The sequence below is a fragment of the Paralichthys olivaceus genome, chromosome 9, assembly GCF_024713975.1.
Source record: "Paralichthys olivaceus isolate ysfri-2021 chromosome 9, ASM2471397v2, whole genome shotgun sequence".
Lineage (NCBI taxonomy): Eukaryota > Metazoa > Chordata > Actinopteri > Pleuronectiformes > Paralichthyidae > Paralichthys > Paralichthys olivaceus.
The window spans coordinates 10759008-10880903 of record NC_091101.1 but is presented as its reverse complement, the minus strand read 5'-3'; the positions used below and the strand labels follow the sequence as shown (position 1 = coordinate 10880903).

The 121896-nt window shown below is 39.6% G+C and overlaps 2 protein-coding genes across 3 annotated transcripts; one reads left to right on the top strand and one right to left on the bottom strand.

Annotated features, from left to right (window-relative positions):
* The first annotated feature begins 547 nt into the window (after positions 1 to 547).
* On the top strand, positions 548 to 71790 carry ctnna1 (catenin (cadherin-associated protein), alpha 1). 2 transcript variants are annotated; one of them, XM_069531356.1, is made up of 19 exons: positions 548 to 700; positions 2768 to 2877; positions 3158 to 3353; positions 8856 to 9022; positions 9498 to 9617; positions 10799 to 11068; positions 14143 to 14346; positions 34324 to 34404; positions 34721 to 34873; positions 40521 to 40613; positions 42061 to 42217; positions 42946 to 43146; positions 45173 to 45324; positions 49199 to 49309; positions 50866 to 51047; positions 58235 to 58340; positions 68720 to 68854; positions 69887 to 70216; positions 70992 to 71790. In XM_069531356.1, exons 2-18 carry the CDS (start codon positions 2773 to 2775, stop codon positions 70172 to 70174), a joined length of 2721 nt encoding a protein of 906 aa, XP_069387457.1. In that variant the 5' UTR covers positions 548 to 700; positions 2768 to 2772; the 3' UTR covers positions 70175 to 70216; positions 70992 to 71790. The 2 variants fall into 2 exon arrangements, with proteins under 2 accessions (XP_069387457.1, XP_069387456.1); XM_069531355.1 differs by having other exon boundaries at positions 69887 to 71790.
* Positions 25182 to 31427, bottom strand: lrrtm2 (leucine rich repeat transmembrane neuronal 2). Its single transcript, XM_020081683.2, has 2 exons — positions 30678 to 31427; positions 25182 to 30047 (listed from the first exon to the last, which is right to left on the bottom strand). The coding sequence occupies exons 1-2, from the start codon at positions 30679 to 30681 to the stop codon at positions 28405 to 28407; spliced, it is 1647 nt and encodes a 548-aa protein (XP_019937242.1). The 5' UTR covers positions 30682 to 31427; the 3' UTR covers positions 25182 to 28404.
* Positions 71791 to 121896: the final 50106 nt, after the last annotated feature.

The window sequence follows — 121896 nt, the reverse complement described above, 5'->3', positions numbered from 1 at the left end:
GTGTTTGTTTGTAAGTAAGATTACACAAAAACAACAGATTTCCACGAAATTTGGTGGAAAGATATGGACATGTAAGAAGCTGTCAAATTTTGGTTTGGATCCGGATCAGGGGACAGAAACAGGATTATTTCGTTGTATCTGGGATATTTTGGCTTCACTTCTGGATAGTGGGAGGAAACGGACACACATCCATTTTTTCATATAGAATCTATGACAGGAATAATTTGCTTTCAGGAATAAATGAAATATAGCTTTTGTCTGCACTGATAAAACAAAAATGATGCAGAAATAAAAGCCTTAATGTTAAACTGACAAACATTTTTACATTATTTATTCTTTAACATCAGATCCCCACATCTTGCTCCATGGTTTTGTCATCGCTGTGAAGTAAGTTCCCTTTGCAGACGTGCCTGTGAAGAAACTAAAGCCTGCTCCCACATTAGTTGTATGGAAGCAGTAATTAATCCATATATGGACACACACAGTCAGTGCCACGCCTGGGACACCTCCTCGTTCTGCGGGCTTGCTGTGTCCTGTGGTCGGCCTGGGCCTGGGCCTGCCCCCGCTGCCAGGAAGTTCAGGAACTCGGTCACCGCCCCGGCTCCAGCTCCCCCCCCCCCTCACATCCCCACCCCTCCGCTTCATCCATTGTTGGGCAACAGCCTGCGACATCGAAACAATCGTGACCGAAACTTTCCAGGTAACGTAACTCGCTGCAAATCTTTTTTTATTTTCAACAAACTACTCGGGTTAACTTGTCGTCACACTTTGGGCCGTGTTCGCTCGGTGGCCTGTGGCGCAGCTGAGCTAGAGTCAGCGAGGGGAAGAAAAGTTTTCAGCCGAGGAATTCCGTAGTTCTCGTTCCTCCATTTTGAACTTTTAAACTCCTGGTTTTTCAAGTGGACTGTTGTCGGTAAATGTACTAACTTTTATTGCGACCGCACTCAGGACAAAGACTCCCGCTGCTGGCAGTGAATGGGACAGGCCTTTGAGACCACAGCTTAAGTTTCCCGCAGCTTTAAAACAAGCTAACGGAGCTAACGCTGATGGTTGTTGTGTCGGCTAGCATTAGCGTTAGCAAGATGCCGTGTCCGCTCCAGCGGACGTTAGCAGGTAACGCGCCGTGCGGTTAGCTAAGTTGTCTTAAATATAACCGGTGTCCTATTCAAAGAACAACCCATTTCAAATCGGCCACAGCACCGGGTGGTTTTAATGTGTCCACAACAGCACTATTTATTTGTTGTCGATAACGAACGACACATAGCTGTGTAAACAATGATAAATCCAGGTGAAGTTAGCAGCAACAGGTGTAACCCCACCCAACGCTGTTAGCACCTAGCTCACCCGGTGCTCGACCCACCCTGCCCCATACAAATACGTGCTGAACATGTCACTTTGTGTCCCTCTTGTTCGTAAACTACAACATCAAACGTTTTTTCTCTGGTTTCTCTTGGACCTGATTTATTCATCTGCTTGGAAATCATCCAGCTCTTCCGCAGTTACATTCCGTGGCCTGTAGCCCTGCACACACTTTTAGTTTCATCTGATCAGAGTCGCAGATATCTGCTCCTGAAACTACTCTCGCCACACCCAGACCCTCACAGAGGAAGTAAACAGAATTTCACCAGTGATGTCGCAGTTACCTGGAATAATCAACAGACTGGCTGTGAATACTGTACAATCATTTAACAGTTACTAGTTGTCTCAGTTGAAAGAATCCACAGTTAGATGTTTGAGCTACTGGTGAATGTTATGTTTCTAATAAGAGCATTCAGTGCTGAGTTTTCCAATGTGTTGCAGTATCTGTTTTAGAGTCACACATTTCTCAGCAATGATCTCAAACCTCAAAGCTATCGTCATTGTTAAATATCATTTTATATATATATATATATATATATTTGATTTGTGTGACGTTAAACCCGGCAGTGGTTGATAAGTAATTGCAGATGAAAGCTTCAGTGAATACTGTGGAAGATTCTGTGCTTGTGATTTTTGTGCTGGATAAAACAAGTTTTAATTGTGACAAACAATCTGCATCCATTCATACTGGCTGGCATTTTTTTCCTTTTCTGTCAGGTCAAAAATTAAAGGGTGTCATAGATCATAGCAACTATAGCCATCAGTATCATTGACAGCCACATTTGTAACACTTTCAGCTAGTAAAAAACTGTTAAATTTAATGTTGGTTAGTCGTTCAAATATTTTTGTGGTGTATTTAATATTTTGGTTTAATTGTCAACAGTGTAGGCTAATGGCTAGTTACAATATCGTTCTCATAATACAACTGGCCAGCCTTTCATCTTAAGGCCCTCAACCCTCAGGGCTTGCTGATTATCCCTGCCCCTCCATGTTTGATAGCTAATCAATGGAGCTGCAGCCACTGAGTGAAAAGAGAAATCGAAATTGGGCCACAGTGTTACTGTGCATGGCTTTTGGCAGACATTCTGTGAGAGATGAGGCATTGCTGGCTCTAACAGGGAACCTAATATTTTGACTATTGCAAAAACCTTTAGAAAGTAGTCTGAAATTCATAAAGGAATATTGATTGAGGAAGCAAACTTTTTTTTACTGACTGCATCTTCTACAATAGTTTTCCTTTTTATTGGCTAAAGCAAAAGGCTGTCTTTTGTAATATACAACCACAGTCAATTTGAAAAGAGAGTCATGTATTCATGTTGTTTGATGCAGTCACATGTTTTCTTTCATTATTGCATATAGAATGAAATTGACTTAGTCCTGGTCTTCTGTTTTACCCCCTAAATTCCAGACACCATGACGAGCATCAACACAGCAAACATCAACTTTAAATGGGATCCAAAGAGCCTAGAGATCCGCACTCTTGCAGTGGAGAGGCTGCTGGAGCCCCTGGTCACCCAGGTAATGTCAACACAAAGTATTTTAATTCATAATAATGGGATATGTAGAATTGACATCCTGGTTCGAAAAATGCTTGAAAAGAAGCAATTATTTGAATGTGTTTTTATTTAATCATTAAAGATGTATTTTGTGAATATGACGATGCTAATTCTTTTGATAAGAAACTAAAATCTAGTACAATGGTGTTGAAAGTTTTACATGTGAAAATGACCCATCCTGAAGCTGCTGTTTCTGACATTAGCTGTTACACTGAGCCATTTTGTCTTCCTGCCAAATATAGGTAACTACTTTGGTAAACTCCAGCAACAAAGGTCCATCTAACAAGAAGAAGGGACGCTCAAAGAAGGCTCATGTTTTGGCTGCTTCAGTGGAAACTGCTACCCAGAACTTCTTGGAGAAAGGAGAAAAGATTGCAAAGGAAAGTCAGTTCCTTAAGGATGAGCTGACTGCAGCCGTGGAAGATGTCCGCAAGCAAGGTATATTGAAAATGCATACTGCAGTAGCGTGTGCTTTCTAGCTTCTACAAAGTACCTCTTAAGATAGCAGCGATAATGAATAAATCATAAGCTATGTACATATCATCTGCCCCAGTGGAAGACATTGCAATAAGATCATGCTTTGAGCCTGATATATTTCCACTTGCTGTTGGGTTTTCAGGGCTCCCATTACTAGACTTTATACGGTTCACATTTGGTTCAATCCATACACTGTCATTACCTTGCCACCTACACGGCTCTAAATCAAAAATGGTTCCATTCAGACATCCATGGGTTCTTGTAGCTCAGTGTAAGTTTGCTCGGAAGTTATTTGCACTTCACCATCACTAACCTCTTTTAAGCCTAAGCTAGTATTTCTCCTCTTTTATGTTTCTTGTCCTTGTTCTGTTGTGATGAAGCAATATCAGGTTAATAAAATACTCCATAAATTAGGGCCAGGCAATAATTCAATGTTATTGTCTATCATAACGATGTGGTGTGATGGAAAAAATGTCCTAGGTGTTTGTAATATGTTTATTACAAGTTTCTTTCTGATGTATGTGCAGTAAATATCAGAAGAATCCATCTTTCATTTTACATTTTCAGAAGGAACATATTCATGTTTATAGTGGGCTAATAATGGCCATGCACCATCTTACCTCCTTATTCCCTGCAATATAATTCCACTGAAGTCCTCTGATTATAATAGAAAATCTCCCCCACCACTGTGTTTGAGCAGCATCATCTTTGTTGGTCTGTCAACAAATAAAAACAGATATTCTATTGTGTAAATTCATATTCTGTTGGGGGTGGAATAAGAGGCGCTGCTGCTGTCTGTCTGTCTGGCAAAAGCTTGGGCTGCTGCAGTGCATGCACTGCATGACAGACAGGAGTCGCCCAACATCACAGACATTGATTGATAATGAAATGTATGTCACGCTCAAATGAGTAAATAATTCAACAGCTTTGTGGTAATGGTAGAGAATTCTCAAGTCTATTTGGTTGCAGAGTGATTTGCACTCAGAGCTATCTAAAAACTCTGTTGGATTTTGCTGAGTAGAACACAGAATTCTCGAATTTAAAAATAAAGTTGCATGCATGCTCGGTAAGCTACAGATAACCCAACATTCTGGCACCAGCTACCTGAGAGAGCATCATGAGAATATGAGCATGGCCTGATGTCAGGAACTCTACCCAAACAGCCACTTCTTGACTCGTATTTAACACCATAGAATGTAGGTATATAGTGAGGCTTGAATTCTCTGCAGGAGCAGCTGCAGGTTTGGTTCCGACCTGGCTCTTTGCTGCAAGCTCCCCCATCTTTCTCTCACCCTTTCAGGCTTAAAACCTGTCTTATCAGTGAAGGTGAGAAAAAGTAGGTATGTAGATGTTTTGAAATGAAGATACAAGGGCAAAAAAAAGATATCATGTCCGGTTTGCCCTGTTTTGATTGCAGTAGACCGTTGATGGATCTTTGTCAGCAGCAGTGACATGTTTCAGCTTGATTTACCTCTGTTATCCTGCTCAGACTAGTGGCAAAATGGATCCTTTGTGCCAGTCTGTAGAGCACATTAGTTTGCAGCCTCTGGAGCTGAAGTTGTCTGTAATGATGATGACGAAATCAAAAGTGAATCATCAAACACCAGGAGGCTCATCTTGTCTTTGTAGGGAACGCGGTGGTAGTTGAGATTTTCTGGCATTCTGTGTAAAAGGTTATTTGCTCATTGTGTGACAGAAGTGACACACACGGTATCTATTATACATTTGTGTTAATGAAAATACCTCCCTTTTTGGTTGTTTCCATGGTGATCAGAAGGAAGTGCTTGTCCTTCATCAAGGGATAAGGGAAAAAAATGTGTATAGATGTCATTGATGATGTCAAATGTATTTAAATGACTATCCACCTGCCCGGGGCACTCAACCCACACACAGTCCATTTCCAATTCAATTTCATACCTCCTAAGTCTCAAGACAGGAATCCACCATCAAATCACCTGCCAATGAAATTACCATTTGTCTTGTGATAACAGGCTATATCATCTAACAACCACACTTGGAAGCCTCAATTATTCCTTTCTGCTCTGAATATCTGTCTCTCTCTTGACACAATAGCAGACCATTGAGACCAGGGAGCTTTGACTTCAGGGTGGCTGTTATCACCTTGTGAAGCAACATCTGTGTCACTGTCTCCTCTCCCCAGATGCCCAGCGAGTTATACTGTGTCCCTTGCTCGAGTACTGCTCTGAGTAGTTGGGAGGTAGATGACATGTGCTTGTGCTGTGCTCAGTGCCCAGGAATGTTACTGTCGTCGTGGTAAGCTGTCACTGGGCCGGAATTCAGTGACTGTTGTTAGCTGGTGCCTAGGCCTGGCTGTCAGCTATGCCATGCTGCTCAGTGGAGCGTGCCTAGACTGATAATACGGCCATTGAGTAGGGTAACACCCCCACCCCCACTGGATTCTGAAAACATTTTCCAACCAGCTGTGACTTACCAGCTGTTTAAAATGAGAGAAAAATTTCTGACATGATCATTGAGGATGACTGTGCTTAAAATTCATGTAGAAGAGGCAAGCAGACTAAAATTTTTAAACATTATAATATATATTTTATTTACAATTGAAATCAGTATACACATCTCACATTTCTTATCCTATAAAACACTTTATTTATTGAGCCATTTCTGTCTGCTCTTCTCCTTGTTCTCTCCATTTTGTCCTTACTTCCCTGTCTCTAGTCTTTGTTGTCCTGCTATTTGGAAGGCTTTTTGTGTGATATACATTTTAATCATTTCATCATGCACTTGGTGGGCCGCAGGTGAGCATGAGATGGATGGAAGTTTATTAAAGGAGCACTGATCACTATCTGCCCCCTGAAAATGGCCTTATTGATTTTGCTTACAGGGGGGGAATAACAGCCTGAAGATGTGGACTGTGTTCGAGGTTTGTGTTGTCAATCATTTGCAACAACAGCTTAAGCTCTCTGTTGGGCTAACATGAATCTGAGTCAGATCTTTGTGCTAAAGATTTGATAGTGCAATATTTTTCTTTACCAAACACACTGCTTCACTGAAGTTAAATGTGCATTTTCTAAATCTGTTTCTTAACATGAATATTGATGAAACAAATTAATGATTGTATTTTTGGATTGTTGCTCTGAAAAAAGCAGGATTTTGATTAAGGAGTTTATGGTTTTCTCTGTTTCATGTGACTAGAAGTCACTACTATTACCTGCTAACTATTCTGATAGATGTTTAAAGATTTTCAACCATGTCTCAAGCAAAAAGCCACACATTTACAATTTGAAGCTTACCAAATGTGTAAACCTGCCTGAGTTGAAAGGATTTCAGCTTGAGTGAAATATGTAACTACGCTTTGATAGCTGTGATAGGTCTGCTTGGTAGCATTGCATTTCTGGCAGACGCGCTGCCATTTTTGAACTGAGTTATAGGAACTAACACGACGGCGTCTTTCTTTTCCTTGTTGTATTTCCTTAAGAATAAGTACTTGCTCTTAAACATCTATCAGCTCCAACTCCAACACAATCCACTCAGTAACACTCGCCATTGTTCTGAAATTAACAGATGCCAGCTAATTTGTAATTAAGCGTACCAGAAACCGGAAGACACTCAACACTAGCATACAAACACGACGGCCTCTAGCATTTCTGCGGTATAGTTGCAGTGCAACTCACACACCTACTATGAATGCTCGGCCCTTGCTTATGCTACATGCATACCTACAGCGTAGCTTTGACGCAGAAGCATGAATTGGGCTTAAGTGAAAGTGGCCTCCCTGATGAGTTTGGTAATGAGTCTGAGTCGTAAGACATATAGTCGTCTCTTGTTCACTCAATTTGAAAAATCATTTTTTGAATACATTCCAGAAGTCTAAGCCAAACTTCACTTTCTATCTAAATAAAGCTTACTTCTTATCAAGGAGCGCAAGAGTACACTTATGCTTTGACTTCATAAAATACACTCTACGCCACTTACTCCAGGTTGGTCACTTGATCACCAGTTTGTAAGATTTAGTTTATATGGCAGTCTTTTTTTCAGTACATGCCTACCGGAATTTGTCCAACAACATTGTTTCTGATTCTGATTCCCATCATGTCCTGAACAGTAAAAATAGATTGTTACCATCCAAACAGATACAGCGTTCCTTGGTTTAATAAGGTGTGCCAGAAAAAACCCTTTGTGTACCAGTCAATCCTAAAATGAAATATGGAACTTAATCCCAGATCAAATGTAGGTTAAAGGGCCTTGAGCATCATCTTTGTTTCATACCATTACATGTTTGTAGTGTTATCTTTTGTGTTAACTTATTGGGATTTTAATGTTAAATGTATGTATTTTTGCTTCCTTTCTTAATTTTTGTTGCCTGATGTTGTAAATGGAGCTGCTATAAGACGCAAAACAAATTTTGGAAGTGTTCTGACAATATAAAGTATCATCATTTTCTGTTCACCCTGTTGACAGTCAAGTTAGTTTGAGTCAGACCTGGCACATTTTGGTGGAAGGGGAAGTACGTCCTGTATGAAAACAGTTCTCTCTTAGCATTAGTGCCAAAAAATAGAGCTGCTTTCTAAATACACAACTATCAAAGAAGAAGTATTTAGCAAGATTGTAACAAACTGCTGCTGAACACATTTAAAAAACGTTTCAGATCATACTACATTGTTAAAGAAGTATATAGAAAACTGTTAAGGACTCGTCCTTTTGTTGGTTGACCCTATCATTCATTATTTTAGAGTAAAAATTTCTGCCATACAGTAAACTGCATACAGATTTACTGTATTGTTCATAATGTGAGCCTACAAAGTCCATTTGTGTGCCCAGTCAACTGTGCAGGCCCAGCCAATGTAGGACAAAGCATGGTGCTGGACAAACCAGACAGTGAGCCTTTTGTTGTGGCTTTGACCTCTTTTTTTGTGTGTGTGTGAATGTCCATCTGAAAGCAGAAATTATTACCGGACACTGAAGAGGTGTGGGTGTCTGTGTGTGTCATTGCCCCTCTTTATGACACATGCTGACCTGAGTTGGGCAGGGAAAATGTGCCAAACTGTTTTCTGCCTCCTGCACACCCCTCCTCATTTCAAGTGATTTTCAAATGATAACATGTTTTATATATGATGAGTTTGTCTTATTTAATGGTGAACAGACAGAAGTACTGTAGTTACTTATTTTTAAGACCAATTCTTTTATTTATTTTTACAACAAATTTTCAAATCCTAATCTGTTAGTGAGGCAAGTGCTGAGGTAATCAAATGGTCACAGCTTGATGCTAAAATATTTGTTCTGTAATCACTGCAAACTGATGGAAAACTGTTTCTTGGTCACAGACAATTGAGGAAAGTGCACATTTTAACACTAAAAAACGAAATAATCACAACTGGTGTTCTTGAACAGTTGCTGCTATGAAAGTCTGTTTTAGAATTGGATTTCAAATGAAGTTGTAATTTACACTTTAGAAGTTACAGCAGATGTTTTGTCATTTGTTCTTAGGTGAGTCCATGCGCCAGTCTTCTGGAGAATTTGCAGAAGACCCCTGCTCTTCTGTGAAGAGGGGTAATATGGTTCGTGCTGCCAGAGCCCTCCTGTCAGCAGTCACACATCTCTTGGTGCTTGCTGACATGTCTGATGTCTATAAACTTCTACTTCAACTGAAACTGGTGAGATTGTCCGATTTTTTTGGCATATTACACAATATAAACAAGCTTATTTGTAAGACTTTGTCATATAATTTACTCTCAAAGATTCCCCAAAATGTGAATCTGAAAATGGCATAAATTATTCCTATGGTATGAGAGGACCTACTGGATATCTTCTGGGCTAGGGAAGGCTCATCCCAACATATAAATAATATAGGAAAACTGAATAGGCCAGATTTGTCATTGGTTTTAACCCAAATTTTCATTACTGTTTTTGACAGAAGAGAAGGCATGGTATCAGCTTGAATTCATCATTCTTTTTAATAGATTAATTCAAAAGGTAAAAGTTTGGATATCTCTGACAAAACCCCCAAAAAATTGTCAAAAGTTAGGCTAAGTTATTATTGACTTTACACCAAATTGATAATTTCAGCTGAGTGGAACTAAACTGGGGCTAAACAAGTATTTTCTAACCTTTTCCATCTACCATGGTCAGGTGGAGGACAATCTGGTGAAAGTGCGTAATGCAGGAACAGAACAGGACCTGGGAATCCAATATAAGGCCTTGAAACCAGAGGTGGACAAGCTTAACATCATGGCTGCAAAGAGACAACAGGTAAGGTCAAGTTACCATGAAAGAGAGACAGGTTCAGATTGTGGTAGAAGGTTATCATGTACATGAATGGGTATTAGTGCTCCTGTCAATCTTAACAAAACATGCTATCCAAATGGCAGAGCAAATTGTGTAGTTGTAAGAGAAAGTAAACAACAGGAAGAGTGCCTCATGCTTAAGCTGGACATTAAATACTATAAGCATAAACTTGTACATGCATGAACAATCAATTACCAGTTTCAAGGATGTAGTGTAAGAGTGCAGGAGCATGCAGGCTTGAGGAAAAATGACAAAAGCCATTTCCTTGTGATCAGATATGGCACCTACAATGTTTTTCTCCACTGTGGTGTTCCTGGTACTCAGCAAACGACCCATTTATAAAGCATTTTCATTTATCTAGTTGATGCCACAAATGCAAATCTCTGCATATGGAGAAAGCATAGTGTTTTGATGTGTTAACTCAATAATTAATATGCAAATTATTGCATGTAATACTTTTAGTACCTTATATTAAATTAGTTTAATGTCCCCATATTAAATGTGTGTAGTACAGACGAGGATGCAAAATGACTGGTTGGCGGAGGCGTACAATCATGAGGCAGTAATTCTGTTGGTTAATGAAAGGAATACTTTTTTGCAGCCATTACGTCATATTGGAAAAATATACTTACATGCTTCAAGCGAAAACATTTGAATCAGTGAATATAAGCTTAATACCTGCCAGAGTGATCTGTGATGATTTTGTTTTACTTGTAATGGATTACAAAATGTGTTTTACTTTTTTTTCACGGTGCATGTAGTGGAGTCCTGGTAGTGTTCCTTTAGGAGGAGAGGTTTTGTACTTTTTTTGTGCTATAAGTCTGTGCCAGCGATCACTTTCTCCTCTCCTCCTTCCTATGAAGATGTAATTGCAATATAATGCAGAGGTCTGAATAGCAGCGCATTAAATTGCAAAGGCATATTATAATGGCCTGATTATGACTGTTGTGTTCCCACAGGGGACAGAAATAAATCTGGGTCATCCAGAACAAACTCTGTCACACTTAGTGTCCCCACAAGGGCATGACAGGCCCATTTTGAATTTAAAATACATTATCACCCCGCCCCCTGTAGGTATTCCATCTTCTAGTTTAACCCTTTATTTTTCACCCTTTTTCACTTTCCTTTTAATCTCGTTCTGCTAGGAACTGAAGGACGTCCAGCACAAGGACCAAATGGCTGCTGCTCGTGGGGTTCTCCAGAGGAACATCCCCATGCTGTACACAGCGTCCCGTGCTTGCCTCCAGCACCCCGATGTGGCAGCCTACAAGGCTAACCGTGACCTCATCTACAAACAGCTGCAGCATGCAGTCTCGGGAATCTCCAACGCCGCTCAGGCCACCGCATCTGAAGACTCTGCACTCAGTCAGCCAGCAGGGGGTGGCGAGCTTGCCTATGCCCTCAACAATTTTGATGTAAGTCAGATGAGTAGTTCACAAGTCACATCACATCCAGGTATCTGCCAGATCAATTCAAAACATCATATTTTTTCCAACACCAACAAGGCTCAGCTCCAATGAAAAAGATTTACTAACAGAGTTAGATGTAGGTGTGTTATTGAAGGATATAGTTTGGGCGTTTTTTTTTATAGAGCAAACCCAACTGAATCATAAAATGACCCAAACCCATTAAGTGCTTGGGGTCAAGGTTGAAATTGGGATGAGATATGTGGACAAATTGGGACATGCCTTCAGGGTACCTCGAATATGGTCTTGAGTCACTACAACATCCCTTGATTTGCCAAACGAATGAGATATGAACAACTCTGGCTTTCCGACAGAGAGACACATGTGAGGCTGCACTTAAAAATGTCATAGTACTCATCATAATATAAAAAATATAATATCATTTTCTGACATTGACTTATGTCAGACTCTCACTGCAGCTTTTTTTTAATAACTGAAGATTGTTCATATTCAGCTTCCAAAGACACTTAAAAGATCCACAGTGGCACATTAACTCCCTTTCAATGAGCACTTTAGAAGCACAAGTTTCCATTGTGTCCTCCACAAGTGTCCATTGTGTCCTCCTTTCACTAGACACAGCACTTCTCTTGTATTGATCAGTTATTCAGTTTCACAATTTGCTGTGTGTGTGTGTAGGATGATGCACTCTTAAAAACTCACAGCAGTGTTTCTCATTAACTACCATGACTGTGGCGGCCCACCAGTTTAATTTGTACTGCCACAGTTTAATTGTGATCTGAATTTTTTTTTACACTTCTCCAAATTACATTAGATATGTATAATGGAGTGTTTTACACCATTGCTTAATTGTAGAGCGATGCCTAACTCTCTTTTCCCCGCTGTCATGCTCTCTCTCTCTCTCCCTCTCCTTCTCCCAAACTCATTGACAATCGAACCCGTCCATCATAGTCAGCACCTGGAGAAATTTCACCCTGTTGGTGGATCATCAAAAAGATCCACAGATCTAGAACTCAGAACTCAGCATATCATTGGTAGTTTCCAGTTTAGCTCTGTGCACTTCCCTGACATGTATTCAATTCTCAGCTGGTAGGCAGATCTCGGCATAACACTGGCTGGCCCTCTCTCTTTCTACCTTTTTAATTTTGGTCTGGTAAATGTGCAGCTTACACGATAGGAGAAAATCTTTAATTTAACCAGGAACACACTTGAAATACATTATCTCTTTTTCATGCAACACCTGGTCAAAGTGGCAGTACAAGATATGTTATCACTTAGTCTTATTGCATTTGTAATCACACACCACAATGCTTTAGCCCACCATCAAAATCCTTCAGTAGCACTAAGCTTTTTAAGCAGCAAAAGTAGTCCTTTTGACATTACTCTTGAAGCATCCTTCATTAAGCATTGCTTTTCAAAAAAGTCTCAGAACTCAGTACTTAAACCATGCCGTTTTCTGCATCTTTACGCTTATGGTACCTCAAGTGATCGATGTGCATCCAACAAGTGGCAACAATGCTGTATCTGATATCTGTTGCATCTCTTATTATTTTACAGGTAGCCATGCAGAATGTCACTCAAAAAACATGGATGCATACCTTTTTCTGACTTGGTTCTTCAAGAGCACAGCAAAATTAGCATGACTCACCCCCCCTCCCAAAATTCCTCTTTCTCTATTTCCTCCTCTGTGTCTCTCTCGTGTGCCTGTTGCCATGGCAATATGATACGCAAGCAGATGAGGTCAGATGAGACAGAATAGAGGGAGCTGGAGGTGGATGTGATAGAGGGCGGGCTGCCTAATAAACCACAGTTTTATCCGCTGAATTGTTGAATATTTTGTAGCAACAAGACATCTGTGGAAGCACAGAGTTCAATGGAGAAGTTGTCTTTCTTTGATTCGCTGCCACAGGCGTCACAGTGATATCTTAACCCTCTGCAGCGCCTCTTCAGAATGTCAACTAGTTGCCTCTCTGAGCAGGCTTGTCCCTGTAAAATCAGACATTTGGGTGTTCTCTCTCATCTTGCAGATATAAAAAAGAGGAGAGTGTGCTACTGTATCACTTCTGTGACTCAAATGAAAGGTAGCAAATCAAATTCTTCAGTAAAGGATTATATATTTATATATACAATTACATAGTCATAGGCTCATCTGTCTGAAATGGATCTTGTCCACATTGCAGACATACAGTACTACAACACGTGTCTTCTTTGACTCATAGTGGATTATTTCACAAGGTCCTTTGAAAATGCTCACACTGTCCCTCAACAAGGTCCTTTAATTACACTTTTTACTCCAGCCAGGGCCCCATAAATGTGCCTGTTGAAGCAATAAAAGTCAAAACACTATATCAGTAGAGGAAAAGAACAGGTTTATGCTTAAAGAGGCCACATTAAAAAAATACTAACCCATGCTTACTTTGTACTTTTCCTGTGGGTAAAACAATCAGTCCCAAGTCAAGAAATCAAATCAAATCAAATTGTTTTCAGTTGAATATGTATTGTAATCTATATAAAGCATTGCACTAAATGGTAGTCTTGAGCAAAATTCTTATCAGATTTTTGATTCAGAAATGCACATTTATTTATTTATTTATTGTTCCAAACTATTTTTTAATTAAAAAGTCCGTTTTTTTTTACCATGTTAAGTTCCCAATGAGCAACATTCAACTTGACTTTTAAATTTAAAGTGGTGCTTCCTTAGTGCAGGCCAGTTAAAATGAATTGAAGAAACAATATTATATCAATATAGTTACTGTGTCTCAATTCCTTGCTTTCCATATCATGAATTAGTCAGGAAATGTTCCGTTATCTTATTTTAATCCCAGTGAAATCCTTTATAATTGTATTAAAGATGTTGCCACTATCATAACTATATCTGAAACTGTCCAGTTATTGGCCTACATGAATATCTTAAATACACATATACCCTCACCCTAAGTTTTCCCTGTCAAATCTGCTCTACTCTTGCTCACCACTTTTCTCTCTGGGCTTGAAGGAGACATCATAATAACTCTTTGCATTTTTTCCCTCCCTGTGTAATTTCTCCTCTGCCCCTTCCCCTACAGAAACAAATCATCGTGGACCCTCTGGCGTTTAGTGAGGAGCGTTTCCGTCCCTCCCTGGAGGAGCGCCTTGAGAGCATTATCAGTGGTGCTGCCCTCATGGCCGACTCATCTTGCACACGTGATGACCGCAGGGAGCGCATCGTGGCCGAATGTAATTCTGTGCGCCAGGCTCTTCAGGACCTTCTGTCCGAGTATATGGGCAATGTAAGTGTTTCAGTTTTTGATTTTTTCCTTATTCTTGCTATGCCACCATCTTCGACTCTGTAAGCACTTTTTTATTCACATTTAGCCTTTAATGAAAATTTTGACTCAATTGTGTGAACAAAAAAGTCATTTAAGTAATTATAAATGAATTTATGAAAAACCTGACTGAACCCAGTCACGTTTAAATTTTAAATAAAAGACTTCATAATTTTCATCTTACTTTGACATAAATAGAACCATAATATATAGCATCTGATTCCAATTTTCTTTGTACCTGACTCCAGAGTGAGACCAGAAATCTGTGAAGTGCGACAAAATATTTTCCTTGGCTGCACCGGTGCACCAAAGATTTAGCTGGTCTGTCTATGTGTATCTGATCGAGTCATGTCGCTTCCTCATCTCATATCATTTCCGTGGAGTTTACTTTCACCTACACACAGGCCCTGGGCTGGCCCCGCCCCCACTCACTCTCACACTGAAACCAGACAGACACACAGACATTGAAAAGTGATAGGAGAGAAGAGGTGGTGAACGAGGGGCTAAATGTCCAACAGTGGTGTCAAAAAGTGTGAATACAGGGTCTACAAGTCGGACTGCTAATAATTCACTGATTCAGGATCAGAGCAGAAGCAGCAGTTGGTTTTTAGTGTCACTCCTGCTGACCAGTGCTCACTTTAACATTAAACACTAACACATTAGGAAAACAGTTAGACGCGTGCGTGCGTGCGAGAGAGCGAGCGAGAGAGAGAGCGAGAGAGAGAGAGAGCGAGAGAGAGAGAGAGAGAGTCAGAGAGAGAGAGAGAGAGTCAGAGAGAGTCATTGCTGTGATAATGTCTTATCATCTATGAGCCTGAACTTTGGGTTTTCAGCTGTTCTTGCTGGCATTTAGAGGAAAAGTCATTCACGGCACAGGTTGCTTATTTCATTGGTGAAATGTTAGTGTTCCCTTGTTTGTAATAGATGTCTGACAGATCTCTGTCAGGCAGGTTGTTGTGTATAGAGTCATCACGGGTATTTTATCGGCTTGAGCTTCAAGCGCAGTAATGGAAACGTGATGCCTGGGTGGACACTGGACACACTAATTTTCACCCCTGTTCTGATGCGATTCTGTGATGGCTTGTCGCCTCCATCTGTCTCAGCCACAAATGCCATCCATCTTCATTCAAGCAAGCACCAATATTGTTCAGTTGGCATCAGGTTTGAAGAGACTAAAGTACAAGATACAAAAAAAACAACTGCTATAACATAGTCACTGGCCACCAATGCAGCTTTCTACTATTTACTACCCCTGATTCCATCACATTCATAATGCTGAACATTACAAACCATAAAAACAAATCAGAAAGGCAAACTTAGAAATAGGAAATTAGATCAAATCGCCTTTTTTACCTGTGTATAAACAGCTTGCATTTATGTGCTAGTTTTGCTGTAAAAGTTATCAACACACAGCAGCAGAACACAAGTATCTTAACAATGCAAATTGATTAATAGTTAAATTTTGGACTTTTTGTATTACTTACCATAGTCTAAACAGGTGGCTAATTTTAGCATGCCTTGCTAACATGCCTTACCTCCTCAGCCAAGAGGTAACCTAACAATCTAAATACAGTATTAAATTCAAAATGGAGTTGGTGTTCTTTCTGCACCCAAATGTACACTGTGTCTTCCTGGCCCTTGGCCTAATGCACCATGCAATGTCACTGAAATCTTTTGGAAAAGGTTTTGAGAGATTCTGCAAGTAACTCTTTGGCAGAGATAATAACTGCATAGCAAGGTGGCATTTGATGAATTGCAGTAACTTTACATTTTGGAGCGTGTAGCTTTGTTTAAGTATGACAAAGTAGTACTTTGTAATTCTACAGTTGTAGTTTGCTTCTCTTTGGTTGTCCTTCGGGGCAAGTATTAGATATTAAAAGGTTGGTGAATGCATTATGTTTTTGCTCCATTTTTATCCTTTCCCTCTGTTCCATTGTCTTGTAATCAGCTTTTATAAAATACATTAGACAAAAGAAATAGATTAATGTAGCTGTCTTTGTGTTTGAATGTGTTTTCAATGACTTCAATGATTTGAAAAATCTAGTTCCAAATCATTGCTCACGCTGGTGGATATTGGTAACCTGCTAAGAGTTCTTTTTCATGGCGGACAACTTGACATGTCAGTGACGGGAAAGCTAACATGATAAAAATAATGATGGCTGAATTCTATTGTGCTGCTTCAGTTTCGTGGTCCTGGTATTGTGCACTCTGGCTCACAGTCGTGTCTTTCTAAAACACTTCAGGTGATTAGTGCTATACCTGTGCTTTTCCTGCTTTATTGGTTGTGTGTTTAATATGTTTTCATTGGAAACTTACAAATTGATAGCCAGATGTCGATCCAGCTTACATGTTTGTCTCTCTCTGTATCGTTCTCTCCCTGCCTAGGGATCGCAGCAGTGGTTTGCTTGCTTTTGTTGATCCAGAACACTGCCAAGTTTATTTAAGGTTCAGTCCATTCATGCAGTATCTCTGGTTTGTTTCAAAGTTTTCTACTTGACTGAACTCCACCATGTCACTCAGCTTCTCCTTGTATGACCTGAGAACATGGCTCTACAGAGGAGCTATCACCACACTGACAAGAGGACATTACAGAGATTTGGCTTCTCATTTGACCAGATGTAGGAAATGAATGAAGAGCAAAATGTCATTGCCCACCTTGTGCATTTCTTTATTTTCTGGTGCCTTAAAGTGATTGGTTAACTGAAAAATGAAAATTCACTCATTATCTACTCACCACTAAACCAATGGACGTGTTGGTGAGGCACAATTTTGCCCACATATTATTCTTGTTTTTTTAGAAATGGCAGTGCAAGTCATTTTACAGTATGTTTTGCCATCGCAGCATATGGGTTTACACTCACAGCTGATGCTGTTTGATAGACTCCTAACTCATTCACTTTCTCTCTCATTCCTTCTGCTCCTTCATTCCCTAAAGCTACAAGATATCTCTACACCCCCTTCTCCTTGTTTCCTCCTCTCCCTATTTGACTCATAAGAAAAAAATTCTGTCTCATGTTTTTTGACTGACAATTGAAGGATGAAACTTAAAGGGGAAGTTCGGTTTTTTTCAACCTGGTCCTTATTTCCAGCATGTGGTATGTAGATCTACTCACCCATAAAGGTTTGGAGTAACTTAGAGTCCTTCGGACGCTTTCAGATCCACACGCGATCGGCGTATATCCATGCAACGCAAGGGTTCGGGGCATACACAATACAGCCTCTAAATAACGCATTATCTGCCGCGATACTCTTTATTTACTATGAATCGCCAGCACTAGTCCCCTGTGAGTCTCGCTAGCCTCGGAGCTAGCGTTAGCTTAGCGAACCGAGAGCGAGTTGTCTTCCTGTTTAATCAACAAATCGGTTTGCTAAGCTAACTCTAGCTCCGGGGCTGCTCGTTAGCCCGCTGAAGTTAGCTAGCCTTTAACCGGGTGAATGATCCGAGCACCAGGACACAGCTGCTTTCAAAGAATACTGTACTGTAAAGCACCTGATAAGTATTCTGCCATGTTGCGCAAAACTAGCAGCAATAAACTCCGTGTAAACAAACAAAGCTGATCATCAGCTGATCTGCGGCTGCGTGCCTCAGTGACGTCACCCCAGTGAAAGCCCAGGATGTAAACAAAGCAACTCGCTAAGCTAACGCTAGCTCCGAGGCTAGCGAGACTCACAGGGGACTAGTGCTGGCGATTCATAGTAAATAAAGAGTTTCGCGGCAGATAATGCGTTATTTAGAGGCTGTATTGTGGATGCCCCAGTCACTTGCGGTGTATGGATATATGCTGATCGCGTGTGGCTCTAAAAGCGTCCGAAGGAATACAAGTTACTCCAAACCTTTATGGGTGAGTAGATCTACATACCATATGCTGGAAATAAGGGCCAGGTTGAAAAAAACCGAACTTCTCCTTTAAGCTTTTAGAATATTTCACAAACTTTTGTGTAGTCCGTGAAATACTGATTTGCCAACAGTATTTACTTTGATCTGAGCTCACAACATACCCTATCTGACCTATGCAGGCCTACAATGCGTATAATATTAAGAATATTTTAAGTATTTCATGATGAGGAATGTACTTTTGTAGCAAGGCAACCACAAGTCCCAATTTCAAAGAATTTGTTCAGGCATACCAGAGAATAATTAGGCTGAATGTTTTCTCAAAAGAAAAATGTAATTTATTGTCATGGCAGAATTTAGGCTATATCAAGACCATGATTAGAGAAGACCACTGTTCTGAACAGAGAGGAAGCACACACACAAACGCTCACCTTCCCTTGCCTGCTACAGCCTCTCAAAGAACAGTGGATAAATCAAAAAATAGAAAGTCTTGGTGGAATTCTAAAAAATTTGGCTGAATGGAAGAAATGAGAATCTTGCACAATCATTATTTACATGAAATGACAATGTTCAAGTGGTTTCCCCCGATGACATGTTGATTGCATTAATGTGTTGCTATGATTACTGTTTGTTCATTGAATTTCTCAAATAAGCTCAGACAAGAACATTAAGAAGAACATTTTTAACATATAATGCCATTTTCTTGTTGCTCATATAGAATATTTTCTTTAATGGGTTTCTTTAAATAATGTCTTGGTTTTTATAGTAGTAGCTGCAGCGCATTGATTTGAAAAGCTCTGATACCCTTGGGTTAAACTGAATGTGGACTATAAGATGTGGGGAACAGATATGTGGAAAATGTCTAAATATACAGAATGTTTTGTTGTTCGATCACTTTTTCCCTCCTCCAATCCTGAAGTGGAAATGTACATTTGCACAGTGTTGTGATTATCATTTAACAAGACTAGAGCTTGTGCACTCAGCCATTGAAAGGGAAAGGCGAGTGGGGGTAATGTTGCCCCAGCACTGCCACATAGTATGACCTCAATTACTCCATATTGTCATGACAGTTCAGCATGGTGTGTGTTGAGTGTAACTGTTTCTGCCACTTTTTATTAATAATGCATCTCTTGTTCCCAGCTTCTGTCAGGGTTTTATTTCACGTAAGAGAGTGATGCTAGGCTGCTTTGACGTATTAGGCTACTGACATTTAAATTCCTTCAACATGAAGTGATACATTATCATTTGGACCTGCATGGAAAGGACATGCCTATCCACTGCATTGGGACGCCAGCCTCTCCCTTCGCTTGCCACCTTGTATCTCAATATAGTCTCCCACTCTGTACTATTCAGCATTTCTCTTACACTTTGCTTTTCCCTGGTTGAATTCTCGTTCCCATTTTCTCCATCCTTGCAATCTTTTCCCCCCCGTTTATGTCTATCCCTCTCGCGCAACAGCTCACTTCCCCCGCCAACTCTTGCAGTCTTTTTGCCTCAGGCATCCTCAGTGAGTGACAGAATTTTACTTTATCCCTGCTACTCTCTGCCAACTTTGTTGCCTCTCATTTAAACATATTTTGGGTTGAATGAATTTCAGACCATCTACTGTGTCTACCAGACACACTAATTAGATATGTGTAACCTAAGAGAAAATTATTATTGATTCAAGGTTAAAACCCCAGCACACCAAGTGATGTTTAATTGGGTTCCCAGTGGATATTTTACAAGTTCATGAAATATAAACCATAACAGCATACTGTTAGGTAAGGATATATTTTGTTTGTTTAGTGGTCGGGAACTGACAGAGTGAAGGTAGTGGAATGGCCCAAAGCCCTTTTTTCCTGATGTTTTAAAAAAAGTGGAATTACATTCAAGGGGACTACACCTTAAGCAAGATCTGTGTGAAAGGAGTTCAATTTATCTAGTTGTAATCTCATTTAAATGTATAATTAAAACAAATTACACTCCATACAATCTAACAGGGAAAAGATTTAGTGTCCCCAAGGCTTTACGAATATTTACAGCCTCCATAAAACACTAGTCTGTCAGTAACAGCCCGTCAGGCAACGTTTCCCAGACCTGGCCCTTGATCTCTTGATGGTTAAATCTAGGCTTTTTGATTGGCTTTGCTGGCAGGTAGTGTACATGCACCTTGTTTTCCACTGTAGCTAAACAGAGTGAGGAAGGCCACGCCCTCACAATTGGATATTTAGCGATACTAAAACCGGAGTCTAACTTTCACATTTTCAGTTATGACGGTCAATGAAATTGACCATGGCTTGGGTTTTACCTAAACCAGCTACTTTGTTGAAATGTAGTAATTACAATATGCACAAAAAGGCAATTTCAATGTAAAAAACAAATGACAGCTTGCTATATCATCAACCTTCAGTCATGACTGTCTTGTAAAAGTCAGCTTGGTCAGCATTGGCTATCACAGAGGGTCTTGATGTTGCATCTACAACATTGGAACAAGTGAGAAAACTACATACTGATCCAAGCTCTGTTTGTGATGAAGATACATTTTCTTTGGCTACAAGATGTGAGGGCGGGGAAGTCAACTAAACGGTGTGTGCATTTTACTTCATTCAGTTGTCCCTGCCAGGGCTAACATTAGCTAACAACTGTTTGCAGATATCAAGCTGATGCCTTGTCAACACAAACAGTGCAGATGAATTAGAAAGCAGACTTTCAGTTTCTGCTCTGTCTGTCCTCAAAGTGATCATTAAAGTTGATGCGCTGTACTAAGTTGAATCATCTGCCTTCAACAGTGCTTGCGTATCTATATGAGATGGCAATTATTTCTATAAAATATGTATGATCATGTCCTTGTAAGATATATACTGTATATGTATGTGTGTGTGTGTGTCTTGGCTTGGTTATTTTGCATTTACCAGGGAAAATAAATCCCAGGTTTTTGGTTATATAATTTGTTTATAATTGTTCCTGTGATGTTCCCTTCAAAGATTTATTTTTAATGAATTTTTGGTTTTAAATGAACAGGATAGATACAAGTACATTTTATCTCATTTAACTGAAGGTGATAAATTCTGCACTTTGTAATTCGAAATCAAGTTCAGCTCTACGACTAACTTTTAGTTTTACTACAAGACATTTCAGTAATGCTTTGAAAATATTATTTGAGAAAATAAACTCCCAAAACATTTCCCTTTTTTTTCTAACATGGAAGGTGTTTGACATTGATATGATACATCCTGATGACACATGAATTTTGCTCCTTTTGCATTTATTCGCATTTTAGCATGTCTGTAGCAATGCACATCAGATAAGACTGTTTGACATAAGATGGTGTTATTAACCCCGAGCAGGCATATCGGTAGTGCAAGGGCTCGGACTGTGAAACCTGTGGTGGACTGGAAAGAAAAATATCTTATGGTTACAATTTAATATAGTACCCAACTTTAGCCATCCAGTAATCAATGCTGTGTCTTCTCCTGTTATGGCAGTCCATATTTATTTTAGGTACTTAAACACACAAATTGATCTCACACAATTATGAATTTTTTTTTTAAAATCTTCTGTGACACCAATTTCTAAATATATATGTTGGTTAATATGATTGCTTTTACACCAACATAAAGGCCACAACAAGCTCAAGGTAAAACCTGTAATAATTCCTGTATATGTTTTGGCCACTTGGGAGAGTCCGAGATGTTAGGAAGGTTTCTTATTTACACACAGCATGCTGTGGAATGTTGGAGCTTTTTTGATACTGATGACAGTAGTGGGAGTGAAGCAAAATTGGAATGCTCTTAATAAAGCTCCATAGAACTGTGGGGAACTGCATAGTCAGAGAGTAGTTGTTTTCTAGTGTTGTTATAAAAAATTTGGATTCAAGTCACTTAAAATAGAGGTACATAAAGTGTTCATTTTGTAACACTACATTTATCACAAACAAATCAAATAAAATCAACAAAATATTGCCATCCTGAACATTATTCAACCCTTTGACTGTGTTTCTTACCTTGATAAGTTGGATGGAAATGTCCTCCAGCCAGTTGGATTCCTTGTTAAAAATGTGAAGGAAACCAAAATTAGAATCTTCTGTTTTCCAGTGTTGTGTCAGAGCATTACATTAGTTAGAGGTTACCCATAAACTTACTGAATTGCAGTGAATTGAGCTGTGATGAATGTGTCTCACTTGAAGGCAAACCACATCCAGGCATGTTTTAACTTACTCAGTCAGTCTTTCTCTACTGTAGCAAGTCCCATCCTAAGACATGCCACTGACCTTGGCAACAAGATATTAAATGACAATGGATAATGTGAATACCTTTACTTTAAGTTGAGTGAAAAACTTTAATATTTTTTATCATTATCAATCCATCTATTATCAAAACCTTGGTAGCCTGCATCGCGACCTTTCCTGGAAATAAGCGTAATTGCATAATTGACAGCAACGATGTCTTGTTGAAGCCTTACTATCAAATAAAAGCAGACTGTATTGTCATTTTACCAGACATACAATAGCAGTGCAGGCAGAATGACATAGTGTTTCCAGTTTGTAATCAGTTTGTTTGTAATATGTCATAAGGGGTGGTATTTCAGTTAATTTATTGATATTTGTTGTCGTCCACTCTGCACAGAAAACAAGGTTTGAGGTGGAGCTGTCAGTATTGTTACTTAGAGAACATGATTTCAACAGTGTGTTGTATTAAATGATGTGTCATAATTTGACACAACACTGACTCTTGGGAAGAGAAAGCAGCAATGGCAGACTTGCTGTATGGATTTCCTGTTGTTTTTATTGTTGGAGTGTAAAATGAAAAAACGCTTTTCATCCTCAATGGTCGCTGTCTTGACTATGAAGAGGAAGGGGATGGGTCACTACTGGATATTTTATTTTTGTAAATGGCAATTGAGGAAGAAAGACATTGTTGGAGCCCATGGCAACCTAATTTCACTGTCATATGAGATGAGGCACACGCAAGAATGTAAAATGTTAATTTTACTTCAGTTCAAAGCAACTGGTAAATATTTTTGGTGGGCAACATTTTTTGTCATTATTTTTGGTGCGTGCAAATGCTCACTGTGACTGCACTGACCAAATTATCCAATTTAAGATGCAGTACTATTCTGTATAGGAGATAGCAATGATGCTGTTCTACAAGTGGCTCATTATTTATTGCTTTCACATATTTATACTCTGACTGTGTTAGCTTAACTTCTGCTTTAGCTTGTAGCTAATGTTTCCATATCCTCAAAAAAGATCAGCAAATGGGCTCAGCATTTTGCAGATAGAAACAGAGTCTGACCTTTGTGTTGCTCATTCCTCCATCGTTTTTGCTTGAATCCCCCAATCATGTCGTTGAGGAATGGGTTTAAATGTGTTAAGCAATAAATACATTAGGGGTGTATTTGCTGATGAGAGTCCAGATCAATATGTCCGTCCCAAGCATTTTCTAGATTTATTGGAGGTTTCATAATGAAGACCTGAAGCATACATGAGCTCTGAGTCCTTGAACCCTCCAGACTACCGAGGCCCCACAGTCAGACTCATCAGTTTAGTGCCTCCCCCGCCTGGGTACACTCTGTAGGTTAATTATGTGCTTTCTGAAGGCCTCATCAAAAAAGAGCAGGTAAAATTGAAGTGCTTCTTAGAGCTGGAATGCCAGGTCAGCCTATATTCTTCACAATGTTTACACTCTAAACCGCTTTACATAAATACGTTGCCTTTCGATAAAATATACATATTGAACAACATGTCAACCTAAAGTCTTTGAATTAAAGTCCTATTCTTTCTTTTGAGCAAATTATGTTTGTGCTGAGGATACTCACCTAGTGTTGAGAAGATAATGAGTGAATTTTCATTTTCAGTGAACAATCAATCAAATTGTATTTTTATAGCCCATATTCACAAAATAACAATTTGTCTCATAGGGCTTTATTTATTAACTCTCCCTTTAACATGCCATTCATGATTCGATATGAGAGACACGTCTAATCATGTCTTTGTATTGATTGTGTAAATAAACATTGATGTGGTACTTTTTGTTGGTGAGACTGTTGAACATTGCTGTCAGTGTGTTAAGAACACACACAACACCAAGAACACTCACCATCGTGATCAGAATTTCACCCCATTACATTTCACTACAATTCTGTGAATTCTACAATTCAATGCCAATTCTATAGACATACACCCAACCCTAACCTCCATTTTGAAAAGCCTTCTTACAAAACAACACTTATTCAATGTTGTATCTGCTTTGGGTTATTTTTTATCTTAATGAGTCAGCTAAAAAAATAATTGACCAGAATCAATGTCAAATTATCTAAAATATCACTATTACGATTATTCAACACTTTGACATGTAGCTCATATTTTATACAAGTGAGGAATTACAAGTCTTGTTATCACCGTCTTTTTTTTTCTGACAACATAAGAAAGGTTTAGCATGGAGCATTAACTACCAAATTTCTAATCTTTAATTTTATCCGAAAGTTGATGCCTGTGACAATTTATAAAATATCGTTTTTCATTGTGTGAAAAACTTTGCTATTGAGGTAGTGGTGTCATTAAATATAGTAATTCATCAAGTAAAAATGTTATATGGTACTTTCCTTTACTCAAGTATGAAAATTTACCACTTTTCTCTGTTTTTGATATCACATGTTCAAAAGCTCTGAGTTTCCGATTGCTGTTCAGTATATAGCAGTTTAGTATAGCAGTTTAGAAATTACCTTGACTTCTTGGAAACCAAGCAGCAGGTTCTGCAGTTTGTGACCATCATCTGACACTTTAGTGACCAAATAATTAACCAACTAATTGAATAACAATCGAGAAAGTAAATGATGAAAATAATTTGTAGTTGCTGCTTTCTGTTTAAGCTTCATATTTTTATCACATCAATTTGTAAACGAGATGATTTAATAATTGTGCTGACATACACTGCTGGAACACGTTATGTTTGATACATATGAATTTTCACAATATACTCTTGCATTTCACCTTCATCAAGGGTTGTTTATTTCTGGAAGGCTTTTTTCAAGAGCGTGGGGTTTATACATTTAACAAAAAATTGAAAGACCAAACCATGTTGTGGGCATCCATCATTTAGCAAACAGTCTAAATTATAACGATTTTATTTAAAAAATATATGTTTTGAGGGGAAAATGTTTTTTTTTTTCAGTTTGGCACATCTTTTCCACTATACAGATATGAAATTGTACATTTTACAATACAAAAGGAAAATGGGAAGAGAAAAGCATTCATTTTGCACAAAGATCTTGGGTAAGAGAGAGGGGGATTGGTTCACTTGGTTTTTCTTTTTTTTTTTTGTTTTTTTTTTTTTAGGCAGGATGGGGACCAGGGCTAGAGGATGACAAGAGGAAACAAAAACAGTTTACAAAGACCCAGAGTGCAAAGGGATGCATATTTCTACAAATTCTGTGGATTATCAGTCACTCAGTACAACTGTAGTCAGTGAAATTTCAAATGATTGACAAAACCTTTATAGGAATTCCACATACATCCCCATTCTTGGTGATATCAAAAATGAGGTCCCCCCCATAATGTTTGCTGAATGGCATTAGGAATATTTAACTCAATTTCGACTTTTGAACATGCAAGACAGATTAGAAGGGCAACAGTAAAAGCAGTGCTGGAAGAAAAGCTGGAAGAAAATTAATTATGGTGGAGTTGCGAGGCTTTGGAAATCAGTATGATCAGTGTATGTTTTTCATGTGAAGTGTAACAAGTTTTGGTTTACACACTTTCGTCAAAGTTGTATGCATTTTTGAGCATATGCGGAGAAACACGGACACAAACATTAATTTAGAAGTTAAAATCCAAATTTTGCAGGCTCCCCACAAATGCTACCCCCTGGCTACCTCTAGGGGCACCAGCCAACAAACTATAACCTATTTGCTCAAAACCAGTTATCTCATTTCAACATGCTATCAGAATCAGAAATACTTTATTATTTCCCGTAGGGAAATTCTTCTTGCTGTCTAAATGGCTGACTTTGTTAAACATAGTCACACATTTAACTGTCTAGAAAATGCCATATCCTGATTTTCAGAGTGAAATGTTTTTCACTATACAAATGCTCAATACAGCTCATCAGTTCACCAGTAATGAAACTGCTGCTGCTATAGGATCAGTTTACATTTCAAGCCCAAGGTGCAATCAGTCAGTAATCGTCACTCCATTTTCTACTACCCTTACTTGGCCAGAGAAATGCTCAACGGTTTTGATAAACTACGACATTACCCCATAGTTGCCCCTCTCCATCGTCCCATCAATTCCTCTTAATTCCTCTCTTTCACCCTGCCCCCACCACCAAACTGAACACAAAGAAGTGCGGAGCTGCGGCAGCAGCTTTAGTCTGATGCTAATGCACATCCTCTCCCTGCTGCATACAAATGTGTCCTGACCCAGGCTTGCTGTTTGCTTATTACTGGATCTCCATTTGCTTTCAGGGTATTAACCACAGTTTAACTTGACACTTGTGACTGCCAACCAAGGACCTGCTCTCAAATTTATTATTCACCCTAACCACATTTTTAAAACTCTAAATGACAGCTCAGTGTCCCTAACAAGAGCAATGTCTTAAAATAAAAGGTTCTGTGATGTTTGGTGTGGTGTGGAGGATGATTCTTGTGGAACTACTTTTGAGTGGCTGAACAAGCCAAATGTTGCTGGATCACTGGTGTGGGTGACAGAATATTAGATCCTTTTTGCCTTGCCTTAATTGGTTCAATCTTGAGCCTGCCAGTCCTGATTAGAGTGTAAGCAGTTAAGATCCTGGGTGACTGGGAAAGGTTTAATTTTCAGAGTGAAATATTCTCTCCTATCTGGTATTTACGCTGTTCATTATTCTTTCACTTGCTACACCCTCATCTCACGCTAGCTGGTCTGTATATTGATCCTGGTATATAATAGCAAATCAGTAAACTGTACTTACTAGGTGAAGCTGTTGGAATGGTTATGGTCACAGTGTGTATGGCATTTGGGTGCTCGAGAATTCATGTTATGGTACATTTAAAGGTCTAATAGTTTGGTTCTTGATGTCCAAGGTCAGGAAGACATCCATGTGCTTTGCAAAGCAGTGTAGTGTATCGGATATTAACCACAAACAATGCTTAGTGTTTCCCACAGGTTAAGAATTTATTTGTCGCAGTTGGCCCCTTTGTGTGGGTGCTCCAACATTCAACAACCTAAGAGTCAGCTGCAAAACAGCATTACATTTACAAGCTAACATCTGATTAAAGAGTTCATTTTTCCAATTTATATAATTGAACATAAATTCACCATTCCGGCAGTGTTTTCAATCAGTATACACTTTTAGTTGCATTTGCACACAAGATATTTGGAAGAAACCCAACTTTCCCCCGAAAATCCCCTTTTGGCTAAGGAAAGCTGTTTTTTGGGGTGGGGTGCCCAAATAAATTCTGTAAATAGGAAACACTGAGAGCCTTTTGGTTTGATGGAAAGTTATAGACTTCCTTAATAGGCTCATGTCTGATTTTTCAAAAGTAATATAATTTCTGTACGCTGAATATGATTCTCTCCGGAGAGGATTTATTTTTATTTATAACATAATTATAATTATAATAATAATAATATCATAATATCATTATTTTTTCATTAATAATTCAGAATGTGAATTTGGTCGTAGTAGCCTTTAATGTGTCATGCTTCTCCCCAAAACAATATTTTGTTTTGTAAAACCAAATATATATAATAACTGATCCAATTAATTTGCTTCAGTGATTAGCTTACAGTGTCTGTGGTGCATTTAGAATCATGATTTCAATATTTACTTTGTAAAAGATGTAAATCACATTTCTCAACTTAATGTATTCTGTATGCAGTGGGCCATTTGGCTATGTTATATAGTATTCTCTCTGTGCTGCAGAATCTAGAGACAATGTGGAGACGAATCTCACAGTTTACAATTTTCTTTAAAATGATTGCCCCCTGCCTGATATGAACAACCTTGCATTCATAGAAAAATAAATTTGTGACTATCCCTACCTCATCCCTAAGCTGTCACGTCCCACTTCTGTCATTGTGGCATTCAATATTTCTCACATATTCTCAAATCTCACTGGTAGAAATTATGCTTTTTACATAAATTGGAAAAAAAGCAAAAAAGCAAACCCTGTATCATCTGAAATGGTCAAATGGAAAACCATATGCTCTAGGAATAAATAAGAGTTCATACTTCACACTCTTTGTAAGGCAGTTGCTGACACTTGCACTGCCCATAGCCATTGATGATCACGAGTGCCCCTTCTTCATGGCTGGGCTCATATTCATTATAGGGTACCTGTGTTGCTAGATCTGCCATAGGCTGCCGCTGCTGGGTCCTCATCTGTCTGCGGTTCTGTATGGCCGAACAGTGGCGTATCCGGCGCAGGGTGGGAGGGCAGCACTTCCGTGAGATATACACAACAAAAATGATGAAAAAGAATGAAAATAGAAGGGCCACAGTTCCAAATATAACCCTTTGAGTCATAACAGTGTTGTCCATTGCCGAGGAGTCATCCGTTACTGCTGCCTCCTCCGATGCAGCAGTAGTTGCTTGAGCAGTACGTGGTGTTTGTGTTGTGGTTGTCGTGGTAGTGACTGTGGTAAAGCTCCCAAAATCCTCTGCATAGTCCTGCGTGGGGGTCGGCTGCATAATTCCAAACAAGGAGCTTGTGATATCTGTAGCTGTAGTAGCGTCTGTGGTTGTACTGATTGTCTGAACAACTGGCGCTGAAAAATTCTGACAAAGCTGGAATCCATAGACAGCATCAAGTATCTCCTCACCTTGGGCATATTCAGGACTATGGCAGAGAATGGAATGTTCCCACCTTCCCTTAAAGGTGCTTAGCCAAGTGGCAAGAGAGCAAATCCTTTTGGTACATTCCCACAGGTTGCTAGACAGCCCAACTGTCCCCAGAGACTGCCACATATCCATGACTTGGGGGTCCAGACTGCTTAGTTTGTTGTTATCCAGAAGCAAAATCTTTAAATTTGGCAGCGTTTGAAACACATCAGGTGTGAGGACACGAATTTCATTTCCTGTGAGGTCGAGCTTCTCTAAAGTGGTCCAGGTCCACTCCATGCCACATGTTAGGTTGCTGATTTTATTCCATTGCAGATATAGAAACTGCAGAGCAACAAGGCGAGGGAAATGGGCCAAGTTGATCTTGGTCAGCTGATTGTGCTCCAAGTGGAGCTCTTTAAGCTTAATGAGCCCAGCAAATCCATTCCGTGCCAGACTCCTTAGACGGTTGCTGCTCAGGCCCAGATATTCCAGGCTGCGGCAGTCCCAGAATGCTCGAACAGGTGTGGTGCGAAGTAAATTGGAACGAAGGTGGAGTATCTGGAGCTTCCTTAGTCCATGAAATAGTTCTGGTTCCAATGCAGTCATCTGATTGAAGGATAGGTCCAGTATCTGGAGGTTGATGAGGTGGATGAAGGTTGTGTTGGGCAACTTGGTGATACGATTGGAGCTCAGATTTAGGTCCTTTAGCTTGTAGAGACCTTGAAAGGCATCCTCTTGTACAGTGGTAATCTGGTTGTGGTCAAGGTGGAGCCAGGTGAGTTGGCCGAATCCATAGAACTGATCAGGGCTGAGCTCAGTGATGCTGTTGTGACGTAGTGACAACCCCAGGGCCCCCTTGTCCACACCATCTGGGGGTGCCTGAAGCCCCTGGGTGTCGCAGTAGAACTGCAGGTCCTCACAGCGGCATTTTTGAGGGCAGGTTGTGCACGATGCAGGAGGCAGCAGGCACACTAGGAGCATGCTGATCACACACAGACACAGAGCCGCTGGTGCAGGTCCCACCAATGGCCACCTTGAATGGAAACCTGGGTGGGTTCAAAGATAAGAAAATGAACTATGGGGCGGGAAAGCTAATCTCTGCAGAGCACTTATTACTAATTCATGATGGCGATTGTGCTCTCGTTTGTTTGCACATGCACTAGTTTAGGTATTTTACATTGACAACTTTCCAAATCTGTGTAACCACGGTATCTTTGAGCTTAGGTTTAATAGAGATATCATTTAATGAGGCATTTAATTAGCAAATGCATACAGGAGCTGCATTTCTTTCCACCCCCTTATTTTTAATTTTATCTTATCTATTTAGTTCATAATTTTTGCTCTGTGATTTAACATAAATATACATTTTTCTGCTTCATACATCATTCATTTATACATTTTTCCATGTTTTCCCCATTTTTGAGCAGCTCATATATGCTGTCATCCTTTTTTTTTTGTATGGTTTTAATCGAGTTTTGTTATCACTCAAGAACTGCACCATAAAATAATAATGGTATTTAAAAAGTATACATTCACAAGTCGTGCTTCAGTGAAGAAGGAAAAATGAAGGATTGCAGTAAATAGACTGGGCTGAAGAGCTTTTAGTCCTCAGCCTCCCTCTCTTACTTGTATTCCCTATTCATGTCCCGACCTGCCGTATAAAGGGGCTAACTTACCCATTCTTTTGTGCACATCGGAGGCTGCATTCAACTGTCCTTTTCTGCAGACTCTTGGAGCAACCAGATGGAAAAAAAATCCAAAGGGAAAAAACCCTTTTGAGTAAGCACAAAAGGAATCAGCCTCTTTGGAAATAAAGCAATTCTGAGCCCACCCCAATGAAACAAAATCTGAAATTCCATGTCCCGAGATGATGCTTATTCCTGTTATTTTTCTCAGTCCGTTAAAATCCAAGCTGAAAGAGAGTGTTGAATCTTTTTCTTCATCCCACAAATCCTTGAAATAAATATTTATATTTTTTTTAAGTTGATCAGTTGCATCCAGAGCGACTCCGGTGAACAGACCCCCTCCTTCTCCTTTTTTTTCCTCTTTCTTTTTTTACCCTTTTGTTTCCCTTCCACGGCAATGATGTCAGCTTAAATGGTTAATTGAAGATCAAGTGTTCCTCTTTCATGGCTGTGTTCTTCCAACCCTAACTTGTTGATGGCAGCTAGAGATCCTGCTTCCGACGCCGGCTCAATCTCGGCATAGCCTCTGCAGAGCTGTGAGCGAAGCTCTCGTCTGCTAGCTGAGACGCAGGGAGAGAGAAAACACCAGAGCAGGGAGTCAGGGATGTTATTCTGTGCTTTTTGTTGCAGCCACTCACTGCTACAGAGTGGTGGCAGCCTGGCGTCGATCATCACTACTGTTTCTCTCTCTCTTTCTCCCTCCCACACACACAAACACCCTCTCACTCTCTTGCTCAGTCACTTGCTCTCTGCCTCATACACACTGCTTGTGTACCTCAGTCTTACCCCACCTCCCACTGCCTCCCCCAACCCTCCTCCCTGACCCCCCTCCCCCTTCCCACTGGCTCGTCACCATCAGAATATTGATATCTTGAAGGTGTTGCAGCAGCTTGCTGTTGAAATTAACCACAGCTGTAAATCTGTGTGTCGCCTTGACGTTGCACTGCATGGGCTATGTATGGAACTATACCCTGGACATAAATGAAATAGCATAACAATGCAAAATTGAATTTGTAACAAGTGGCTTTAGTCAAAATAAACATGAACAGGGTTGAAAATAGGTTTGCTGCAGTACCATAGGAGTATGCTATAGCAGAGCTGACATGGATTGTCTGGCTTATATTCATAATTTACATATCCTGAGTGCAGTGCTTTAATTTTTGAGCACTGGCATGTGATGTATGGCCAGCTGCTCTGAAGTTCAATGAGACTGGCTTTCAACATGTATTGGTTTCAGTCATGTAATAGCAGAACTCTTACTTGACAGAGTGATTCACAAGGTGAGATCAAAGTAACTGAAATGGTGTTAATATGATATTTCTTTCCCAATATTGAGCAAATGGATTTGGTATGTGGTTTTGTAAAAAGAAGACCATATCCCAACACCATTTTAAAGCACCATTTAGAATGTGATATATATTTTGTCCAGTCTTTGAAAACACTAAGACTTTCTCTTAATTAGTTAATGGGAGTGGAGATGGATGTGAAGGTAATTGCAATTAACTAGATTTAAAGTAGCCAAAGACTAGATGCCAAAGAACATCTTAAGGACAAGTACTGTTGTTTTCTTCCCCCTGTCATCCCTTTCCTCACTCAAGCATCTTTTACTTAATTTATTTCAACCTGTTTCACCTGTTTCAAGCAATAGCTTGTACTAAATGAAATGAAATGAAATTAACTCTGTGTGCTTTGGCAGTGCATTGTAGTCAAAAATTGAAACAAATGTTCTATTTTCATAATTGAAATTTGAATAATTAAAAGCTAACTTGCGTCACAAATTCACAGAACTGTGTAGAGAGCCAGAAAACTATTGTTACCAAATGTTTATGTCCTAATAAATCTTATCACATAATTCTCAGTTCTTAAGACAACACAAACATCTGGCTGTGATTTTCCAGGTCAGCTGACTAGCATGCTGCTGTCATTCTCCACAGTTATTGTGGTAGACTACATCTCCCACTGGGACTCCCCTGCAGAATGTGAGAGTGGAAAACATGGGGAAAAATGCTTAAATCTCAGGGGGCATGATGGATATTCCTTTTACTTAGAGGGGTACTAGATTTCCATTTGGAATTCAAGCTGTTTAAAAAACATTTTTTCCAAGAAAAAAATTATACAAATGGACATCCTATTAAGTGAACTTGATGAAATATTGAAAAGCAATATGATTGAGCTCAGTGATCATTTGACACGTGAAGCTATTTCTTTTGAATCTTTCCATAATCCAGCGGACTAGTGGTTTTGTAGAAAAGGGATGTTCCTAAATCTTTCCTGAAGGAGATGGATAGAGACTCACTGGAGTATCATAAAAGATGCCGCAGAGAAACAGCCTCCATAATAAGCACCTGAAGAAGAAGTGCTTTAGAACCCTCTGGTGTGGAAATAAAATATAGGCTAGGCATGAATGAAATAGGATTGAGAGAGTAGGGGTAGAGCAGACTAAACCCTACCACAGCATTCCACCCCAGCCTGCAAAAAAAGGGGGGATTAGTGCCGTTGGAGCTCCCCAGCCCCTAACTATGTACACAGCCCTTCAATAGGCAAAGGGCAGTGGGGGATGGGGTAGGTCAATGCCACCACCATCCATGTGTTATGTCGCACTTGATTTAAGCTTTATAAGGGGGATTAACAGCCCAGAGTCCAACTGGTTCTTTGCCTTTCCTCCATTACCATTTATTTTTCATCTAATTTTGCTCTAATTTTATTTTAGTCTAATGTCTGTCTCTCAGTCTCTCACATGCTGCATCTCTCCATCATTCCTGAAAGTTTTAGATTTTCAATGTATGCTTCAGCAGTTGGCAGAATGTGATGGAACATCTCTGCTCTCAGCGGGGAGCAGTGCTTAGCTGTATGACCACTGCCTATGGTGTTGCAGTGTTACTGTACATAATGTCACATTTACCCATGTGGAGAAAATTTGAACCTCTTACTCGTCACACATTTCTAATTGTATATGAGAAGAAAGTAAAAATGAGGACAATGGGGATGTTCTAATCAAGATTAGAATGTTCTTTTGACTTTTGCGTTACATTGTTGTTGCCCGGTGTTGTCACAGCCTTTTTCCATTTGTATTACCGGTCGCACATGTCCACACTGATATGGACAAATAAATACTTAATTCTGCATCTTTGTTCTGGATATCAGTCTCAAAAAGTGTTTCAGTCCTGCAACTGGAGATCTGTGAAAGCACTGGTCTCAGGTTGAAGAGTTGACAGGGAGAACAGAGCTTTTGAAAATGCTGCAAAGTGCTGTCATTTCAGGCAGCAAACACATACAAAATAATTTCTACAACATTTTTCAGTTGTCCAACTACTATACTAGTTAGAAGAGAGAAGGCAAGAGTAAGAGTAAATTCAAGGGGGCTGAAAAGAAAACTTGTAACATTCAGATAAATTACTTGTAACATTCCTCTAAACTGTCTGACTTTAGTTCAGACAGATTTGTTCCCTTTTGCCTTCATTCACTTCAGCTCCTAAGAAGTCTTTTCAGACTCCGACATAGATTGATTAAATTCAGTGTTATCCTTTTTCTCATCCAAATGCTAGTTTATATAAGCGTCCACAACAAATATGTTGGAAACAGTTATCACGGTACCTTATTACTGCACACTAATTACTTTTCCATATTCTTGCTTTAGGCTGGAAGGAAGGACAGGAGTGATGCTCTGAACACAGCCATTGACAGGATGACAAAGAAAACCAGAGACCTTCGCAGACAGGTTTGTTTCCTTTTTATATTTCTTCTCCAGATTTATTTTATGCATAATATATATATATATACACACATATATGTTATTTAGCATGTGATGTAGCAGTCAACCCAGCCCACTGCTCACGTATAATTTTTCACCTCAACAAATGTCTTAGCTGTTCAGCTAATATAGTATAGCTATTCACTTTTAAGGCCAATGTCTCTATCTCGTATATGGAGGGAATGTATGCTATGTAGTCAGGTAAACAAGCTGTACTGTAAGATGTTAATGCATATACACAAGGGGATATATTATTTTAACGTTGCCTTTTTTCCCTTCACAGCTGCGTAAAGCTGTAATGGACCATGTCTCAGACTCTTTTTTGGAGACTAATGTTCCCCTTTTGGTGCTGATTGAAGCTGCGAAGAACGGCAACGAGAAAGAAGTCAAGGAATATGCACAGGTGTTCCGCGAACATGCCAACAAGCTGATCGAGGTAACGTCCAATTTACAGTTCTTCCATAGTGATATGACCCAAATACGCAACACATTTTTCATTCCATTAGTTATGGACATTTTAAATTGGCTTATGGTTAACATCAGCCTTCATCCAGCTTCTATGTTTGTGGCTCTGTTCTCAGAGATTCCCTTGTGATACAACTCTAGGATTACAAGGCCTCTGAAAACAGCAATCTGAAATATTCTTTCCCTAATGAAAACAAAGCCTTAAACATTGAAATTATTTTCTATATTCACTGTCTTTGTCTGTCTCTTTACCACACACAAATACACACAGATAATACTTTCTAGCAGCATTTCTTTTGTAAATTAAAGGCGATCCTGATTCTTATCCGATGCTGTGACGCTATAGACAGCAGACAAACAACATTTCAATTTGTGTTTATAACAATAAATCAAATATTTAAGCAAAACTGAAGGAGTGCAACTACCACAACTCAAGGATAATGCTACCTCTGGGAAAATGTTGTCCTTGCCTCAATAGATTGATGTATGATTTTTTACTGACCAAGTCCACATGTCCACTAAAGTGATACTTATCAAGATAAATATCTTAAATAGGCACTACTACATCCTGCTTCTTATCCCTTTCTGTGGTGTGGACTCCTGGCTTAACCAGGAGCAACAGATATTGTCTTCAGTTCTTTACACATAGCGATACGAAAGCTGATGTATTGGCTCAGATGGGCAACATGTTCATAAAATCATCATTTTACCGAATTAGAGATCCTTTAAATCTCTCGAATGCCTTTGTCACAGCATCATGCTGAAATATTGAAAGTGACTTTTCTCCTATTGGCAAATTACCATGAGTGTTGCTGGATCGGTTAGTCCTGCAAGAGCAGGGCAGCGTGAGCAATGACTGGGATAACCGCTGATGCATCCAAGGGAAAAGGGGACCACACTGGGGAGTAGACCCCCAAGTAGCTCCTGAAGGCTGGAGTGTCAGGAGTGGCATTAGACCGTGACATTGATGAACTTCCCTAATGCTCGGTCACTACTCCTGCTTCTAACACTTTGACGGCTGTTTTAGATGAATGGTTTTAAATGTAAATACTTTGCCATTTGCTACATGCAGTTGGATGTGATCGAGTGCATCTTACAATGGACTTCACTGCATTAGCTTTGAGAGGCAGTGCTGTCCGCTGTTGATAAAGGTAGAGATGATGAAAGGTCTTTAAAGTGTTTTCACCTGTTTAAGGAGCAAATCGAACAAACTGTCATCAATACACTGATTTAATATCAACAATGAAAACGGAGAAAAGTGTTACAAAGAATTCGAAGTTCGACCACCAAAAAAATATGCTAAATTATTCTACAAGGAATTCTAGAGGAAGCATTGTCGCATTCAAAAACAATGTAATGGCAGGTGCAGATGCAACCAGGTGCTCATTTATTCTTGCTGACGTAGATTGAAGCATGTGTCTGCATAAGAAGTGTGTAGTGATGATGTTATCAGTAAATTGTCAAAAACTTTTAAAATCCTGAGGATTCAGTTACACATTGCACCTAAATACAGTTGAGTATGTGATACAGTAGTTCAATTTACTTACAGACTATTTTTTATTGTTTGCAATGAAATATTTAAAGGTTGGATGTTATAATGGATTAATGTGGCTAAGAATTATAATCTTTTTAAGAGCAGCCAGTGTTACATTTTTTTTTATAATTTTCAGTTAACTCCCAGCTTTATTTAAGTATAATAGAGCATTGTCTTATATGAGATTCAAAATTGTTCACCTTCCTTTGGAGCAGTCTAACATTAATAACTTCAGCTGAGCAATAGGTTATTCACAGTAGGACTCGTGGCTTTCACCTCTGAATGAAAATGGTTGACATTTTCCTTTAAATGCACTTTGCAAAGTGGGTATCGAACAGTACTGCAAGTAACTTCTGGAAATGACCCTCGGCCAAACACCACACATATAAATGAATGGTGTTGCAATGTCCCGAGTAAGAAGTAATAGTTTGGTTTCTAATCAAATAATCCCGCAAATATGTTAGTAAAAGTAATGTCCTCAATTCAGAGGTACGAGCAGCAAAGTGCCACCGATCTCAACCTCTGTGTGACATCATGAGATGTGCCACTGTAGGCTGCCCAAAGGCAAATGATCCATTAGCTCACACACATTTATTTAAAAGCAACATTATGAGTGACCCACATCCATTCAGGCAGGCTTTAAGCAGCTTCTCTAGCCTTGTTTGTCAGAACATCATTTTATCGAAACCTTGTGTTTATCTCAATAAATAATAAGAGGTGTTCACTTCACATGCTTTTATGTGAAGTGCAATTATTTTAATAATAGTAAGTAAATGTCTGATGAGAACATTTTCCTCTTCTCAGAACGAAGGAAGTTAAGATTATTTGACATGACAAGACATTGCCACCACTGGAGCTCTTTGTAGTCATTTCATAAAGCAAGCTGTGGCCGTAAAAATGGGTATTGACATTTGTAGCGAAATCCAGTGGTTTAATGGTTTTCCTATGTTTATAAACATTTATAAGCAGAGAAATTCATCATCTTAAGAGCAGGGGGAAAAAACAGACTGATGTTTTTACCTCAAGGCTATCTTCTTAACCAGGCTGCTCAGGATGCTGTGTGGAGATTTCAACAGCAGAGAAAAACTCAAAAGGCGACTGATTATACTGCAATCTGTAATGTTCTCATCAGATACTGTAAATCCATTTCGATTCTCTCCTTATGACTAAAAAGAAGTATCTTGTCCATCCTAATGAGAAGATGAAATCGGAAGATTGATAGCTTAAGAACGGTGGGAATTAAAAAAGTATATCCAGTTTTTCATGCGCCAAATGTAACCAGGCAGAGGGATGGTAGTGACATAAGATAGGAGGTTGGTTTATGATATTTAAATAAGTTGATGTTCTGATCGGATGATGAGTTTTGAATTAAAAAGTCTCAAGTCAGAGATTTGCAAAATGTCAAGCCAACATGTAGAGTTGCCAGTGATCCTATGGAATAATGGAATCAGTTGAAAGATAGAATTTACGTTGTGGAACCCTACTCTGGATTTTTTATTTTTTAGCATAAAAACAGAAATACAGAAATACATTTAAATATATTACGATGTTCTTCTTTACGCTTATTTGATGTATGATGAATAACATGATGTTCAGGTTGAATGCTTTTCTCCTACATCTAAAGAATAGAAGACATTATTTCTTTTCATTTTTATGTAAAAAATCAGACAAGAAAATGAAATAGGCTGAGTTCTTGTCAGTTTTTAAGCATGATTGACCTTTTGTCAAGTCTCCAACCTTTTTACCGACGGCTACTAAAAAAGAAATACAGCTACACATTTTTACCTCTGATTCTATTTAGTACAATGATGACATTGCATATTTAGCTTCCAAAACACACTCTCCTCCTCTCCCCTCCTCTCCTCATATCCTCTCTCCTCCCCTGGCAACCACAGGGAAATATTTACGATCTGGTACCTACCCCGGTCTGGCTAGACTTCCCTAAGCTTTCTGACTGCATCTCTAAGTATTTACAGTCTTCTCATTCAGAAGAACACAGATATGTAGTATGATATGTGAGACGTAGTGTTATTCATTAAATGTGCTCATAATGCATAATTTTGGGATAATGAGACAGTAGGAGCACATACTTCTGATCACAACCACTGCTGTCTCATTCATTTCTATCTACGTAACATACATCATGTTGTTTCACACATTTCTAATAAGCCAGTGTGCACAGAATTGCAGTAAAAGAGATGACACAGCAACCCCATTTTAAAGTCATAAGCATAATGTTTATGGGATGGTCCTTCCATTGTGTATCTGCGTTAGATAACATTTCATGTAATTTGTCATATTCATTGTCTCTGTATGAAAGAAATATTATTGGCAAAGTTGAGGCAACACCTTTGTAGCATAATACAAAAAAAATGTATTGAAAGAAATTGAGATTAAGGACTGTTGCAATTTGTTTGTAATTGTTTGCACAGACTTAAACTCTGACTTCCCTGACACTTAAAAAATGTGTGGTACAGCATAGCAAGTTAAAGGGTGTTTACTTACAAGTCTTCTCAGTCACCTCCATAGTATCTTCATGCTGAAATGGCTTCAGTCCCAAGGGTGTCACGGTGAGAATAAGAAGTTACGTGAAAGATCAAGAAAGTAAAAACACAGGTCGATCAATAAAGGGCCCGTTTTTCTTTTCATAACCACTCCTCTGGGGTTGCTGAATGTTCTCCCTGAGGTCTCTACATGTGTTTTGTAGACCTGTAAAGACTGAGGTGGAGAGGATCTTTCACACTCATTCCACCACCAGCTTTGACAATTTTTTTACCCACTGTATCTATTTTCAGTTATTTTACCCCACATTTCTATGCTTAAATCGTTCCTTTTTACTTAGTTGTTTAATTCTTAAGACCCTCGAGCCCAGTCGAGTTAAATCGGGCAAACATGAGCAATGAAATGATCACATGGGTTGAATAAAAAATGACTAATCATGACCTTTTCACTTTGAAGAGAAAATGACTGCGCAGTAAAATTAACAACCAAGCTGTCCATTGTAAACATAATCTGATTAAGTAAAACATCCTGCTTTTGCTTTGTCCAATCTGACTTATATAGCTTAAAATCATATACAATCATAACAGTCCCGTCGCACTCAATGTTAGATGCCATGGTTAAACTAGGGCTTTTTTACATGTTTGATATCATCACTGCTTACATTATTGCGTGACCCAGATCTCAGCATTTAAATTGGGAATCGGTTTGCCGCAACTACAAAAATAAGACCCAGGTTGTAACAATAACCTTTCACTCCTTGTTCTTGTTCTAAAGCCACCCGCAGTTAGTTTTTGCCTTTGTAATTGATTATGTTTCAGCACATTTTCTGTCTATTGGATAATCCCACTCTGGCACAGTTCCTCATAACCCAGGCATTCTGTTTCAGAATTGTTGCCAACACATCCCGACCAACCAATGGGAATCTTCAACGTCTGTGACCTAAATTTTGGAGTATGAGTAGAAACATACTGTTACTCTGCAAGATGCAAGAACATTTACAAATAATTGCTGGAGAGCTTGATTTGTTGGTCAATACAAGAAAATATACTCACAAACCATAAATGTTGGCAGCTGCATAGCAAAGACCTGCTTACTTCAGCACTCCAGCTCTCACTCGGCTGGTTGGTTTTTGAAAGTGTCAGGAATATTTGCCTCTCTGATTCCAGGAGTGTAATGGCAATCTGGCAGCCTTGTGATTTAGTTGCTGAGAACAACCCTGTCCTTGAGTTTCCAGCTAAAACATACATTAGCATTTTAATAAATGTACTATTTTTGAGGAAACAAATACAAAACCTATATTTTATCATTTTACTCACTTAGTTCTTTTTCTCCCCCCTTGGTGGCATCGTATTGTATCATTTTAGCAGCTCTATAAATTAATCCTTGGCCGTGTGTTTGTATTCCACTGGGATTAGTTGTGTTGCAGAGCTGCTCCATTTCTGAGAAGAATCTCTAAACCAGGCTACCATAATGAAGTTATCTAAGTTTAATTATGTATTGCTCTATTTGCTTTTCTCAAAATACATTTGTGTTAGTGTCTCTGTCTGTGTTTTAAAAGTAGATTGTGTTTTTTTCTTTTTAGGTTGCCAACCTGGCATGCTCCATCTCAAACAATGAGGAGGGAGTGAAACTGGTTCGCATGGCAGCATCTCAACTGGAAACTCTATGCCCACAGGTACCAGGCAGTTTTTCCCCTGACTTTCACTCAGTTCATTGATAATACAATTCTTTGATTTGTCCTTGTTGTCTTTTACTAGAAAGAGAATTGTCAATGTTGAAACTGCAGTTTATAGAAATAGTGTTTTAAGTGTTTTGCAGCATGTAGTTGCTCTCACAGTTTTTTCATTATTTTGATAAAAATACACAAACAAGCAGTTTAGTATTTTATAACCTGATTAAAAAAACTAAAGATTTCCATCTGCCATGCACAAACTTTGATGGAATGATCAATGGTAGGTCAAAATCACAGTCAAACTGAACACGAATCATTGAGTTGGCGTTGTTTTCTTTTCCATAAATAAATAATTGGAACAATAATGAAAGGAAAAATGGACACAGAACTGGATACTCAAAGACTTAATTTACACCTGGCATTAAAATGAGTTTTTTTTTATCCACAATGTATCTGGATATGATGTTAACCTGTTTACATTTACACCAGGTATTATGTCTCCAATGTCCACCGCGCAGATCAGATTTCAGATCTGATCGATTTCTCCAGCTCATATCACGCTTGCTGATTTGCATCAATCCATAAAAACAACTAATAAAGAAAGAACAGAGGATGGTAGCCATCCATGATGGTATTTTTTTCATTTGCTTTTCGATTGGTCTCGTCCTCCGGCCTCTTGATGACTTTATGTGTTTATGGGCTAATGGTTCGATCCAGTCGTGTGTCATTGTTTTATTGGCCCCCATGTAGTTATGTATTTGAACTGACAACCTAATCGCATTTATACTTGTGTTCAGTGTGTCACAGTGTGTCCCTGACCAATCACAGTCCGCTCACAATGCATCTCGGTTACTTTTTTTTCTTCTCCACTTTCATGTGGTCAAGCTCTATCGATTGCAATCCTATCAACCAAAACCGATTTTGTTGCCAGTTTTAAGTGTAGTAGAAATTGCATAGATAGTGGAAATACCTGTAGTTAGTATTTGCATTTTCATACATACTATATTATCTTAAGTGGACAAGTCAGAAAGAGCAAGGGGAAAATATTAAAACATTAGTACTTTAAGTCTTCTCCATCATTGAGTCCATCTTTTTATACCTCTTACCACACTAACTACCAGTCCCTCATCTGTACCTTTGAGCTGTGCCAGCTCCCTTCAATATGCTGCCACTGCTCTTTTTAATCTCATCTAATGACTCCCATTCATCCTGAGCTTTGATACCCACAGATGTTTCTTCCCCCAAAACAAGCAGCTATTAGTTTTATTTCAATCAATCCTTCAAAACACCCTGTGTCTATAATCACTCCCAGGAATGAATTGGCTTCATACTTCAGTCCCAACATTGAGGCGGTAGAGTGGGGGGGCTTCGTGCAATCAACCTATGCAAATGTTGTGGCTCAGGGCTATGCTGTAATGGAGCTTTAATGGCTGTAATTGGGTGATTACAGGTGATTAATGCAGCGTTAGCCCTTGCTGCCAAGCCCAACAGTAAGGTGGCCCAGGACAATATGGATTTGTTCAAGGAGCAGTGGGAGAAGCAGGTTTGCGTCCTCACTGATGCTGTTGATGACATAACATCCATTGACGACTTCCTTTGTGTGTCTGGTAAGTGGTATTCTTCTACATGGACAAATAAAAGAGTACTGTTGGGATGATTTGGATTAGTGATGTGTAAACAGGAGGGGCACTGTTTATTGGTAGACAGCACTTTTGAACAGAATTAAGATGGATTTGCACAAAGCTTTTAAGACCATTCTTAAGAGGAGGTAAAATGGCGATAAAGGATCTGTGTTATTTGTCTTTTCTGATGAGAGCCATACATACCAAGGCTGATTGGTTTCCACAGAGGAAAGCACTGAAGCATCAGCAGAACTACGTTTGAAATTGACATCCTGTCCCGTGCGTTAAAGCACACAAATGGTTTGTCAGGCATACCCTTAAAGAGTTCTCATTAAGCATTAAGCAGACTGACTTCTCTCACCTCCAGCCAAGGACAGACTGTAATTTACACAGTGGACATTTGCATTTTACAGGCTCCCATTAATAAGCAGTCTGAGAATTTGTCTTCAGCCCTCTCCATTATACACTTAAGCTTCCCAGTGACCTTCTTAATTTCAGCCCTATGCAAACACACAATGAAGGCAGAGTATTTGCTTAATATATGTATTTTCTCATTATTACCCGCATCAAGATGATCCAGTTTTGATTAAAGCGTGCTGTAGATGAACCAATGACATTGAAAGTTAAGGCAGGCTGATGGAATGTTTGGAGCAAAGTGTTCAACTAATGAGACATATATGACACTTATAGCATTATTGTTCGTTTGTCCCCAGAGAACCACATCCTGGAGGATGTGAATAAGTGTGTCATCGCTCTGCAGGAGAAAGATGTTGATGGGTTGGATCGCACTGCTGGGGCGATTCGAGGCCGAGCTGCAAGAGTCGTCCATGTGGTCACTTCTGAAATGGACAATTATGAACCTGGAATCTACACAGAGAAAGTGTTGGAAGCAACCAAGCTCCTCACTGACACAGGTATTATACACATATATTATAATCTAACTGGAAATGTGCTTCTGCAAAACAGACTGTGCATTTACATGTTTTTAAATCATTTGACTAAGCCTATTCAGGTCATTAAAAAGGTACAACCTAACTTGCTTTTCAATAGTGGATGTGTCCATATCGGTGGATTACACACATAAAACCAGGATACAATGTTTCCTGCAGTGATGCCATGTTTTGGCCCAGTGTGACAAAAACAGGGTTAAACATTCCTCACAATTTCTTATCTTCCTTCCTTCCATGGTCTTAATCAGTGAAACTGGTATCCAGCCTTGAATGTTTTGGTACTTATTCGCTTATTATGAATACAGCATCTCCTAAAGGGGACCCGCTTTTTCATTTCTTCAGTGTATTTAATAGGTTTTTGTGTCTGTATCAGCCACAGCTATTCTGGCATGCCCTCTTGTAAAGCAGTTGACCAATGCCAGAACACTGGGCCAGCTGGCCAATCAGAGGATTGGGCAGTATGAAGAAAGTGATGTTTTCTGAACATGAGAGCATGTTAATCTTTTAAAGAAATAACCCAAATTAAAACTATGAAGCTGAATATGTCTCCTTTAAATTATCTGAACACATCTATCCCAGCCTGCTGAAGTGTTTTTTGTCACAGCCTAAGCCACACCCAGATAAAAGTATTTTCTTAAAAGGCTAGTTCAATCTTTATTGTTACTTCGAGTTTGAATGTTAGTGACATTAAATTGCCAAAAGAAAATTCATATATGCACTGACTTGGCATAGAAAAGTGTATTTTTTGTCTGTGAAGTTGACTGTTCAGTTATATTATTATTATCGCTATACTTTGAGATCCAACCAGGTCTGACTCAACTGACACCATTCATCTGCACAGCAGGCACTGTTCAGTTGTAGTTGTTGAAGTGCAAGTTGTATTTTAGCCTCAACTCAAGAGAGGTGACGATATCTGGACACACAGACTGCAGTGAGACTTGTCAGATTCTTTCACCCCATGTCAACAGTAAAGTGATGGGATTCGGCTTAAAACTCAGCAGTCACTTTTTCATTATAGAATTTCTGATCTGACATGCATGTGTAACAAATGTACAGTAAGTAGAAGTATTAGTGTGAATCAAGTTTTATGGAAACTTGCAGGTATGTGTTCCTTTCATTCATCATTGATGAAAATGAACAGGGAATGTCGTGTATGTGACTGGATATCCATGTATGACTTTAGTTGCAAAATGCATAAAACATGGACAAATCAAAAACATGGATATATTTCACAACAGAATGAAAACTGCAATCTTGTCTTCATTATGTAACGGAATAAAATACAGTGAAAACAGTGAAAGGTTCAAAGGGTCTGAAACACCAGCACCTATTTGAAATTTCTCTCACAGGCCTGCAGGTTATTAACAACCTGTGAGCACAATCCCTGGTCCCCTGTGTCCCTCTTCTTCTTCTGCTGTTCTCTGCCTCCATATCTGCATCCTTACATCCATTCCTCTCCCACGAAGGCCCAGTTGAATTCTGAATCTAAATTTTAATTCTGAATCAGGAATACTATTACTGCAGATGTGCTGCTGGAAAGGCCTCGGGAGCTGTTGTTAAAATTCATGTCCTCTGGGACAGCTTTGTGAAACCTTTATTGGAAAATGGGATCTATTTCCTTCAGCATTTCCCATATTTGTACTGCAACCATATAAGGTGATCAATAGATCAATAGAACAAATTTCCATTTGTCAACATGGAAGAGATGTAAATTCTCACTTTATTGCCAATGCTTGCACAAACCTATTGGCTCTGTTTTAACTGTATGAAAGTAATGTAGTTGTCAGTAGGTCTATGCAACATTCTGTCTATCTTCAAGTTTTATTTCAAATGTTTATGTGACACATGCCGTGCTTCGCTCAAGGTATATTACTGCATTCTTTACTTCTGTACCTTTCCTGTGTGTTTATGGAGTGGATTTTCAGTTGTTTTTTTTTTTCTCTTTTGTTACTCCATTCTTCTTCCAACCCTTCATCTCAACCTCCTTCAGTCATGCCACGGTTCACCGAGCAAGTGGAGTCTGCGGTGGAGGCTTTGAGTTCAAATCCTTCACAACCTGTGGGTGAGAACGAGTTCATTGACGCATCCCGTCTGGTATATGATGGCATTCGCGACATCCGCAAGGCTGTCCTCATGATCCGAGTAAGTTGCACAGTATTTATTTATTTATTTTTTCACTTTTCACACTTGACTCTTGAGATCATCGCAGTGTGATAATCAGTATTTATCTTCAATGATGTCATCTGCTCCTCCCCAACCATTTGCATTTGCATTATCTACTTTTTCGTCCCTATGGAATGAGTTATAAATGTGTTGGGTAAATAATGCTCTTTTATTTCTGGATGTTTTTGCATGTATAGCAAGGTTTCCTTTTGATCACATTAAGAAGCTGCAACGCCCTAAAAGAACACACAAACTCTGTGTAAAAATAAACATTCATATTCATGGGCAGCTTTCATTTTGATGTGGTTTCATTTGAAGCGCTTCAACAGAGGTCACAACATTGTAACAGTGCCTGGTTATAGTAGTTTAATGTGTGTGTGAATATATAATATGGCTCTTGGTCTTGGAGCACCAGATGCTGTTGTTAATGGTATGTGAGAAACTGTATATGCGTGCAGCCCTAGAAGCCAATGATTAACTTGTCTCAGGCAAGAGCCGACCTAATTGACCAGACTTGCAATCTAGTCTAACTGTCTTAGTTGTCTGTGGGTTAATGGCCTTTGCTTGAGTAGAAGTATAACTGAGACAGATGGTGGATGGGTACCACTGAAGCGTTATGCAAGTGACTGACAACAAAACCCACTGTAGCGAAAAATTGATAGTTCTTAAGATGGTATAGTTGAACTAGTCAGTAAGTTGATTTGTCTAAACTGCTCCTCATGTCTAACAGTACCTAATTATCTATTTACTGCGATGAGTTACAATGTGCTGGTTGGTTGTATTATGCCATCTTCCATTATTTTCAGCACTTCTTTTCCATTTGAATCGTTAGTCTTGACAGCACATTTTGTGTTGACAGTAGTGCTCCAAAACTGTGCCTGGGCTCTCATTAATAATGCTGCACAGACATGGACAAAAACCAAATGAGAGAGAGACCATTATGCAGTATTTGCATTATAATAAGCAATTGATTTAAGATGGAGGTTTTAATTAGCATTTTTTAGTCGGACTGAGAACTACATTCAATATCCATCTGCCCCAGCTCCGCTCTTGTTATCCAGAATGATTAAGCTGAAAACACTGGACCCGTGGGGCGGGCTGAACTACATGGGTGGGTGTGTGTGTAGGTGTGCATATGTGTTAAAAGAAACCTGAGGATTTATGAAAAATCTTGCTTATCTATAATTAATTTGTCAGATTCAGTTGGCCATTAAGTGAGAGCAAGAGATAACAACAAGGTTCAACTCAGACTTCATCCATTATCTAAAATGAAAAATTATCCAGTTTCACAAAATTTTCGGTCAGATGTGAGAGGTAATCATTACAGGTTTTAAGGGGATTATTTAGCTGATCATTTAGCGGCAAATGGTTATTGAATTTCCAGCAGCATGTACACAGCAATCTCTCAATGCTTAATGTCAATTGTTGTTGTTTGTGATGAGATCAGACTAATGGATCAAAAACAATAATGCTTTGTTTGGATGAACAAGCTGGGAGTGTTTAGCTATGAGTCCAAAGAGATATCAAATATTGCAAATCAGCTGAAGAACTCCATGATATGACTTCTCTACAGGGCAAGTCCGCACAACCGCACAGGAACACACTCTCCAGTCATCTTTCTATAAACCCTCAATTGCTCGCACTGCACAGTGACCTACTATGAAATCAGAACAGACAAGTGTGTGGCTCGGGCTACTTAAGATAGACAAGTCTTTAACCTCTCTAAGTGGTGCACACACAGTCTATGTTGGTGGACAGGACCCTCTCCTCACCCACAGTCACATCACAGAAAATGCCTCCCAGACATTGAACTGTCTCAAAGTCAGCAAGTTGCTGACAGGAAGATACAGGGGACAGCTGTCGTTATCTTGTGGTTTGTGAAGTACGTTACAGCACAAGGTGTTTCTCACGGCTGTGTCCTAAAAAAAAGGGCTCTTCTCACAGAGGTAATGAGCAGAATGTCAAAGTAAGAAACACAGTGGGCGATTTTACCCTGTCCATGTACATCAGCAGACAGAAAAGCTAGATAAGATTTTCCAGCAGTATCATGAAACTGTGATTTAAGCTATGCTGTTGTTTTTTTAAATTATTGCACAGCTACCCGCTGGTTTTGTGTTGCACTTTGTGTTAATTAGACATGTTCTAATACCAGAATTGTAAATGCCCCGGATATGTTTGGTCGGGCATCAGCGAGAACGCAAATCCTTCAGTGGTCCCATAGCGTATCTTTAATGTGCATTTGTTTAAACTGGATAAAGCAGAAATCACTTCTTCTTCACTGCTGCACAACAGAAGCTGTACTGTACTGCCACTGGCAAGCACTGCTTTTTTAACAGCAGAGATGTGATTTCCAGCAGTGTAGCGTTAGCCGGAGCTAGCTGAAATGTCAGCAATATTCACACAAGTAAAACAGTGACACGTGCAATTTCCAAGACTTCAGTTTTCGAGTGGTGGCACTAGTGTTTTCGATTAGAACACTAACGACCTCATAAAGCATTTGAAAGGGTTTAAACTAACCCAGGCCATACAACAATAAATCAACATCCATACAGCTGTTAAAATATCTTGTATGAATTATTTTTTAAATGTACTGGTATCTGATCTTAAGTCATTATTGGTTGATACACAGAGTCCAGGTTAATTCAGGTGAAACTGGGTATTTCAAATCCCACTGTCACACTGGAGTGTGAAAATTAAATATATCAATTCATATACTTTGCCTAAGTATGAAAAAAGTATTTAGATTTCATTTACTGTGGCATTATCTACCTCTTGAACACTTCTTTTATTAAACAGCACAACTGCTGCTGCTTCTCTACAGCAATTTCCCATTTGGTGCTCACCATTAACTATCATTTCAGACCCTCCCACGTTCACAGGTTATCTGTTGCACAGGCCACAGCAGGTGATATCTCTGCCCCACTGAACAGCGTTGTCTGAGTTGAAAGAGATGCCTATGAGTCACTACAGCTTTGTAGCTTTCTGAAACCGTACCCCCATTCCCTTAAGAACAAGAGCATCTCTACATTCCATAAAGGAGTGTAAGGTTGTTCAGAGACCTTCAGCTATTTTTAGATGTGAGGGTTCCAAATCCATTACAGAATAGACGTATTGAGACAGCTTGATAAGCACAAGTAACGGCAGAGGTGTGATAATGCACCGTTATCTGTCCACATCATCTATCCTGTGCCCATATCACAACAAAATACATTTTCTCTCCAGTCAGTGTAGTATTTTCCCTGAAGCATGACCTGTTGAGATGGAAATTCTTTTTAATATTAATATTTATTGGGAATTAGTTGCTTGTGGCTTGTTTTGCATTCAACATTAGGGAAGAGGTGAAGAATTGGAGATGAAGTAGCAACACTCTAGAAGAACGCCACTCATGCCTCACCCCCCTTTTTCTACAGAGAGCAGCAACAGATGGAACTCTGAGGCGTTTTGCTCCCAATGTGTTTCATACCAGCCCGTACCTACATATTCCCTCTCAAAATGCACAGGCAGCACGTTACACTTGATTTGCGAATACATTTAGACGTTGCAGTTTCTAGTACCATGGGGTACTATGGGGAAGAAGACATTTATCTGATACTGCTGTGGCTTGTAGTGCCAAGGCATTTCTCATTGATAATAAGCAGGCTGGCAAATTTAGTACTGCTCAAAAGGCTATAGTATGCCAGTATTATTTTATGCTCCTTACTCATAGCTTACTGCTTTTTCATTGACCAATTTTCCCTTTTCTTCCCTTTTCTCTTTTTGCCCCTCCCCGCTCTGTACTTTTGGCTCTTTTGATCTGTCTCCCCTCCTGTACCCTTCCTTTGCTACGTTCCCCCTCTCTGTTGTGCCATTACAGACCCCAGAAGAGTTGGACGACTCTGACTTTGAGGCTGCAGAGTCTGAAATTCGCAGCAGGACCAGCGTGCAGACAGAGGATGACCAGCATTTTGCTGGCCAGAGTGCACGGGTAAGTTGTAAATTGCTTCTCGTAGTATTTACAGATATTACTGAGTCTAATCTCCTGCCTCTTTAAATGGCATCAATGATAGCACGTGAGAAATTTGGAGATATGTGCAAAACAAAACACATATACATATTGTACATATTGAATGTATAGACAATTATATTGTTAATATAAAGGTGATTAATTTACTAGTGGCCCACTGAATTGAGGCTTAGTTGAAGAAAGTTAGACTTTTTTAATATATTTTCAGTTATGGAGTTAAATTTTGTCTTTCAACTTGATTAAATTCATGTTTGACAATGCATTAGTGGAAAATGTGATCATTGTACAATAAAATACATTACAGTTTGATGCCATATACATAAGGCTGTAGTACAGTACACATATCATTTTTAGATTTATTTGAAGTCAGATTCATTTATGATCCCTTTGTAACAGTACACTCATGTCAATGTACCAGATGATTTTTCTTTCAAAATGCCCCACCCTCCTATGCTATTGATCATCCACAGTTGGCACGTTACCAACACAGAATATGTGACCCAAGTATTTTTTTTTAAGTAATTCATTTTTACAGCTTATACAATAGCATCTCAATTTGACTCACACGCTCAGTCAGTTGGGAAACACTGCAGTGTATATTCCAGACTCTAGAACAACATCAGACTTTTGATCTTCCACTGCTATCACTTGCTCTCCCTCATTGAGTGGGGACAACTTTGAATGTTACAAAGAATAGAGTAACAATTTAATCTTGAAAATATCTAATGGGTGAATGATCCATCACTACATTTCCACCATGTTTTTTTTTGGTTTATTTGTTGGATGGGGGGTGTTTTCATGTTTGCACTCGCTTGTGCAGCTTTACTGAAGCTTAGTTGAGAGTCCAGCACCAGTAAAGGAATAAACGCTTATGTGATGATATTTCATTTCATTCTCTTACTTTTCTCAGCCTAACTCAGCCTCACAACTTCATTCACTGATTGTTTGACTTCCTATTTTGAAACATTTAGCCAGGATGGATGGAAATGCTGCTAAACAAACTTGCCAATGATATTATTTACTGCTAAATAAATGCTTTCTATTTATCTTTTTCAGTGGCCCGAAGCTCAGTGTTCAATGTAATTTAATTTTTTCAGGAGAGGTTGTATATTTCTAAGTTACTGTGAACCCCATTTAGAGCCTTTATAATGCAGTTGTGTGCAACACTACCAATATAACGGAATGTTTTAATAAAAACTGAGCATTATAACCATCATAAGGGAATAGTGCTGCAGTTCAGGTGAACATAAAGTGTCCAGGGAGTATAGTTATTGTTTGAGCATGTGTTTAATTCCAATGCTGTATTCGAGAACTCAATCTAGGAACACAGCAGTGTTGCACTATATAGTCCCACTGTGGCTCGGGTTCTTGCCTGGCAAGAAAACTCTTGTGCATCCATGGAAACCATAGGGGATGATGTAAAACAAAATGCCCCAGAGACACAGAAATGGCCTCACTCACAGTATGTTGATGTCTAGTGTGCTAACCCACCACATTTTCCATAATTCCTCCTTCAGGCTATCATGGCCCAGTTGCCCCAGGAGCAGAAGGCGAAGATTGCAGAACAGGTGGCTAGCTTCCAAGAAGAGAAGAGCAAGCTGGATGCTGAGGTATCCAAGTGGGATGACAGCGGCAATGACATCATTGTGTTGGCCAAGCAGATGTGCATGATCATGATGGAGATGACAGACTTCACCAGGTGAGTTCAGACTGACAACATGGCTCCCTCCCACAGACAAATTTTAGATATTTTTTTCCTGGCCTTAAAATTCATCTAAATTTTTCTTTCGAATATGTACACATTTTTAAATAATCACTTTGATTGAAGTAGTTAAACATTTAGTCTATATATTTGTCTTTTTATTTATTTTTTTATTTTTTTACATGTGCCTTCTTAACTTCTCCTCACATTCATATTATTCTGGGCAATTCCAGCAAAATGCCTGCAAGACAGAATGCATGTTTAAGTTAGGCATTTGTCAAATACACCCAACATCATCCAATAGGCTTACTTTTGTTTCCAAGCATTTGCCCATATCTGCACAATGCTATGCATCTAGTAAAATACTACTATTTATGCATCAATGCTCTTCATTTTCCTTAAGCAGCACTGTAGGTAGGATTTTCTTCTTGATTATTTTTCCATCCTTCCCTAATCTTAATATGCACAACCATAAGCAGTGCATCAAATCTCCCTCTCTCTGGTTCATGAATACAGCTGGGTGAGCACTGTAAATCTTAAACGCAGAGCTGCTAGAGGGTGGCCTTATCCACCCGTGTCAGTGGTTTGCTGAGACAATAAAGATGGCAGAGAAATGGTTGGAAAAACATCTCCGGAATCATAATGTGTCCTGCTATAATATGAAACATCTTTGCTGAAAATACTCCTTCAAAAGCTGCCTCTACTAAAAATAGAATGTCTGGAAGCTTTAAGTATTTTCAGAAAACTTCAGAATACTTCATATTTCAGTATTGATTTGTGCAGATAATTTTTCTAATGTAACCGCAGCAATGTATTTTAGAGTTATAAAACGTTTTGAATTTAATCAACATCACGTGGGTATTATGACATTTCAAACAAAATATGCGATCAAAACCAACAAAGAGATGTCACACTCACCAAAATAAAAAAAAGGCTTGTCACTTCAAAATGAATTGTTACTCTACTGTAATTGTTTTATTTTCTTAAGCACTATTCATAAGCCTCTTAAGAAACAGCATATAACAGACATCAGACATTATAACTAGAAAAATAATACATTTGAATTTTTTTCCCTAGATATACTAGTTCCGTAATCCCTCTTGTGTTGATAGACAAGTGTAATGAACTCTTGGTGCTTTTAGCAATGAAGCGTATTTAGATTCTCAAGCTATCACAGACTCTTGCGTAATGCAAAAAAACCCAGACAACACAAGCAGGAAACACATCTCTGCAAGTGCACTGTATGTTCGAAGAACACAACATTTCATTTACCATAATTGGGCTTACTGCTGCCCCGTGCTTCTTGATCAGCAGCTGTAAAATCCTATAGTATTTTACCGAAGAAAGTGACACTGATAAACTAGACTTTTATAGACTGCGGGAAAAAATGTTGTAATGAAAATAGTTTTTTGTAAGGGAATCCAAAAACAACTGTAAAGACCCCGTTCACACCTGTCCTGATTGAATTATCATCTTTCCTGAGTAAGCCAATCACAAGTGGTCAGTGCTAGGAACATGTGAGATCTGATCACTTTGGGACACATGCAGCCACATTCTTAAGCTGTGAAGTACTACATACAGTATTTTTACACCTCTAAGTGCTCTTACATTGAATTATTTGTGGCCACAGCCACAATAGCAACACTGACAGACAGTTTTGATTTAATTTTTCTTCTTTTTTCCCCCAAATGGGAAAAATCTTATTTCATTGTAAAGCTGCTCGCATTGATTTGCTCAGCCTCTCCTGGCTCCACTCCCTCCTCTTCATTTTTCCTTCTCATACAGAAACACAAAGATATTGACAGCACACATATTTAATTCTCATGTGATTGCGAACAAAAATAGTGTACATGTTTATTTGCATATAGAACGGGGGAGTGACATCTGGTCACAAGAGACTCATTCAGGACACATTCTATTGCTTGGTGACGTTCTTAGAGCTGACCAATTGTGATTGGATCTCTCAGGACAGGCGTTAATACCACATCTGAACAGGGCCATAAAGGCGTCTTCAGTGTTGACTGACTTGAGGGAAGTCACACGTCTTGTGGAGTCATTTACACCTTAACAATCATTAAGGTCATTTGTGAGACATTGGAGTCACAAATCCAAGAGATCCCACTACATTGGCATTAAGGAGACACCATGTTGTGCTTTCTTAGATTTTTTATTTTTTTTACACTGAACCAAACCAAAGTTGCCATGTTATATCTTCGAGAATTCGCTGGCGTTCAGGATGTAGAAGCATGGCGAGTAATCCAATCCCCAGTGGACAGCTCTAGGTACAAGTCTAAGAACACAGACGACACAGACGGTCTTTAGCTGTATGAACCCATTTGTGGCCACTGACACAATAACAATGACATTGACTGCCACAAATTGTTAATCTGCTGTTTTTTTATGAAAATGATTTCAAAGGGGAAAAATCTTAATTCATTGCAGATTTGTGTACATTGATTCACTCGCATCTCTCTCTCTCATCCGCTGACTGTGGCCCCGTCTGTCACTGTCAGACTGGCTAAAAACAACAACACATTTGGTCTTTGAAAACAGCAATGATGTACGTGTTTATTTGCATATAGAGCGGGGAGGCAAGATCTGATCAAAAGTTGTCACTAGAGATGCATGGGGAGACACAGTGCACGAGTTATGGAGTAGCGAGATTGAATGAGTAGCCTCTTAGAGGTTTTTGCTGTAAAAGCCCAAATCTGTTTTCCTGTGGTACATTCCGATGCAATTATTCCATCATATACACTGATCTAATCATTGTATATTTTGATATTTTGTAGTGTGGATATTATCATATTGTAAGTGATAATTTGAGGACAATTGAAAATCAGAAAATAAAAATAGGACGTTTCACACAAATCAAGGATGAAATATATGATTTGGAGAAACATGTTGATCATATATTTTACTGCAGGAAGCTCTTTTATATTATTTTTTTATTCATAAAACATGATTTGTGTCTGTTATGACTCTATTAACTCAATGTGTCACTGGAAACAAATGTAAAATATCGGTAAATAAACAATATTCTAGAGTTAAGTTCAGAGAGTAGGAAGAACAGATATCAGTTGGTATCAGTCTGACCTCTGACTTCTTTCCCCTGCTGCTGCTGTGATTCACTGTCTGCAGATAGAGAAGGTGGGGTCACTGGATTGTCTCAGACAGTAGCTAAGCTAACATCTGCCCGTGCCAGAGTGCACACAGCCCAGCCACAGTACCACCAAACCCGTGGCAGTGTCTCTATCATTCACGCTGAGCACTGCCAACCGAATCGAGCCAAACTGAGTGCTCCTCCAGCTCTCCAGTCTGTCCGAGTTTACACGTGTCCGATCACTCTGTGTGTGTGCATTGTGTGGGTGTATCGGGTCAGGCTGCATGTGTGTGTGGTGATGAATTTGGACCGTACTAGACTTAACTTAACCAGCATGAAGTGGTTGTGTAAAATATGGAGGGAGATTGGAAAAAAAAGGTGTAAATAAAGTTTTTGTTTGTTGAACCGGTATATACAAAGTACTTAATTGACCTTTTACTTTTTATTGCACTCACAGTGAAAAAGTGTAGCTGTTGTGAACTCAGGTTTTCTTCACTTCACCTGGTTCACCGTGGCCACCACGACCTGTACGCCTAGCTCGCTCTGTGTGTGTGTTTTTGGGAATGCACTGCAGTCCCGCCTCGGGCAGAGAGAGGAGGGCAAACAAGGCTTCCTATTAAAATATGGCCACTTATATTTACTTCACTATTTGAGGACATGTGGTGATAAAGTAGCCACCTGGACTTCAATGAGTAGCCGGCTCTCTGATTTAAATGCCAGTTGTGAACTGACTTACTTAGAGCTGTCCACTTGTGATCTGATCACCCATGACTCATGTTAATGCCAGTTACGAACAGGACCAAGGTATTACTGGGCTTTAAGTGTACACATGGATGCTGTTTAATAAAACACACAAATCATGATCCCAACAACTCTACAGGTGCTGCGTAAATTAAATGTCTGGGGCCCTGTTCACACCAAACGATGTTGTTTGTAGCTGGTCTGACTTTATACTGATGATTCCACTGTCGATGTGTTTGCGTGTGTGTTGTTGTGTGTCCATGTGAGAGCGAGTGGCCGAGTGAATCTGATTCACATAGCTTTACAATGAGACCCTTTTGAAAAAAAACTTTGATTTACCCTAACCTCCAAATATGGTCTGAGTGATCGGATCATAAATGCATCCTCAATGCATCTTGGTGACGTTCACATCTGAACGTAGAGCTGTCCACTTGTGATCAGGTTACAGGTTTTTGAGATGAGAAGTAAAGAATCTTCAAGAACCTCAAGTTCATGCTTTGTATAGCACTTAGAAATATGATTATAATATTCTAGAAATATGACCGGGATAACTGAGATATCTTCTTTTGAAAGAGGCTGGGTGGAAATATTGACACATATTGATTAGGTTTGAACAGCATTTCTATGCGGCTGTGTGAGCAGCTCATGCTGCGAAAATGTATTATGTGTATGTGGAGGATGTGAGGAGACATTTAAACTGGTTGAATATATTTGCGCCTGACTGTATTTGTATGACTGTGTCTTTTTAAAATTTCAAGTGAATTACTCAGAGGACATTTTGTGCCCGACTCTGAGTCACATTTCAAATGATGATGAAATTCTGCCACTCTGCCTTCATCCTCTGTATGGGTCAAAGATCCCGTCTCCTCGGCCAAAGAAGTGCAACACAGCCAGGCTTTAACTGAGGTTACACAGAACCCTGTAATTTTTAATTTGCTACCTATTCATCCAAATAATAAAAAAGTAATTGCTCTTTTTTATATTACAACCTCTATAGACACAGATGTAAATGAAATGTATATGATGCTGCTTCCATCTTAGGGCTGTTGATTATTATCAACAGATTGCCTCAGTTGTGTGAGTTGTCAAGCAATCGAAGGAAGCTTGTTTTTAGCTTAGGTTTTTAATTTCTCGAAAATAATATTGCAATTATTTGTAATATTTACACTGATGTACCCAACCGTAAGCTTTAATGTCTTTGACTTTAGAGATGTCAATATGGTCAAAATGGTTCTTTGTAATTGAAACAGAGTTTGTAGAAGAAACCCACGGGAAAGGATTTTCTTTTGCTTGTGTTATCAGTGCAGTTACTCTGGAGAGTTTGCTAATTTATGGGCTAATACTGGAACTTTTTATGTGGCACACTCAGACTCTGGATTGCACTCTATATATCCTGCTGTGTCTGAGGGCTGAATATATATCTTTATATTATGCCCCCCCTCTTGCATGCGGCAGTAGCACATGGAAGGTCAGTCCCTGGCTAATTCAGCCTGCGCCCAAATTATTGCCCCCTCAACCTTGAGCTGGCACAAAGCCCTGCCAAGGTTAATGCTGTATGAGGTAATTGATCTGGACCTCTCCCTTGACAAAGCTGCACTGAGAGAGAGAAAGGTTCTCGTTGACTTGTGCATCGCTTATGGCTGTGTGGCAGCTTTCATGAATAAGGCATGTGTGGCTTGGATGCATGCAACATATTTTGGGGCCACCTGTCTCGGAGCATTCTGTGCTGTGGAGTGCTCAGTCTGATGTGGTTTACACCCATCTGGAGGCCTGCAGCTGTCACCAGACCTGAAGTTCCCAGCCCTCTCTGCATGTATGAATTCACCATGAAAATCTTACTAGGGTGAACTTGTCAAGAGTTTTCCCGTCTCTTGACATGTTCTCTTTGTGCTTTTCCCAGTCGTCACATGGCCTCTGAGACAGAGCTGTACATGGTGAGGAATCTAGCCATTTATCTCTTAGGGCTAAAGCAAGTGGGGTTACAGGAATGAAATCAGTGGTTGTTGTCTTTAAGCACCATGATGGGATGGGGTTTATTTTATTGGGGCAAAGTATAGCATTATACTAGCAACACTCAATTAAAAGGGTTAGGGTTATGCTGTCTTTTTTTCCCAGAACTCTGCACAGTGCCTGTAGATCTGTCTCCGGGGTTTGACTTGCCCCCAGAGAGCTTCCAGTATGTGCTCTGACGCGTGGCCTCGGACCCGACTTGCTTTATAGCAGAGCAAGGGAGGGGAAGGGTTGGAGATGCGAGGGGAGGGGAGGGAAGAGGAAGCGGGAGAACAGAACACAAAATTCCATCTGTTCTGGGTTGGATGGCTCATTTTTTAGCCTGGAGAGAGCAGCTTTGAATCCAATTTGTGCCTCTTGCCAACTGTGTCCCAGAGTCCCTTGTGGGGGTAGAAAAAAAATGGAAAATGTTTGACAAGCTTTACAGTGGATCAGGTCAGGGCTGGACTAGACTGACCCATGTTGGGACCTGCTTTGATTGGCTTAAGAAGGGTTAGAATAGTCAAGAATGACTATTATGTTGTAACAATGAATAGTGCCTTAAAATTAAATGATATTCTCATCTCTACACTTTCAATTCTCTCGTCTTTTCTGTGGTTCTCCTTCTTAGTCCCATACCTGGATGAAAATGACAATGCAAATACATTGCCTGTCTGTGTTTGTGTGTGCAAGAGTGAAGGGTTTCTGGGGGCAGCCAATTTATCTCCACCAATAGACCTGAAACCAGTCCCATTTGCTTCTGATAAACTCTTCAAAGCTGCTTGAATAAAAGGGTGCAAACTAGATTGAATTGATCATTTTTTTGTAATGTGAAAGCTGGTGATCAGTAAAATACGATGGCCCTTTGAATCAGGGTTTTCACGAGAACTATTAAGTATGATTGTGCTGCCATTTTTTAAAAGCACATTCTGAATAGAAATTGTCTCTCATTTTGCTGAACATTTTTGGGTACTTCCCTATTTTGTAAGAGGTTGGGAGAGAGAGGGTGATGGTGCAGCTCCATTGTCCCATTCTGGTTCCAGTTCTGACAGGCAAGGCTGCCTCTCTGCACGCTTTATAATGGGTTGTAAAACGTTCTCATCTCTGACTGAACAGTATGGTGCCTACTGTTTTGCATTTGTAGCATCATTTGTCTGTTGGCATATACATTTATTTTTGTGAGGTTTCCCTGAACTACTCCCATAAGTCATGCCACTAGATCCATACTTGTCGTTAACTGAAAAACAACCATCCAAAACCAACCACTGCTCCATGACTGAGATGCTCCTCCTGCATATTGAATGAGGCTGCAGTAGATCAGAAACTGACTGATCCTTCCAATTTTTCTCCCCAGAGGAAAAGGGCCACTGAAGAATACGTCTGATGTCATCAGTGCTGCCAAAAAAATCGCAGAGGCAGGATCAAGAATGGACAAGCTGGGCCGCACCATCGCTGACAATGTAAGTTGTTAATGAACCCTGTCCCCAAGGGTTTGATGAAACCCCAATATATAATCAGAATTGTAGTGACTCTGTCAGGGCTTGATTAATCAGCAACAAGTGCAGCAAAACAAATGATAAAGGGAATGTATTCACTTGAGCTTTTAAATTACATGTTTCAAGTAGGAGGGGGACCTAAAACATTTTGAAAAGAGAAGCTTCTTAAAAAAGTAAAAAAGGCTTTGGTATCAATTTAATTTCGTGTTTGTTGTGTTGTAAGATGGGGGAACATTTTGCACTTAGGCTACTCCCTCCATTATATTTCAATAAGGGATGCATTTCATCTTAGTTGTGCTCATTAATTTACATCAACAAATTAAATGTACTATCTTGTAAGTCATGGATGTTCTGACTACATTGCACAAGTTGACACAATTGAGCTGGAGTTTAGCAAACTTTTTCATTATCCAAATGCACAACTTGTTCTCTGCTCCTGTGTTGCAGAAGGAACTGACATTGCTGCGTGCTTTAGTTGCAGAGTTAAAAAAAAGCAAAGCTTTCATACTGATTACATCTTGACAGCCCCTCCTTTTGTTTTTAAATGTCCCTTTAACAGCGATGCATGTAATCCGGATTTAAAGACTCAAATAACAGAAAACTTTACTTTTGGAGTATTCTGTGCCCTTGTTCCTTTAATCCACATTTTCAAAAATAACAACAACTTCACTAGCTGAAATTTATTTTTGGACTAATGCTTTTTTTATTTCATTTTATTTTTTCTCATTTGCACATTAAGGATCAAATTCAAGTAAAAGGCTCACACAGCAGAGTCCTTCTGATGTTAACAACTGCTTTGATTTGTGTTATTCATGAGACACCCCTTACCAGTCTTTACCAATTTCTCTCAAACACCCCCCTTCTCTAATCCTTCTATCTCCCACTCCCCAATTCCCTATTCCATCATCCCTCCACATATATCCTTTTCCCCAGAGACCATGGTCCATGACATAGGGAAACACACATTCAATTATCCATGGCCTCATATTTCACTTAAATACTTACACTACCATTCCTTAGGGAAACACTGTACATGATTTATCCCCCAACTTATTCATGTGCCATCTCTATGGTAGAGACTTATAGCCTCCATGTCTGAAATATGTATACATTTTGTTGTTAAATCGTGGAAGAGTTTAGTTGTGATGTTTGCAATGAGACATGATCTTCTCTACGCTTAAGATGCTGCTTGCTTCCATGGTTGAGATGAAGCAGCCGCTGGTTTCTTCCATTTCTGTCCAAGAACATGGTCGCTCTGCAGGGCTCATGCTGACTTGACATGTTTTAATAACACTGGTTTGTTTGGAGGCATCAGTCTTTGTCTTCTTCTCGTTTTGTGAACATCTCTACTGATATCTTCGAAACAGTGTAACCACCTAAAGTGCGTTTGTTAAATAATGTGCTCATTCAAATTGAATGTTTCGGTCTCGACGGCCATCACATGGATTTAAGTGCTTTGCATCAGTCATGATAAAGTCTATTTTGCACCATAATTTAAATATTTGCCTCTAAACAGGGTTTCTTACACAAGGCAGTGGTAAATAATTGATTTATGGATTATGTAGTTTTACATCACAGCTTTTTTTATACCGGTTGTTAGGGTGCACATGAGATGAGGAGTATATTCTACATGTGCTGATATGTCAAAAAAGCCTATAGTTTATAGAGGGCTTCTCCATAAATTTAGCTCACACTTAAATGGGCGTAAGAGGTATATCAATTACCTTTGTCCGATTTTCAGCACAACCGGGGATTCAATTATGCCAACATATGCTGGAAACATCTGCATCCAGCTCTCAGCATAGATCTCTCCCTCACAGTCTGACATAATGAGCTGCTGGCCTCTAAGAGCCCTGCACGTATGATATTTTATTTAAGGTGCCCTCAGATCCCTAATATTACAGGTCTACATCTATCACAAAGTCATAGTCTTACCTGTACTGACCTAATTGCATCTGAATCGTCTGAACAGGGAATAAGCCGTTCTGGAAAGTGACTTTTTTTTATGCCTCACTACCGCTTTTGTAGATGCTTATTCACTTTAATGAAAACACTGTAATCCCCTAAAGAAAACAGATGGGAGTGTGTGTGTCTGTGTGTGTGTGTGTGTGTGTGTGTGTGTGCGTGTGTGCGTGTGTGCGTGTGCGCATGTGTATGTGTGCTTACATGCAAACGCGACTGTTGACTGGCCTGAGTCTCTGCAGGCACATGTGTATGGATGTGTTGGATTTTGTTAACTGTTTTATTCTTCCATCCTCAACTATTTGTAGTGACTTGTTTCTTTATCTTTTTTTTCTGCCTATGTGTATGTTTGTATGTGTACACACAATTTGGGGATTTTGGGGTTTGAAGCACTCAAAGTATGAATAAATTAAGAGCTTTGGTTGCTGGAACAGAAGTCTTTGCCAAGAGCGAGGACCCCTCCAGCCTCTGAACCCATCCAGCTGTCCCCCTTAGCCTTTATCTCTCAGCAGAGACCAAAACACTAGCAGACCAGGCAACACTCACCCGTAGCACATCAGCCAGGGCTGGGTTAGGACGTGGGGTAGAGGAAGAATGATGGAAAGATAGGAGAGGTAGGAAGAGTGGGCAGTGCATTTGTGTGAAGAGGGGAACATCTCTCCTGAGAGATGAATCCATTAAGAGTTAGCCTTTTAATTAGCAGTATAATTGCCAGGTGGCAGTTTTTTAAAAATGTATTTATTTACACGAGCGGTTTATATTTAGGGCCATATCTCTAACAAAGCAGGAGATGCCACAGGCCCACTCTGAGCAAAGGCATGGCATGCTGGGATAGTCTCTACACTCCAGCAGCAGTAGTACAGTGAGTACCAAGATGCACACATACTGACAGTCAGAGGAGCAAAGGCAATGCTGGGACTGCTCATTAACCTAGGCATATTAATTACTTGCGCTCTGTGCCTTTGGCCTGGAGGGCCTATGCGGGTTTACTCCCCATATAAAACACATCAGCAGATGGTTCTAGACTGATAGCAGAGCATCTTAACCCGCGTCTTCATCCACAAGACAGTGCTGATGCATGTTTTGGTACGTGCATATTGTGTTCAACAGAAATATGCAGGTGGACATTCTTTAGTTTAGGGTTTCTGAAAACCAGTTAAATATGTGTAATGGAGCCTTATTAAAGTTTAAAGAAATGAGTGTAGTGCTGAGATGAGCTGCAGGATTTAGGTCAGTGCCACACAAAGGTCTGCACTGCAGTTTATTAAGAATTTATGACCCTTCTCTGCAGGGCACCTTATAAGAATTCCATCTTAGTGGGCTGGTAAACAAATAATGCTATGTAATTGAGATTTATAATGCAAATGTGTTAGCCACTATGTAGTCAATAAATTTCTGCTCCTTGCCTGCTAACCACGCAAGCACTTGCATGTACCCATAGAAACACATACACATAAGGCTTGCATATTTAGAGAACGGGCATGCACGTGCTGTGTCCGTGTTTGTTGTGCAAGCTTTATTCTCATGATGTATACTGACACATATAGTGTACTTTTCCAATTTGCATTCAATCAGTGGGAATTTATGGTGATCCATGGGCTCTGTTGCTGGTCACAGTCTAATCCCAGCTCTGGCCCAAGACGCTTTACAGCAGACAGGGTTGTAAATTATCCACTGCAGTGGAGAAGCAAAATAACCCAAAGATCCCACAAATTCTCAGCTCAGCAGTTCAAGGGTCAGATCTGAGCTAACTGCAAGTCAACCCAACCAAATGTAGCCCAACAAATTTTTGAAATGCATTTACCCACAATAATTCAGTATTTAAATGTGTTTGTACATTCATAGGTCTGTGATTAAAAGAAGCGCCTTATAACCAACGAGCTCCTAAAGGTGGAGACTTCAGCGTAAAGGAGGATGGGAAACACAGCTAAATTGATATTAACACATAAAGGCAAAACCTGGAGAGAATGGATTATTATGGTTTGGGCTGACTTAATGATGTTAAGCTTCTGAATACATATTTCAAAGATGTGAGGGCCTTTGTCTTTGTCTCTCAACATGCAAATGCAAATCTGAGGTTTTGGCACAGTCAGGTGTGAAATGTGACAAAAAGGCTGTCAAGGGTCAAATGAAAGTCAGTGTCTGAATGTGAAAAAGTTGAGAGCATAAATGATTTATCAAGGCTGTTTGTGCATACCTATTCTGTTGAGGCAATGTTAAGTTATCAGTTTACAACTACCACAGTGAGGTGTCGGACTGACAGGTGCAGCTTGTGCATTAAAAATTGATGAGGGCCATTTAATTGGTCCCCGTGGTTACCTCTGAAGTCAGTCTTTTTGGCTTGCCCCCAGCTTGATTCTCTCCTGTCATAGCCAGGCTCTCAGTCTGCTTCAATGTCACATTATCACTCCCAAGTTCCAGTGTGATTCAATCAGCTGCCACACAAATATGCAGCATCTTTTTAGCAGGTGCAGTAAGCGGGAGAGACCTGGCTATCATCATTCTGTTTGACATTCATCTTGATTGATATTGGTCGCCCATGGCATATTTATATTTTGCCATCAACAGAAATATAATCTGCACCAGAAGGTCGAAATTTAGTGCATAACATATTAACTGTAAAACCCAATAACTAGGTTGTACACAGAAAACACCATCACACCCAAGTTTATCTGATGTCAGGTGAATAGAAAGTCTGCTCAAGGTTTTATCCTCCAACACAACTCTTGTTAAATTTGTCACTGCTGGATTTTTTTTAAATTCCCTTTCCCCAGTGCCTTCGAAACCATGACTTCTATCTGCACTTTTCACTATTTTATCCACCACTGTTTTCACCTTTTAAAATTGCATTTAATATATTAAACATTTTTTATGTGGCAGTGTATTCATCTTGAAGTGTCTACGGACTACAGCTTGGAATCAATAGTTTTCTACCCCTGCATAGCGTTATCTCCTACTTCAGTTCCTGCCTAGAGTAACAGAATGGTCTTTCCACTGCTTTGTTCCCTCTATCTCCTTAAACTTTGCCATGGATCTCGCTCACAGTATTTTTCCCACAGAACACTAAAATATATATCTCCCCTTGCCTGCAACCCTCATGGCAGTTTTGAGTTGTAATGGTAGATAAAGTTGCCCTGTGGCATTATGTCCTGGAGGGTCTTTCTCAGGTTAGGCATAGTTAATTATCCACAACCCTCCAACACGCACACAGCCACACAAATATCTGAGTTTTTTTTCCTCCCTCCCCCTGTTGAATGCTTTGTATGTTGGAGCAGTAAAGCTGCACAGTTAAACATGCTGGCTGGTCTAAGGTTCTGGATCTGTTTTCCTCCCTTTGAGCCATGAAAATCCAGCCACCGCATCACACACCCCAGCTTCCCCTTTTTTTGTGTGTTCGTCATTTAACTGCAGTGGGGGAACAAATTGCCCTGTCACTACATTATTATATAGGGTGATTTATAGGGTTGAGGCATAGTTATCAGTATACAATACCTTTAGAAATGATGCCATCTGTGTTCCCTCTTAATTGTTGTTTCTCAGCTTAAATAAAAATAAGCTTCATGGATAGGGTGAAAAATATTGTATATTTCCATAGCTCGGCTTAGCTTTACATTTTCTACCACTCTATTAATCAGCTTAGAAGAAAATGGCGCTCCAATGAAGACATTAAGCAAAAATCCTCATAATTACCCCTCTTGGTCTAGAAACGGTGTCGATTTCATCAAAAACAAATGAGAAAACACTATTTCTGCTCAGTGCCTGTGGCCCGCTCCAACAGGTTGCTGGCAGTGGCACATTAGAATGCTGCCGTGTCAGTAAATATTGGAAATTGGCATTTCCTCTGGGTGATTCGTCCTGAAAGGTCAGTGCTGGGCGTCAGAAGCACAGTGGCTCTGCCGCTGTCTCTGGTCTGTATAATGGGATTCAGTGGAACTGCATGGCATTTCCAATGATGGGACCTGACCTTCCTGATCATCATTTATATCATTGACATTACCCAACACATCGCACAACGCAATCCTTCTGTTCAGGATCCTGCTCTGTCATTCTTGTTCCCTCATCTCTTTTTCTTATTTCGGGGATTTTACCTTTTTGCGCTGTACTCTGCACCGTCTCTAGAGCAACAGCTTAATCTTATGGATTGCAAAAAAAAAAAACACACTTATGAACTGAAACCCTACGAATATGGAATAAACTTTAAGTCATGAACAGCATGAAAAATTCCCAACCCTTGCGAGCCCAAGAGAAAATAACAGAGCCTGACTGGAACCTGAAAAACGTTGAGTTTGTTTTGTCCGAAACCGACCAATGCCCTGTGCAGTTAATGTGCTTGACTATATAGGTGTGTGTAGTCTTTTCTTTTTATTCATTACTTGATGGCTACATAGCAACTTTTGTTTTATTGTATCTTCAAATATGTTTTTATAAAGCAGTGTCTTTAAGTAAATGGGATTTTCGGTTTTGTTGTTTGCCGTGATATTGAATTCGATATCATGAATCATGCAAATTTCATGGTATCAAGTATCAACTACTACATTTTTGGTATCTTGACATCCCTAGTGCAGTGTCAAAAAAAATAAAAATAAGCCCAGCTAACTTGACTGACCCCAATACCTTTTCAAAAAATGGCCCTACCTGGCTCAGGTCAGGAATCCACACTATACTGTGCTGGATACTTTCTCTTGCCACTGTGCGTAAGAGATAAAGAGAATGAACAAATTAAACCAACGGCCTGCTGCCCTTTCTCACAACTTTGATGTTTCACCTTTATTTTTGGGGAAGGACCTTAAAGCTAGAAGTGCAAAGACAAGAACCACTACAGAAGAATCATTGACATTTCTTCCTGACTCCTTTTGAAAGATGTCTCACCTTTTCAGTTTGCCTTGAAAAGGTGTCCAGAGTTGTGTGATGAAGTCTCCAGTGCTCCTCTTCCTGCTTTGCCATAGCTCAATAGTAGCTGACCGTGCATGGTTAACTGCCCCAGTCCATAAGTGGCCACACAGCATGTTGAGAAAAGCTGTATCACCAGGCTTGATGGACATTTTACAGCAGCACTCAGACAAGACGAGAAAAATTACAATGATAGCCGGTACTGATTGAAGTCACGATTAGAAGCTTGAATGACTCAGTGATGATCTCATTGCTTTTCACATGACTGAATTTAGTCCTGTGAAATGGAAATGAGTAAGTAAGATAGTAATGCAAGATTTGACTTTCATCACAACTGTTGGAGTGTTGGTGTTTGCACAACCTGAATATACGTTGACTAAACACATCGATTATATGCCCCATTTACTAATTGTTATTCTCACTGTTAATTATTCATCCCCTCAAGTATAAGAAGGGATCTAAAAGGTTTGTCAGTAATATGTGAGTTATCTATTCATGCATGTGGCTTCAGAAAACATTTCTACAGCACAGTGAAGGTAGTCAGTTGCATGTATAGCCTCTGGAGCGATCATCAAATTGTGAATACCCCTCGAGTTAGAGGCACACTGGGGCTTGTGTTTGTGTTACCAAAACAATCCAAGGTGTTCTTATCTGTACCCCATGTAACTTCTGTATTCACGTGTCAGAGTCAGAGCAGCCTTACACAGTTTCCTGAGTGCTGAGTGAAGCCAGCAGCTGAGCGGAGTATGAGCACAAGTGATGCTTTCACAGCGCCCTGCTCTCAGCCGTCTGAATACTTCCCCAAGCCCTCATTAGCATGGCTGCTGCATTCAGCCTCATCCCAGGTCGCTGCTGCTGCATGTGTGCATGCACACACACACACACACACACACACACACACACACACACACACACACACGTTTGTACTTCTATCTCAGTGAGGACACTCATCGACATAATAGCCCCTAACACTAACCGTAACCATCAAAACTAAATGCCTAACCCTGACCTACACCTAACTCTGAACATAACCTCAAAACCAAGTCAATTAAAACCCTTAATCAAACAATTGAAAAATTGACAAAATGTCCTCCCATTTCAAAAACGTCCTCACTCTGTAGTTTCTATGCTTATAATGGTCCTCACAAAGACACAAGTACAGGAATACACACACACACACACACACAGACACAGAATTACTTACTTATACCCCCCTCGCTCTCATCTACAGTTGAATCCTCCTGTCTGCGTCCCTTTTCCACAGTTGGATTTTGCCCCCTTATTTACTCCTCCATACTGTTCCCCCTCTGGCCACTCCCCATCCTCGTCTTTTCTCCAACTACTTATTTTTTCTCTGGTTCTTTCTTCTCTTTTTTCCCCTCTCTCTCAGCGCCCCCCCCCCCCCCCATTTTCTCCAGCCTCTCAGCCATGTATTAGTCCTCCCCTGTATGATGATCATCCCCTCCAGCTCCCTTTCCCTTCATCACCACATGCATACCTCCTTTTAATAGAATGCCAAAATAATTTTATTATCATCACAAAACATCTGTAGAGCTCTCAATGAAGAAAGACATTTTTAATGGGTTTAGTTGTGTACTTTTGGTTGTGTGACCAATTTGTATTAACATGTATAGATGTATATGTATGTAGTGGGGTTATATTGAGCATGGTGAAAGGATGTGTTGCCGATAAATGTGTTTTTGTCCTTATTCAGCTAAAGTCTCCCACCGTCATGATGTACGATGTGTATGAATAATCATGGCTGTGCTGGCTGTGCTGGCTGGGGTGGTGTGTAGATGCAGGCATGCATGGCTATATGTCTGCGAGCGAGTGTACTATATTCAGATGAGCGCTCACACTCCCACCAGGGACTCAGCAGGATTAGACACATCATAAGTCCTAGTCTGTTTGAAGTGTCCAAAAATTACGATCCCAAATACGTTTCCTCTTCCTCTGTTTGAAAAGAGAAAAGAAAAGCTGGATTTCTTCTCTGTTTTTGGATTAGTGCACTTTAATTGTGGTAATTGCCACTATTGACAAATGGAAAAAGAAAACTGCCGTCCACTCTCTGTGTCATTTCCTCACTTGCAGCCAGGAAAAAAAAAAAACTCTTCATTTTTGACTCACCGCATACCTCAGTTCCACAGTACCGATCTTGCCAACTACTTCCTGTAGAGATTCCATCAATTAAATATTGGCTGCTATTACCTCCCTTTCACCTTTTCCATGCACTCAGAATTAACATCTTCCAAAGGACAACTCCTTCACACAGCCAAGCACCTGCCAATTCTGGTGTCTATGCCAGTTTTTCCTTTTGGCTTACGTCGTCACATGGTCACTCTGAAGGTTTTCACAGGTATAGTAAGTTAAGTGATGTGAAGCTTCCAGCCTGTAATCATCTGTAGCAGTCTCAGTCCAGGATTGACAAACCTGTTGTGTTTGGTCAGGTCACTCTGACGATCTCAAGTTAACTGTCAGGGCCCCATCAGGGTGTTTACATCCCTCGCTTAAAGAGCAGCTAAGAAGAACATTGAGGCCTAATTACTATGCTGGCAGGGGACTTGTTTAGCAAACTAGTAGAGGGATTGGTGTGGTGTTCCAAAGTAGAGCCCAGTCTAATTGTAATGAGATGAAATAATTCAAAACGATTGCCAAATCTAAATGAGATGCATTTGTGGGGCTCTTCACATAGTGCCACTTTCAAAAAGGTCTTATGAGAATTTATTGGATTTTGTGAAGTTGATGGTGTTTTTATGGCTCCAGTGTTTTTTTGTTTTGTGTTCTTAGCTGACTCTTGACAATATTGTTATGCCTCATTGCAAAGAGGCCTTTTCAACATTGTTCTTAACTTATGGCCCAAAATCTACTTTTACCACATATACATATATACCTATTGAGGCCGGTTGGAGTGAGTTTTCCAACCCTGAGTAGTTTATTTGCACCTTCACAACTCAAGTCACTGACTTCATTCAGATGGACATCAATAATCTGATGATCTTATTCAGATCACTGATGATGAGACGTTAACCTGTTTAAGTTTAAATGCCATTTTAAACTATGAGCAGGGAACCTAGCCAGTAATTTTGCTTCCAAAGAGACTCCACACAGGATTATCTCCACCTGCTAAAAACAAATGACTGACAGAAGTTTTTAATAGAATTAGCATTCTGTATAAGTTGATCATGCTTAACCCTGTGAAGATGAGTTATCAATCTAGCAGGTTGTGGGTGTGCATTTGTCATTTTGGCTCTGAGCACGTCCCTTATGTGGGTGTCAACCTGTCACACTGGTACTAACTCATCATGATAAAGTACGGGATAGTTGCATCTGTAGAATCAAATAAATATTCAGATTGAGTAGTGCCAGCAAATAAATAAGTGACAAAAATTAATTCATTGTACCACTTACAAGCAGGTAGTATTAGAATCAACCCGTTCGTGCTTATACACTAATTGATGTACTTGAGTTGACAAGTGTTGTCTTTCTTGCAGTGCCCCGACTCTACCTGCAAGCAGGACCTGCTGGCCTACCTGCAGCGTATCGCCCTGTACTGTCACCAGCTCAACATCTGCAGCAAAGTCAAGGCCGAGGTTCAGAACCTGGGAGGAGAACTGGTGGTGTCAGGGGTAAGTTCACTCTTCAGCCACAGAAACATCACACGTCAATTGACGATCTTCATTATACACAGTAGCTAAAGAGTAGTTGAGCAGTTTAAATGAGGTTTTAAATCAAACGATTCACTAAACTTGTTTTGATGACTGCAGAGGGCTGTTAAAGAAGAGCAGGAATAATGATGAAAACAGAGCAGGATTCAAAAAATTCACCTAAAAGAGAATAAAACTTTAAAGTGAGATAAGCAATGTTGTCTTTTCTGGAGCCGTAAGAACAAACATGTTGTATTTTGGTGAGAAACGATGACAGTAAACTGAACTGCTTTTAGTTTTAGTGAAATTCCCTCATCCTACCTTTTCATTTCTGACTATAAAGATTCTAAAATCAATAGAAAGCACTGGCTACTTTTTTAAGTTTTATTATGTGCTGTTACTGAAAGAACTAAATAATGCTAAAGACTTAATGGCATTGGCTGTTGTCTGTCATGAGTTAATGTTTCATTCTCTGCACTGTAATTTGCAGCTTATATTTCTACCGAATGATCAGATAACAGAAATAATGGATTCGTCTGCTACAAAGAAGTAATGCTGCCCAATTGTTTCCTAACCGTAAGATAACATTGTACAAGGCCACTGTTTACAAACCCTTTAAGCAATAATTAACCACTCACTTGCTAGTCAGATTAATTCAGATACATTGCCTGTGTGTGCAGGAAATAATGAATTCCTCCCTCCTCTCTGTAGGGCTGCGAATGCTTCCAAAACGTCCAGTCAAGTGTCACCGGTGTCTCTGAGGCTATTACACTGTGCAGATTAAATTAGTGTGACCTTTTCCATATTCTCCAATTTCTCACATCTGTTTGTATGCCAGGCGAACTTAGAAAGGTTGTTAATTCCTCAGCAAAAACACTTGAGTTTTGGTTCTCCCCTGCAAAATGATACGAGGTTACTTTCACTCGGCTTGAATTAAAAAATGATGCTAAATAGAAAACAGCACAAGGCTAATCGTTTCTCCGCTCTTCTCTCACGTCTCTTCCATGTCAATAGCTGGACAGCGCCATGTCGCTCATCCAGGCTGCAAAGAACCTGATGAACACAGTGGTGTCCACCGTCAAGGCCTCCTACGTGGCATCCACTAAGTACCAGAAGAGCAAAGGCATGGAGTCCCTCAATATGCCGGCCATCTCCTGGAGGATGAAAGCTCCCGAGAAGAAGCCTCTGGTGAAGAGAGAGAAGCAGGATGACCAGACCAACAGAGTCAAGAGATCCTCGCAGAAGAAACACATCAACCCTGTGCAGGCTCTGAGCGAGTTTAAAGCCATGGATAGCATCTAGACTCGTCTGCATTTGATTCCAGACAACACAAAATATCGACCAGTGAGTTTATATAGAGATCGAGCTCGTCGTTCTTTCAAAGAGAAAAAAATGTTTTAACATATCTTCCTATAGACGGCTTGTTTGTTTGACCAATTATATTCCTACACGGCCTCATTTCTCTTCCATAAGTTCAGATGTGCTCTAGTCTGTAGTATTAATTGTCTCTTATCTGGAAAATACAGTCAGAGGGAAATCAACTGGACAAAGGCATTTTTTAAAAATATTTTTCCTTTTTCTCTCATGTTAATTAGAGGAAAGGGTGTGGATTTCATAGATGATATCATGATTAATTCCAGGAGGCATTTAATTGTTTTGTTCTAACCAGTTTTAAAGTAATAGTATGGGGTCTCTGGTGTTTTACGCTATAATGTTTGATTAAGGCAAAAAATACCCTCTGTACTGCAGATGTCAACTATGCAAATTCTCAACTGCCTTATTGTAGTTCACATGGATGTGCTGGGTTAATAATAGATATAAATATGTTCTGGTTCAACCTTAAAGAACCAAACTCAATATATTTCCATGTTTTCTTACATTTTTCTAACTGTATACATTGTTATGCCACTATAAACAGTCACATAAGTTTAAACTGACTATAAACACTATTTTCAAAATCATGATTTATGATTTATAAGCACCCTGTTAACATTTGGACTGATAATGTTGTTTTTTTTTTAATTTAAGCATCTCACATTCATTTTTCTTGATGTTTTTTTTTTTATGTTCACATGATGCAGCAAACCAAAGGTCTTCTCTGCCTTCTGTTTTGCTACAGGACTGGTACATGTCCCCTATCGTAAACTCGGGGTACACACATCTACGCAGTCCAAACTTTGTAAAGAAGCCTCGTTGCTGCTCAGTGAAGGAGAACCCAGTGGACTAAACAATGACTCGACCACGTGCTGGTACTCCCCACAGCAGATGAGCTTCATTAAATGTCAATGAGACCAAACACTTCCACAATCTCAGAATGAGACCAGCTTGAGGGATCAATATGTTTTGTCTACACAGTTAGGAGGTAGTCGAGGAAAAGAGGGGATTTCAATGACTTTTAAGTCTCCTTGTTTGTCTTCCTACATTTACTCTAATCAAGATTTTGTTATGTCAAGCACAATCTTAACAAAAGAAACTAGAAACAAGTTGCGAGGTGTTGGAGCTTTAAAATGAAACAGGAGAAAGTTGGGGGTTGTGTACTTCAGGCAACAACTGTGGGGTGGTCACTGTGCTGCCTCTTCTGCGCATTGTACAAGCGAGGCTCTGAAATCCTGCTGCTTCGGACGTGGGGCTGAATCTTTTGTTTGGCTCGTTTGACATCTGTGAACTATAGCAGGGTGAGCAGGTATATGGTTATTTGATAGGTGGATTTTTTATACTGTAGAACTGAGTGTTTCCAGTATGTTTTTCCTCCCAGTTTGTTTTCCTTATGCTGTATTAGAGTTTGGATTTCAATCTGGAGTGACATCAAACTTCTTTGCTGTGGATTTGTTTTTTGTTATTGAGAGCTGACTTATTAGTGCACACGTTTCTCATATTCATGTGCCCGCTTTATATCCTAATAAACAATTGAAATTAAACCAACTTTCTTCATTTTTTTGTCTGTGCTGCAGAATGAAGCTCTGCTTTCTCGCCTCACTTGAACCCATGCTTTCCTTGTATGCCTTGTTTTGCTATCACGGTAGATTTGTGTTGCACTAATCAGGTTTAGTACTTGCATAGTGAAAGCCCTTAAGACTAATTTTTGCTCTAAAATGTAAAACACGTTTTAGAACATCCTCAAATATGCTGCTGTGCATAATTATAGGCATTATATTATGTTTACTTTCTTCCCATATAGTCTGCATTACTGACTTGAGGGCTATATACAGTGTGCTCTTGAAACTCCAGTAATTAGGTTGCTCTTCTGTTATTTTCTAAAAGAAAAGAAAAAAAAGTCCAGATTTAACATTAGTTTTTTTCTTGTGTTTCTTAAACAACAGTCCGTAAAAAAGTGTGGTAGTAGATTTTACTGCACTGTGGGAAGATAAATGCTTCCAAACCAAACAAAGTATTTGGGATGAATTATCTTATTTTTCCCTAAAGTGTCGTAGTGAATGCACATCAGAGTCTGAGTTATCGCAGAGGATCCTGAAGAGACGCGCTCACCTTTTCATACACATGTCAGTTTACGTATCGCTGTGTTTAGTGATGATTTTGATTCATTGTGTTGAAGAGGCAGACCTCTCACCTTTCCATATCTACCTCCACTACAGATTCCTCTTTCTTCATTTTCCCAGAATAACTTTGAACAACCCACAGAGAATTGAACAGAAGAGAACTCTTGAAAGCTGCATCACTCCAGGATATATTTTGTCAAGTGCTTTGTCAGATCTGATGCAAACACACCGACACTTATAAATACAGTGTAATTTATCTGGAAAAATGGAAACCATACGGAGTCATAGGGCTGAATGATATGATGAAATGGTCAATGAATATTAATTTAGATAAATGTTCATATCAGTCGATATTGATCTTGATTTAAACTCATCATGAGCAAAGACATGTTTTTATTAAAATCACATTGCGATAATCATTGATATTGTTTTATTCCCAATCCCTAAATGGAATAATAATTGACAGGTTTAAACTCAATAAACAAAGTATTAACATTGATGACACCTTTTTCCTTGTGGTCTGACTTCACAATATTAAAGATCTTCTTAGCGAATTTTACAAAATTCCCTGGTCTGGCTTTACATCACTCCTGACCCGTTGTTATGGTTAATCTACAATTATGTATTGGCTTCAACAATAACAGGACGTTTAACTGCAGAAATACACAAACATAATAATACAATGCCTCCAGACTGCTCTGTGGTGTCATCCAAGTGTCTGTATGTCTTCCTGTGAGGATGTCAGTGGACATTCAGGCTAAAAACACAGTAAATGACCTTGTTTCAAATTGAATTTGAATGTCGAAGTTCACCCACCCCTCCATCGGTCAGTAGATAATGAGTGGATTTTCATTTTGGGGTGAACTTTCCCTTTAACCATGGCTCCATTCCACGTAGCAGTGAGGTTGCTCAGCACCAGAGTCCAGGGGCCGACTCTCCTGAATGGAACGCAGCCTTCACTAAAGTTATCCTCCGCACCTGAGCGTGGGACAAGTCCACGTGTCTGTCCTGAGGAGGGCCAGTGTCCAGGGAACACAGCAGAGACACAAAACAGGCTTTAATGTGTTTTAGCTACAAGTGTAAAAAAGAAGCAGGGGAGGACAGGGCGGAGGGAACCACAGAGGGAACCCGGCCAGAGCTACATCAGTGTCCGTGAAGTGAAGCTAACGTCTCCGCCTGAAGCCTCCAGCCCCGGAGCAGGTGTGTGAGGCCGGGCCTCTCCTCTCCCTCACCCCGCTGCTGCTGCTGCTCTGCGGGGTCGGTGCTGTCAGACCAACCCGACACCCAGGACGTCTCCACTCAGGTCGAACACGTCCGGGTGTGAGAGGCTGTCCACGAGAGGAGGATGAAGAGGAACACGCTGGCGTCATGGCGGCTAGCTGCTCGATGCTCCGTACTGTCAGTGGACCCACACATCCAACACCCCGCCATGACGTTTGTGTTTTAACCTTGAATAACATCATCACATCTCGGATAACACGCTGGAGGAGCAGCTCGACCACGTGTCTGACCACAGGCCCAGCTGACCTCTGACAGAAGCTGCAACCTGCTGCTCCCTGTTGTTTCACTGGTGAGTGGAACCATGTTTGTTTCCCCTGTCTCTGGCTTCGTTCAGCTCTTATACACATCGTACCTGCAGACTAATGTCAACACTGAGCACGTGGCAGATCAGAAAGTGATCATATCAGTTTTATTTGTTCATAAATCTGTTTGTATTTACATTTACACTTACTGCTGCTAACTTATCTATACAAGGTCACAAAGTGCTTCACAAAGTCCATGGCATAAAATGAAGGAACTAAAGTAAGAGGAATTCATTTCAGTTCAAGTAGCACCAAATCATCACATAACAAGGTCAAGACACAGTGTAGAGAAACCAAATAGTTCCCCAGATGCACTGAATGAATGTGTGTAAACTGTACCAGTACCAGACTATTTATAAAACTCTGGTTACTGTCTTTTCATGACGGATGTAGGACGCCAACGCTCTGGTTACACACTTGATGTGCTCATGTGCAGAAGTTGAGAGGATGTTATAGTGGTAGAAATTGTTTTTATTTATCAATTAACATCCTCAAACCTGCAGTAAACATGAGAGGAGGTAAAATGAATATTTGTATTTGGTGTGTCCAGCCTTTGCCACAGTTTTTCAGTGGGGTAATCTTTGGGCCTCTTCCTGTACAGAGGCTAAATCAATACTTATAAAACGGTTCCGGAGCCAGTACTCATACCCTTATCTTCCAAAACACAGACAGACAGTTGATGATAAAAACAGCTTCTTTCATTGCTAAGGCAAATTGGAAGTTAAAATTACACATAGAATCTTAAATCCAACAATTTAAACTACACTTAATTGTAATAAGTGCACAACTCTTAATAAATATGACATGACTACATCGCATAATAATAAAACCAAACCCAACTCCATTACACTAAATCACAGTTTCATTGATAATTACAGTAAAATAGTTCAGCACCAAACTCGACATCCATCACAGGGGCCAGGGACGGCCACACTGCCGGCTCATGTGCTCCACACGGGGTCACACAAGCAGCCAAACAAGCAGCATCCCTCCCTACAGGGGTCAGAATCCTTTCACGTGATGTACAGCCACATTTTCAACTGTTTTGCTTTAGTTAATTAGTTCTCGTGTTGACTGGAGTTTGAGGCTGCTACTAGCTGACTGTAGGCGAGAGCTAAGTCTGAGGGTATGTTGTAACAGCTGCGTCAGACAATGGGATGCTCGGGCCACCCTGTGTATGTTATCATGCAGTATTTAGCCAGTGGTATCTGAGGGCTGAGTTTAAGACAACTCTGAGTCGGTCTGGTTTTCAGTCGTCACAGTGTAAAAGTTGGAATGCCATACATGTAATCCAGCTCTTTTTGGGGCTGTTGTGTTGCTACCTTTCCTAAAGTAAAGGATCTGAAAAGTTCTTGGACCACCACGTGAAGTTGAAACTGCATTTCCCACTCCAGAAAATGTCATGGACGCCCCACCCTGACATCTTCAGGGAGCTTCTACTCTATTCTCTGTAAAGTGATTCTCTATGTGCTGCCTGTGCAGACCTGGTGCACATGAGCTTCAAATTCCTCTGTGGGATTTGAGCTCTTGCCCTAAATTCCTCATAGGACTGGAGTTTCATAATGACCTGTTCAATATTACTCGTAATCGTTATCATGAATAGGATTTTAAAATGTAAATCTTCCACTTCATTTTTATGTGAGGAGATCCTGCACTGACTATCCTGACTGGATATATTAAGTCTTCTTCCTACAGTGCTCGTGTGGGTGGTTTGAATCAGTCAACATGTGGAAAGAAGCTATTTCACACTGAAAATTGAAAAGCTTCATACATTTAATGGTAATACACGTTTCAGGGAGTCATAAGAGTTAAAAACAAGTCACCTGGTTAGTCAAAAGATCAAATAACGGATCCAGGTAACCAACAGTTAAAATTGTAGTGACTGAGAGTTGTAGACGGCGTACACACAACAATGCAGACTAAATGGTTGTGAAGCAAATTTACCGAGAAATGTGATCGTTTCCCGTCACCCTCGAAAACCCTGCTACATAAAGTGAAGTTTTCAGCTCAGTTCAGAAGACGCCACAGTGGCATCTTTTTTGACTTGGCTTGCAATATTGTTCACATACACCTACTACACTTTGCAATACTGTCTGTGTTTTATGACGTCCCTTAAGGGCTATAGGAGGGAAATTGTGAAAATAACTTTTGCATTCTCTTGTCATACTTTTATTTTGCCTTCTATCAAAAACGATTGCATTCTTATGCAAAACATTTCCCCCCCAGAGGCGCCTGATACTGCAATCACTGTGCAACTCCTTATCAGTGCAGCCCAAATCCCCATGGTCCAATCACTGCTGTCAAATTTACAATATAGCGACATATCAGATTACATTCTGTAGATCATTTCAGATGTAAACATGAGGCATTCAGTGCCAGATAACTATAAGTCTGCATTACATTAACGCTATTGTTTCTAGTTCATCATAGCTGTTGTGACCCTTGGTTAACCTGGAGCTGACTAATCCGCTGCCGTGTTGGGTAGAAACGAAATGACATAGTTGGATTTTGGGGGTCTGGCAATATGATGGTATATACTGTGGGAGAATATACATCTGTTTACTATAAGAGATTTAGATTTGACCCTCATCTCTGGGAGCAGTATGTGAAAAATGCTGCACAGCTGACTTTTTGACAGCTGTAGCCAGCAGATGTCGGCATGTAAACTGTAGAGATTGTTTATAATTGAAGACAAAAAAAACATCTGTAACTTCTGATGAAGTGATCTGATTCCATCGAGCAACTGCTAAACCATGGAGTCAGAACGCCTTTCCAGTGGGACTTGAAATGCATATGGGCAAAAACCTGGTGCTGTCCATTATTTGAATTAATGCAACAACAACAACAACCACCAGACACATTTTTAGTGCATTTTGTAAAGTGGATTAGTTGTTTTATTTCTCATCACAACTGCTCTGCTAAATTCAAGCTCCATTTTGCAAGATGTTCTGTGTGGTCATACAAAACACGATCACTGTTAAAGTTGTTTAAGCCCTGCAGTGTCTGCATTAGTAGTGGGGCCATATTGAAGAAACACATCATAAGATTTAAGATGTAATAACTTTCTTTCTCCAAAATAAACGGTTTCTTCCACAGTCTTTTCAAAGTCTTGATACTTACGATAATGTGGCTAGTGAGCCAAAAGATTAAGTATTTTATTATTTGTGAAACTTTTACCAAAGTTTGAATTAACAAGATGCTCCACATTCCTATTTTTAACGTAGGCTGATCTTCTTATATTCCTCCTCTAACATGATGCTTAGCCGGAAATTCTGACTTTATTCTCGTAATATTTTGACTTAATTCTCGTAATCTCAAATTCTTTCCCCTTTAAGTGTCCCTAATACTCCGTCATACTGCAAAGTGCATAAACTGAATATATTGATGTGGCTAAGCTGACACCATGTCATTGCTGTCACCCCACCTCGTGTTTAAGATGGAACCCACTACACTCTTCCTCAGATGAATGCATCTCTGTAAAAATGGCTGCCTCTCCAACGTGACTCGATTTTTTGACAGATGAGAGGAGAACACGTTCCCCTCTGATGTGAAACAGGAGACCTCAGCCGGCCGAGGCCTTGTAGAGTAAAAAAAAACAAAACAGTGTGGCTGCACGAGTCATTTAAATGCAGATATGATGCAAAGGTGACAGCACAGAACAGCCCCTTATGTCAAAACCCCCCCCGCTGCTAGTTTCCTCCCATTTGTGCTTTGCTGTGTCACTCAAACTGATGTCGTCGTATGACATGCTTGAATAAAGTTTTATCAATCACAGTGGCCAAGTGTGACAGTTTAATCAATGGAGTAAGTTTTTCCAAGAGATTTCCATTATTTTAAAATTAAAAAGGGCTGGAGGAGGGAGAGCGTGTACGGGGGGGGCGAGGTTGTTTTGGGGAGGGGCTGTCGAGCTGTGCCGTCCATAAACAAAGGAAGAGAGAAGTATTAGCCCTGAGAATTGGCAGTAAACACAGGCTGCTGGACTGACAGTCTGTCAGTGCCGAGGTGGACGTCTCAGATAGATAGACTCTGACTGTCGGAGTATAAATGTTAAATATGACTGGTTGAAGGGACCAGTGAACCACACCAGAGTGCAATCATGCCAAATAAGGTAGTCCTTACTAAAATGTCAATTGCTTTACACAGAGTCCAGCGAGTCCAGCAGGACATTGGGGAGACCATCATTTATTTTTAACACTCCCCGGTGCCTACAAACACACAGAGCGGCTCCTTTTTATGTGTTGTGTCGAGCTACTTTGTTGTGTAATAATTCCACTGCAGAAGGGTTTAAATGTACGACATCAAACTAAAACGAGATATTGGATCATTGTCTGATTATTATTTAGATGAGTTCCTCAACAGTCGCAGCACAGACAATGAAATGTCCTGCACATGAATGGGAATGTATTTATTCCAGTTTGTAGGTTTTCCATCATTTTCTCTGGCTAGATCCTCATTGATAATGACATCTTCACATTAATAACAATTTTTTGCCCGGAGCTGTCTGGAGGAAAAAGGGATCTCGAATTCCCCCAAAGCCACAGCTACAGGCTGAGGGCTGGGAATTTGGGAGAACATTAATTACCTGAGGGCCAGCAGGAGAAATGGGTAACTATTGTAAGGTACTAAATTGTATATTGGCCTTCCTGTGTCAGGTTTATAGTAGCATAGTAACCCACTTATCATGTTTAATAGAAGTATTGTCCATGGGGGGATTTCATTTAGCTTTTCTTCGTAGAAGTGTAATTAGTGATGTGGTATGGGGCTTTCAATCTCCTTAGCGTTCATCCCATAAACTTAAGAATTTCTCCCCTGTTGGCTGGTCAGAGATTTTTTATTGTGACTGCTGAGTCTTATGGCCATGTCTTTTTATAGGCACGACTCTGCCGGCATTTGGCCACGTTAGCCAAAGACGAGGAGGAGCTCAGCATTACACTCAGCGCTGTTACTCAGCCTGTCAGGGCTGGTTATGGTGGCAAACCAGGGACTGAACACTACAGAATGAAACTTTTGATATGAAATATTACAGATGATGAAATATTGACTGTGGGTTGAAAATCATAGTTTTACAGTAGAGTGCTGGTAGAAAATACTAATGGAAATGCCTCATCTAGCTGTAAGACCCATTATCATTCCCTCTTATAAAGAATTCCCAACCACCTCACAACAACCCACCCACACATGTAGTTATCTCGCTAAGCACAATTTCCTACCTTCACCTTTTCATGGCACGGCTTCTGAGAGCAGTTACCTAAAATCCATATCCTAAAATCACCTCTCTAATGTGAGTGCAGGCCCAGGGTACTTATCCCTGGGGTTGTGAGTCTGAAAACAGACTAGAGTGGAGCTGAATGCTGTGTAATCCAGGGAAATGGTGCCAGCATTAAAGAGAGCACTATCTTTTCATTTAAAGACACTTTTATAATCTGCTCCTAAGGAATCACAAAAAAGGCTGTAAAAATTAATAGAATCCGTAGTGGCACAGACATACAATGGGTGATTATGTTAAAAACTCCTTTCTCAATGCAAGCTCGGAAGAATAAAGAAGCTAAATACTGTAAGCCTTGCAGTGAGGTCTGCTGTCATTGTTTTGCAAATAAATGGCTGTGGCGAACATGTGTGTGTGCTGCCTGGGACGATTTGTGTGATGTAATTAGATGTAAAATGCTTTTTAGCTGGCTCTTTAATTGACTTTTGGCTCAAGTGATTTGTGGCTATCAGGTTTTCCCTCATGGCACAGTGTTGTCTTCAGTCAAGGCCAGTGGATTATTTGCAAACACCTAAATCCAGTTTGTTGAGGTGGACTCGTTCGATCACTTGCCCAGCTCTCTCTTGTGTGCAGTGATGAAAGTGATTTCTTAAACCCCCAAGGAAGAACTTCTTTGAATATATATTCCTCATCCTCTGCGTTAAGATTCCCTCAATGATACGCTCAGGTGCTTTACTTGAAATACACCCTGACAGCTATTTAAACAGACCTAAATATTAAACATTCAGCCGAACACCTTTGCATAAGGTAATCCAGCAGTCATACGGCATTGCTGACTACCAATCATCTCATATGTATTCCGGGTACCCACTTTAGCCGGCACTGTATTTTAATGGCTGACATCTCAGGGCTGCAATTCAAGTGTGATTTATATCTTCTCAAGTCATCAGTTACAATCAGATCCAAGGATCTGACTTTGTGCTCGCTGGACGAGCATAGCTAATACAGAAGGGAGGAGAAAAAAAAAAAAAAAAGGAGCTATGTCACGTTTCCGATTTTTAGTGAAAATTTAACTCAAAGATGCCGCAGTAGGGGTGGAGGAGAGTGCATGGAGAGAGTATAAGAGGGGTGACGGGGCTCTGCATTGGTACGCAAGTACGTGTCTCATCCTTAAACCAATTTCCTTCCTCAATTCTCTGGGGAGTGGTCTGATTTGCACCGTTTCCTTCTCTTCCTTCTCTGAGTAAGTCTTTATCCTGCTTTTACAATTAGATCTCGCTCCCAGCTGCAGCATTAATCAAATAGCCAGACATATTCTCTGCATTTGGAGATTGAGAGAATGTGTCCTACATGTCTTCCTCTGAGGTTCCAGACTGTGAAGCAGCATTTATTTGTTTAGAAAGACCCTTGCATGCATAAATACTGTACACAGATGGGCCAGGGCTGGAGGATTTCAGAGGGCTCTGTATGTGCATGAGCCACAGTGAAGGTTATTCAGTTGGTTCTGGGAGAGATGCTTGTGACCTATTGATTGCATTAATATTCAAATTTATCTTGGTTTAGCATATTTGCCCTGTGTTCAGACAATTCTGAAAAGCATAAAAACGATTTCATGACACCGAACAAAACCACATTGTGGAAATATTTTTAGGGGATTAAAGAGTCAGACTTTTGATAAATATCTGGTTCTCTTGAAGTAGAAATGTATTTCTGGACCTTGAAAAGGAAAACGGAAGGAAAAAGAATACTTTGATGGAGAGTTGTTTTTTGTGAGGCACAAAGCCCAGCACTACATAATAGAGTAATTTAGCAGAGAAACCATGAACCTCTGTAGGTCATGGTTGCAATATGGCGTGGGTGTGTGTGTGTGTGCATTCCTCTCTCTTCATAGCACAATGTCAATAGAAATCCACTACAATCACTTAATGTACTCTACTGCCCCACTCTACATATGGGCTTTAAACGCTTAAATCGAAGACCTGCTCATTTTTATTGGTGTTCTTTATAGGTAAGCTTAGTGATGATTTTCAAATGCACTCAGTGATTTGTGGCTAATTAGCACGAGAGTTAGTTAAGACTACAAAAATGTATGTTTGCTCGGGGGCAGTGAGTTGGCTGATGGTGAAACAAAGGCCACAATCCACAGCGGGACCAAATATCCTTTGTAGACGGGCAGCGAAGTCTGTACAGGGTGCAGATGAAAAGACCAGCATGTAGAGGGGGTTATTACTATACCAGAGGGGAGAGCGGCATTTGGGCATCTCTCAGAAAGAGATAGTTTACCAATTGGACAGTTGCCTCAGTCTCCATGGTTACCTGAGCAAGTTGTGACATTCAGTCGCGAACATGCATAATAACCAATTTATTAGTCCGGACTTATTCTTGATAGATTGAGAATTAGAAGTGATGGAGTGGGATGATGACAATATAATTCACTAATTGGTCTGTTTCTTCTCCTGTGATGCTGCTGGTGTCACTTGTTAATTATCATAAGTGAGACCTGCAACAGCAGCAAACCATCCACCGTATTTTTCACTTATGAATCCCTCCACAGTTCACAGATTTATCTGCTGTGAAACTTGTCCCTCCACACTGTTGGAAATGTTTGTTCTGTTTTTTCCCTCACTTAGAGGGCCTTCTCTGCCAGCTGTATACAAAGCTATTTTGCTGTGTTGGCCTAAATTATCTGCATTCGAATGCAAGTGGCTAATGCAGCCCTCAGGTGGGGAGTTAACGCTTTATGTGTATTTCAGTATTTAATGAGCTAAATACCAGTACTTCCAAAAGAGTCTGTGAAATGTGCACAAACTCTGTGATGCAAATTAGTACTTGTGGACAGGAATTCTCTGAAGATAGTGCTCCTCCACCACTAACTGGGACAATGTGAATTGGAGGAGTAATTTCCATCTGTGTGACTGGTGGACGAGTTAGTTGGTCAGGTGTAGGCAACGATAGCAACTCTGGTTATTGTGGTTTGTGCCGCTCTTTTCCCTTATTCTATTGCAAGATAAACACAACAATACTATAATTTTCTAGTTAAGAAATTTCATTTGACTCTTTATAATTTAACTTGCCCTCAGCTCTTTTGTTCTCACTGAACATGTACATCTTTAAAAACAAGTTACCAATGTAATTTCTGACTAAACCTTCTTAAGAAGCTGGTTGCTGTGTAAACATAAGTAAATACCGGTACTACATTTATTTTGAGCTATGGATTTGGTTGCACTGCTGAGGATTTATTGCAGCAGGACCTAATATGTGGAATCGACTGTGCTCATGCTCATCAGAATGAAGAAACAAGTCTCTCAGTTCGGCTCATTAGTGTGATGGAGCTCTATGGCACAGAGGAAATTGGTCAGTTAAAAGCAAAGCATATTCTGACATTAAATATATTGACTAAATAAGACAAGGTTAACAATGTTCAGAATGATCCATTATGGTAAAACTTTTATGACAGTTTGACTTAACTAGTAAAGGTTTGGGTTTTACTAGTATTGAATAAGGAAATTAATGAAAAACTAGCCTTGGGCATAAAATACATGGTTGGAGTTGAAGCAAGGTTGTGACAATAGTCTGCAAATAAAGATGGATGATGCATCTCCTCTTCCTCCAGTTGTACAAAAATGAAGCCGACCTCTTGTGCTTTGGACGTTATTGAGCTTTTGAATGAATCATTTGGAGCCAGAATCTACGCAGTAGTGATCGTGGTGTGGAGCCATGGTTTAAAGGTCTCACTCACAGCTGTCACTCATGAAGTTTCACACCATATTTACGTCACTTTACAGCATAGCGCCAATCGAAACCAAATTTTCCAGAAAAATGAACACTTGAACATACATCAGTGTGATGAGAACTACCTAAAATGACAGAAACCATCTTTTAGAAGAATTTATTTGACATGTGCTTTGACTTTTTATTTTGTTCCATGTCCCATCAACTAATATGGAGGAGGCAGGGATTTATGACCTATACTGTAGCCTGCCACCAGGGGCAGTCATCATGATTTAGCATCACAATTGGGGAGCTGCCATGTCGTCCATCTTTATAGACATTATATGGATGTCACGCTGAAGATGGAGGCTTACAGTGATTCATAACAGTGACCATAACACCAAAGTACTGCGCTATTCCTTTAATTCTGATAAAGGTTTCTCGTGTGTTGTGCACAGAGCTCACATTATCTTTATTCCACAGCATTTCGGAGTTCCAGACTGATGCATTAAGAATGTAATTTCATGAAGGGTAGGTTTAACCTTCAGAAAAAACGATGCATTCATCAGGATGCCCAAGCTGGTATCACTTTTGGAGGTCATTTAGACTAATGCATCACAATTACCAATGCTATTCTTATTCCGCTGTCAGTTTCCACATTAGTGCTGTCAGGTTGTAATGTTTGTAGGCTTTCACTAACAATGAGTGTGGGGGTGAATGGACACAGACTGGGGCGTAAACGCCGCTGAGCTCAAAACACATGAGTAAATCAACCTTCCATTGTAACGAGCTGCTGTGTAGGCTGACTTAATTAAACGTGATGTTAAATAATTTCTCTGTGGTGATCGTGCCACGAACTCGACTCAGCCTCACTGTGTGACCTGGTACTCTCCTCCACGCCTGATTTCAGTCATCACACACACTTGAGAAGCTCTGTTTATCAGGCAGAATTCATCTTACATTACAAAACCACCCCTACCCTTCAGTTTGGATTTACCCCACCTGGTAACCCTTTGCAGGGTGAGTAAATGGTGAGTCAAAGTGATTGCATGTCTGTATATCTGATAAAGTGGGTTGCAGGACAACATAAAAATGAGGTTTTGGAACAGTGCCTCAGGAGGATCTGCTTTCTTGACTTGATTGCACTGTTCCTCGAAGGCTCTGTAATATGGACGACACAGTTCAATATGAAAGTGGAGAGGAGGGGAGCACTATTAAATTTGTCTCAGGGTTGAGTGGACTTGTCATGGCATCTCACACACACACACAAACACACTATCCCGTTTTTACTGGAGATTGATTCTGTTGCATAGAAATAGGCTTAGGATAAAGTAATCTTTTACTACATGATTCAGTCTCATTAGAATGAATTAACTCTACAGTCATCTTCAATTTAATTTCCTCCAAAATGATTTCTCATTTTTTTTAAAACATAACATGACCAACATCATGAATGAGAATCAGTAAACATGTGCCAGGCTTCTGTTGTGGGAATCAATTTATGAACTGGAAAAGCACATTTTAAATTTAGAGATGTTGTTATTAGCATGTCAAATAAAAAAACAAAAAAACCTAATACAGAAGTATAAGTTATAAGAGAATCATTAAAAAATAGCCAGTATTGCTCAATAAGTAAATGCTTTAATTAAAATGTAATTATTGTTGAGTGTGTAATTCAATATTTTTTATCTTGTCATATCCCCAGTGAGCCTGTTCTAAAATAGACCCCAGCCCCGCCATCAACCAGTAGAACACCAAACTGCTGACAATGCAGCTGCCGTCACACTGCTTTTATAATGGCATACATCAAGCCTTAAACGCTTCGGAGAAACACTCAAACATCTGCGTGCGGGTAATTTTTGTTGCCCTATAGATTCTGCCCAGACAGACGGAGTGCAAAGTAATAGGTGTGCAGCAAAATGAAGAGCACACACTCTTTCTAGTGGCAGCAGTGATTTTTGGACTCGGGTAATCAGCGAGTCGGTGGCATCTGCAGAGGCCTCCTGCCTCTGCACTCGCCCCGGGCAGTGCAAGAAAGTTTAAGTGCTCCAGTATGTGGAATCCTTGACAAAGGTCCTCGATGTAAATACTTCATAAGGTGCCAAGTGTCTCTATATGGATAAGGATACAGTCACCAATTTGATTTAAATGTTACACGAACCATTTGCATAAATGTGTACTTTATCGAGCAGAGTTATGCCTTCGTGACAGAATGTGAATAACAGTAAACGCTTGGCTTCGTCTTTGAATGCATTTACTTTTATGCCATCTGGTTTTATCTATTTTAAATGACCTTTTAGTGAGGTGTGATCGTGTTGTTTGTAAAACGTAATGTTTTGTAGCAGTCAGCCATGGCGAGCCCGTGGCCACCCGAACTGCACTGGTGTTCAGCCTGACAGCAGCACTGGCAGCCGTCATTGCACATCATAACTGATGTTGCTGAACTCGGTGGCCGTGACTGCAAAAATCACTGGTTAATTGACCTGCAGTAACTGCGGTCAGTGGCACATCTTTGCCTCCCTGCATGGTTAGGCAAATTCAAATAGGCTCTGTTCAGCTGCCATCGTAGCCATTTTTAAATAGACATATGCATTGTCCCCATCTTGTTCTGTTCCAGGAGAAATATAACTTTTGACGAGCCTCTACTGGGGAATGGTACATCCCAAAAGCTTATTAGTTTGTCCCTCAATTAGAGCCAGCCATATAAGTGAAATGGATGAGTCCCTTTGTGTTTCTGTTGGTTGACATGACAACTGTGCCCTGAAATAATAACACGACATCTGTTCAGTCAATAATTGGACCTGGGCTCCTGGTTGAAATGTCTCACTGTGCTTGTTGTTTCATCTCTGCAACCAAAACCTGTACATCTGAGGATTTGGCTGATTCAAATTTCCCACTAGACTGGCCACGCAACATTTCATCTGTGCTTGTGTTTTTGGACCAAACGCAAACATGAAGTGTTTGCTTAGAGGACGGCAGTTAAAGTCTGTGTCCTGCTGCTGTGCAAACTGCACTGAGTAATTCATAAATCAGGCTCAAGTACATCTTTTCCATAAACTCCTTAATTTGAGTTTGTTGCAATTGTAGATGATACAAACAAACACACCACGGGCCAATTAGCTTCTCCATCGTCGTATAATCCGAGGCTTTGCAGCACACTGCCCCCGGCAGTTCTCGCTCGTCCTGCCCATTGTTTTCTGAAGTCCAGTGCATTACCACGCCTGACCTGGAACTAGCTGGGTCTTAGTCTTTAGTAGGCTTCCACTCACAGACTGACAGTGACACATTTGTTGTTGCTGGCAGAATAAAATGGATAAATTCAAAGAAATCTGTAACACTCCAAACCTGGAGTCTGTGTCTCACTTATCGATCGGGACGTGCACCTATTGATTTCCATGTGCCTCTCCTAAAGTGCATGGTACTTTTCTTGAGGATTTACAGATACAAAAAATACTAGAGCTTATAGTTTATACATGACAAGAACACAGAGGAAACACGAAACAAAACGTAATCGATGCTGCCTGGAATTTCTTTTATTGAAATGTTTTTATAAATTAAGTACAAAAAGTTTTTGAACAGTTGCACATTTTTATTCTTCAGGCTTTGAGCTACAGCACATTCAATTTGAAAAAGAATAATGGACACTACATTAAAGTGCAAAGACAGCTTTAATTTCAGTAGGTTTACATCAGTATGGAAAGAACTGAGTGGGAGATATATTTAACACATAGTGCCCAAATTTTAGGGCTTCAAATGTAATTGGATGGACTCATTAAGTCAAACAAAATCATATTTAATACTTGTGGAAAATCATTGGCAGCCATTGACTGTCTGAAGTCTTCGACCCACAGACATAAGCCGACTCATCATCCCTGGTGATTCACTGCTGCCTCCTGCAGCTCTCTCTCTTTAGTCTGGTGTTCACCAAGTCGACTTTTGCTCAGTCAGACTGAGATCAGGTGACTGACTCATCCAGTCCAAGATATTTCACCTCTTCACCTCTTCACCCTGAAGCTCTAGTTGTATATTCAAACATCAGTAAATGCCAGTTCCATTGGCAGCCACACATGTCGGAGCCATAACACAACCAGCTCCATGTTTGACACGAGTTGATGCTTTGGTTTATTTGCTGCTCCCCCCCCCCCTACAAAATGTACCCATTATTGTGATAGTTGGGTTTGAATAAGAACAATAGTCTTTATTGTTCACAGATGCAGAAATTTGCTTTAGCCTTCACATTTTGGGTAAAATAAACGCTTATCACAGTGAATAAAAATATGTACAATAATAAATAACACAGTACGGACAACAATAACGACCATGGTTGTCGGGGAATGGTGGTTACGAATTCAACAAAGTTATTGCATTTTGTATGAAGAGTTTTTGTAAATGTTCTTGGTTGCTGTGGCGGACCTCCTGCATCCCCCTGAGGGCAGTTTCATAAATTCTTAAAGCGGGATGAACGGGATCAGACACAATCTGTCGAGCTTTTTGTTTCACCTAGGTTCTGTATAAATCTCACAGTTGTCTCTGCTCTTACAAAAGGATTTCACCGGCCATGTTTTAGTTATAGTTTCTTCTGGTCCACTGTCATCAAGGCTTCTCTAAAATGTTTGTCATTATTTTTGTTGTGAATGGCAGCCTTTCTGTTTTTTGAGTGTAGCATCTCGTGGTGAATCCTTTGAGGTTATGGTCATGTGGTCTTCTCTTGATCATTGATAAGGAAACAGTCTGTACACCTACTCAAATTAAGGCAGGTACTTGGCTCATTATTATATTTCTTTTAAGCAAATGTGCTGAATCTCAGAGCCTGAAGAACAAGAACATGTGTAACTGTTTAAATACTTGACTGTGTCGAAGCGTATTCAGATTCACCACTCTTGTGTGGAGCTCTCAGAGAGACTACTGTAGGAATCATGTGACCATGTACAATGTCAAGTTGCTTTTATTGCAGCTTTGCTGCCAAAGCCCAGTAGTGTTTAAAGTGGATCATAGCAGAGCAGCGAATGATGGATGTTCAGAGCTGCTTTTTCACTATGTGGTTATTGCATAGCTCTAGTCTGGAAAATCCTTAGGGACATAAATTCTCACATACCATTAAGTGAAATGTAGCCTAATGTTAGAGAGGATATTCGTCTGAAAAGGGAAAATTAAAGAGGATGTTTCCTAGAAAATAAAGGTCTGGTTCATATACATGACATGTATTATGAGACTGCAGCACTCATCCTAATGTGTAGAATAGAAAGGGAGAAGGTAAAGGTAAGAAAGAACCTTGTTGCAGAGAAGTGCTGAATGAGTCATCTTTTAATGTTACCTGCCACTGCGTATAATCAACTTGTTCTCTTTTTAAACGAATTAGACACTGAACCTCACAAAATCACCAAACAGAACGTGCATCTTTCAACCACACGTGTTGTTGTTGCATCACATGGTTCTTTAATCTCTGCTAAATATACCAACGTTGTGAACAGATCACTGCATTCTCACAGCTCAAAGCACAAACCCCTGCATCTTATCTGGAGGACGTGCTCACTTTTTCACAGATTTAAGGACTTTGGACTCCTCATCTGCATTTATATAAGCAGCCATAAAAGCTGGTTTGGTTCTTTGTGCTTCTCTCTTCCTTGGACAGTCTTGAAGAACAGGAATAGAATTGAGATGCTGGCATGGGCTACTTACTCAACGGAGGCAGCAGCTGCATAAACAATGCTTTATTTCACATCCTCTTAATTTTTATTCACTGGCTCCCATTCGTACACTAATAGTGCTGAGTCACACTCTCATGTGCACACTTACTAATTATTCTGTTCCATAGCAACCGTAGCTTAGCAATTGCTAAACCACTTGCATTCGAGAGGTTTAGAAAAATGTCATTATTTAGTTTTCTCTATTTATCTTTTCAAACTCCGGATAGTTTGAAGTCAAACCTAGATAGAGGTAAATAGAAATTCAGTTAACTAATTAAAATTGACTAGACCGACTTGTAAATGACTAGAAATGTCATGTAAAATACAGAAAGCACTTTGTTTCATTAAGGTGTGGGCTATTAAAATGGAGTGAGGGACTTACTGTATATATATCCGATGTCCTTTCTGCACAGCCATGCAGCACTGTCTGGAGGAGAGCCACTATGAATTCTGGGCTCTCTGACAACTCGTGACATTCACTCTGACCTGATGTGTCCTATATCACTTAGACACACACAACTGTGAATCGCACAGGGCATTAGACACTCATTTAGTGTGACCAGCCACAGCAGAATTATGGCAGTAGGTAAATACCAAGGAGCTGTCATACATACACGATCCTGGTCTGCAACAATTCACACATTTTATGACCACAGCACAGTTTTAATGTAATGTAATGTTCCTAACAGTAGGGCTAGACGATTCTGGAGAAAATGAAAATCACAATTCTGTTGCTCAGAAATGACATTCTCTTACCATTATAAATGGTTTTTTGCACTCATTGAACTAGAATGCGAGAAAAAAGATGGTTGTGTCCCCTCCGTTATTGATGTCTTTGATACTTTACATCATCTCATCTTGTCTTATTGCATTTCTTGGTGATGTTTAAGCTGATAATATACATTTGTGGTGTTACTATTGTAGTGGAATAATGCAATAATCTATAGATACTCATATGGTTATATGAATATATTCATGTATACTGATGTATTATCATTTCTTAAGGTCAACGTGAATTTGGCACTGCAAAACATTTCTTAAAACTTTCATTGTTTTGACTTTAATTAACCTCTTGCATTTTTATAATGAATCAAAAGTATTTTTAATCTTCTCAGAGTACACATTATTATTTTTGTGGCCGCCTCCACATATCAACTCTGACTAACACAGAATTTGAGTTTTTAAAATTTCTTCTTTTCTAGTAGATCTGTGCGAAGCCCCTCCTGACCCCGCTCGCTATTTTCCTCTCCATTTCTCGCCTGCGCCAACACACACACACACACACACACACACACACACACACACACACACACACACACACACACACACACACACACACACACACACACACACAGTCATCGGATACATCTGTAATCTCAGACTGGGTTAAAACAACATCATTTGGTTCCCATGAACATAAATGACATACAAGCACCTACTGTGCTCGTATACATCTAGGAATGAATGGAGAAGAAAAAACTGTGTTGTCTTTGGTTGAGGGAGAAAGTGGAGACCTTGATTTTTATGCAGCTGACGTCAGTAATTAAAATGCAGTAGAATCATCAATTAGAAATGAGATCACACATGGGTGTGAATTGTAATCACTATTTTATTACAATTAATTGTGCTGCCCTATACGACAGGACTGTGATGTTTGAATTCCAGTAAATTACAAAAAGCACTCATGTGGTTTCTGCAATCATAGTTCAACACAATGGACTTTACGAACAATCTATGTATTTTGATGCATCCATGTTAAAGTAGCTTCACTGCTCAGTGAAATGAAATCTCTGTTTGAAGCAGACAGGAGTTGCCATATGGGAATTTCTATTAATATTATTGATGTTCACAGAACTGGTATAACCGCATTCTGATCTGAGACCATACAGATGTGGCTCTATTTGTTTCCTATTTTATTGCAGCTATTTTCTAAAGTAGAATGAGCAGAAGAAAAACACCTGCTCAGTAGCACTGAAGTATTGAGCTCACACAGATAATAGCAGCCCAGCTGCCATAGCTGAGGTTATTGATGGGCTGTCGCTTCCACTGCACAAGCCAATCATTGCTAACCTGGACACAGCTCATTTACAAAGCCTTTTTCTTTTCTTATTTTTCAAGCTGACTCTCACGATGCCGCCATTTTTTAAACCACTTGGCAGTTGAAAGTTCCCCCTCCATCATTTCTAATTCTACATTAGCTATTTCTAGTGTAACTATTGGTCATTCTTTTCTGTCTGTACGTCTGTCTGTACGTCTGTCTGTACGTCTGTCTGTACGTCTGTCTGTACGTCTGTCTGTCCAGGTCCTTTTTATCAGACTGACCTGTTGGTCATCTGTCAGACCAACAGAGATGTTTGAGGTCCAGGGTCAACTAGACAATTACAGAAGAAGTTACGAGACTGCTCAACTACTGTTGTCACAGTTTAAAATGGCGGACTGCTCCTTGATGCTACTGAAACGATGTCAACATAATTTAACCTCATCAGTTTTCATGATGTCACGATAAGTATTTTGTGGTTGTTTTGTGTGCTGGCGGTTGGATTCAAACTAGATTCTGACTGACAACACAGAAGACACATTTTCAGGCAAACCAAGTGCAGTTACTTGGTGCACACCAAATAATGGCACTGGTGACACCTGCCCAAACAGCCAATTAAAAGTAATCAACTCTCCAAAATTCTGAAGTGCCCAGCATGCCTCTGTGCCTCAGGGCTGAGAGCATCACCTTATTCATCTCAAGAGCTACCACTTCATGAAGACCCTCTGAAAATATCTAGTCTTTTCCTTCACTGGCTGTCTCATCTTGTTTGTTACTGCAGTTTCAAAGCTGGATAGTGTCACTTACACTCCACACACTCACAGACACACAACTACTTCTCTACTTCTCTCAGGGCTTAGAGCACCCCTACCTCTAATTGACAGTATGTATTCCCCAGCCTCTTACCCTGACCATCACCCACTCAACACTAACCTATACCTAAATCTAACATTAACCATAAAAGCAAGTTTTAACTATGGCTGGGCAATAAAACGATAACAATAAATATTGCAATATAATTTTCATCAATAGCAGCATAAAACAAGTCTATATATATCATTATAATGCTAATGAATTGTGCAAACACAGTGAGGAGGTAAAACACATAATCAAACAACTTCAGATCAGTAATATGTTGATGTCGATTAATTCTCTGCTCATAGAGAAAAGTTTAAAAGCACAACACTCATTCAGGAGCAAAAATGTTTCAAATTTAAATAAAAATGAACGTGACTTTTTTATGCTGATAAACTTTTTTTTTTGATACGATTATTGCTCATATCACCAAGCCATAGTCTCGCCTCTCAACCCTTATGAAGTTGTGAGGACAGACCAAAATGTCACTTGACCTAAACTGACCTCTCTCCACTAAGGCCTATAGCTGAAACTGGTCCTCACAAAGCCAGAAGAGCAAGTACTGTATACACACACACACACACACACACACACACACACACACACACACACACACACACACACACACACACACACACACACACACACACACACACACACACACTCTCTCTCTCTCTCTCTCTTTTCCTTTCCTGCCCTCGCCTCAGGGTTTGGTTTGATTCATGCCCTTTGTCAGAGTTTGAGTGGATCTCAAAGAAATAATGGTGTGATTTCTGTGCGCCTTCCTTAATTGGCGTCTTTTCGCGCATGTACATCACATTCGCCCTTGTTCACTAGAAATCACACATCAAATGATCTAAAAACTCCTCTCCTGCAGTGTCAACTCAAAGTTCATACCACAGAGGTCTTGATAGGGGCTGTGCATCAAAACATTTTGTGAACAGGGAAAAGAGAAAACAAATTGAAGCCAGCAATATATCTGCAGCTGACATTTACAGCATTAATTCAATAATTCATTTTGAGGTTATCTTTAAAACTTCTAACACGAAACACCATCTTATTGCTTTGCAGGTCAAATTAAATGTATGTTGCCTTATAACACAAATTTACCTGAAGGGGCTTTCCAATCAGGACATTGTATAAGACAAGAAGAATAAGAAGTCCTTAGACTCTTCGATCACATGAGGAAAAACAGGGAAATGTGAGAAACCTAAGAAAAAGATCTCTCTTCTTCCTGAGTAGATAAAAATCCCGGACAGATTTACACTATCAGTGATCAAAAGGACAAAATTATAGGTGAGCACTACATGGAAATAGTTGCACGAAAACAATAATTGTACATATTTTTATAAGATGAAATGAAGGTTTAAACAGAACAGTGGTTCAGATAAACAGAAGAACAAAACAGTGGATCACTTATAATTATTCAATGTGACTTGACACATACCCTTTAACCTTGGACTCTTTGACTACTTAAAGCAATTGTTGCATGGTACAGTGGACTGTGTACTGTGTTTTTTTCCATTCAGTCAACATATTTAGAAACACCACAGGCACTGTACATTTTCTTAACAATTGCTGTTGTGTTTAAAATCAATTATGAAAGAATGATTGCCTAGAAAGCTGTTGTTTTGTTTCTCACCATCCCACACCTCAGACGTGGCCAATAAGAGTTAGTCATCCTAAAAATGATTTCATATGATCACACTGAACTGTGAATCTAAACACAGAAGATGACAGTATGAAGACGAGTAATTTGACAAAATATGAGGATAGATAATTAGTGAAATAAATGTAATGTCTTCTCCAGCTGCTGAAAATGGTCTCATGAATGATGAGGAACATATGTCTCATACACGATGGTTGAATTCAAGCCGTGAGGTTTTTTTTCCCTGTCACTGGCAAAAATGAATGGTCATGTTTTTATCCACTCAGGTGTGAAATTGCTGCTGTATTTGGCAGATCGGTGCGAGTTAATGCACTCTCTGAGGTCCTACTTCCTATCCCTGTGCACCTCCCTGGCTAGCATGAGCAGTCCATATCACACATGGTGTAGTGGTTTCACAGCGGCCACTTTGGTGATAACAAAAGATTTGTGAGGGTGCTTGTGTGCAGGAATGTGTTCAAACGTGGAAACATGGTCGCAAACTGCTCCGATGGATCTGTCCAAATGGCCGTAACTCCTCTGTGGTCACGCTGGCTCATTTACTGGTTCACCCAAATGAGGACAAGCCTGGAGTTTTTTCCCCACCGTCAGAATGATAGAAGTGGCCGTTTAATGGCTGGTTGTCTTTGGGGAAAAGGGGGCAGGGAGCCATTAAAACAGGGCTGCACTTGTCCGTTCTGCAGTGCTCACCTCTCACTCTGCTGTGCACTCAAACGCTCAGGTTGGAGTCGTTTGGTGGCGGGTCTCATCTGTGCATTGATCGCTCTGTTTTGGATCTTTCATCTATAAATAATGTAGTCATCTGCAGAGTGCACTCCCTCTGAAATCCGCCTGTTACCAGCTCGGGGAAAGCAATCAGCTCTACAAGGCATGTCACTCTTGTCTATGATAATTGTTTCATAGATGCTACTCTCTCGTCCTCTCTTCTCTCTTGTGTTTGAGTCTCTGTCTCATATGGGACAGATAATTGCATGTTTAAGGTAGACCTACTGTCCAGGGTTTTTCCTCCAGCTCTGCTTGATCTGAAATCCCCCCCCCCCCCCCCGACGGCCATTCATAAGATCACTAATGCTGCATCAAAGGGCTGAAGCACACAGGCCACTGCAGAATCCCAACCCCACTAGAGGAGTAAATAAAAACAAGAGTTGACTCTCTTGCCTTGTATTTGTCTGCAAATATTGCCTAAGTAACATTTTATCTCTCTGTCTCTCCCTTTCCCTCATTATCAATGCTTGGTTGCATGTCGTACCCAGTGTACTGTAAATGCTTTCAGTAGCAATCTGGGAGGGCTGAGTGTGTTGCGATTTCCATTCTGTTGCACATTTCTCTCTGCTGGTCTCCAGAGAGAGTCAGGGGATTGCCGGGGCTCCCCTGAGGTTGGACACCAAGCCCCAGGCAGTGTGAACAGATTAAGTCCAAGATGGAAATTCAGATTTCTGCGCTTATTTTTTTTCAACTAGATAAAATCCATACTGTTGTTTGTGTGCCACGGGGCAGGATGGGTGTTTGATTTGTTATCTTACTGCACATTGTAAATAACTGTAAATAGAAATGCTGTCATTCATGGTATGTGCTCACATGCAATGTGTTGTGAAGTTTTCCTGAGAAATGAGATGTTATATAATGTTGAAGAGCAGATGAGTTTATTTTTTTCCCTCTTTACACTGACACCACTTTACATTAAAGTATGCAGATGATGCAGAAGTAGCATAGGTGACGTGGCATCATAAACTCTGAGGTGAGCCTTTCCAAAGCACCTGGCAAATATGAAATATCATAGTCTGTTTTATTGCTTTAGAGGGCCAGGGCAATATGGATCTTAGCGTTCACTAGCCAGAGCACTGTGTGAATATCTTATCAAAAAGCAGGAATTACATTTGAATCTTTCCCTTCAATGCAGCATCACTTGACATGGGCCATTTCCCATAATGTGACTTTGTTGTCGGGCTTGGGTACAAGTTCCTTTCTAATGAAGGTGTTCAGTTGTTGTATAACCAGTTAAATTGGAATATTTTCCCACAAACACTGGTTTGGGGCTGAATTCCTAGAGTTAACACAGTGTGACCAGACTACACATCTCTAATCTCCTGATGTTTCTCCTGCAGCACCACCGTTTACTCTGGAGTGCCTGTGAAAATACTGCTACATGCGACCAACAGATAAATGATTCTGTCAAGGTTTGGAGACACACTAGGCTTAGTGGCTGCCAATAAACACGACTCTGTGGAACCAAATCCACTTTGCAGTCATCCTGCTGTTGTCACAGTTTCTGTGGACAGGTACGATTCAGTGTAGCATTTGCTTCCCCGCAGAACTGAATATGAAAACTAGCAAGACGAAACAACTGTAAATGATAGAGCTGCTTTTTACAACCAGATGTGTGGATGGAATGTGGCGCCTGCTGCTGAAACATTTTAGGCTCACAAGTGCTTTTATGTTTCTTCACTGACATACATTAGATACCTGGACTGAAGCACAGGATGTAATAAATAGTATATGTTCTATTTTGACATGACTGTGTTCGCTGGTGGCAGATCACATAGTTGCAGTCTTGCAGATAAAAAAGTTGAATTCCAAATCGTTTTCATCCCTTTATCTGTAATTTGAGGCATGTAGGTTGAAACACAAAAACAACACACACAGAAAAACAATCTAAAACTACACAATATGATAATGTAAAGTAAAAACACCAACAATCTGAACCTGGCGAAATACATGGTCTCAAACTGCAATTTAATTTATCAACCTGTGTATAAACGGAGCTTCTCATGTCCTGTAATTGTTCACAAATATAAAATGTTCTTTGTTTCATATTCATATACAAAGCAGAATCCAGATGATATTAAATTAAAAGTCACAAAGGACGATGGCGTCATTGATAATCTGCCTTTTTGTCGCAGTAAAAGGAATCTCTCATTTTTAAAGTTTAGATTAATGGCACTGACCTTTTGTTGTCGTTTCAGCAAAGGGATGTAAACCAGCAAATTAATAAAAAAGTTAAATGACTAAAATAATTGTTTGTTTGGTATATTTAGTATTTTAATCAGATCGAGGGGAACCAGTCTGCATTCTTGGTTGATATATGATCTCTATATATGTATGAGAGATAACACTCTCACCATCATATTAAAGAAGTGCAATTGAATGTTCACAAATGCTATATACAAATTGCACAAACAATTTTTTATTAAGGGTAAAAGTGTTACAACATACATTGTATAATTGTGTTGCTACAGAGATACTATCCTAAGGTCCTGCACATCATTCTTCAGATGTAAGGGAACATGCTTGTCAGATACAATAAACTTTACATTATCATCATTGACAGTAAAATTAATGATAATCGTTCTTGATAAAATCATGACTCATATCACAATGTCAGAACTTATTACAATAAAGAAAAGGTGATAAATCCTAGAAAATAAACGTTTCTATTTGATTCCAAGGTTTTTACCTAGAAACACCCAGAAAGGTTTGTTCAGTTATCACTGAAGGGCGTTTATGATCACACTCATTATGATTATCTTCATGAGGAGGAGCTGCAGTCTTAGCAGCAGCAGTGGTCCTGCTTCCAGCCACAATATAAAAATGACAGGAAAATGTAGGTTTGCTCAGCTGCTGGAGAGCAACCAAGCTGACAAACAGCCTTACACGCTCCACCTGCATATTAATACACAAGATGGAAATACAGGAATTTTGCTTGTGTAACAAAAATATCAAAGGGAAACCAGCAAGAGGGAAGGATAAATTGTGCTTAATAGTGTAAAAACCTTTAAAATTAATTGAGCAGCCAAATGTTACCTCATCCCTCTTGTCCCTGCTTGCAGCTACGGAGAATCCTGCTACAAATGGAAATGACTTTGTCCTTTTGTCTCAGAGCCTGGCGAACGTTTGGACATCGTTCTTCACATTATTATTTTTTATTAGAGCCTGTGATATTAATTTTTATAAATGTACTAGCCCTGGTATGTGATTGCACAGAGGTGGGAGGTTATGGGAGACAATAAATGGCACGCTGCAGTGTCTTATTCCACACCAACAATCAGTAATAGCACAGCAATCATCAGCTATTAACTGGATGTGGATTTGCATAAAGAGCAGATAATTTACATGATCAGACTGTACCACAATTCATTTACAGGTGAAGGTGAAAGGTTCTGGCCCTTTTACACAATGAGCTGTTTAAACGATGCAAAGACATGCATGACAAAACTTGGAAAAAGTTGAACTGCAGATTTCCTGGTGAAATTGATAAATGTGAAAGGAAACTTGACTTCAACATTGGAGGCAAGTGTGTAGAAAACTCTAGGGTCTGTTTTCAGGAGCAGTTCTGAGTCGCACAGAGCTTCAGTCCAGTGTTTTCAATTATATCTCATCTCAGTTTGCTGGACAGTAGATGTGGACCAATATGAAACTCGGGCCACTGTATCTGTGTGGTCTGAGATTGTTAGATGACCCAGTATTCAGACAGGGCTACATGCTTCACTGAGCCTCTCTGCAATCTACTCTACTGTAGCCCCCATGAAATTAGGGAGGGAGCTACAGTAGCATTGATACATTTCATCTTTGCTCAGAGGTCCATCTCTCTCTCTCTCTCTCTCTCTCTCTCTCATGCATCAAAGAGTGGGTAGCCAGCATCCACAGTGGTCTGTAAAAAAGAACCATGAATCCTAGCGAAGTCATTTGGGTTTTATAGGTTATTCCCTGGGAAGTAACAATTATTCCATCATAACGGTTGCACGGACAACTGCGGTGTGGCAAACCTCATGACCATCTTCCAGATTATGAACACATCTAATGCCGATGGCAAATGTTTCAATCTCTCTAAAAATGGATGTGCGCTCTGCTGCAGTCATCACCTTTCATAATATGTGAGGAAAAAATGAGGAAAATATTTCACCTGGAAGCCACAAATGGCCTGAAATGACACTGATTCAATATATAATCTCTGATGAAACATCTCACAGTCACAGAGTCATAAAGATGACGTGTATTTGTCAAAGACAAGACAACTCACAGTTTTGTGCGGCCGCATCAAATCTACATGCTCTGTCCCCACAGGCTCCAGGGTTCATTCTCATCCATGTTAACTCAACGAGTGGGTAACGTGGATCCATCTTAAGAGAAATCAAATCAGTTTAAATTGAGCAATGATCTAATTTTGAAGTGCTGAGGGAAAAGAGAGGAGGGTAAAACACTGATCCTACAAAATGCAATTTTATGACTCCTCCTGTCACATCTAGTTGCTTTGTCAATTTACAGCTATCACTGGTGCCTTGGGGCCTCTGAGATATGGTGTGTAAATGTACCAGCCCCCTTTTTCCTCCACTGCTGGAGCATGCAAGAGTCCGCTTCTCATCTCTTTCAATTTACAGTTAGTTCACAAGGTCAGGCGTGGGGAGAAAACAATTCAGTGCATTTTTAAGCTTTTAATTAATAACTGTGCTTGAGAATGGTTTGAAGTATTACATCTAAATAATTTGAATGCACAACCAGAGAGGGTTGTCTTTCTGCCACAGGGAGGAAGAAGGCCATTATGGCATAAGGCATTTTCCAACTGTGCTCCCTCTGGGACACGTGGCTGACAGTGAGACAATAGTGAGAATACTGTGTTGAGCAGCTGCCGGGCTGCTCTTTGCTGAATCAGTTGCATCTCTAGGCGGAGTGGGGTCTTATTCTGTATGCAGCAGTTTTATTATAGTGTTGCTCATAGTGAAGCTGTTGCCAGGTGAAATAGAAATAACATTCAGACAAGCCACCAATAATATGGATGAAGTTCGGAGTTAAGATCGTCGTCCTGTAGATTCCAACTCGATCAAGTTATGAGTTGGCTAATAGAAATAAGCCAATATGAGCCTTTCACAGATATATCATTATCTGAATATGAGATATGAAAACCATTTACATGTATGGCATTTTCCTATTTCGAGGTCTATATATTTAGTTGTATTTGTTGTCTTTGTATTCATAGTTATTTTAAAGTTTAATCCGTTAAATTCAAGCCTCAATTGCATTTCTTTGTCCTAAGACTTTGATCTCAGAACGTCTTTGGAATCCTACATCAGCACAAAGCTTGTGTTGGTTGGGCTATTAAGCAGATGTATGTAAAAGCACTTGTTAGTTCACATCTTGTGTTTGCAGCTGAAACTTCCGGACATCAGTTTTGACAGATAGGATCTATTTTTTGCAGATACAGGCATTTGCTCCATTTCCAACATTTTTCTTTCAGCTGACTGTGACAGAGTCGGTAGTGTCTTCACACTAAAACTCAATAATACAATACACTTAGAGATGTCAATACATGTTCTAAACTTGTTTTCTTTTTGAGTGTTTGGCTGATGGACACTATTGTCCTAGAATGTTATTCAGAGAGGAAATTGATTTCAATTAATAGAGGCATTTGGATTTCATGTTGTTTCGCACTGAGGCTTTTGAATCTATGCACTAAAGCAGTGGTTTTGTTCAGTTTCACATTTAACCTGTTGAGGTTTTGTCTGAAATATTGTTTTTGTGTCATTGAATAATAAAAGGTCAAAATGTTTAAGCCTATATGCGCCTTTTAAGAATATTGTAAAGCTTTAAAAAACACACGCTGGTGGTAGATGGTAGATTGCTGCAATTATACTCGCAGGGATGGGGGAACAGAATTGATGGATTGAATTGCATTTTATCTAAAAGGAAAATAAAACTACTATAGAATGGGACCATAATGAATAGATGGGGTTTCAGTCACTCAGTGTCATGTTCCACTTTAGGGTTTTGACGCTTTGCTGAACAAAAGGTAACGGGTACAGTAAAATATCTTTATCCTTTGTGATACAATATAATTCAAACAGTACTGTCTCTGTTGTCTTTGTGTCTGTATCTTGTTTCCACCATCTCTGCAAATCTCATGCTGCTGCCACTTGAGTATGCAGTGAAACAGAGGTGCTGCTCCTCATGGCCACAACCTATTAATGCGATAGTCTAAACCTGTGGCGGTGTGATATCCACTAATGCCTGGATCTGCCCGAGCTCCTGGCTTGGTGTCACAAAGTGCCTCTGCAGGATTCAGCAGCAGGCACTGAATAAGTTTCCATTTAATACTGACTGTGACATCTTGACCTTGGTGATGAATTTTCTAGATTAACATTACCTGCCGTTTGTGTATTTGCGGTGGGGTGAAGAAGCGCACAGGAAGAGTTCAATACAGAGGAGAAATAATCTGCTTAGAAATGGCGGTAAAGAAGCGTCAGCCTTCATCTTCTCAGTGCACTGTGGAGGTGTCTGTGGCCTTGACAACAACATTACATGCTCACCAGGCTAGGTATATGACCCTCACCACCTCCTCCAATAAATGCCCTCTCACACACACACACACACACACACACACACACACACTCACACACACACATATTCTGCCATGCAAAGGCTTATTCTCACAAGTGTTATCTTTACTGAAGCTTTTAGAGAATCTAATCACGAGAGCTCTGTGTGGAAACCTGAGTGCAGTTTATACTGCAGAGCTGTTCTCTTAGATAGCTCTTCACAACACTGCTCTATACACGGGCAACATGTCACACTGGCCGAGTCCTCACTTCAAACAGACAACGCACATCAGATGGAGAACACAACACGATGCTGCAGACGCGCACAGATAACGTCGCACTGTCAAACGTTTTGTAAGAGATTCACTGCTTTTGTGGGTCTGACTGTAAATGAGCTGCAGGCTGATTGTTGCCGCGCAGAGCTGAGATTCTCCAGTGGATGATTATTCTTACAGCAGCAGGTGGGGCCTCATGTCCCAGGAGGACAGTCAGAGTCTGGCCATGTCTAAATACTGTAGCCCTGTGGGAGGCAGAGAGGCTGGGGAACTCCTCTGGGAGGGTAGTACAGGCGGTCACTTCTCTTACAGACATTGTTTTTGACTATAATTGTTTCTACTGAGGATGATTCTCTTTCCATCGCCCTCTTTCTGCCTCTGTCCTCAATAGAATGAGGCTGAATTGGTTGGTCTTTGGTGATGGTGACATTTGAGCCTCTAATTATTATGTTCTCATGCGCTGTTCCTCCATTGGCTCTAAATGTCTCTTTGAAGATATCAGGTCAGGAGCGGACCTTTTCTGTGAATAACAAAAAAAAAAAAGGAGTCTATTATTAATCAGAATTCAGTCAAGTTATCCTGAACATGTTATTAACTGCCCATTATCTCTAGACATGTAATTTGGAAACTTGGGTCTTTCGTTTTCACTTTAGATTTGTTTTCTCTTTTTTTCTATGAGTCTAAAAGTGTTACCTTTTTAATTTAGATATGACAATTCTGTACCGGAAATTAAGTTTTCCTTATCTTTTACCCTGACAGTGCTCAACCCCACAGAAAGAATAATCCTCGGAGGAGAAATTCAGCAGCAAAACTCAGAATTTTATTTCTGAACTTGCTGCTCACAATCACAGTGAGACCCTCATCTTGCCTGATATTAGGTGAAAAAGTAGAGAAGGAGAGAAGTCTACACACACAACGACCCCTGTATCCAGAGATCTATTTAACTTTAGAAGAATCTGTTGTGTCAGAAGCAAAAGGAATGGGTTTATGCTATCCACTTGTAAAACAATGTTTCTATCCTAGCTTTAATCTTGTTTTCATTTGGAGGCCACTGTATGTGAAAGTAGCTCTGTTAGACAAGTGGACAATCAGATGGAGAAGTCTTCATCCCCCGCTGTACGATATCTCTGACGATAACTCCCCGCTGAAGCAACATCTTCAATCACAGACGTCCATCTGCCCAATTGGCCTGCATTGTAACATGTTCTCCGGCGACCCTGTAATCATTATCAGCTCTCGGAGCTCATTCTGTGTGCACATGTTTGACCCAGTGTTGCTGTCTGACGACAAGAGATGATCGCATTGCACCTCGCCGCACAGACCCCCACTGGGACATATTCACTTTTTTCAAATGCACAACATTTTCTTCCCAGTCTTCAAAGGATGCTAATTTGAAATTCAAATTTCACAGACATGTTTCACTGCATGCAATAGAGCGCTTGCTTCCAATTATTAAATTCTAAATAACTAACCACAGAAACAATGTTTATTTAATATCTTCAGACACCATGTTTAGGCGCAGTGATAAATTCAGCTCATGCTCTTCCCAGCATTCTGATCAGGTATCACCTACACAAGAGCTTTGCTTTTGTGTCCATTATGTCGACCATTAGTTGGAACTTTTTAAGGTGCTTAGGATGAGGACGAGGTGGCACACACAGACATTGTGCTTCATTGGTAAATGGACCAAAGTATCTTCCCACTACTTTCTACTTTGCTTCATAAGAATTGAAAGATACATATTCAGATATAAATATAAGTTAATCTTTATTTAATGTCTGTTTTTAATTAGTAATACATTTGAACAAATGGCTACAATGAAATCAGAAGAATCACTTTTCAAGCAATATGTCACCAATTTTTCCCATTCATCATTTAGACTGTGGGTGTCTACCATATTATAATTTGTGCCCCAGTTTATTAATAAACACATTTTTTATTACATTTCTGATAATAATGTTAGAGATCTCTAACTTGGTGTGTGCAGTCCTATTTGCCGCTTGCTCGCTCACGCTGTCCTACAGTATGCTCGCGCAATGGTCCATAATGTTTTTATAGTCCATGTACAGTCAGACCTTTATAGTTTCAGCTGCAGTTTTCTCTAACGTCAGAATTTATCTTTCACTCTATAGTCTGTGTATCTATCATTTGGAACTTGTTGTGACCTTTGTGTGCCTGCATGTGTATCCTTGTTGCCAACATAAATAAAAATGTATACAGTGAAAAACACTGTGTTACACTTATTTTAACTAACTAACATTAGTAGTTCCATCAAAGTATCCCATGATTTAAATTGCTTAAATTGTTTAAATTGAATTGGGAAGATATGAAAGATAATTGAATCTACAATCTTTTATAGATATCTGCTGCCAGCACGGCTTGTCCCTGAAGTGCTTCTCCCCCTGTATGTGTGGTGATGTATAGGACTCTTATAAGCTTTTTGAACAGGGCTTAAACGTGTGGGAGGATCTTTTCTTTTAAAGTCCACTTTGCACATTAATTTATGTCTGTGGTGTTGGATATTGTCCCTCCACTATATATTTCTACCTGTAAGATTGTGGGACTCTAATGATGTGAATTTTGGATGCTCAGTTGACTGGTCTGTTTAAACCACTTTGGTCACACAGGGTTCAAGTAGCACTTCTGACTTTAGGAGCCATGAAGGAGGGATTATGACTTAAAACCTTTTTTGGAAAAATGCAGGTTGTATTATCTATCAACCACTTAAGCTGAGGAGGAAGAATCAACCTCTTTCTCACCGTCATTTCCTTCTTCGTTTGACCTACATTTCACATTACCCATGAGCTAATGTAATTATGCAGTTTGTATATTATCAACTTAGGCTGTTCACATAAAATATGAAATGATCCTGAATCACATCAGCCTCTTACATACACTTGTAAGAACCAAAAAATAATAATTTAGCTCAACTGTTCATTTAACACTAAATGGTCCATTGCAGTTTACAGCCTAAGATTTGAACTTAAGTTAATCTGCTCTTATTGCTTACTTTAATTCAAGTCCTACAGGTGCAGGGACTCGGTTACTGCCTTGAAATAATAACTGAGAAGGGACATCAAAGAGTTGAATTATGTATTATTATAACTATTACTTTATACGCAATAGGATATTGGTAACCTGGTTTTAAAGGTCACTGGGGTCTTGTAAAATATAATGTTCCTTTTAAATTACATATCTAATGACACACTGTGTGTCGCATTGAAATGTGATTTAGATGCATCAGTGGTTGCAAAGGGTAGAGGGATACTTGTAAATAAATGAGCCCCCCCCCCCCCCCCCCCCCCCCGCTAGGTCAGCTCATGCATAAAAAAATAACAGGAGCATAATGTAAAGGTGGGATATGAAAGCAGGTCACTTCTTCCTTCCACACCTCTCAGGTGAAGCATAAATAAGTCATTGCAATTTGTAGCTTTTATAAAAGCACAACCTTAACATATTTGATGAGGTTTCCACAAACTTTTCTCAAAACTAAGACCTGTACCTTTAAAAAGATTTACAACTTGAACCTAGTATGTATATACATATGTACATACCTTTTGCCATCTCACAGTAGGAAAAGCACAGGTGTGAACCACTTCCTCGCATCGTACAAAAACAAAGCTAAAGCATCCCGGATACGGGTCCTGCCATCTTGCACTCTTGATATCATTTGGAGCCAGTTTGTGCAGGAGTGACTGTGGTGTGGGATCAAGGTCCTGCTGATGAACGCTCTTGACCAATTGCTATTCATGATGTTTCACTCTGTTTTTATAATCTCTGTTTATATAACTATTCAAAACCAATCTTACCTGAAAAATGGACATACATCAGTGCTGAAGTGCCTCCAATGACAGAAACCAGCTCTGAAAAAACAACTATTTAGCTTCTACTTAGACGTTTTTTAGCTAGTGCTGTGTCCTATCAAATAACATGGAGGAGGGGTTGTTTTTGACATATACTGCAAGCAGGGCTTGTTCAAGATATTTTTTGGCTTCATTTTAGGGGGGCTGTCATGTTGTCAATCTTTTTTTACAGCCTATAGGTGTGAACACTTTAATTTGATTATTTACTGTGTCAGTGTCCTGGTGAGACAGTGTTACATCATCTAGTATCATTGCTTGTTTGAAATATGACATCCCTTTTTTTAAGAGTTTTCCATTAATGATTTTATTTCCCTGCATGGCCTCAATTTGTATCTCTAACTCTATTGACTTAATTTGTCTGTTGCTGTCACACTGTATTATTGATAGTGGGTTTATTCCTGATCCATACTTGGCCTCTGATTATTTCATGAAAAAGTTTAATTCCATTGCAGACAAGCATTTTAAAGCATGAATAAATAAATCAGCCACTGATTGGCAATATTTGCTTCAACTGTGTAAAACGTTTCCTATGTGTTCTGAATGATCTGAAACTGTCAATTCATAATTGAAATGATTATAAAGAAAACAGCAAAGTTTGCTATCTGTGCTATTGATCCAAAAAAGTTTTGTAATTCTGAAAAGTTATCCAAGTGTTCTTTTGTGTGACTTTCTACTTTTGGAATCGTAGCTGTAGTGAACAAAGCAGCTGGTGCTCACAGGATTGGTTCCAGAACAAAATTACGTAGAGTGCATCAGAAATTAGTGAGTGTTCATCATGATTGTCTGCCAAAAACAAATTATTGCCCAGTTTATATACATCTACAGCTGCTTTTATCCACATCAAACACAAATAAAATGCAATAAACAACCTTTTATCCGTGGTGGTAGATAAGAAAGCCCATTGTGAAACTTTTAACATTTCTGATATAACTGAACAATAAAAGCCAAAGAAGCATTAGAGATTGTTTTTATTGTGCTGTTTTGTACGGTGTGTCTCCTTGTTTATAGCCCTTGCTTCCATGTAAAGTGCCTCAGAAAGACAGCAGATTATAAATTTAATATTACCCATAATAGTTAACAAACATATGTGGTTTCTTTCAAGCTGTGGGGACATATCACTCACTTTCTCATATCTTATACACCTCTCCTTCCACAAGTGGTGAGCCCAACATGTGTATCGCTATTTGACATGAAAGTGTGAAGGAATTTTTTTTACCATCCTCACTCATTACATCTGTACACCATTAGGAGAATAGAACTTGTCTAATTCCTCTCATACTTCCTTCTCTCCAAGCAGCACCAAAGGTCAGGTTGTAGATAAAGGACCAACCAACAGTACATTGTAGAGTCTACGCTCATGGACTTTCACATCTAATTCAGATGCCCAAGGCAGAGAGGCACCAAACTCTGTTGCGTATTTCACCAGTGGCAAGAGGACAACAGGATTTAGGTATGCATACATAGGCTTAACTATCCAGTAGGATGCGAACACCCACATGTAACATAGAGAGTGCTATTTTAGCCTTTCTCGGATGTGCTGTTGGAATGGGTGAGGCAGGGTGAGGAAGATATATGGGGATGCTATGTGAGACATTTTCAGACTTGGGGGTGACAAAAGCTTATGTTACTCTGTTAGCATTTGTATATTGTTCCACCTTCTGGTATCCTTGATGCCTCAAGTCTATATTAATTTCTTCTGCATCAGCTGCTGCCTGAGTTCTCCTTTGACCAGCTTCCAGAAAACTTCCATAACAGAAAGTGTATTAAATATGGCATAAATTTAACAGAAATATTCTAGCCTTTCTGTTTTTAAACCATAAGCTAAAAATGAACACCTCACCCCACTGTACACCCCTGTCCTTCCTGGGAGAGGGATCCCTCACATGTGGCTCTCTCTGAGGTTTCTCCGTTCTTTTTCCCCTGTTAAAAGTTTGTTGGGGGTAGTTTTTCCTTACTCTTGTTGAGGATGTCACATCTTGTTAAAGCCCTATGAGACAAATTGTGATTTGTGAGTATGGGCTGTACAAATAACATTTGATTGATTGATTGATTATATTGACCAGTGGGGTATTTATTTAGATGCACATGTGTTTTCGGGAGGTTGTCTGGTACTTCTCCAAATTGCAGGCCAAGGAATGGGGGGGGGGGGTGATTCAGGTAGTGGGAGTGAACTGATGGCAGTAGACACTAAGCTTGGCTAACTTTTGCTGAAGTCTTTATAACAATTTGTCTGATAATAACATTATTGTCACATCTATGTTCTGCCTTGGTGTCTGCTGCTGTGGAGGCTCTGATTCCGCCGGTGTTCGAGAAGTATTTAAATTTCTTAGATAAAAAAGTTATCGCCGTATAAGCCGGTGATGCTAGTGTGGATGAAACAGCTCTTTGATCTCCCTGTACAGCAACCTCCACCAAAAATGTCATCTTATAATATGATGACAGAAGATGCAATCAGTCTTGCAATTAGCAGGATGAAGTCATCCACTTGACCCTATTCCAGCCGAGTTGTTTAAAGCCAACTTCCACTGCCTCTCCCCGGAAACAACCATTATAATAAAATGTTCTGAGACATTCTCCAAAGCTTTCCTAACTACTCTGGTAAAAATAGATTACAGATTCATCACTAATGCTTCTTGATAAATTATTTTGGAAAACTGTGTTGCTGAAATTTAATCTAGAACTCATTTTCATGTTGATAATCATTCTTTTTCCATTCATACTTTTTGCTTCTGTGCCATTTCTTTATATATATATGTGTGTGTGTATATAATGGAATTTTCATATATTCTAAGTGGTTTAATTGTTCAGTTATAAGTCAAAGCTACAAGCATGATTTCACAAGCAGTTTTATTTATACTAACTTTAATCATAATAAAATGTAAGGACAGAGTTTCATTCCCTATATGAACATACAGCTGCAATATGTAGTATAATAAAAAGTACTCAGTATTTAATAACAATAGGCTTAATATGCTCTTATTAACAGGCTGATTAACGGTTTTCCTCTCCTGCACATCAAAACACACAGTTGTGCAAAATAAAATGTAGAACGTCTTAAACCTAAATCTAAACCATTTTCTTTTTTTTCCAGTGTTGAAGGAAAAGTGTGGGGGTAGGGTTACTTGCAAACGGAGAGTGGGTGGGGTTGCATGTTGCAAACACTGGCTTCACAGAATAAACTCAATATATATCATAACCCATAAACTGTATTGTCTCATCCTATTGTTTGTTCAAAAGTATATCGATATACCTTGGAAATTCAATGGACTGCCCAGTACTTGCAGCTAGCATACAATGATACATTTTTCTTTATTCTTTTTTTTCTTGCCAAAAGACAGCTAAAAATAAATATGTAATTGAATGGCACTTAAAGCACATTCGGTAAAATAAAAAGGACATTTTGAATTGTGATAAAAGCAGTTTAAAAAGAGTACCTCTGTGTCTTTGTGTAAGTGTGTCAATAAGGATTTGTAAACAGATGAATCCAGTGGCATAGAATGTGAGTGTGGGCACTCTGGTGTTCAAGGAACAGTCGTCTGTATGAAGTAGAAGATCCATCATGCTATATCAGCTCAGTTTGTCTTGTAAAAGGGGAAAGTGCAATGCTTTTCAATATGTCACCATTACTAGAGCATCCAATTCCCCTGTGGGACTTCAGTCTTTAGGTCTCTGATTATAGGTTGGCATAAATACAGCACTCCGTGGTTCATAAGAATGAAATATTTTTGGCTCGCTCTGAATTTAATCTTTTTATTGAAGTAACGTTCTTACAAAAATATTTCTCTCTCCCACTGTCTTGGTTTTGCACTCATGCCAGTGCCTCTAATAGTCATCATAAATTCCAGGCACAACCCATTCCCTAAAATCTGCAATTTGATAGATGTAGAGTGGAAATAGCGTAGAGACAAATTGATCATGCTTTTGCCTAGACCTTGATTGTGCAAACATTTCCCAGGGGATCATACAGATGACTTGGCAAGTTGTGAATACAAAGAATTTTGTTACTTAGAATTTTGGTCTTCCAGCAAGTGCACTGTTAATTAGCTGCTTTGTGAAATATTTCACGCACTCACCAACTAATTCAGTGCATGCTTGACATGGTGTGGGCAGTCGCATGTTTGTTGTATGGTCAGAGCCAGAAATAAAATCCAATGCATAATTTAATATGACAGACCAATTAATGTGGAATTCTTGGCATTGGCTTGAATACTCCATATTTCCCAAAGCTACATTTTGTTGTGATACTCAGTCAAATTAGCTTTGAATTCCAGTGATCATCAGACTCATTAAAATGTGTTTATATTGCAATCAATTTTCCCATGGCTCAGTAAAAAGGCTGCTGCACAGTCTTAGTTATGTGCAGCCAATATTACATTCTTCTGAAGTCTGAACAGCCTTCTTATTAGGAAACGGTTCTATGCAAGCCCTGCCACATAATTCATTTTTACTTGTTACTTGTTGAGTACTTAATAGTACAGTATTTTATGTAGCCCATGTTAGTTTGCTGTTATAATTTAATGGCCAGTCCATTGAAAGTCCTCTGAGCTACTATATGAAATATAAATAAACTAGATAGATTTATAAGCTTAGTCCAAATAATAAATCTAAAGCAGATATGTAATTCAATAAACCTGGATCACATTAGGAGAAATGCATCTCAGATTCAATTTAGGACTTATAAGGCTTACATTATGAAAGACGACCACTGTCTGTATGAGAACTGTAACTGAGAGTGCAGCTTCTATCAAACAGACAGTTAATATAAGTCACTTTCAAAAATAAAATGTGGTTAAGATAACTACTAGGAGAGATGGGCGTTTAAGAGACATGATGGTTTACTTGAAGGACTTAAGAGCCAATTGAGGTCAGCATTATGTGGTATATATTTTCATCAGCAATGCAACTGCAGAACAGTTGCAACTGTTGTGTATCGATTTTGCCTGACATATCATGCAGTGTGTACAAAGTGCCACAAGCCAGCAGCTGAGTCAAAGTACAGGTCCAGACCTTCCTAAAGGGATCTTCAGAGGAAAACTTTTTGAGTCCTCCTGTCTTGGTGGTTTTAAGTGAAAAATAAAGTATCCTCCGTTAAAAGTCTCAACAGAAAGTGATTTGCATTGTATTATTCAAATTGCAGTTAAGTGCATAATACGCTCTAATTACACGGCACAGTACTGAGTGTGTTTTGAATCCATGAATTTCATTTTTCAGTCTGACTAACACAGAATGTATCACACAAAGCGAATAATAGAAGGTAGCTAATGTTCAGATGTGAAAAGGTTCTAAGTACTGTTGCTTTCTTCCAGGGGGAAGAGGGTAAAATGTACAAGTAAATACTTGAGCATATGTGCCTATGTATATCCCTCTGTTGTTTAAATGGTAATTTGTATTCATTTGGTATGTTAAGCAGGCTAAAATATACTGTTTTATTTTAGTCATCTTTTGTGTGTGTGTGTGTATGTTTGGGTGGGTGGGTGGGTGGGTGGTGTGGGAGTGGGAGGGTCTCAGTGATGCTGAAATGGCTCCAGTGAATAAAATGTTTACTGTCACACTGCACAGAATGACAATAATATACCTGCAAGTGATGTGAGTTTGATAGTTTTCCTCAGAATCAATGAGTCAGTCTGAACTCAATGTGCATTTGGACTGAAAAACAGCCCTGAGAAAAGCACAAGGCGCTGTGTGGGGGTTGTACACATTCTGAGAGATGATGAAATACAGACCAGCTTTGAGTATTAGATTAATGAGTCTGAGGGTTTATCACTTAACAACTAAAAATGGTTGGTACAGCAACAGTCATTTCACCATCTATTAAAACATTCAAAATATAAACAGCTCGACTGTGTGTATGACTAAAATGAACGAATGAATAAAACTATGAGAAAAAAACAGGGTTGTTAACTGGCTTTTAATGTGAGTTGGGTAAATTTCAAACTATAATCATCCACTTCATTATTGATCCTTCAAGACTGTTTTCCATTGGCTGCTTCATGCTGAGAAAACTAAATGTGGGAATCAACATAGATTTCCACTCTAACAGTAATCTACTGACCCAACATGATTTCCATATGAATCCAGTCAGCTGGAGGCACAGGGAGGTTGATAAGAGGGGATGGATCCCGAGAACAGAAAGACCAGGTGTGTAGAGAATATCTTGGCCTATGATCTTATATTTTTGTGAAAACCCACCATAAAGCCTGTACCTTGGGATATTCCCACAAGAAGTAAGTCCATTGTCCATTGTTTTATATTATTTTTGAGTCACAATTGACTGAAAGTTTCATAGTAATTGATAGTATCTACTTCTGTCACTAATAAAAGTCTGTACTTGGCAAATGATGCTGCAGACCAGTCCCCACAACACACTAAAAACCCCACTAACCACTTTTACCACCAAGAAGCCCGTCACACTACAGGAAGTCTACAGATGAGTACAACAAACTCTAAACTCAGATGTTGTAAGAGGCTTTGGGATGAAGATAACTGCTGCTGCTGCAACTTAGATCTGAGACATGGCTGCAGTTTATATGGTTGAAAAGATTGATATAACGTGCAATGATTTGTGTTGTTACCTGAAATGACCTATGAGGATGTAAGTTTTTGGATATAATGCGCAGCCCTAGCAAAAAGTAAAATGAAACCGTTCTCACTTTAACTTAATCTACAAGGAGAGTGAATGTGAATGTTGATATTAAATTAGCCACTAAAGTATGTTGTCATATGGCCAAAGTTACAACCATGCTTTCTTTTTGCTGGAGTCCAGTGCTTTGTAAAGTTAACGTGTGCTAACGTTGGTCTTAACCAAGTGGAAATGTAATTTTGCAGCCTGTACTTTTTCCAGCTTGACTTTGGTGGCGTTCACTCCCACCTTGTTTGGTCTGGACCTTCAGACTTAGTTGAAACCAAAAATCACAGATCTGAAATGTCAGGACTGCAGGATGAGAATTTACTCTGACCAAAAGAGGTGGTATCGGTGCAGATGTACTGCCCCATGGTTCAGTTTGTTTGCAGGGTAAAACATGTTTTTTGGCTTTTTTGGAAAAGATCCAGTAAGTTGAGACAGCATTAAACAACAGAAGAGGCAGAAGCAGCTCACAGTACAGCATCAATCTTAATAATTGATGTCGAGGACATTCATTTGTTGGATTCGAACTAGTGTGGACTACTGCGCATGAAGCTGGTGATGCTGGTAATAACATAATGATATTACCATGGCAACAAAATCTACGCAAAAAATGTACAGATTCATTTTTCTCCTTTCAATTTTTTTCTTCCATAATGCTTCATTCAAAAAGGTTGATACACAGACCGTCAGATGCATGCCTGTATACAAACCAATCAATGTCATGTACAAGTAGCCAGGTGAAGACGACAGGGCGTACGTATGTCATGCAAAGGTTTTTGGTTTGTTCTCTAAATGTAAACATTGTAACAAAGACAGAAACAAAGGAAGAAATCCTAAACTTGCCACAATAGCTTTTTATTTGTGATGTGTGAGTTTCATCAAATTACTACTCATATGCTATGTCCTAGTTGTAAGTCTGATCTGTCTGGTCCACAGAATCAGCACTGGTGGGTATTTTTACTCTGCACGGAGCATTTGTTTTTTTTATCTCTGCTTAGCTGGAGTGGGAGTTTATCTCCAAGCCGGAGTGGGAGTTGGGTTATTGCAGCTCTGTGCTCACAAGAGGAGGCTGAGATTCAGCATGCACAGGATATAGAGAAGGAAGAAGAGTGAGACAGTACACACACCAGCATCTATTCTGCTGGCTTCTGTTAATTAGTATCCTACTCTGTGAGGTGATGGCATGACACGGTGATGTCAGGTAGAATCCTGTACACTTCATGATTATCCAGCTTTATCAGTTTTCCCAGTCGGTTCTTATTTGAACAGAGTAATGCCTCCAAAAGCAGATTTAAGAAAACAGGTCTTTTCAGAGCAAATAATTTATGTTTAAGAAAAGCACAGGGGATACTAATAACATTAACAATTGCTCTTTTTTTATAACTGAAGTGCCCCAGTAACCATGACATCAGGACTGCGAAATCTGAATGTTAAAAAAGGCTTTATATTATATTGTGGCTGCCAAAAGTTATAACTAGATGAAAAATGTCACATCTGTTGCTATTGGTAATTATCACAGTAAACTATTTTTTTTACATTTAAAGCAAGAGCAAAACAATTTACTAATCTGATGTAGATCAATTAGGTGTTAAACCTCAGAACTGTGCTTACACAATGCATAAACAATATATTGATATTTATTGAAATGTTCTATATCTTTCTACTCATGAAATGTATATTGCAATTATCATTGATCATGTTTTATTGCCCAGCCCCATGTTATGTTATTTCATGATTTGATGTCTTATTTGTTTTAGTTGCTGTCTTAAGAAGCACTTTGTAGTCTGAACTTTGAAGAAGGCTCAATGAATACAGATTCATATTATAATGAATAATGTACTAGATTATATAATATACTGTAGGATGTTATTTCTTCAGTCTTTCGCTCTCAACCAGAAACTCAAGCACTGGAGAAATATTCTGGTCACCAGTTATATAAAAAAAAGTTTGACTTTGACAACCTACATCAGTTATCATCTGCTTAAATCAGCCTATCATAGATAAAGTATCAAGATTATTTGCAGAATGTTATTGTAGAAAAGATGCTTTAAGTAATTTCAGAATGGGGAATAGATTACTGTAGCTTAATTCACCATTTTGTGTTATGTAATGTGGAGCTGTTTAGATCATCTGGTTTAAATGTCAGCTATGCACCAACACTAATCGGCCACACAGTTGATGTCTTCAGCTTGTTTACATTTCTTACTTGGCTGCCTTGATTTAATTTGCATATAAAAAGAATCCCACTATATTTGCTGTAAACTTGTAGCTGTTTAGAATGACTGTGTTCGAAACATTTAACATATCAGCTGAAAGCCCAGAAAGACACTTGTTCTACTGCACTCCAATATTGCCAAGAAAATGAGTCATTTAGAGTAATGGCTTCCTAGAACTCCCCTTACATCAGCATGAGTATAAAGGAGGATGAGTGCCAAGCCACCAGGATGTTACAGAGCTGTTTTCACAGCTCAACAGGATTCACCACCTATTTGATGGGAGCGAAACCACATGCAAACATGGACTCCAACTGTGGATACAGAGACAAAGAGATCACCCCACACATTCACAGGGTCTCAAAGTGTGCACCCACACCTACATGCACACTCACTTAACTCTTAATTATCACGGATGCTCTCGTCATCAATTATTAAGCACACTCTAGGCATTGCTAATGGTATTTTTGGAGAGGAAGTTTTATCTACTGTAAGAAGGTAGATGTCTAGTTTCGAGGTCTGTGAAATAATTTATCATGGGCCCCCAGGCATTTTCAATGCTGTCTGTATTTAAATCAGCTGCAATGTCTCAGCAAGTTTAGGTGGTTTTGTCTGACCCTAATTTTAAATCCTTTTTGATTGCAACGTCTCCCCAGCTGACGAGTGGGACCTTTCCGTTGCTATCAGACAAACATTTCAGACAGATGTTACAGTAACACTCTCGTGCAGACACTAATCTGTACCATCTGTGTTGCACATTGATTTCATCAGTACTTTTGTCTTTTTTTCCGTCTGTAGATGTTTTCAGTTTTTGTTATTACCAAAGGGGAGTTTGGATATTCTAAATCATGAGTTCTGCAAATGACTTAACATGCAGCCTTGGGATTACTACTGTATAAATACGACAATGGCAGTTTGATTGACAGGAAATTATATCAAAGCAGATGGCTGCAGAGACTGAGGCCATGGGGGGAGGATTTCTTTTTGGAAAGACAATATCTGTTGGGATATACTGGATCCAGTGGCTTAAAACAAAATAAAACACATCAATATCACGGTACTGTGACAGGGCTTGAAGTTCACCTCTCAGCTTTAAAACAAATGCTTTCAATTTGGGACAATCCAAGCATCACCAAAGTGAGACATTGTGCCGGGTGAAGTAGGGATACAGTATTTCAGAGGGAGAAAGAGACAGTGAACGGCTTTGGTGGTAAAATCAGCAGTGTTGCTTGTCAGCTCCTCCGTAATGGAAAATGTATTTAAAATGGGGTCTACTGGATCTCATTTTACGAATCATTAATAATAAATTGCTGCCATCAATCCTAATGATGACGGGTCCCCTATTATCAGGCCAGCGTTTGGGAAACTTCTGTTGGCTTGGATCAATTAATTCCCCTTTTCCCTCTACATAAAACATCTGTTTGGTTTCTTGAAAAACAGTGTTGCATGAAACAAAGGACCATGGGGTCTGCGTCCCTGCTGGATGGATGGGTGACCTATTTAACCTCTGTTTGCTGTTGGCATTGAAAGCTCATACAGAAGAGACAACGCTAAGCTCAAGGCAATGGCCACATATAGAATTGGGAGGGGTCGGGGGTACACTTACAATAGCTGAGTTAAAGATCCATGACTGTACACGCTCCAGCCATATGACCACACTAATAGAAGAGATTATTTGGAGTACTGGGGGCATTACGGTTAGATGATCATGGGTATGTCCTTGAACAACATCCATCACTCATCTTTTCCCTCTGCTTTGTGCTATTTTTATGAGCATGCATGATATCCAATCATGACAAGGATTTGTTCTCTCATACATAGCATGCAGGTAGGTCACCGCACATAGGCGCCGGTCATCACAGAGAGAGAAGGGTAATTTATTAACTGTAAACCATTTGCACAACAGCATTATTTTCCTTTCTCATGACAAACGGGGGGGTGCCCTCCAAACCTGAAAAAGGTGGACGTGAAGATATTTTCCCAGCAGGATAGTTCACTTGAGTGTTTATGGGCCTCTGTGGGAGTAATGATGTATCACCGAGCTCTAAGTCTGAAAAGAAAGCCTCTGAAAGAGAGTTGTTTTAATTACATTATTGCTGCGATTAAATAGCAACCTCCTTCACAGCCAAAACATTTTGGGCGTGCTGAAAGCTTGTTTTACATTAGGATTAGACGGAAGATTACAAATGATCGTAACTTGAATCATGATATCTATTTGCTCATTAAATCAACAGTATAGGGTGCATTTTTAATTTGCCATTATTTCTGTTGAACGTCAAGATTTCTGCCATGTTAACCCTGATGAAAAAGTGCTCTAGTGTGTGGTACGACTGCTTGTGTGAAAAGGCAACAAAAGGATTTTTTTATTTTCATCTCAATACCCACATTAAAGAAGTATTTTTATTGAGAGATGCGATTGTACACGCAATGGTTGGTGATGTTGATAATAAGAGAATCATTTGAAGATAAGAATGATTTGGTTTGATATCTTGTGTTTCTTTGGGGGTGCACAGAGGGTTTGATGTCGGGGCCCCCCAGGTCCCTTTTTGCCTGGGGCCCCTAAAGTCCTTTGAAACTGTTATCGAAATACTTGGGGGCTTTGTTATAGTTACTTGAATCAAGACTATATAGACCTTGAATTAACAGAAATGTATATTATTATGCTTAACATAACTATCCCTACACTGGGATATATAGGCAACATTGTCAGTTAGACAGACTTTCAATACAATTGCTTGTCATTGTATGAATAAACTCTTTGATAAAATAAACAAGGCTGTTTCTGTTTCCCAGACTCCACTTAGGAAAAGAACATCCAGTTTATCTGTGCACCTAAAGAGATATGCTAACTTGTGCAGGCCGGACAGTTCACACCACACAATGTCAAGTTTTTAGTTTTTTTTTCATTTCACAACATGGAAGCACTAAAGTATTTCACTTTATGCTGCCTAATATATCCACTCTGATACACTTAGAGCAAATTATTGTATTATGTATTCCATTACATTCACTTGACAGCTTTAGTTCCTTTGAAAATGAAGATTTTAAACAATTGATAATATAACACGCTGTTAAAACACATTGTGTTTAGTTAAAAGCTTTTTCCATTTGAAGTTATCAAATGCTTTAATGATCCTTTATCTCACCACAATTTCAAGAGAGAAACATGTTCTCACAATATGTCTACCGTCCCTGTATATAACGTATTTTGCTCTATCTTCACTTGCTGCTTACACAACTACCTCAGTATTAATGATCTTATGATGTCAAAGAGCTCAATAAAATAAAATAATAATCAGTAAAATGTGTACTTTTGCTTTAAAACTGTAACTAAATTTAACTAGCCTATATCTGATGGTGCCAGGTGTAGTTAAATGTAGATATTTCAGCTCAGAGACCACAGAAAAATGTGCCAAAACTTCACAACAACACAGAGCGTTCTGGTGAAGGGTGGTCCAGCAAGATGTAAAGCACTTGGTCTGTTTAAATCACATTAAATGACAACAAGGTGCAACTGTAAGCTGTGCTGCTCACGCATGCAGTGATGCCGCTGTAACACGAAACGAATGAAATGTAAGACGTTCCACATCGCAAAATGTCACTTAAGGTGAAACCGGTGAAAGTGGCGACTGGCAAATCATTCATGTCTGAAGAAAAAAAGGCTTGGTGCTACACCAAATTCAGGCGAGGTCCTTTCATAGAGGTCCTTTGATTTTCTTTGATTGTGGGACCTTTAATTACACAGGTGTGTAACTTTCTACATTTATTTAGTGTAGACTTGTGGGTAATATGAAAAATTCAAGTCTAAAACACAAAGTGCAAATGATAAGGCGTCTGAATATTTTCTGAAGCAACCTTATTGTTAGTTATTTTCTTTTATCGTATATATTATGGACCATATATGCGTCATCAATAGTTCCCAAATTTAAACCATAGTAGAGACTTTCACAAACACAACTAGTGTTATTGTTTTTGGATTGTGATTAAACAAACAAGAGGTTGCCATTTTTTGGGTATGTTGCTGTGTGGAAGTATTTCCCTCTCACTGAAAGTGTGCAGAGTAAAAATATGGGCAACATTAGATTTAATTGTCCATTTAGACTTCTATTAGATTTAACAACTTTTTTGAGTGCTATCTCAATAATTAGTAAGCAGAATTACGGCCCTGCAGTGTATGCCTCCCCTAACCAATGCAGTTTCCATCTACATGTTCCTACTTTTAAGAATTATATAAGGTCACTGTAACCTGTACCTTTGACCACTGAACTCTAATCACTTCATCTCTGAGTCCATGTGACAACTGATCAATTGAAGGAATTCCCTCCAGGTGGTCTTAAGATTTCAAATTCAAGAGGCCATCTTGACCTTTGACCACTAAGATGTAATCAATGAATCCTAGCAAACATGTGTATCGAATTAGAAAATGTTTAATTCGCTTAAGCTGTCCCTGCGATATTACATTAAACATGTATTGAGAGGTCACAGTGACCTTGACTTTTCATCTGTTACCACCAAAATCTAAGTAGTTCAGTGAGTCCAAGTGAACATTTGTACCCAAACTAGAAGACATTCCCCCAAGATGATCATAAGATTTCACGTTCAATGAACATGAACATACTTTATGAGGCCATCATGGCGTTGATCTTTGGCTACCTAAATGGAAACCAAACCCAAGTGAATATCTGCCCAATCTGAGAGGATTCCCTGAAGGCATTCTTGAGATATCACAGTCACGAGAACGGGACGGACGGATAGACAGAAAAATGTATTCAAAAGTATTTCCTTTGCCCTGAACTGTCAGTGACTAATTCTGATCAGTTTGAACCTGGAAAACACACAGAGGCTGTCAGCTAATGTGTAACAGTGCAAATATATAAAATGAAGTCACAATATGACCCAGTGTTTTGATATCATTAAATATCCACAAAAAGAAAATGAAGAAGAGAACTCTCTGGGGACCACTGTTACTGACATAGGTCAAACAGTCTGATAGAGAGGTGTACACAGCACTAACAAGTGAACATGCTGATCTTTAAAATCTGATAATTCTCACTACTACTCTTCTTCTCTTTCTAACATCACAGCTTGGTGCCGACCTCTACATCCTGTATATTTAGCAACATTTGTCATGTTTTGACTTCAGCAACTGTTCTTTAACATATAAAACAACATGCCTGTGTCTCATTACAGCGCTCAAGCTCACAGGTTAAGTTGGACAGGAAACTTATACATTTAAACATGAAAGATTGATGAAAAGTTATTTGTCTTCACGCAAGTGCTGGAGAATAGGTCGGCCAAGATATTCTGTTAGACCAAACTCTGCAGCACGTGTCATACCCTACATTATCCATAGCGTCACAGTTTGCTCATGTAGAAACCCACAGGCCTCTAGCAACTCTACTCAAACTCAAACCGCTGGCAAAAGTTTATAGTCCCTGACATTAGATTAAATATTTATTATGGTTTTGTGGCAAGGCTGAATTAACTTTGGAGCCGATGTGCTGAACTGTGATCGGTGTGATTTCACACTTTCAAGCTTGTTTAAAGAAGTTTGGTTGTTCTGTTTGTCTTTCTGGCACAGTGCCTGTTCTAAACTTGCCTGTTTAGAATGGGCTTTTTGCGTGACCTGTGGTAATGCTATTCCCAGCTTTCTTTTTGAAAAGTGACCTGCAGTAGCCTAATTAAGCCACTGAAAGTAAAGACTGGCTGCAAGACTTGGTGCACAGAACCCTGAAGCAGCTGTTGCACAAAGAGCTGTTTACCTCTTTGTTTTAAGTTCTGTGAAGCTCCACTCAGTCTGCAGAACTCTGAAGAGGAGAATCAGCTGTTATTGACGTTGTCATGAATGAGCCCTTTGTTGTGATCAACAGCATCACATGCGTTGATGAGTCACAGTCGCTGCTGCTGGGTCATTCCTACCCTCAACAATACACGTGCCACGGGTGAAGAAGTTGAGATGAACGCTTGTGAAGATGTGCGAGCGACAGACTGACAGACAAACAGAATGGACATTTTTGAATTATGAGATTGTCAGTTAGGATAATAAGCTTGTTTACATTTGCTGATTTAATTGTAGAAGCTATGTCATGATCTAAGGATGAATGGATTAGTTATAGTTGTGGATCTATACTTTAAATTGAGGATTTTTAAAGATTTTGTGAAAGAGAATTTTGAACATTTAAACAATTTTCCTGATGAATTACATTCATGATCACCACAATATGGAGCCTGCTGAATTTTGTGATACCCCACTTTTACTCCAGCTCCATAATGACGTTGACATTTTTATTTTTAGTAAAATATCTGGCCACTGAGTGGATTGATTACCATGAAATCTGGTGCTGATATCAATGGTTCCCAGAGGATGATTACTAATGCCCTGACTTGTCATCTATCATCAGGTGCTACAGCGTGACTGCAGACTCCTCATCTTGTTTGATGGTGAAGCTTTATCAGTCTTCCCTCTCATCCTTAAAAAGTCTTCAAGTGTTACATTTATTAAATCTAAGACATTTTGGTCTTAAAAATGTAAAAGTCGAATTTTTTCTTGTGAAAGGTTTGAAATTTTTAGATTGTTCTCAGGCTAATGGAGACATGTAGGAATACTTCAAATCTATATCGCTGTATCTAGTTAGTGTTCACAAACAGCAGAAAGGAGAAGGAAGTAGCAGGATGTGGAAATGCAAGACAATTTGGTCTCGAAAGGGACTATTAAGTTGTTGCGAAGATAGTTTTAAAATTTGAAAAGTCGAATGTTTCTCCACACAAAACAGAAACAATTATAGTTTTTGTAGGTGTGTAGGTCCTGAAGACAGTTTGGCTCATTTCTATTACCAGCTATCTGCACATCTTTTGCTCTCAACGTGGACTGTTAACAACCAAAGCCTGCTCAAATGTGTTTGGTCGATCTTGAAACTGAAACCAGAAGGATTCCGGTATCAAAATCTTGTCCCTCATCTGCTTGGACTGTTTATTAAGATTAGAAAGGCATTGACACTATTGTGGCATTTGAAATAATACTGTGCTGTTACATTGTCAGCTCCTGCTGGATCACATTGGACCTAACAATTCCACTGTGGCATCTGTTCAACCAACTCTTACATTACGTTTTTCACTGACTGCTACACTGAGGGCCAAAGTGTATGGAGCTTTTGGAATAAAAGGACAGAGAAAGCAAGGGGAAGTCCATATAATAAAGCTGTGGAGGGCGGGGGTGGATGAACCTGCTTAAAGAGTAACCGCCCGCACGGGACGCTCTGAAGTAAAGCGAACGCGCCCTCAAAGAGGCAGGGATCATTTCATCGGTTTTGCAATGGTCAACACTACACCTGACATTCTATTGGTTGGGGAACTTCGACCCAGTTGTTGCACAGAAAAATCAAAGAGGAGAAATCTGAGAGCAGAAAGCAGCTCCAGTGTGGAGAAGGGCTGGAGTGCAGAAAATCTGTGCAAGCTACAATATATCTGAGTGCAGTACAGTTTGAGCAGAAGCAGAGCAAATTTAAGTGCAAACAGGGGCAGGGTTTTGATGAAAAGTAAAACACAATCTGAACATAAATTCAACAAGTCATGCTCTCAAACTGAAGGACCACGCTCTTGAATCAAGATAGGAAAAAAGCTCCATAAAGTGCAGAGGTTTTCTGCACCTTTCAAACAATGACATCCACATTATTCGTCTCAAACAAAAATACTCCTACACATTCAAATGCACAATGATGAAATGTATGACACTTAAGTTTTTAATTATTTATTTATCAGTGAACCACTCCAGAGATGGTTGTGTCGCCTGGTTGATCTTTAATAATTCCCTGCTAATTAACCAGGCAGATAATGGGTGTCATGGTACAATCAAAACGAGCCACTTCATTTTCACATTTATTCCTTTTTAATGCCACTTTCAACTCCAATCAGTCAGGGTCCCAGAAAACCTGAGGTGCTCACGCTTTTGAAATGTTTCTTACAAAAAAAAAGATAATTACCTCTGTTAATCTGTAAACCATGGTAAATTAATGTTTCCTGGCATGCAGTAAATTCTCGAGAGTTAATACTTTGGCGTTGTCCACTAATCCACCAAAGAATGTGCTGCTTATCATACTATTGTGATGCATACTGAACAGTCACATTCTAACAAAAAATAAAATGATTCAATTCTAGTTACCGTCTTTCTCAAGTATGTGTTGGCCCGACTCTGCTGATTGTTAAGGCACAGACTGGATGCAGCTTTTCCTCATGCCTGCCTTGTCATGCCACTGCTCCACTCATATGGCAGATCTACCGCCCGAAGCAACAAATGAGTCACGTCTGCATGCATGCAACCTGGTCTCACTGAAACAGCTCTCGCCCTGTAGCCTGCAGGCGATGTGTGACCATGCCCGTTGAATTCATCTATCAGTACTGACAGCAACCACACCATACTTATTATGATCAATGTTGCTGAAAGTGTTTTGGCCGCCTCAGGTTGGGTTGAGCTTTGATTCTGTTACTGTCCTGTATATACT

Excerpts from the sequence above, each read along its gene's own strand:
- ctnna1 (XM_069531356.1), top strand. The coding sequence starts at position 2,773 with ATGACGAGCATCAACACAGCAAACATCAACTTTAAATGGGATCCAAAG. Across the intron at positions 40,614-42,060 it reads TGGAAACTCTATGCCCACAG|GTGATTAATGCAGCGTTAGC; the intron begins GTACCAGGCAGT and ends GGGTGATTACAG. Across the intron at positions 45,325-49,198 it reads AGGCTGTCCTCATGATCCGA|ACCCCAGAAGAGTTGGACGA; the intron begins GTAAGTTGCACA and ends GTGCCATTACAG.